Here is a 144,179-nt window from a genome sequence, read left to right on the forward strand (position 1 = left end):
CAGTGGCTCTCCATTGCCTTGTTCTTGGTTAGTAGGTTCGAAAGTGGTGTGTCTTGTATTCACCATTGTTGTAGATGTTCAAGATCAACTCAAGCTTTCTTCAGGCTCTTAATGAAAACACCAAAATGTTTACTGAGTTTTTCGGAAACTAGAATTATGAAAGATAAGAGAGCTTAGACATTAATAAATAAAGATTATCGCACAAGGATTTTTACGTGTTTGGGGCGTTAAAGAGCCTTAGTCCACGAGTAAATTGTATTATAGCTTTTTAGGAGCTTAAGTAATGAACTCTCTGAGTTTGAGCAAAGTGTATGGTTCTCAGAGAAGAATTTGACCCTTTTCCCAGTGCACCACTGTTCATATTTATAGGCAAGTGAGTGCACTGGGCTTGGCCCGGACTAATCCGGGCCCATTAAGGGTATAAATATTATTTTCTCTCTGATGGGACTTAATACAAAGGATTGTAATATATAAAATGCACTAACTAAGGCCCATTGGGCTAGCCAAAGCATAACCACACTATAAGACTAACGACAGAATGTTGCTTCAGTATGGGTGTCGTGGGTTTCGAGGGAGATTCGGGGGATAGGATCTGTCAGAGTAGTGGCAGTACAGTTTTGAACCGACGGCGTACATTCCCGATGTAACCTCTTTAGCAGGTTAACTATAGGGACATAGTTCCACACTTCTTGGGATGATGTCAGTATCGGGGACACTTTATCATGCCCAACCTGGCCACCGGGTCCAGGTCCGTTTACCAACATCCCTCTTCGTTTACCAAGGTCTCGGTTTGTTTACCAGGACCTGGGTTCATCCACAGTCGTCCTGGTATAATCTCGGACTTGGGAACGACGACCTCTTCATTGCATCCCGGGAGTGTTGCGAATTTTATAGCTACACAAGTATACGTAATCGCAATTTGTAATAAATCTCGATAAGAACGAGTATCGTCCCACGAAGACTGATTTATCAATTACCAAATAATTAATTTCTAGTTTCTATTTGGCTAATGAAAATTGGATTTGTGAAATTTGAAAATAAGAAAACATAAATAAATGAAAATTGCAGAAATCAAATAATAACAAGAACACAAGGATTAAATTCACTATGAAACAATTAGGCATCCTAATCTTCTCTACTATCCACTCTATTATTCTTTAATTCAATTACTACTGAAATTCTTCTCACCGAAATGATAGGCATGCAAAAGTGTTAACTATTCGAATTAAGAAATAGAAAACTCAACCTAATGTGAATTCCCTATCTTTCTATGGTCAATTCAAACAATAGGAAGCAATGAATACAGCCCTAAATCACATAAATCAATTTGATACTCTTGTTCTAAATTGAAATCTATGTCTATTCAATTTTAGCATATTAAAATCTCACTTTTCAGATTTTGATTCAAATTCATAAATCGTATGTAAAAGGCGCGCAGTCAATTACATACACAATAAACACAAATTGAATAGATTTCAGATGAAGAAGAAATAGATAAATGCATTAAATCATAATAGAGTTTCAAGAGAGTCAATTAGAAAACCTAAACAGAAATTTAGTTCATAAACATGACTAAATCAAACATAAACATAGAATTTAACATAATCTAAATCAAAAGATAAAGAAAAGTACTCTAGGTTTTTGTTTCTTCTCTAGCCTCCTTGCTTAATCTGATCTCCTCCTCTTAAAAACGTCATTAAGAAAGCTTTTATAGACCATAATTAATTTTTTCATGAAAAGACAAGATTACCCTTGAAAATTCCCCTAAATTCTATTTCCGTACGGACCCTAGCGCTGGGGCGCCACGGGATAGCGTTGAGGCGCTGTAATTAAGTCTGAAAACACGCTTCTGGAAAACTGATAGCGCTGGGGCGCTGAAATGTAGAGCCTAGGTGCTACAACCCACATCAAAACATGCTCTCTATTTCTCGGCAGCGCTGGGGCACTGGTTTGTAGCGCTGGGGTGCTACTTTGCACAGAATAAAACTGAACTCGTTTTGAACAGCCTACAGCATCAGCTCATCGTAATTTGATCATAACTCCTTCAATATAACTCATAATTGAATGATTCAAAGAGATATGGAAACCTAAGAGAAATATCTACAACTTCTATTTCTATAAGTGCTTCCATAAAGGGAATTAATCCTGGTCAAAATGCGGCTTAAAGTATCATACTTGTGTTATAAAGCATAAATGACGTGTGTTGAGCCTCTTTAATGTAGTATCTTCCACACATAATGTCTTGATACTCCACAATCAACACTAAATCCATCTTATTCATCATATTTAACATGTTTCTTCTCATTTCACTCCAAATTATGTACTTGATCATTAAAACCTGAAACAAGAAGAAAACAAGCGTAAATCTGCCCTAAACAATCCTAAATAACTAAAAACACAACCTAAAACGATCTCTAAAACAAACCTAAAATGACCCTAACAGGGAGGAACCTGAGGACATGGTCCGGGAGTATGCAACACGCCAAGGCGATGGTCCTGGCTTCTATTCTGGGATGCCCTTTGGGCTTTACCGAGGCTTGGGCCGCCAATGTTCATTCCGTCTTCATCTACTGGGCCTGATCTGGGCTTTAAGTCCCTGTAGGGAAGCCCATAAACTCAGAATGTGGATCCGTACACTTGGAGAGAAACGGGGATAACAGTTTCGAACCCACTTTCTTTTATGTAATCCAGTCTTGCTTTCACGAGTTTTTTTTATTGCGTCTCTACTGTTCTTGAGAAAAAGTTTCTAGGTAATCTCGTTTAGACAAAGATACATAGAAAAAGTATGCCAGAATAGGGATTTTAGGTAGAAGTAGGAAATAATGGGTCATGCTTATAAAGCAATGTGGGATATAGGAGTACTGATTTTGGGTCCAAAATCGAAGTGAAAATTCGATATTAAGCTTTTCGGAAAAACTGGGTTTTTCCCACCTATTTTCGGAGTTTCACTTTCACTTTTTAATCTATTTTTTTCAAATTGCTCGCATGGTTATGATGTTTTTATCAAGATGTTGCTGGTCGTATAAAAGCTTAACTTTTATACACGAGCAACATTATCCTTTCTTTTCTCTTCCTTCTATTTATTGGTCGTAGATTCTCACTTCCCCTTTGCTCTTCTCGGATATTCATGCATGATCCCTGGGGAGGTGAGAGACCAATAGACGACAATCTTCTCTCGTTGTTGTTCGAGCCTTCATCTTCACAACGAAAACCTATGACCATTCCTTCAGCCAGTCAACCAAACATGGGTCGTGTCAATTACACTGCTCGCAGAAAAAGAAAACAACAGATCTGCCTTCTAACCAACCTACAACCAACATCGAGGGCCCTTTAAATGACCCTCAACCTTTAAATTTTTCACCACCAGACATTCAGCCAAAAGACCATCCTCGCGATGGCCCTCGAGTAGAAGTAGACTGGTACATCTCCCCTCCAAGTGTCATATCGACCAGAATGGTGGCAAAATATCCCAAGAAGTACGGGCTTCCTGGGATTACCCTATACAAACCCACACCCAACCAAAGGGCAAACGTTCCTGGTGGCGCCTACAACGCTTGGTCAAGGTATCATATAGAGGCAGGGGCAATCTTGCCCTTGCATGACTTTTTCCAAGGGGTGGCCAATTATTTTGAGGTCGCCCTTTTCCAAATAACCGCCAATGGATATAGAGTACTATCAGCAATCTATATCCTATATAACCACAAAAAATGGCATGTGCCTACCCTACACGAGATTAACTATCTATTTGATCTTAAATCCAACCCCAACCAAAACAACACGGGGTTTTTCCACTTCTGCCACAAAGAATCTGCTCGCATATTCTTGAGTGATGTAACACACAAGTCCAACGTAGGAAAATACTTCCAAGAGTACTTCCTCACTACAGACCTGGTTGCTGACAACTTGGCCTTCACACGAGGAGGTAAACTTTTCAATCTCTGGTCGGAACTTCTAGTCGTTCATTTTTTGTTTGTTATTTCTTTTCTTGTCCTTAGTAATTTGGTGATGCGCTTCGTTCCATGGCACCGACCAGACCCCACTCTAGAGATGGAGATAAGAGCCACAACCCTAGCTAGCATGACGAACATAGAAAAAAGCGTCAAGGAGCTGGTCACGGAGAGTAATTTAAGGCTGGTCGGCCTTTTGGAACCTCATCAAAAAGTGAGGGAATCCACTTCGGGGAGTGCCATTGGAGAGGGCATCGAAGGACAGGAAATCCCCGAGCAGCAGCAAGATGTGTAACAACCCCAAAGGCGACGACCAACGGAAGTGACCATCCGAGAGCCATGCAGCAACCCTCGAACTGTCGCTGCCCCTGCCCATCATGGGAGGGGAAAACAAAAACTACCAAAATATACCGGTCCTATACTTGAGTCCTCAGATGAGAACGATATAGACTTCTCAAGTTTAGATAACTTGCCCATCCCTTGTCATTAATTTGATAGGGATGGAAACTTTAAATTTACGACCAGTAATTTTAACTTGGACTTCTTCGAGGCAGATAGTGAGTGTAGTTGTAGTTCTTTAAATAATATAACGACCAGTAATAATAGTTTGGGTATACTACTTAGAATTTCTCTTTACATTATTCCCTTATCACTCCAAACTACTTCTTAACATATCTGCTCGTTTGTTTTTGTTTTGTAGTCATGCCATCTGAAGACGTTTTTGACATGTATGCCTCCGCTGAAGCTCCTTCCAACAAGAAGAAATAGAGCAGAAAGCATCCTGGGGAGAGCAGTAGTGAGCCTTCCATAAAAAAGGCTCGACCAGATTTCCCTCCTACTCCTACTCTGTCTAGAACTACAACGCCTCCTCCTCCTCCTCGTAGTGCCCCTTCCTCTGAACAGGTAGGGTGATCCTCAGTCGCTAACTTGTTGAACAATGCTTTTAATTCTACCTACGAAAAGCTGCAAAAATTGTCCAAGCACCGTCGCAGCCAGGAAGCCTTTGCCCATCTTCCCCCATTGAAGCACAGCCAGGTCCTTAGTCACGGGATTACTGAAGTCCTCAATGTAATTGCCTCTAACAGTTTCAATTTTTCTCTGTTCGTAGGGTATCCTGACTATGAGCAATGGCTGGCGTCATGCTGAGGAGATCGAAGCCATACACACCAAGGAGATCAAGGAAAAATTACCAGTTTAAACAAGGAGCTAAAGAGGACCTAGGAAGAACTGGCCAAGACCATTGCTGCCAAGGAGAAATTCAAGGATGCTTCGAAGAACAACTTCAAAGAAGTAGCCAAACTTCAGGAGGATTTGGTGGCCAGCATGAAGGAGGCTATTGGGCTAGAGGAGCGGGTTAAGTTACTCAAGGAAACAAATTCCCATAACATGGAGAGGTTCAGAGGAGCAACTTTCAACTGCTTTTACTTGTTTTGGAAGAACAACTCGAAGGTGAATTTCAACTACCTCCCCAAGAAAATGAGGCAAGTTGAACTCGAAAAGTGCACTGCTCGCCAAGAAGAAGAAAGGAATGCCAAGAAAACCTCGGTCTCTCCTAAAATCTCCCTGGCAACAGGCATCAATGGTGCTAAAGAAGATGCTGGAACAACAGTTGACCAGCAGTCTCAACAAGACCCTCCTCCAGCTGCACAATAGTTTTTAATTTTTTAATTTTGTAATTATAACATACAAACAACTTTTCATGATGTTGAGACAATTTTGCTGCATAGGGCAAATTTTCCTTTTTAATATTTTAATTACATCCGAGCAGCAATTGCTCGCAGTGTAAAGACATTTCGTTATGATATTATAATATATTTACTGCTATTATAACAACTGTTCGTATGACCGAATCTAGCATAACACTTTATTGATATTTCAAAAAATTAACTAAAATTCTGCAAAATATTCTAAGTGTCGTAATATGCTTTCCCTTATTTTGCTCGTGTGTTTATATATGCCTGTTGATATGCTTTGCTCGCTTAGTATCTTATACGCCCCCCAAGTGATGGAGGAGCTTAAGGTTCTCGGTCACTTGCCATGACCAACTCCTGTTTGAACACTACTATTCACGTACTTATAAACAATTAATGATAATTGTTGACGTGGTTCTTCGCTAACAGGTAATTAATAGAATAAGAGAATGGGGTTAGTGCTAAGTAATGAACCGTAAAAAATGAATGATCTTACAATAAAATGATGATACGAATACTTTTTTAGGTGGTTCAAAGGTTAAAACCCTTCTACTCCACTAGCCAATATTATTGCTAGTTTTCTGGTATTCTTTACAGGGTATTTCTTTACACCATAGAATCCAACCCTTTGCAACTCCCAGGGTCTCCATATTTATAGGAGAGGGCACCTGGGGGTTTGGCAAGGGGGGCCATCCACTTCTATGACATTCATGATTAATTCCTAAAACCTAACAAATGAAGTGTGGTCTAATCAATAGGTAAGGGGGATGATGGGCCGCACGGCCCAATCCAGTCGTGGGTGCCTGAACACGCACATTTATGCTGCGTGTCCGAGGATTCAGGGATATATCAAACACGTGATGTCTGATATATGCACGTTTACATTGCGTGGTTGACTTTATCAAGGGTCATAGCTTCCAACTCAAGCTCGTACCTCGAGCTGGATGTCTTCTTAACCCGCGGTGTCTATAGCTTTGGCCCGGCTCCTCAGTACCCTTAGTAAGCCTTTGGTTACCTCGAGCTAAAGAGGTGGGAGCTGGCGATAGCAGCTCCGGGCACGTGGCATCCACGTGGCTGATATAATTATGCCATACCTCAGCTCGCTAATAGCCCATGGAGAATTAGGGCGTACATTTGCCCCTCAAGCCCTTGCTCGTGGCACACGATGTCACCTGGGGCCACAGTGGGGGCTTTTAGGCTTCCTTGTGGACTCTTCACATTCCGCCCTTTACGCAGGCGTCAAATACGTGGAGCATCGTGGTTGGTGACGGTACATCTTCCGAGAACCGCATTAAATGGCCTAGCCTATACTCGACCGTCGTTTCGCCTTTTGAGTAGAGATCCTCGTATCCTACATCAAGGCAATCCAACGACCCTCCCCACTTGGCCTCTTACATATATAAAAGGGGTGGCCACCTTACGCATGGGCCACCCGTTCATTTGTAAATTTTCTTATTTTCTCCTTTCTTCTCAGTCTGAAAAAACCCTCCCTTTCTTCTGGTTACTGTTTCCATGTTCCAGAAGCTCAGGCGCAAGAGCTCCTTTGAGACTTTGGCACCAGCAATTTCAATAGGACTCCAGCCCAAACGACCCTTTCAGCCTCCTCACAGCAAAACATTATGTAAGTTCTCCGCTTATGCATGCTTTAACTTTCCTTTTCACTATTGCTTAGGTAAATTGTTTCTGTAGCCGCATGCAGTATCCTGCTGGTTTTTGTGGGTATGATAGGCGTAGGTTTTTATTCCAGGGCACCGACCGTAGAAAAAACAATTTAGGAATACGACTCAAAGGGTACACTTTCTGGGGAAATTTTCTGGGTATAAATTTTGTAGGCCTGTTTGAAATAACCAGCTTTTGGGGTGCAAAACCGGGTAGCTTAAGGGGCACGCTTCGCAGGCAGTTTTGCACTGTTTGCCTACTGAAACTTTCCTTCCAAGGCAAACTTTTTTATTCTGACCCTCCTGACACACGGATTCCGAGTAATCGGGGATCCGTTGGGAGCACAGACGCGTGCTCATAGAACCACGTGGTCTCACTCTCCATGGGCTGAGATTACCTCAGCCCGTGTAAAGGAAACACTTCGCGTTAGATTCTTTCCTATGCTTAGGTCGCCTTTTCTAAATTTTCTTCTTTTGTTCGCTAGGCGACCAGATGGGACCAAAGAAGAACGCCTCTAAGAAGACTGTTGGCAGCTCGTCTTCTTAGCAAGCCAAAGGAAAGGAGGTGGTCATGGACTCTCCAATCCCCGTTTTCGGTCCGGCCGTGGAGCAGGAGCTCGAGGTGGGGCCCGACGCTTTCTTCGAGGCCGAGAGGATCGTCTCGAAGATCACCAACCAGGGGAAAGTGAATAAGATATTCCTTTCCCACAATATTGAGATTGGGAGGGGCGCCCTAAACGCCTAACCTCCCCTAGAAGGCGAGCGGAGCTGCGCGCCGCTCGATGAGGAATATGCGGCCTGGAGCGACGAGCACTTCAAGGCTGGGGCCTTCCTTCCGCTACACCAGTACTTCATGGATTTTCTTAATTACGTGAAGCTGGCTCCTTTCCAGCTCCCCCCTAACTCATATCTTTTGTTAGCGGGGTTGAGATACTTATTCCTGAAGCAGGAATGGGAGGTCCCCACACCGACAGATATCCTTTACTTTTTCTGCCTCAAGGCCTGCCCGGAGCAGAGGGGGCGAGGCGACAGGTTCTACTATCTGACCCGTTTTCCAAACATGGCTGTGGTCATCGAGCTGCACAGCCACCCCAACGACTTTAAAGACCAGTTCTTCATGTCCAAGGGGTTTCGCAATTGCGAATATCATTATTTCAACCGCCCTCGTAAGTACCCTTTACTCTTAGCTCGTAAGTAGACTATTGATTAGCTTCCTTTATTAGTTCCTGACTTAGAAACAATCATGCAGCCATTTTCGCGAGGACGGCCAAGTCTATGACCCTCGGTGGTCAATACAAGACACTGGCGGGGCTGCCCCCCAGCGAAAAGGACTATCGCCAGCTCGTGTCAGACGAGACGATGCTGGCGTGCAAGCTAATCTCCCCAGGCCAGACTTTGGCCTTGAGGAGACCGCGGGGCCTCCCTCCAGCCCGCGAGATGGCGCCCATCCCCGAGGAGGAGGCCGTGGGAGAAGAAGAGGATGAGGAGGACGAGGTGCCCCTAGTGAGGCGGAAGCGGGCGCTGGAGGTCGCCCAAGAAACAGACGTGGAGAGGGCCCGGTCCGAAGCAGCAGCCGGTCCCTCTAGGAAAGGTAATCCTTATATGTTTAGGGACTTAGATAGGGCCACTGCAGACCTTCGGTTAGCTAGGTTCAATCCCAACCAGCCCGTTCATCGCCATCGAAGTGACCCAGACTGTGACGTAACCTTGCTCCAATGCGTTGACCAGCTCGTGCTGGGACATGACATGAGCCACCCTAGGGGTACTGTAATCGTAGATAATACCCTAGCCTTTAGGTCGGTCTTTTTTTAGGAGTACGGGACCAACCTTCAGTCGTGGCCCTCCCTTCGAGAGGGTATAGTAGCTCTGGGTCTTAGGCAATATGTAGAAGAGTCTAGTCCTGAGCCAGATTCGGACCCAGAGCCTCTTCCAGCCCGCGAAGTCGTTATCCTAGATTCCCCCGCTGCAGCTCCGGGGCCGGTGGTCATGCCCATAGATTCCTCCTCTAGCTCGGAGGTGTAATGACCCAACTATTCTAGACTCTTGGACCATTAACGAAACTATACATACAAATTCTTACTAAAACTTACATTTGCGAAAATACCATAATTTTATTAAAAAACTTATAGAAATAAGAGTTACTTACATAAATACCAAGAAGGATATGGGATCCCATTGTTTGAAAAAAACAAAACATAACATGATTTAAAAAATAAAGGGATTACATAGTAAGTGCGGAAAATACGTATAAAGACCATAAATAAACGACTACATCCTCGAAATCGAACTCTCGACTCCTTGAATCCGTTCATCACCGATACACAATCTCCAAGCATCCACGAATCTTACCGCCTCTAAAGCTATTTTCCTGCACATAAAACAAAAAGGAATGAGCCTAATGCCCAGCAAGGAAAATCTAACACATACATCATGTACATAAATTTCATAACATAACACTTATACACATACTATAATGGCCATTATTACTTGGGGTCCCATAGACTAAACAAGTCATATGCCCATGAGATTAGTGGGGTCCTACTAGCTAAGTAGGTCATATGCCCATAATCTATTTGGGGTCTTGCTAGTCATATGGGTCATATGCCCAAGCCTACAAACATACACATTTCATAACATATTTTATAACATATTTCATAGCATAGAACATAAGAAAACATAAGCATATAACATATAGATTATATCCTATTTTCCTTACCAAAGTTACCAGGATATGTGAACAGTGTTGGGACTTTGGAACACTCCTAATAATCATTATGAAAAAGAGTGAGTCTAATGAAGAAAAAAAGATGAAAAGGAATGGGAAGACTAAACCATTGAGAAACATACTTACCAAAACTTATGTGCTCAAGAACTTAGATTTCCTAACCAAAATAAAGATTAAGGTTAGAGGCTGAGTAGAAGACTATGAGAACTTAAAAGAACAAATACATAATTGAACTAGAGTTTTGGGTTACCTTGAAGACTTGTAAGACCAATCTACACTCAAACCGAAATACTATAAAACCTTACTTCCCAAAGTGTTTGATAAGCTTCTGATGATCAAGCTTATGATTCCCAAACCCAGGTGTTTATACTCTCACACTCACTTAGCACTTGCAGCCTCTGAACTTAGAGCAAAAGATGAATAATGGTTGGGCACTAGGTCCTATTTATAGAGTTTAGGAATGAAAGGATCTTGATTTTACTTGAATAAAAATAATAGCTTTTTAGGTGAAAAATATTTGAATAATCGTTCAGCAGAGGCTGAAGACTCGTTCAAAAAGATGTTGGACTTATCAAGAGGTTGAATGGCTGAATGGAAAAAGAATTCAAAACATTTCAAAATACACTGAAGGAGGCGATATTTCGCCCCCTGTAGGCGATATATCGCCTGGGCCAGTATGTCCGAGGCTGTCGTGCATCATCTCGTGTTTTCCGTATCTACGTGCTGCGATATATCGCCCCCTATAGCTGCGATATATCGACACACACTGATTATTTAAACACGAAATTACATAGCTAAGTTTGAATGGAGTAAACAGCCTTGACTAAGCCCTCAACGTATTCAAAGCTGCTGACTGACCTTATAGCATTCAAACTTTTACCCTTATTAAATTAAATCCTCAAAATACTTAATCCTTAATCACCCATTCATAACATGTGCTTAAAATCCTATTGGTCCTTATCTAAACCTTATAGTATAATAAATATTATCCTTAATATCAGTCATATAATCAAACCTTAGGTTAACATTAATATTCTTAAACTATAGGTTAAACTTAGAAAATCTATAAGTACTACTATGAGTGTCCAAATAATTCCCGGTCTGAACCAAAAATCCACAGTTACAAAGATAATACTATACATACTATAATACTACTATCTAATTAGCTAAGTAAAGTTCTTGGACTCTACAGGAGGGTAGGATCCTTTTCAATATATACTTGAGATCTGTTTTCCCTTTAACTTTTGTTGTCTTGCATAAATATTTCTACTTGTATATTAATACTTTGCCTTTGCTTTATCAGAGGAGATGTCTCAGCCCGAGAGGAACGATCTGCGAGCTATGTTCCCTGGAGGGAACCCTTCTTCTGGGGCCTCCAGGCCCATGGTGAAAAAGCTCCGGCTGGCGAAGAAGGCCATCGGGAGTACCTCCAAGTCCCTAGCGAAGGGGGAAAACCAAGCTCCGGCAGCTCAGGAGAAAGTGCCTCCACCCCCTCCTACAATGAAGATGCCTCTGCCTCCCCCACGAGCTCCCGCCCCTGCTCGGGAAACGGAGGTGCCCCCCGGGACCTTGTCAACCACAACCCCCAAGGTGTGCGTCCCGGTGAACCCCCAGGCTCTGGAGAAGATCCCGACGTCTTTCGGGGGACGGTCTACGAGACGGCGAGCTACACCGTGGACCATTACTACAATGCCGCCGAGAGGGACCTGCGGGCGATCGAGACAAGGAGCTCGGAGAACGTGATGGAGTTTTCGCTGGGGATGGCTCTCACGGTAAGTTGGCCTTGCCATTTGTATCCCTTGCTCATTATGCATCACATGTTTATTTTTTCATCTAAGGCAGTAGCCTTATCACCTTTTGGTCTTACAGGGTGCCTTGGCTCTCCACCGGAGCATATCCCAATCTAGGGCTCGAGGATATGAGGGGCAAGCACCAGACTGCTTTGGCCACCCTTAAGACTGCCCAAAAGCAGGAACAGGATGCCAAGGATGCACTGGTGACTGCGCAAGCTGAGCTGGACGCATCTCGACCTAAGTTGTAGAAGGCAGAGGCCACCAAGGCCGCCCTAGCCGCTGCGAGGACTGAGCTTGAGGAGGCCAAGGCCGCTCAGGCCGTACTGGACGCCGCGAAGGCTGAGGCCAAGGCCGCCTTGGCGACGGAGAGGGCAGCCTCTAGCTCCTCCATGGAGGCTATGCTGTACCATTGCTGGGTCTATAACCTAGATGGTGACTTCTCCTTTCTGGGGGCGGATGCATGGGACAACTTCCTAGAGAAGTTCAAAGATCGCCTTCAGTAAGAGGCACCCTCCGAGACTGGGGAGACCTCCGCAGCCGCCGAGCAGGAGGGCGAGGTGGTGACCTCATCGGAGCAGCCTGGCAGGGCCTAGGACTTCTTTTCTTTTCACCATTCGAACAACATTTTTTTTTTATAACTTTGTATGAGGTTTTCTAACCTCGAGACAATTGGCTTCATCAAATTTTTGTTTTTAATTGATTTACATCCTTTTGCCTCTATGAATTTTGGTAATAGTCTTAGTTTTTGTTGGTACTATGATTGACATTTTATGCTTTTCTAGGAAAAAACATATTAATCAATTTTGAACCAACTTCTAAGACAAGCCCTGGTTGCATCCTAGACATTGATTTTAAAAACTTAGTTCGCGTTAATTTTTTATTAATATCTCGTGCTTTTTAAGAAAAACAATGACCAATCAATTTGAATTAACTTCTAAGTTTTAGGACCTGGTTACATCCAGGACGTTAATTTGAAAACTTAGTTGGCGTTAATTTTTATCAATATATCGTGCTTTTTAAGAAAAACAACGATCTATCGATTTGAATTAGCTTCTAAGTTTTAGGACCTGGTTACATCCAGGACGTTAATTTGAAAACTTAGTTGGCGTTAATTTTTATCCATATCTCGTGCTTTTTAAGAAAAACAACGATCAATCGATTTGAATTAACTTCTAAGTTTTAGGACCTGGTTACATCCAGGACGTTAATTTGAAAACTTAGTTGGCGTTAATTTTTATCCATATCTCGTTCTTTTTAAGAAAAACAACGATCAATCGATTTGAATTAACTTCCAAGTTTTTTAGAATGACCTGGTTATATCCAGGATACGACTTAGTTCGCGTTAATCCTTTATTAATATCTCGTGTTTTTTAAGAAAAACATCGATCAATCGATTTGAATCAACTTCTAAGTCTTTTAGGGCGACCTGGTTGTATCCAGGCACCATATGCCCCCCAAGTAATTAGGAAAGGGTCTTTCGTGGTTACTTGAGATTACATTCGCAAATATACACAATAATGAAGAAAAAAAAAGATTTAATTCTCATTGCTTAATAAACAAAAAATGGCCTTTCTGAGTAAGCCTTACAAGGGTATTACTGATAATATCTCTTCAAATGGATGGCATTCCAAGTTCGTGGGACTGCTTCTCCATTAAGCCGAGCTAACTTGTAGGTTCCTTCCTTTATGACCTCGATTACTTGGTATGGCCCTTCCCAGTTTGGTCCCAATACTCCGTCTTTGGGGTCCTTACTGGCTCAAAAGACTCTCCTGAGGACCAGGTCGCCAATGCTAAAGGCGCGTTTTTTGACCTTTGAGTTGAAATAACGAGTGATTTTTTCCTGGTAATGTGTGAGCTGGAGCTGCGAATCTTCTCGCCTTTCATCAATCAGGTCGAGGGATGCACAAAGCAGTTCGTGATTGCGGTCCTGGTCATACGCCTGGACTCTATGCGAAGATACCTTTATCTCGACAGGAAGAACTACCTCACTCCCAAAAGCTAGGGAGAAAGGAGTATGACCCGTAGGAGTTTGATGCGAGGTTCGGTATGCCCACAGTACCTGGGGGAGCTGTTCTGGCCAGACTCCCTTGGCTTCGTCCAGTCTCTTCTTAAGGCTCGCCTTTAGTGTCTTATTGACGGCCTCGACCTGCCCATTTTCCTGGGGATAGGCCACGGAGGAGAAGCTTTTCACAATGTCGTACCTTTCACAGAATTCGGTGAAGAGGTCGCTGTCGAACTGCGTCCCATTGTCTGATACGATTTTCTTTGGCAGCCCGAACCGGCAGATAATGCTCTTGACCACGAAGTCGAGGACTCTCTTGGAAGTGATTGTTGCCAAGGGTTCTGCCTCAACCTACTTGGTGAAGTAGTCGATAGCTACCACTGTGTAACGGACCCCTCTCTTTCCAGTAGGGAGGGTGCCAACCAAGTTGATTTCCCAGACCGCGAATGGCCACGGGGACGAGATCATCTTTAGCTTGACTAGGGGAGCTCAAGCAACTGTGGCGAATCCCTGGCACTTGTCACATTTCTTGAGGTAAGAGATCGAGTCCTTTGATAGAGTGGGCCAGTAATATCCTTGCCTTAAGATCTTCAGGGCCAAGCTTTGCCCCCCAGTGTGGTCCCCGCAAAAACCCTCGTGCACTTCTTGCAAAATGGTCTTTGCTTCGCCTGGCATAACACATCATAGGAGAGGTAAGGAGTGCCCACGCCGGTATAATAGACCATCTACCACCGTATATCTTGGAGCTTGGTAAAGTACCCGCCTTGCGTCATTATGCTCTTCCGATAACTTTCCTTCGGTGAGATATTCGAGGATGGGGGTCATCCAGGTCGGTCTAGCGTCGATCATCTCGACCTCCGCCCCGACTTCTATGCTTGGTTTTTCCAAGAACTCTACCAGTACTAACCCCAAAGTCTCCGTCTCCCTGGAGGTAGCGAGCTTGGCGAGGGCGTTTGCGTTGGCATTCTGCTCCCGAGGTATCTGCTCGACTGAGACCCGTTCGAATGCCGACAGCTCGACTTTGACCTTGGCCAGGTAAGCAGCCATCTTGATTCCCCATGCTTGATACTCACCTAGCACCTGGTTTACCATGAGCTGGGAATCGTTGAAGCACTGAACGAAGCTGGCCTTCAGCTCTTGGGCCACCCTTAGCCCGGCCAGTAAAGCTTCGTATTCGGCCTCGTTGTTGGATGCCTTGAATCTGAATCTCAGCGCCGAGTGGAATCTATGTCCTTCTGGGGATATCAAAATGATTCCAGCCCCGGAGTCGTTCTCATTAGATGAGCCATCTACGAAGATCTTCCATGACGCCTGGGCCGAGGTGACCTAGGGTGAATCTTCCACAAGATCTTCTCAGAATCCTGTGCATTCTGCCACAAAATCGGCCAGGGCCTGGCTTTTTATTGCAGTTCGCGGAGTGTATAAAATCTCGAACTGGCTGAGCTCAATAACCCACTTCAACAGACGTCCCGATGCTTCAGGTTTTTGCAAAACCTGCCTTAAAGGTTGATCGGTTATGAAGTGTATTGAGTGGAATTGGAAATACAGCCTGAGCTTTCGGGAGGCCGTGATGAGACAGAATGCCATCTTTTCCATCAACGGATATCGGGACTCAGCTCCGAGAAGCCTCTTGCTTATGTAATAGACTAGTCTTTGAACCCGGTCTTCTTCTCGGACCAATACGACACTAGCTGCATCTTTTGTGACAGCTAGGTAAAGGAAAAGAGGCTCTCCTGCCGTTGGTTTGGACAATACGGGCGGCTTGGCTAGATGCGCTTTCAGGTCGAGAAAGGCACGTTCTCACTCCTCTGTCCACTCGAACTTCTTATTCCCCCGGAGCAGGTTGTAGAATGGCATGCACTTGTCGGTGGATTTAGAAATAAACCGACTAAGGGCTGCCACCCTTCCTGTCAGGCCTTGAACGTCCTTTCGCGACCGAGGTGAGGGCAGCTCGAGCAGCGAACTGATCTTATCGGGGTTCGCCTCGATTCCTCTAGTGTTAACAATGAAACCTAGGAATTTTCCAGATGCGACCCCGAAAGTGCACTTCTGCGGGTTAAGCCTCATGCCGTATTCTCTTAGTATCTTGAAGCATTCCTCCAGGTCAAAAACATGGTTATCGGCAGTTTTCGACTTGACCAGCATGTCGTCAACGTACACTTCCATGTTCTTCCCGATCTGGTTGGCAATTATCCTGTTCACCAATCTCTGGTATGTAGCACCGGCGTTCTTCAGCCCGAACGACATGACCTTATAACAATAGACGTTAGTTGGGGTCATGAAGCTAGTGTGCTCTTGGTCCGCTGGATTCATGGCGATTTTATTATAGCCCGAGTACGCATCAATAAAGGACATGAGCTCGTGCCCCACCATGGCGTCTACCAATTGGTCGATCCTTGGCAAGGGAAAACAGTCTTTGGGGAAAGCTTTGTTCAGATCGGAGAAGTCGATGCAGGTCCACCACTTCTCGTTGGGCTTCGGGACCAATACAGGATTGGCGACCCAGATCGGGAACTTAGATTTGCTGATAAAGCCGCACTTTTTTAGCCGTCCTCTACTACCCTGATATGCTCAAGGGCCAGCGCCTCCCTCAATGCGGAGTCTTTCTCACATTGTATCCCCCAGAGGCTTGGGGCCTTGATCGTTTGGTTGGCCGCTAGCATCCCGACCACTCGGAGGTTGTCGGTGTTGACGTAGCCCCCCCATGTCCAAATCCTCCGCGCTTAGCTCGGAGTAGAATTTCTTCTTGTCCAGGATGAACTGGGTGAGGGGAGTCTGGGCATAAGGTCCTGCCACCCAAGGCAATGAGTTGGGAATGAGGAATAAAAAGCGAAGACAAAAAAGGAAACTAGGGAATGGGAAACCACTTACCCACTCACTGGAAGTCCAGCATCAGCATGGGGTTCTTTTCTATAAGAAACACGGACGTCATGAACCAGTAATGTCTGACGTCCGGGGGATGCTTCCAGGTGCTGATAAGAGCGGCGTAGTTGCCCCGCAGTTTTAGCCTATAGAAGTCGTCCAGGGTGTTGTCTTTGACGTTGACCTGCGACTCCAACTTGTAGAAATACAGCACCTCTGTCGGGGTCGGATCCGGGATCTGCTTCGTGATGCAAAAGACACGCCATCCCGCGAGCAACCAGTATGCTTGAGGCAGGAGTTGGAATGGCACAATCCCCACAAATTTGAGGAATTGCACGAAGTAGTCGTGGAGCGGGATAGTTGCTCCCGCACTAATGTGGCCTACACTCCAGGCCCCGAACTTGCCCACGCCGGTGTGAGCCTTCTCCTCTCTTCTGGCCAGGTGGTTATAGAATAGTCCGGGAGTCGACTCATGCCCAAATGCTTCTCCAGGGCATACAACATCCGGTAGTTTCGGAACAGGTTCTGCACCACGTCCATCTCCCACCTGTTGCCTCTGGGAGTCTTGGACCCGGACAGAGTGATAGGGGCCGCGTTAACTTGTTCTTCCGAGTGAAGGGTAACGCTCGAGGTCATGAATAATGATCTGGGAGAAAAACAGAACAAACACAAACAACCAAGCAGTCAGCACCAAAACCCAAGAAGGTCGGTTAAGGTACAGGGGCTCTCCTACGAACTACTTGGAGGAGTCCCCTCCGGATCAGGTCCGGGATCACTAAGAAGTCGCGGAACCTTGATCGGGAACAAAAAAGAAAAGGAAAGGATCTGGCTGTTCTCCTAAGCCAGCCTATGGCAACTCGTCCGGGAACCACCCGAGCCCGAGGGGATCCGGGACAGTTCGGACTAGTTTTCTTTTCCTGAGCTACTCTAGGGCACCCAAAACCAATGTAAACGCAGGCAAGATTTAACAGCCTAAACAGAAAAATGTGACGATATGGCAAGCGCAGGAAACTAAAAGCAAAAGTCAGGAAAACTTACTGTAAAAGGCTGGTCGTGACGAATGGTGGGTTTCCGGCGATAGCGACGGTAGAATCACGGCTTGGAATAGGTGAAGGCGGCCCAAAAGCTCGTCTATAGGGCAGGCTGATGTCGTCTGCTCAGGTGAAGGTGTGGATACCAGGTGCGTAGGGAACAGGCGACGGCGAAGACAAAGAAGACGATGAATAATATCGTTGGCAAGCTCGGTCATAAAATATCCTTTAAGTGTTTTTCTTTTATGAGAATGTAAAGATTTCAAATGAAAACCTGAGGCTATTTATAAAAGCCAGAAGGCTGTTGTGATCTAACGGTTAGGCGCGATCCCCCCGATCGGACGGTCTTGGATCGTGTAGGGACATTAATGGATCTACTCGAGTACTGGATCACGGTACCCCCGAGGTATGATCTACGCCACCCCGATCCAACGGTCCACCTTGCCGCAAAGGTAATAATGGGAACACTCGTGCGGATGGGACGCTTTGTAGACCGAGCCAACACGCTAGCCCCTAGCGCAGTAACCAGTAGGGTGTTTGCTAACCTCTCAAGACCTAGTGCCATCAATGCGCCAGTGGCAAGGGGACACGTGCACCCTTCGTAATGAACTAGGGCTCTGGTAAACAAACCCGGATCCTGGTAAACGGTCTAGGCCCCTTGGATTCAACTCGGGGAATCGTAGCAGGGTTTAATTCCATGATTGTTCTGCATGCAGTACCCCTCACCTGCGAGCCCGTCGCCTTAGAAACGAACCGGGAAGTGATGAGATGGTCTGGGAGGGAGACAAGCCTCCACTGTGCGAGCCCAGATGAAGGCTTGGAGGGTAATTGTTATCCCCGTTTCTTCTCAGATGTCCGGGTCCACACTTTAAGCCCGTGGGGCGCCTGATTTGGTGTTAAGGCCCAGGTCAAACCCATTTGGCGAGAGGAAAATGGATGTTGGCAACCAAAGCCCAAGAAGGGCCCAAAGAGCGTCCGGGAGTAGGTGGTATGGTCCCGAGACCGCTCCCCCCAACGTCCCAAGGCACGGCAGATAAGGTCGCGGCTCACAAAACCAAGATGGGAGCCAGGATCGCTGTGGATAGACCTGGATCCTGGTAAACGGTCCGGGGCCTTGGTAAATGGTCCAGAACCTTGGTGAACGGAGGGGGACGTGGGTAAACGAACCCGGGTCGGTTGTCTGAGGTTGGCGAGGTAAAGTGCCCAAGATACTGACATCGTCCCATGAAGCGTGGGGGTTGTCCCCATGCTTAATCCTACAGAAGAGGCTACCTCGGGATTGCACGTCGTTGGTTCAGAACTGCGCCACCACAACTCTGACCGATCTTGTCCCCCAAATCTTCCTCGTAGCCCAGATAACCCAGACTGAAACTCCAGTTTCTCTCATGCCTTAGAATAAGATATTATTTGGTTTGCCCAATGGGCTTAGCTTATTGTACGCTTCTTATTTTAATCCTTTGTATTGGGCTCCCATCAGAGAAGCTAATGGTATTTACGCCCTTGTTGGGCCCGGGTCAGCCCGGCCCAAGCCTAGTGCACTCTTGTGCGTATAAATACGAATAGATGTGCACTGAGGAGGGGATTTGGATTTTAATTTTAAGCAGTTACTCTGCTCAAACTTGTAGAAAAACTCCATTGTCAAAGGTTCTCTAAGCTCTAATATAACTGTCTTGTGGACTAAGGCTTATTAACGCCCCAACCACGTAAAAACATTGTCTTTACTCCTCAAATCCTTTCTTCTAAGCTCTCTAATCTTCTATTATTAAGGTTTCCGAAAAACTCGGTAAACATTTACCAATTAAATCCCGTCGTTCAATTAATCACCAATTACTCACCCAATGTCTATTAATCCCCAATATAATTTCTAAATCCCAAAAATACCCCTAGGCTCCCACCGAGCCAGGTATAAGTCCCCGTCGTGACTATTTCGTCAATCCGCTCACTAGGACCGTCTCGAGCCACATGTTGCAAATATATCCACATAATAATGTGGTCTCATCAATTTATCACATATAATTACATTTATGCCCTCAACAGGCCATAATTACAAACATGCTCTTATGAACAAAACAATGCCCACGTGCATATTTAATACTCAGAAACATCCATCTAATCATACTCATATACTCATATAATCATGCATGTCACATAATCATGCATTTAATTATTTATTCACATAAATATCAATTATGCCCTCCCGGCACACTAATCAAGGTCTTTAAGCCTTATTAGCAATTTTGGGTCTACTGAGTCAATAATTAACAGAGAAAAACAGAGGAAGTAGTAACAAAATTACTATTTTGGTAATATTGAGTATTTTTGCTAAAAAATAAAATTAGGCTACAACAAAGTGAAAATATTGGTATTTATTCCATCAATTACCCCTAATATAATTTCATAATATTCAAATGATTTTTTTTTTTAAAGTCATATATTCAAAAAAAAATTACTTCGTTTCTTGTTTTCTTTATATTCAACTTTTTTTTTAAAAATTGTTTGGGTTTTCCTTCGATTTTTGGGCAACCTCATCAAACAACCAAAGAATAATATTGACAAGTTTAGTTAAAGTAGACTCAAGTGTTTAAGACATACTTAACATGGATAATTACTAGATAAAACAATAAATAGCAAAGAGATTTATAGTGGTTCGACCATTAATGAAACATACGTCCACTTAGTTACTTTTATTGATGTATGAGCTTGCAACCTCTGATTACATGTGTGGTTGCATATTAGCCCTCTTGAGTATAGAGAAAATATTTGGCATTAAGGGATGCCTTTAAAGTATTTGGCTATGTTGCCATCCTCCTTTTCGCAGACCCTACTCCTCTTATTTATAGTAAAGAGTTGGGTTACACTTGGGTTTCAGACTTAAGCTATTGGGCTTGGCCCAAAGACAACGAATACGAATGTGTGACTAGATTGACAGGGTCGCCAACCTTGGCTGAGTTGTGGCTATGCCTTTTGTGACCACCCTCCAACATTAGAACTAGCCATTTGCTTAGGGTCAGTGGAGAGTTATGAATGACGTCCTGCTTTCTAGGACCAGCGACCATGATGCTTGATGAGACCAACGACTATGGCCTTGACTCCATCGACCATAGTACTCTTAAGGAGGCTAGAGACTGTAGTTGAGCTTTGGATGGACGCTCAAGCTTTATGAAGATGCAAATTGCAATGCAAATTGCAATTGGGACTTCACAACCTATTTTTGGCGACCTTATGTTAGCGACCAATACATGGACTTGGTGCCCATCAATCATACACACGGACGAGCTATCAGACATAGGGTCAGGTGACCATTCATAGGCAACCAATATCTGGAATATGTACCAGCGACCATACACAGGGACAGACGGTTAGAGGATGATGTTGAGATTTTCCTAGGCCTGTCTTATCTCTTGGATGTCACTATTTCTGTCAATCATGGTGAAGTGGCCTTGGCCTCGGCCTCATGTATCATATTGGACTTCAACAACCTTGGACCTTAGCCACAATGATGATGCGGTCTTCTTATAAGCGACTCCCAAATTATCTTCCCGCTAGCATATTTGTCTGTCACGTTATTGTAGGGGTATAGCAATGTTTAATTATATATGTTAGAGAACAAAATGGAAAATGAAAGAGAAATAGAATTCCCTACAATAAAATAAATCCTAATACATTAAATTTTGTCAAAAAAACAAAATCCTAATACATTAAATAGTATTATTTGCAGGACAGTAAATTCTGGGCAGATTTATTTGTTTTCTGCTAAAAGAAATAGAAAAATAACACCCTGCTCTCAGAAAAATAAAATAAAAAATAACACTTCCCGTAAGGGTTTCAGTCGCCCCCAAATCTCTCACCCACCCCAACAGAATTTCTCGTCGTCGATATCACCCATACACAGCGACCATGCTTTCTCCGTCCAGAGCAGCCATCTCCGGTGCCAAATTTCTCTCCTTACAATGAAGGCCCCTCGCCTGTTCAGAGCCCACTTCGCAAAAAATTCGTTCAAAGCCCTTCCGTGATTCTTTCTTCGTTCTATTCTCCGTCGAATGAAGGTTGTCTCTCATTTCTACTTCATTTTGTTCTTGGTTTCTTGTTTAGGTGTGAAATGTCATATTTTTAATGTTTGGCTCTCACATTTATATGAATGAAGTTCTATATCCCCCGCTAAAGTTTAATTTCTATTTGTTAATGTATTTATGTTCTTGGTAACTATTTCATGTCTCATTTTATTAAACCAAACTTTGTGCCTTAAACCATTACTTTTGATATTTACATTGAAGAAAGATCATAGAGGGCTAATTACTTGCTTTTATGGTGCATTATCCTTGTACACAGCTGTTTTGTTGCTACGGTAGTAGCATAGCGTGGTTAGTTTCTCTCCTATTTGCTTACTAACTGATTGAGTGTTTCTCCTGTACCTGTTTGGTTATGGTTACTAACTGTTTGATGAAATGCTGCAGTAAATATATAAGTATTTTTAGTGGATTCTATAATTGTTGTAATTTCTTATATTCTTGGTTTTGGATTTCTTATATTATTATATCCCAACTCCTTCATTATCATGTATTATAAATGTTATCATGACCTAACTAACATATATGGATTATTGATGCGATGTCTCATTTTTTTTTAGGTTGACTATAACGAAAGTATTTCGTTGTGCTTGGGATCCTTTCATTGTTTACACTTCTGATATCTTTGCCATCCTAGGTAATTCTTGCTTCTATTTTTATGGAAACTATCTTGGAAGTGTTATATATTTATATGTATATTATATATATATGTAAATACATATATTTCTTTGAAATTTTATAATATCTGGAGGATAGTTTATAGTTTATGTTGTATGGTATCTGATGTGTTCTCGTCTGCATTTCTTATTACACTATGAGAGAAAATGGATTAAATTTTGTTATGATGTGTAGTGCTTTATTTGAGAAATTATTCTAGTGAAAGCAAGGAAAATGATGTGTAGATAACCATATATATATATATATTCATTCACATGAGTCTAAGCAGTAATATATATATATATATATATATAATATCGAACAATTTAAAAGTATGTTGCTATAGATATGTTCAAAGCTTGTACCAGTCATTCTTTCGTTATTATTAATATATATTGGCAGAGGAGTCCTTATTCAAAAATAAATAATTAATAGGGCCTAACATAAATTTTTAAAGAGATTTGAAAGAGAGTAGCTCTTTTAGATATCAATATAAATATATCTGCATGTATTTTGTATATATATATATATTCTAATATAAGATTTTAAGAATTAGTTTTGTCCTTCACTACTTTGTTAATCATGTTGTCAGCATAGAATTTCAATTCAAGTTACTCCTCCTATTATTCTTACGATTTCGTTTACTATCCTCATTTTCCTTATTCTATTTTACTGTCCGGTATAATATAATCTAGAAAGTAAGCCCTCCCATTACAATCAACTAAGTTTGATGTGTTGTGTGGTCGTAAAGCTTTTTCTTTTTTTTTGGGGGGGGGGGGGGGGGGGGGTTGAGTTCTTGTTAAAGTTGTGTCTTATCTCTTATGTAAAATTAATGATGAGTTAATAAAAATATATTATCTTTTCATTCGTTAATATACCTCTATTCTCTCTGTTTCTATATTGTTTGTTCTGTATCTTTCTGCTATTGATATGTGGTACCTAGTGGGCTATATCAAACTCCTGCTTAGAAATTTAGATAAATGAGCCATGATTAAAACAAGCCAAAGTGCAGGCTCAGTTATTCATAAGTATTTCTAAAAGTTTTTTCTTTTTCTTTTCGTGGTACATGTTTCAAATAGGCTCCAACATTTATTTGCAAAACTATGTTTTGTTTGCCATATTAAAGCTCTTTTTATATATCTAAGCGTTAATATTCATGGCATTCTTCTAGATAAGCATAATTTGTTAATTTTAATTTTAGGACCTTTCCACTTTCAATTTTGTTTAACCTTTTGGCATTCTATGGGAATTTACAGCCACTTGGTGTAGGTAGCACTTGAGCACAGCATGGGAGTAAGCAAGCCTAAAGGTAAGAACCAGTTTTAAATTTCCTTGTTTGAGCTTTCAGCATGCTAAGATTGCTTATATGTGGGAAGTACCCGGTTATCATGGCCTGAGTATTTTGTTTTCCAAAAAGAATATAGTCAGCCAACAAGGTTTAAAATTAAGTACTTGATATATTACTAGGAGATATCCTTTTACTGCCTCCACCATGCTTGTTTAAATGTGCTTCCACCAAGCTATCATGACACATGTTGTTTCAAGTTAATTTTTGTCTAGAAGAGAAATGGGATTTAAGAGAAAATAGTTATATTAGAAAAATACAATTTCATTTATTATAAATGAAATACATTTTGACTTGATTGTGAGGTTTTTCTTTTCTCTTTCTTTATTACATTTCTTCTCTTCTTTTCTTTACTATTGGGATTGAAAATTTGATTTTAAATGGGACGCGAAACCTAAGGTGGAGTTTTCTTGTACTATTGGACTATTATAGTCTTTAATTTGAAATTTCTTGCTCATGTTTTTGTAGGTTGTGTTGTTGGCTATAAATGTTTTTGTGTTTGAGTTTGTGGGTGTATTTTTCTCCTTAGTTTTATTGCTTTTTAGTTTTGTGGGTTTGATCTTTTGAAAATTGGGATTTTGCTATTTTGTTTCGTTTGTGTTTGTATAGATTGTATACTACTTTTGTGCATTCATTTATATTTACAAGAGAATATGACCTAGTACACCAGGATTTCTTGAACAAGGGACAGTGTTATCTCCATTTTGTTTCACTTGTTTTGTTGGGTAACTTTTTATTTAGGGAATAATACACAATGAGAGACAAGACATTGGCAGCAAAGTAAAGACTTACAATTTTTTAATTATAAATGTAGTTCTTTAATAAGATACTTTTGTAGAGGCATTAGGTTCCAGTGTTACCTATTGATGAGAGCAAACTTCTACTGACAGACATAATTATTTGGCTTCATGATAAAGTTGTTTATTTGTAGTATTGCAGATGACTTTACTTTTTTTTTTAACTTGGATTTAAAGGAACAAAACCCATTGGTTCATGAAAGGCATTGCCGAAGCACTCTTATTTATTTATGTATTTATTTTTTGGTGTGGTTGTCACCTAAAAATAAAGATATTTTGATGGTTTTATGTTGTTGTGCTTCGGTTTAGGTTGCTGGTTATGCTCAAATTAAGACCAAAGAATAAAGTTGTCCGTCCTAATTTATTTTGATACATAAATGTAAAAGGATTCTCAGCTGATTGATTGCATAAAGCTTTTGATTTGATATCTATGTGGTGAAGATTGAATTGCATTTTGAATTTCAAACTTGTTGTGCATTCCTTTTCTCCCCTTCTTGTTTTCACTTGTTTGACTAGTAAGAAAAATGTAAAACACTATTTTTCTCGTTTGTATGCTCTACTCTTATGTGTCATATTACTCTAAATGTGATTGATGTCACATATGATATAGAACTTGACATATGCTAAGAAATCATAAACAACTACCAATTTATGATCAAATCTATATTTACATATTATTCATGTGTAAATTGTTAAATTTTCTTTCTTGAATTTAGATCTTTTGTGTGCACAATCATGCAAGAAGATTGATGAAAGAGCATGTAGTTATGGATATAACTTTAAAGCATAAATGAATATAAATAGAGTAGTTTTGTGTTGATTTTTGTTTTTAATTAAATTGAAGTAGGAAATTTGGGTATGTTTGTGAGTAAATTTTTCTTGATAAAATTTTATGCTTTTTTATTATAAATTTGTCAACATCCAATAGTTTTCTATGTATATTAGAATTCAATGGTTATTGTGTTGAATTGCACTTTAAATTTCAATGGCATTGGATACCATCGAATTGTGCTCGCTTGTTGTCAATGAAATTCAATGGATATATGAATTTTGATGTTTTTTGTGTTGAATTCTCCATATTAAATTTCAAAAGTGTTCATTTATCCATCAAGCTGAGTTTAATTTTTTTTAATGAAAACCATTGACTTTGAGTATTTATAAATCGAGTATTTATTTGATGAATTTTGATGGTATTTATAATAGTTTGATGTTTAATTTTTTAATTCGCAGATTCAAGTCTTAATGTATTCATTATATATGATGGTGTGTGGCAACAAGGAGGAGTTAAATGGATTTATGAAGGGGGTTCTTCTAGAGTAGTTTCTTTGTCAATGAGTGTAAGCTACTCACAATTGTTGGACAAGTTGTTTGAAATACTTAAGGTGGATAGAGCTTTGTTTGACTTCAAATTGGAAGTCGTTTATCCATGTGGTGGACAACCTCTACCTCCCATTGTTGTTGCCAATGATGCTGACGTATCAATTTTCATTAATGAGAACTCCATCTCCATCCAACATCGCACTCCGCTATGTGTTACTCCTATAAGGAAAAACATTTCTGTTGGTCATACCCCTAGTAATATTATGGAAGATCGAAGTCAAGTTCACTCATTTGTTCCAGAAACAGGTCCAACCCAAGAGCCTTTTGTTGATGATGAGCCATTTGTGAATGATGATCATGTTGCTGATTTAAATGCATATTTTGAGGAAGCAAGTTCGGATGATAACTTTCAGAACGTGTCAAGGGAGAAGTTAAATATTGTACATGCTCAACAAGTAGAGGAAGAGTGTGAAGAACCAGAACCACAGACGGAAAAACAAAAACAATTGAAAAAGAGCAAAATTGGTGGTTCACAAAGTAGTCGTGTCAATGCTCTTGAAGCAAATGATGATGATAACAGATGGAGAGCCTTTACAGCAGAAGATATCGCAAACTTGAATGGGATAAATACATCATCCTCCGCGAGTTATGGAGCATTAAAATTGGGACAGATATTTGAGAATAAGCTGGAATTGAAGACCAAAGCCCATTTGTATGCAATGAAGAAGAATTTTGAGTTTGTAGTGAAGAAGTCTGGTACCGATGTCTGGTACATTACTTGCAAAGATTCCAATTGTCGTTGGCGATTGCGAGGTAAGAAGCTGGTTAGTTCTGCCATGTTCGAGATAGTCGTATTTTTAAATGAACACACATGTTCACTTGAATTTCGACATAAAGACAATCGTCAAGCTGCTCCATGGGTTATAGGTCATGTCATCAAGAAGAAATATGTGATCGACGGGTCTAACTATTCGCCAGTCAATATAATGAATGACATCAAACAGAAATATGGGATCAAGATAAGTTACGAGAAGGCTTGGAGATGCCGAGAAAAAGCTCTTATGTATGTGAGAGGGACACCTGAAACGTCATATGCCAAACTACCTGCTTTTTTGTACATGTTACAACAAAAGAATCCAGGTACCATACATGATTTTGTGATAGAAGAAGGTGTATTCAAGTATTGTTTTCTTTCCCTTGGAGCTTGTCGACGAGGTTTCAGTTCATGTCGTCCCGTTCTATGTCTAGATGGCATTTCTTTGAAGACAAAATATGGTGGTCATATGTTATGTGCTGTAGCATTGGATGCAAACAATAACTTGTATCCAATTGCATTTGCAATCATCGATAATGAAAATCACGACTCTTGGACATATTTCATGAGAAAGCTTAAGGAAGCAATTGGCGAGGTTGAGAATTTAGTATTTGTATCATACAGACATGCTAGCATTACACATGCTTTGGAGCATGTATTCCCAAATGCCCATCACGGAGTCTGCTACTACTATATGAGTATGAATGTGACTTCTGAATTCAAAACTGATCATTGTCACCAAGAAATGTATTTGGCAGCTTATGCTTTTTATAAAGCTGAGTTTCATCACTATTTTGAGAAAATAAAAGTCAAAGATCCTGCCATTGCATCCTATTTAGAAGGTATTGGTTTTGAGAGATGGTCTCGAGCTTACTTTCCTAGGAGTAGGTACAGTGTAATGACTAGTAATTATGCTGAAAGCTTTAACAATAAAACGGGGGATGCAATGACTTGGCCAATCACGACGTTTGTGGAATATATTCGATTCACACTCCAAAATTGGTTTTCTGATCAACGAGAAACAGCCATGAAGAACACTAGTCAATTGGCACCTACATTGGAGCAAGATATACACAAACTAGCTGAAAGGGCGAAGTATTTGGTTGTAGATGCACTTAGTGAGTATGAGTTTCATGTGTTGGATGGTGACGGTGATGGTGAGGTTAACCTGTTGACAAAAGAATGTTCATGTGGGAAATTTCAAATTATTGGAGTTCCTTGTGTACATGCATTAGCTGCAGCCCTAAAACAGAATGTCAACATGTATTTATTGTGTTCTAAATTTTACACAATAGATGCATTGAGGAACTCATATGCGGAAGATATATACCCATGTGGTGATGAGGTTGATTGGAATGTCCCTGAGTCTATTAAGGATATGCATGTTAAAGTACCTGTTGAGAAAGCTTTTGTTGGTAGTCCCAAGAAAAAAAAAGGAAGACCAAAGAAAAAATGTAAACGGCCCCAAGGAGAGCATTTGATGTTGGAACGTAAATGCAGTCAATGTGGAGGTCGGGGTCATAATAAAGCATCTTGTAAAGCTAAAGTATGACTTAGATTTATAAAATATTTACTTTTTCTTAAGCTCAATTAATTTGGTTATGAAGTTTATTTTTATTAAAATTTTAGGGGTCAGTTAGAGTAGTGAGGTTACTTTTTCAATACCATATGAATTAGCAAACGGTTTGTTAGATTCTAATGCTTACTTCATGTGCACCCTCACACACATTAGTAATGATTAGTTAAAAGAGAAAAATGAAAAATAATTTGTTATTTTTAAATCATCCTATCTCTCTTTCTTCCTTAGTAGTTAGAAATATGAACAGGCAGATGCCCTTTGCCCGTATTTGACGTACTGCCATGATCTCTCACGCTGCTCCTTCTAAACAAGGCCATCATTTGAACGGATGAGTTTGTTCTTCGGAACTGTTGTTATGTTGGGTTAGTACTAGAGTCTTGTTATTGTTTTTTTTTCAATGATTTTTGAAGGGAGTAATTTTTAGGTGTGCCCTTCTTTCACAACAAAATATTGGGTATCTGCCAATCTGGTTCCTAATTTTCATTTTAGGTTTTCTATTTTCCCGTATGATTTTTATTTTGGGTTTCAGGGTATGAGTTTGTTAATTCATGTGTTTGTATTTTTTATCCTGGATTGCAGTAATGATCTCTAATTAATGGTCCTTCTATTTCAGTTGGGGGTACCATTGGTTAATTTTACTCATTGGATGGTAGTGTTTTTTATGCCGAGTAACATGCAAGTACATCTAATTTGGAAATGAAACTAATATGGAAGTAACGGAACGTTGAATCATTTGTGTGGAATCTAATATAAGCTTATTTATCATCTCCAGCATCTTATTTTGCTCATAGCTAGCTTTGAGTGAAAATTGTCAGTAAAACTAGGCAGTGATGGCGATCTGTTTTATTGGATGCTTTTTTGTTCAGGTGCTTTAATTTGCAATTTTGCAAATGCTAAGCATTTCTCAGTTTTGGCTGGGGTGTGTATGGACATGTAAATTTCATTTGTTATAATCAGAGAATTGTACTGATTTTATTGCTTGCATTGGATGAATAATATTTTTTCTTTTTTCCTCAAATAAAATCTATGGCTTTGAAAATACGATTCAAGTAAAATGAGTTAGAGTCTATTTAGTTACTTCCATGATCATACATTATTTATGGAGACATGAGCATTTGGGCACTAAATACCTATACTTGACTTCAAATTTATTTTACTAGCATGATTAAATTTCTTTAGTTACTTATTCTATGACTGGCATCTCTACTTCGGTGGGACAAGGTGGTACGGAGATAATAATCTAAGCATATTTGAGTTCTTTATCGACTGTTTCAGTGGAAAAGATAGATGGGGGATTATGGCACACTCTCTGTGTCTGATGATGGCTGTGCATATGATTTTAGGGGTAATGAGTTTGGACAGTTGGGGACTGGCACTGATAAGATTGATGAGGTACTTACTGAAACTTGTCATCATTTTTTCTTTGAACACTTGGTGCATTTGTGTAGGTACTCATTTACTCATAATTTCAATAAGGAGGATGGTCGTTGTTTTGTGGCTATTGAATATGCCATTTTTGCTTGCTAATAAAATGATAGCATTGTATGATGTGTGATGTGTGATGTTTAGGTATGTGTGAGTTGGTTGTGCTTGGCATTGTGATACATGGGATGCTTGTACCTGACATTATGTATTGTTTTTTACTCTTTCTGCTCATTTTATTTGATAACATTTTTGCTTCATTACCTTTGTTAAAACGTCACTTGCATGTTTATCCTCTTTCGATACGGATTGGGTGGAGGATTTTTTACCTGGTGTAGTTTTTTCTATCTTCCTATTGTATTACAGATTGGACCATAAAATAGTTAATATTCGTGATCTTTAAATGTTCTGTGGTAAACTAGGAAATGATCGATTTAGGACTTATTTATGTACTGATAATTCTACAAACATCGAATATGCTTGTAAATTAAGGGCGTAGCACCATACCATTTTAGTTTATTTTATAATATATTAACATTGTTGTTGATTGTGGTTTTTATAATTCTGATAGCATGAATGCAAATTTTGTATTATTTAGACATGCTTTATTTGTGAAGTTATAGGAATCTGTTATATGGTTTTATTAGTTTATTTTTAATTATTTACTGTACAGCAGGAATCCAAGCCAGGGCATACAAATGTGGCTATATTAATAACATGATGACTAAGGCCATGTATTTGTTCGTCTAAATTAAGAAATGATATAATTCTCTTAGCATTTGACATCACAAATATTGTTTTCCTTGACAAAACAAGGCAATTCTAATGGTTATATATGCAACTTTTACGCAACTTTTATGCAACTTTTACTTGGCATAAGATGTCTCTTTATGCAACTTTTACTTAATTTTTTTTTTAAAAAAAACAACTATTGTTCAATAATTAGAAGTATGAAAATTTGGATGGGAGACATTTTCATGTAATTGAATTATTTTATCATTAGCTCTCCATCTTCAAGTCTTCATGTCCATTATTTTATCATCTTTAGTTTTTGCTCCTGGAGTAGTTTCTAGATGGTTAGTATACCTTTGATGTTGTTTGCTGTCTGATCTAGCTGCTTGTTGCTGATCTCGTCTGTACTTTGTTTTGGTTTTTATTCTATCTGGGTTGCTATTTTTTAGCACCAGCTATCAAAAAAACATTTCTACATGCTCTCTTCAATGCTTTTTTTTTTATGGCTTTCAGTCATTTTCAGGTGAATGTGCATCATGCTGCCAAAAAACATAAGAAAAAGTTTAATGAACATAAGAAAGAGGCCTTTGCAATATACGAAAACAGTAATTTGGCATATACATATACGATCTGGCCTGCAAAAAGAAAAAGCATTGAAGCACACCTGTGTTACTCAAGTCTAAATTGCATGGTGTTTCCTGTTTTAACAACATAAAAAGGAACCTTTAGTCCAATCTAATTAGATTACTAATAAATGATTTAAGGCCAAATTTATCCATCATTACCTTGCGTATTTATTTAGTCTTGTGTTGTACCTTTCAATTTTTTTTTTTAAAAAAAATTCCTCGTGATTTTTATCAAAACGCGCATACTTTTTTCTTCCTCTTGATTGCGTTCTCTCTGTCTCTATCTTTTTTTAGCAAAAGATGAAATCCAAGTGCCCTAAACGGGACAAGTAAGCAAAAAGACAGAGAGGTACCAATACATGCATTTCTTTTTAGTGAAGTACCAATACTTATATGTTACTCTAATTCTTTAATGTCATCCTCAAACGTGTAGAAATAGAGGAATTTGATGCCACAGCTTATTATTGAGACCGACCCTTAACCTAAAATCCAAAAATATAAAGACAAAAAAAAATAATACATACTCTAATATACAACACATTTTCAATTTACACCTAAACTCTAAATGTTCGACTGGAAGGTTCGTTTGAGAGGCACGAAACACGGTAGAGTCCGTTTGGGGCCTTCCGCAATAAATTGCATATATAAGAAAGAGGTAGGGAAAACTAAAGAAAACCAAATTAGTTATAGGCAGCCCCCTCAACTAAATAATGGGGAATACGTGCAATTGAGTCTTATTCCCCGTTATTGAGAGTCCCATGCGCCATAGTCTTCTTTCTTTGAAGAAAAATTTGAATTCAAACCTTTGGGCTATGATTGTTCTTAGATATTCGAGACAGGTTTTGCTCATTAGGAAAATCAACTGAGAAAAACTAACCACGGATGCTTTGGATGATGACCACCAATAAAGCTTGTTGTAAAAGATAACTAGGGCTGTTCCTAATGAAATAAGAGCTTAAGACAAAATTAAATTATGGGATCTCTAATATATATAATTTAAAAAAATTTATAGTATATTTGTTGGACTTGGAGCTCTAAGCACGGGCATTGTCTATGTCAAGGTCAATCCTGAAAATAATTGTCTTCAAAGATCGAGAATCGAGAGAACGTTAACTCAATAAATGGGGTTCACGTGATTAAAATATATTATATGAAAGTTAGAAGCAAATTTTGTCATGGGTCATAATAACTATAATATCCTCAATCGTTTGATTAAAGATTTCTATGAAATGAACGATTCAAATCATGCAATATGGTATTGAAAAAGTAACATTCACCATCCTGTTGGCCCCAAAATTTTAATTCTAAACAAACTTCTCTTTAATCTTTGTTTTAATTATATTTTTCTTATTCTTTTCAATAAACCTTGATGCAATTCGATTATATCTAGATAATAATATTCAAAGGAAAATATTATTCTCTATCGAAAATAATATAATTATTTTACAAAAATAATTTGTTTTATTCTACTTTGGCTATTTTGTCATTTTCTCGTTGAGTAGTCACCAAGATGCCGTCGAATTGCATTAGGTGGGTCATCATCTACCATTGAAATTATTTTGATGACACATCAAAAAATATCGAATTCAATAATGATGCATGCATGTTCGGATGAACTTTGGACCAATTTGATTAAATTTATTACATGTTGTGAATTTTCTCATTAATCATTGATAATATTTTATCGAAATCAAAACCAACAATCACATTTTTTCAAGAAAATCTCTATCATAAAATTGTAAAAATATATACACAATTTCATATTTATGTTTAATACTTGAAAAAAAAAATCATATTCTAACCAAATTAACACTTTTAAACTTACATAAATAAATAATAATAAGTCAAGGTCTAAGTTTTGATAAAATAAATCTATTGCTAATTTTTCCTAAACAAATGACTTCTCCCTTTGGTAATGGTGGTTATGGATGTGTTAGCACAAAGGTGCTCTAGATGGTTGATTGTGTAAATCTCAGAACCACCACTGCAATGTACTAAAATAATTTAGTAAATGTTAACTTATATAATAAATTCAAAATGAAAACCAACATACTCAAAGTCATTCCTACATCATTTTACTACGGGGGACTTTATCACCTTCAAATGTGGCACTTTGAAATATTGAGGCTTTTTTTCCATACTCAACAAGCAACATGGTTGGCAAACAATTTTGATATAGTCCATAATTCATATAGAACTCCTTCATTTGCTCTCCTTCCACATTTTGAAACTTGACTATCCAAATCCAAACATTTTCAAAATAAATAAATAACAATATAACACTTAGTATAAAATAAGAAAGTTCATACTTTTTCATTTCCCAGATTGTTGTTCAGACGATGAGGCGGAAGCTGAAGATGGAGCATGAAGAGAGTATTATATTTTATAAGTTAACATGACGATGAGGTTGAATGCTACTAGTATCGGTCATTATCTCTACAAATATTAGTAATATAAAAATAAATATTAGAACTTACTTCAATTGAAATAAGGAAAAATCCAAATAAAATTACCAGACTCGAGATACACTGAGGTTTGAAGCACTTATGCTCCATCCATATAGTATCGAACAATGATAAGTTGATATGAATTGCTCCACTAATTTTTGGGACAAGTTAATGCTTCAACTATCTTTGGGCTCAGTAAGCTCCTAAAAGGATCTAAAATTCAACCCCCAATTGAAAATACCGCCTCAAAAGCAACAGTGGTAATTGATATAGCTAACACATCACAAGCCATAAGTGACAAGATCTTGTATTTGCACCCACTCTTGTCCACCATCCCAAAACATCAAAATTATGACTTGGTAGCTCAACTGCCTGTTCCAAATACTTATCGACCTCATTTTTTGTCTTACCACCCTCCTTATCCATTTTTCATGCCACATACTCATCATGCAAATTACGCGACCTCTTGCTTTTGGTTGTAGGTCGACCAAACATGACAAATGAGAACGAACCAGCAACAAAAGCTTGAAATTGAGACTGAGTCATTGATGGATCAACATTTGTATCAATTAACTCATTATATTGATCAAACATTGCATGTATCGTTTGCTCCACCCATTTAACCATTACAGTGCACATTACATTATCATGAATATCACTAAAGAAATGATGGAGACATTCAAGTTTGTATCTTGGGTCAAGAACCAAGGCAATTAGAAGTATCTTGTTACATTCATCAAGCTTTTCCAAATACTTGTCATATTTCTACTTTGTGTTCTTTGTCATGTGTTTAACGCCCAAACGTAACTCCCACTTAGCGGTAGTCGTAGTATAGATGGGTGGTCAATTCCACAAGGAGATAAAGGAACAAGTTAATCAATAAATAAATGTTAGAGATAAATAATGTGGGGAAAATAGAAAGAGTGATATTTTTTTGTTGTTTTTGAGATTTAAAGATTAGAAATAAAGATAGATAAAAATGTGATGTAACAATAGGTAACAAGTAGGAAGGATCAAGAATCACCAATATGCATACTTGTTTATTTGGATATTTGATTCACAAAAATTACACAAATGGATAGTTCACATCCCAACTATTCATTTGGAAAATTTAACATTGAAGCACAAATATGTTTTACAAAAAAATGTATTCAAGTGATTATTATTCTTTACCATGGAAAGTTGAGATAAATCTTATGAGAAGTCTAAAAATAACATTATACCACTGGCCATAATGCAATTAAAGATTGGACATAAAACCTAACACAAATATTACTTTTACTATTTATAAAATACATAGAAAGAACATGACTAATTCTATATAGATTTTCGCAAAAGTGAATATATATGAATGAAATGGAAAAAATGATAAATATATTATCTATATTTTTTTCACTGATTTGATAATACATAGAAAGTGCATGACAAAATCTATATACTATTAGTAAACATAAATATAGATAACAAGATGAAGAAGTAGAGATGAAAGAAAATAAATCACTCAAATATATAAACTTTAAGTACATGGTGAATCAAAAATACCAAACAAAGTCATAGTGCATATAGGATCATCCTAACCTTCCCAAGAATGTTAGCCTATTATGCTAGACATTCTCATAAAATTCTAGAAAGAAAATATGAGAGATGAGACTAAAATTTGGTAGAGTTTCGCTACCTAAAAATTACATACAAAATGTGAAGAAAGAGTCCCTATTTATAGAGGGAGAAAATGACTAAAAAGAAATTAAACAAGAAAATGAGGTTTACAAAATAAATATGAAATATTAATAATAAAATATGATTTTAAAAAATCAAATCTTATTATAAATATTAACCTAGTTATTTTGGTGTATAGTCAAATGCCATTTTTCTAAAGCACCAAAAAAAATGAGCTTTAAAGCTCAAAATGGTAATTTTGCAAGGTCCAATACCCACAAAATATGTGTTGAAAGTGGCTGGTGGCAGATGTGGGTTTTGACCCATTTTCAGCCAATGAGGGAGTGACACGTAGGCGGCTGGGCTGAAGAAGCAAGATGCTTGGGCCTTTGGGCTTGGCAGTCCGTTGGAGAAACAATGCATGTTGGGCAGTTGGGCCTTCATGCATTGGGGAGCCAGATGGGCCTGGAGGCTTACGGCATGGGTCACACGGGAAGGATGAGGCTGGTTTGACCAGTCAATGCAGGAGGAGAAATGTGTTGGGACACATGGCGCGCTGTGAGAATGCCACTTGGCAGCTGGAGGTGGAGCAAAATATATGCGGGCCTGGGCTCTTTTGGGCCTGTTTTCTTCAAAAATGCCACAATTCCACTATATTTTCAGTTCTAATTCTTCTCTTCTTGCTTTCTTTTTTTCTTTGTTTCCAAGTGCCAAAATACACTTTAAATCCTACAAAATAATAATAAATTAAATCATAATCAAATATTTTCATTTATAAAATAAATCATATTAATTCCATGAAAATATTAATTAAAACTTAATTTATTTTGACTATTAAAATCAATAAATATGTATTTTTCACCACTAATCATCATGCCACAAAACAACTCATCCTCCTCATCATCAAGTGTTAAGTCATTTAACTCTTGTTGCATGTTGCATATTTCAACGAAGTACTTATTTGCAGTAACATAAGTAGACCCACTAAATTTCATTGTTACATCATAAAGAGTTTCTAAAAATCTCACAAACACTGATGCACCCTTCCAATATTTTTTGGATGATGGTCCCTCCTTTGGCTTCCCATCTTTGTCCACCTCATTAAAATATTTCGAATAATTTCCATCGTCTTCCATTCTTTCAAATGCCTTTTAAAATTTGAGTGCACAATTAAGCACGAGGAATGTGGAGTTCCACCTTGTTTGGACATCTAAACAAAGAAGTCCCTGGCATTCGATCTCTTCCTCTTTCACACATTTCTTAAACATTATAAGCCTAGAAATGAAGACCTAAAATACCTAACAACATTTCTAATTGCAGCAATAGACTCTCTTTTTTTCTCAGATTAACTTTCGGGTGTCATCCGAACCCGTGAACATGCCAAAATACAAACACGAACGCGAACCCGACATAGCTCGGGTCGGATCAAATTCAACCCAAACTTGAAGGGTTTTTCAAAAAAATGGGTTTCTCGGGCTCGGGTCGGATGAGTTTTTTGGGTTTTCGAGTCTAATGCTCACCTCTAGTGGCATCGATGTGCTACACAAAAATATGACATCAATCAGATACTTCAAATGAGAAAATATGAATGATAAATTCAATATAAAAATTTACTTTCTGAACTATTAAACAAACTTCAACATGTGTTGATAGTCAACAACTTAAAACAATGTGCAATAAAATTAAAAACTAGCAAAATCAATAACCAATTAAGACCCATGGAGAATATTATAGCAAAACGAAGTTTCATCCCTCGCCTATCTTATGTTAGTGTAACTATATGATACTTTAAGGTGCCTAATATCACATGATGCGCCAAACGGTGATTGATGTAATTTTTTTCAGATCCTACATATTCAAATTTAAAATGAAATATGTGAAACCTGATATTAGCTTATAGAAATCATCGTATGATGCATCATGTGGTGTTAAACAACATATAGTGCCCCATAGTAATATTCAACTTAAATTCATCATTCGCCTTTCCTAATTACCCATTGTTAATTGGAAATTTAAGAAGAAAATGAAGAGGTTGGCAAAATGCAATTTCATCCGTTACACATCTTAGATTCATTCTTTCCTAACCACCCATATGAAAGTGTTACACATTTTTTATGGTATTTATAAAAGTCTCTTCATTTAAATAAAAGGTTAGAAAATATAAGAATAATGTTAGGTAAATAAGCAAGTATATAATTATAGGGTTTTGAACCAAAAAAAAACTAAACTAAACTAAACTTAAGAGCAATATTTTATATTGATTTATGAGGAAATTACATTTTATATGAAATTTTTAATAGAGTTTGCAAAAAGATGGGTTTTTTAAAAAAAAAAAAAAGTTAATCTATAGCATTTTTTTTAAGAATTTTCACTTTTATTGGTTTATTTTTCCATATTTTTGTGTAAAAGTTGGTTTATGCCATGATTTTACTCTTAATTAAGTTTTATTAATTTGGATTGGTATGTTTGTAATTTGATTATTATTTTTTAGTTTTGATTATTTTATATAACTATTTTTATATTAATTTTTTTTTTTTGTTTTGCAATTTTCTTTTTTGTAATATGATTGTGTTTATCATTTTTTTACTTATTATAAACATTTTCCCCCTTTTTTTAGATTGTACGTTTGCCTTTTAAAAGTTTAGGTAAGGTAACCAGTTACTTGATTTATTTTTCACAGTTATATAAAAAAATCTTAGATATAAGTTAAATAATATGTACCAGGAGGGGTAACCAATTACCATAAGAGGAGTAACCTTCTGTCATAAAAGGGGTAACCAGTTACCATACGAGAGGTGACAAATTACTTATATTAAATGTGAAAAGAAAAATTAAATTTGAACGAAAAAAAGACATGATCTGATCTTATAACCTAGAAATATACACACATATCATAACGCGGAGGTAACCAATTACCATTAAGAACTCATAAATATACACTCATACCAGAATGAGAAGGTAACTGGTTACCATAAAGAACTAAAATATATACACATATCAGAATGTTAAGTTAACCAGTTGCCTATTGCAAATTTGAAGAGAGAAAAAAAAAAACTCAAAACTATACACATATACCAGAATGTGAAGGTAATCGACTACCATAAAGAACCAAGAAATATACACATAACAAAATATGAAGGTAACTAGTTACCTATTGCAGACTTTAAGATAAAAAAATACAAATCCAAAGAAAACAAACGAGTTTTGATCTACAACTCAAGAAGAAGAAGGTATATTTGTAATAATATGAACAATTGTTTACCTAAACATTGATTTTTTTACAAGTTAGTTCTAGATCTAAAAAAAAAGTTTAGACCTAAAAAAAAATTTAGATTTGAAAAAAAAATTAAGATTGCAGCAGAACCGATCAGAGGTTGCCGATTGTTGCTGGAGGTTTGTTGATCGAAGTTGGCTGAAGGTTTACCGATTGGAGTTGGCTGGAGGCTGCAGATTTGTTGCTGGAATTAATTTGATTATTGTTCTTGATCGGAGCTTTAAGATCTCACTAGAGTTTTGAAGTTGTTGTCGGAGGTGGGAGGTGTTGCCGGAGTTTGGGTGCCCTGGCTTAAGACACGATTTTGTGTGGAGACGCTTTTGATCGACTCAAGTTTCAGCAGATGAGTTTTTGTTATGTTAATTACTATAGTACCCCTCCTTTTACTAATGTGTTTTTGTTTAAGTTTGAGTTCCTATATGTAATTAGTTTTCCTATAAATCGAGTTTTTGTTAATTAAATTTTTCCATAAAAATTAGAGAAAGTTTAATTTGCATATTTTTGCACAATAATAACTAAAAAAGTCATATTTATGAAAATTTTCATTGATTTATATGTGTAAATAGGAATTTAATTCAAACATAAAGATAGTGGCATATTGCCATAAATTTAATATACTAACGTAAATATTCAATTTCCAACAAAGATCCAAAACGTTACACAAGGCCCAAATCATAGGCCCAAACCTAGATGCTTGAATACACATATCTTATTAACCCTAGTTAGTTTCTTCTGCCTCTCCATTTTCTGTCCCTCTATATAAACCAACATGCTTCTGTTCTTCTATCACAGTCTTCTGCATTCGCCTCCCCAGCTTGGGTCCTCGATTTGGTTTGATTTTCTCCTACTTTCTCTTTTCGTTTTTCTTAAATGTGCTACGATTTGGTTTGATAAAATCTCATGTTTCATCGACTTTGTAGAGAAGAGTGTGGTGATGATACACTTTGTGGACTAGAGTTTCTGATATGGGTAAAACCTAGAATCTGATTACAAACCCTTGGCTGTCTGAGCACCCTTCTTATTTCTTTCTCTATTTTTTATTTTTCCTTCGTTCTCTAAATCCTTTTTGTCAAAATAATAATTATAATGTGGTGATGATACACTTTGTGGACTAGAGTTTCTGATCTGGGAAATACCCAGAATCTGATTACAAACCCTTGGCTGTCTGAGCATATTTTATATTCTATTTTTCTTGTATCTCTTGAAAATTAGAAAATAAGGGTTCAAAATTTTCCTTTTGTTAGGTTTAGTGAAGTTTTTTAGGTTTAGGTTCATTATAATTGGGTGCTTATGATGATAACTTTAATTATCTTAGCGGATTTCAGTGAGATTTTATAGTCAATGATCTGAATGTTACACACACTGAAGCCCCTTTAATTATTATGTTTTAAATCTTTTTAAACAAAATGCAAGTAATTTCAGTAATTTTGGGACTTAATTGCTATGATGAGATAAAGCACTGGATGTGTTTATGGGCAGTGGACGTGGCCTCTTAATGTGGTCTCGCCGTGAGCCTAATTTAAAAACGACTTCTCCTTCCACTGAGCTCAATTTTGTCCCATAAATTCTAATTCTTTTTGGTTTGATTTTTTTTGCAAGTATGATGTGATTTGGAATCAATTGCGCCCTTTTACCAATTCTGGGGGATAATTTGTTCCTCTCGGTATAATGGCTTGGGCGCTATATCAATTTGTGGCTATCCTGATCGATGTTCTTTCAATGCCATTAGATCCTGGAAACACCTCGTACATTCTTCTCATTATGAAAATATTTTCCAATTTAACTAATTGGAATATCAATGTTATCCTTGTCAAGCTTATGTGATCTCACCAATTGTGTATAAATAATTGTTAGATTGAGTAGAGAACCAGTAACAGGAATGAGTTGAGGAGAGTGAGAAAAATTATATCTTTTATCATTAATAAAATTGGGCTTATGATGATAACATAAATTATCTTAGCGGATTTCAGTGAGATTTTGTAGTCAATGATCTGAATGTTACACACACTGAAGCCCTTTTTGATTACTAGGGTTTTAATATAAAAACAAAGTCTAATCAGAAATAATCTTTCTTCTATTTACAGTAATGTTTTTTTACATCAAATAATACAGAATATGGAACTCACACCTTGAGAAATTGTTAGCATTTTGGTTAATAAAAAAAAAGTTATTTTAAAAAATAAATGTAGTTCAAAAATTAAAATTAGTCAATTTGTATATCAAATTCCAACAATTTAATAATGTATTTTGTTTCAATTGCTCTAGAGTTCAATTGTAATATAATTTTTAAAGGAATAATTTATAAGATACTTACTTTTTAAAGGAATAAATGAAATTATAGTGAGAATTGAATTTAATTTCGCCCTTTTTTTACCATTTCTGTTTGATAATTCGTTCTTCTCGGTATAATGCCATTTGATCCTGGAAACACCTCGTACATAACATAACACCTCGTATATTTTATCTTAGCTAATGAAAATTATGGTTGTGTAACTAGTGAGAAACCGGAAACAGGAATTAGCTTAATCTGTTCTAATAATTCATTTATTAATTGTTATATGCTCATGGTATCTAATGTCCAGACTTAATTTTTGTGTCTGTGCATCTCGTTTTTAGGGCATACAATGAACCTCTTACAGGTCTTGCGACTCAGATTGCCTTGTTATCCATAGGTTTGCTGTTACTTTTTTCCTGTTTACATTTCTTTCCAAACAAAATACCCTTTTTCGTACCCATAATGAAATGTGTTTTGCAAATGAAGTTAAAATGGGGTTTGGCACGGTGCTGTTAGGAGCATAGCATCATTTAGGCAGTCTGCCATTTACCATATCTCTCCCAATAGGGGTTGCCCAAATGGTGGTGAATGGGGTTATATTGTTTTCCATTTTATGTCACTTGGGTTATAATTGTTATGGTTTGTTAGTCTCCAAATATTATATTGTATTGTCAGGCGTTAAGGAAAGCACTTATGTTCAATTAGAGATTTTGGTGCTAATAGCAAGTCCAACAAGACTTCAAAACAACAAAATGATGTCAATTTCACACCAAATAGCATTATGACAAATTTATCACCATTATTAGTGGGAAACTACAGCAACGACAAGGTTTTTTTTTCTACTATTCTATTAATATTTTATAAATTAATATTTATAAATATATATTTTGTAATATAAATTCATATATAATATAAAAAATAATATATTTTTTAATGTAATTTTTAGTGTTGTGGTTGGAATAAAAGAAATATGATATTAAAATTTTACTATCTTGGGATTAGTTCAACACATAGTAACTCTTGTTGTTGGAGATGCCGTACAAAATAATAGAATTTTAGTTCTATATTTTTTTTTATTCCAACCACAATATTTAAAATTACAAAAAAAATTATATTCTTATTTATTTTATTAATGAAATACCACAAACAATATATATAAATTTATAAAATATTAATATAAAAATCAGACTCAGAAAAAAAAGTGATATATTGTTGCTACATTGTCGAGCATTATTGGTGGGATACTTTAGCTACACCAAAATGCTGCTAAGAGCTAATCCAAAGGAATGGCAAAACTTGATTTTCCAGCCATTCCACACTTTATTGCACCCAAATGAACGCTATATGTAGCAGCAATTTGGTGATAAGTTGGTGGCACACTATAGCAACACAAATTTTTATTTTTATGATTTTTATATTAATATCATATAAATATATATTATTTGTGTTATAAGTTTAAAAATTAGTATAATAATAATTAATATATTTTTTGGTATAATTTTTAGTATTGTTGTTGGAATGAAAAAAAAATATGGTGTTAAAATTTCATTATTATGAATTAACATCAAAATGGTTTTGATGGTTGGAGTTGGCCTAAGGGCAAGTCTAGCTACAAAATTCATTTTGGTGTTGGTCAGATTTTAACATCATATTTTTTTTTTCATTCCAACCAAAACACTAAAAGTTACACAAACAATATTTTTAACATTATTATATTATTTTATTAAATCATAACTATCCCACCAAAATGAAGGGAGATACGTCGTTCGGTTGGAAAGGTATTTGATGTGAAATTGACACCATTTTCGCCTTTTGCAGTCTGGTTGAACTTAGCCGAAGGCAGCTCCAACGTAGTAGCATTCTACCATTTTGTTGCTAATTTAACAACATATCACACCCAACTGGATGACAAACAATGCACCATTTTCTTGAAATGCTACAATGTCCCACCATACTATAGCAATGGCATAGTGTTACACTCAAATTTTGAGATTAAGTAAACAACCTCGAAATGTAAGCTCGTAAAAGCATAGGCTCAAAATAAATGAATTTCCACATTACACTTGTGCAAATTATCATGGAATGTCATAGCCACATCATCAGCTTGCGAGTATAAGTTGTAAGCTTGATTGCAATTGTTTTTCCCAGGAAATGAACTCGACAGACTCATTTAATATTGAGGTGTTGACCACCTCAATGGTAAGCTTGGGGCTATGAATGACCTCGAAAGTGCGTTGAAGCATTGTTTAAGCTCGATGATAACGTATTAAACACACAAAAACTATTGAGAAATCTCTATTTCTTTGGGATTAGTTAAGATCGTGTATCAAATCCCTAATTTTATGAAATCTTTATTTAAATAATACATTTAAGTTGTATTATAATAATTATTATTATTATTCAAATACTTATTTGAATTTGAATATATGTTGTAACTTCTCAAATTAGGAGAAGATATTCTTGTCACCAGGTATATAAATAGCCTGGATCTGTTCATTTGTACTCACACACAATTTTGTACTGGAAAAGACTCTGCAAAAGTGCTTTTGCTTCAAGCCTTGACACAGAGTTTTGAATAAAAGTGACTTGTGGACGTATGCAGATTTTAACTACTGAACCACGTAAAAATCTAATTCTTTTCGTTTCTTCCTAATCAATTATTTATTTGCTCTACATAATTAAATTGGTGATAAGTAGAGTAACACATGCTCTTATGTATTATTGAATATACCCACACATTTATCGTGTGAGATATTCTCTCTAACATCTCCTCAAGACGGTAGCTATTTTTGCTTACAAATCTTGGACAATTTGATCGTAAATGACTCTTTGGCTCTTTTGGCTCACTACTCTTGAATCACAAGTGACTCTTTTGGCTCTCCTTTTTGGACATGAGTTGCATGGTAAGAAGCATGAGGTTCCATCTCAAAACCAATTGGTGATGAGTGAAGTAACTCATGCTCTTATGTATTATTGAATGTATTAACACACTTTCCATATGGGATATTATCTCTAACAAGGAAGAATGGGAAGATATAGCTCATTAGCCTTGAAAGTGGACATGAACAAGGTCTACGGCTACATGAAATGGTTATTTCTTCTTCGAGTGTTGAAAACTAATGGTTTTTGCGATAATTTTTATAATTTATGCATTGCGTGACTTCGATAAGCTTTATGATACTATTAAATGAAATGTGTTAAAATGTGCTACACATTTCTAGAATATTTGTATCTTAGAATATTCTAGTGAAAATTTTAAAAATCTAGAAAAGCCTAGAATATTTAGAAAACTAGAAGTAACCAATCAAGAAGAATGTAAATCAATTAGAAAAGTCTAGAAAAGTTGTAAATTATATAGAACTAGAATAATCTAGATAAAATTAAATGTAGGGGTAAGCAACTATAAATACCCCATCAAGCTTCCAAATTGTAACTAAGCTTGAGTAGCCAAATCAAGTCTTTTACTACTAACTTACTACCTTGTCTCCTCTTTTCCTACACACATAAAAATTAAAACATAACTCTTCCTTGTCCCACCAATCATCCAACTTATCAACATCATCATACTACACTACCTAATATCCATCCTAAACAACCTCCATACATAATAATTTAAATAATTCATATACAAATAACAATTATCTTACTCAATCTCATTTAACATTCCATCAGTGGTATCAGAGCTCCGTTCGATCATATCACTGGGCGTAATCTTTTCCGCTCATCAGTTTGGAGTCCAACCGCTCTTCTCTACCTCTTCCAATTTTCCATGGAGAAAACTATGATTTTTGGTCCATCAAAATGAGGACCTATTTTCGATCACAAAATCTATGGAAAATTATTGAAGAGGGAGTCACTATTCCGGAAGACATTACATCTCTTTCGGAAGATCAAAAGAAGGTAATGGAGGATAGTCAACAAAAGGATTCTCATGCATTATACTGCTTGCAGCAAGCTATGGCAGACAATCTTTTTCCACGGATTATGGGCGCAGCAACGACAAAAGAAGCATGAGACACGCTGCAGGAGGAGTTCCAAGGAACAATTAGGGTACGCACTGTTAGACTACAAAAGCTTAGAAGAGATTTTGAAAATATTAAAATGAAAGATAATGAGACTCCAAAAGATTACTATTCTAGAATTAAAGAAATAGTAAATCAAATGGGAGCCTACGGAGAAATAATTTCTGACAAGAATATAGTACAAAAGATACTAATTTCTTGTACAGAAAAATATGATTCAATAGTTTCTGTGATAGAGGAAACTAAAGATTTAGAAACTCTATCACCAACTGAACTAATGGGCTCTCTTGAAGCTTATGAAAGTAGACGAGAAAGGCATAAGGAAAGTGAAGCTGAAAATGCATTTCAGTCTAAAATCAATCCACGGTCTCAAAAACCAAAAGTTGATGGGAAAAAGACACAAGAAAAACAAAAAGAAAATAACGACAAGTATCCTCCATGTGGCATTTGTAAAAGAAAAAGTCACTTGGAGAAAGACTGTTGGTTTAAAGGAAAACCACAGTGTCAAAATTGTAAAAAATTTGGCCACACTGAAAAAACTTGTCGTTTAAAGAAATCCCATCAAGCTAATTTTTCCGAAGAGAAAAATGATGAAAGTAATCTCTTCTATGTCTACCAAGCTGCAACAGAAGAAGGAAAAGATACTTGGTATCTTGATAGTGGTTGTAGTAACCACATGACGAAAAATGAAAGCATCTTTTGTAGTCTTGATAAATCCAAGACTAAAGTCAAAATCGGTAATGGTGACTTCATGGAAGCAGTCGGCAAAGGCACCATTGCCATTGACACTAAAAAAGGCAAGAGATACATCAATGATGTACTCTTGGCACCCAACATCGATCAAAACCTACTTAGTGTAGGCCAAATGATTGAAAAAAGGTACTCTTTGCATTTTGAAGGAAATTCTTGCACAATCTATGATAAGCAAGATAAATCCTTTCAAATTGCAAAGGTAAAAATGAAAGAAAACAGATACTTTCCTATACAATGGAGATATGCAAGCAGTGTGGCAATGCAAGCACAAACAGATGAGTCATGGTTATGGCATAGAAGGTTCGGTCACTTTAACTTCCATGGGCTAAAGATCCTCAAGCAGAAGAATATGATGCAAGACCTCCCAGCAATTAAGGAGATCAACACAGTCTGCGAAGGATGCATGCTCGGGAAACAACATCGACAACCTTTCCCATCCGGCAAAACTTGGAGAGCCAAAAAGCCACTGGAGCTGGTCCATACTGACGTCTGCGGGGCAATGCGCACTCCATCAAATGACCAAAACAGGTACTTCATTCTCTTCATTGATGAATTTACTAGAATGACATGGGTTTATTTTATGCAACAAAAGTCGCAAGTCTTCGATATTTTCAAAAAAATTCAAATCCCGTGTCGAAAAACAAAGCGGTCACTACATCAAGACAATTAGAAGTGATAGAGGCATAGAATACACTTCTAATGAATTCAACAAGTTCTGTGAAGATGAAGGGATGGAGCACCAACTCACTGTTGGAAACGCACCAGAACAAAACGGCGTATCTGAAAGGAAAAACAAGACTGTTATGGAGGCAGCAAGAGCCATGCTACTAGAGAAAGGTCTCCCAAAACGATTTTGGTCAGAGGCAGTAAGCACTGCAGTCTACTTGCTCAACAGATGTCCAACCAAAGCCGTGCAGAATAAGACGCCGATCGAAGCTTGGAGCGGACGTAAGCCATCAGCAAAGCATCTCAAAGTCTTCGGCTGCATATGCTACTCTCACATTGCAAAAGAGAAAAGAGGCAAGCTTGATGAGAAGATTGAAAAAGGAATCTTCTTAGGCTATATTACTCAATCAAAAGGTTATCGAGTCTATAGCTTGGAATCAAATAAACTAATAATCAGCCGAGACGTAAAATTTGACGAAGATGCTGCATACAACTGGGAGACACAAGAAGTTGAAAGAAAGACAGTCAATATTCCTCTACCGCCAAGACAAGAAACTGATCAAAATGAAGTTCTAACTCAGCCAACCACAGAGGAACCGACACAAGTCATAGAATCCCCGCCAGACTCACCAGTAAGGCGAACAAGACCGCTTGCTGAGATCTATGAGACATGCAACCTAGTGCTTATGGAGCCAGAAAGTTTTGAAGCAGCTCAACAACAAGAAGTATGGAGACAAGCCATGAATGAAGAGATAAAGATGATTGAAAAGAATGAGACTTGGGAGTTTGTAGATCGTCCACGAGACAAAGATACTATAGGAGTTAAGTGGGTCTACAAGACAAAGCTAAACGCAGATGGCTCTATCCAAAAGCACAAAGCAAGATTAGTTGCGAAAGGATACTCACAACAATACGGAGTCGACTACAACGAAACATTTGCTCCAGTTGCCCGCCTCGACACAATAAGGGCATTGATAGCTCTAGCCGCACAGAAGAAATGGAAGATTTTTCAACTCGATGTTAAGTCGACATTTCTTAATGGCTTTCTCGAAGAAGAAATATACGTGGAACAACCTCAAGGATTCGTGGTGCAAGGACAGGAAGATAAAGTTCTCAAGTTGAAAAAGGCCTTGTATGGCTTAAAGCAAGCTCTGCGAGCCTGGGACAGTAGAATCGACTACTACTTTACTGAACAAGGATTCGGGAAGAGCAAAAGTGAGCCAACACTCTATATCAAAACTAAAGGTACGAATGAAACACTTATTGTCTCCTTATATGTTGATGATCTCATCTACACAAGCAATAATGAGAAGATGATAAAGAAGTTTAAAGAAGACATGATGAAAAATTTTGAGATGATCGACCTGGGATTAATGCACTACTTTCTTGGGATTGAAATAACTCAAAAAGAAGATGGGATCTTCATCTCACAAAAGAAGTATACGGAGACACTATTGAAGAAATTCAAAATGGAGGGATGCAAGACTATATCAACTCCATTAGACAACAACAAAGCTCTCAAGAAGGAAGATGGCTCACCAAAAGCAGATGAATCAAAATTTGAAAGTCTAATCGGCAGCCTACTCTATCTAACTGCTACAAGACCAGACATAATGTACGCAGTTAGTCTTCTATCGAGATTCATGCATGATCCAAGTCAAGTTCACTACGGAGCAGCCAAGAGAATCCTTCGATACTTACAAGGAACAAAACTTTACGGAATCTGGTACGAAGTCATGAATGAGTCAAAACTGATTGGCTACACAGATAGTGACTGGGCAGGATCCATGGACGACATGAAAAGTACGTCAGGATATGCCTTCACACTTGATCTGGAATATTTTCATGGGCCTCAAAGAAACAAGCAACAGTTGCACAATCATCAGCTGAAGCAGAGTACATTGCAGCAGCAATGACTACAAGCCAAGCTATATGGCTTAAAAAAATACTAGAAGACATGGGAGAATCACAAAAGGAAGCTACAAAGATATATTGCGATAGCAAATCAGCTATAGCAATGGCGAAAAATCCAGTATTTCACAGTAGAACTAAGCATATAAGCATCAAGTACCATTTCATCAGGGAAGCAGAAGCAAATAAAGAAATCGAGCTCAAACACTGCAAGACTGAAGAGCAGGTAGCAGACATATTCACAAAGGCACTACCAAGAGGCAAGTTCGAGCTACTGCGAGACATGATTGGAGTTACTGAAATGTGTACCAAGGAGGAGTGTTAAAATGTGCTACACATTTCTAGAATATTTGTATCTTAGAATATTCTAGTGAAAATTTTAGAAATCTAGAAAAGCCTAGAATATTTAGAAAACTAGAAGTAACCAATTAAGAAGAATGTAAATCCATTAGAAAAGTCTAGAAAAGTTGTAAATTATATAGAACTAGAATAATCTAGATAAAATTAAATGTAGGGGTAAGCAACTATAAATACCCCATCAAGCTTCCAAATTGTAACTAAGCTTGAGTAGCCAAATCAAGTCTTTTACTACTAACTTACTACCTTGTCTCCTCTTTTCCTACACACATAAAAATTAAAACATAACTCTTCCTTGTCCCACCAATCATCCAACTTATCAACATCATCATACTACACTACCTAATATCCATCCTAAACAACCTCCATACATAATAATTTAAATAATTCATATACAAATAACAATTATCTTACTCAATCTCATTTAACATTCCATCAAAATGATTTTATCTACTCTCAAATCACATATGGGTTTCTGTCAAGACGATCGAATTTCCTATCTTTGATTTGCGGTGAATTATTATCAAGTTACTTGTTTGTGAACAACTACAAAACAATCTCCATGGGATCTTCGTTTCCAAAAATGCCCAATTGATGTTCCTTTTGATGTTTGTTGACAACACAATTTTGTTTGGTAGGGCCAACATTGAGGAAGCTAATGCTCATGTCATTAACAAGTGTTTAGCCACTTCTGAAAAGTAGTCTAGCCAAAGAGTTAACAAACCAGTGCGGTTAAAACTAAAATGTGCAGCAGTCTTTAGGTGGGATTAACAAGGAGATTAAAAGCATCTTGGAAATCCCTGTGTTACAAAGGGGAAAAAAGATTATGAGTAAAGGAAAAGATGATTGCTAGGCTAGAAGGGTGGGAAATAACGATAATCAAAGCTACGTGGCTCAATCTCCCAATCCATTCGATGACTATGTTCAAGATCCTAATTTCAATCTATAGGAACTCAATGATATTATAAGGATTCAAAAAGTATTGGTAGACTACAAGTTTGGAGAAGGAAATATTTTTAGCCTTTAAAGCCTGGGACAATATTTGTAAACCAAAATTTTGTGAGGGTCTAGGCTTTAGGAGGTTTGATGACATTATTAGAGCCTTATCATCCAAATCAGCATGAAGCGTAGCTAACAAAGAAAATTAGTCGTGGGTGAGTATTTCACTATAGATTCTTTTTGTTCAGTCAAAGCAAAGCCCTCAGACTCGTTTGTTTGGGGAGGCTTCCTTGAAGCTAGGGTAGTGGTTAGAAAAGGGATCAAATATCGACCCTTGCAGCTAGGGTAGTTAGCTTTATCATTGGTGATGGATCAAATATCGACCTTTGGAAACAACCATAAATACCTTGGTTAGATTATAGTGATTTCATTTATGCCTTGGAGAGAGTTTGATCCTTAGCTAGCTCCTTGTCCACTATGGTAGATTTGATGGAAGATAGAACTCATGTTTGGGACAAAGGGAAGATACTGTCTTTATTTGACGTAGAAATGTATGGCAAGATCTTGTCCATTCAAATCCTCTCTACTCTCGTCTCGACTCAGGATTAGAAACATTCAAACTTGTGGAAATTATTTGTTAAAACCAAAACAACACATTTAATTTGGAGTTCAAAAATCCATACGGGACTTGGTATGACTCTTTAGAGTGTATCAGGGGCCATTCCAACCAAAGATAAATTCCCTTTCATTAAGGATGATGAGTGTGTTTTCTGCATGTGTGCCAAGGAAAGTTCATTTCATTTGTTCAAAGAGTGTCAATTTTCATTTCATAATGATAACTTGGAAAGTTTCTTAAAACTGTTATTTTCCGAGATGTAAGACCAAGAGAGATTTAAACTTACCACCTGTACTGACACTGCTTGCTTGCTTGAGTTCATTTGGTGGAGAAGAAATAAGATGACCATGTAGGACTCGATATGAAGTCCTAATGAAGTGATTCAGTCGGTTAGATGCAGGTTTGTTGCAATAGCGTATGGTGGAGCAGAAATGGAAGACAACAACAAAACAAATTGGCTTGCTATGGAAAGTGAGAGGCCAGCATGGAATAATCCGGCAAATTGGACATTATTTGCTGATGCCTCGATTTGCAGTCAAGATGGTAGATTTGAGTGCACTCAGGTTGCTTCTACTCTAGAAGGAGACATCAAAGTAATGTTGTTGGAATTAGTCTAGGCAAAGTCACAAGGATGTACGAGTATTCATCTAGCCAGACTCTGATTGCAGCAAACGCCTTTGCCAACATAATGCCATCCCACAAACTGGAAACTTCGGAGCATGTCATATGAAGTTTCAAATATTGTGGATTGTTTTTTAGTTATTGTCAAGTTTTTCTTATATTAATAGGAATGCTAATCTTATTGCTGACAACTTTATCCAATCCAAGTGATCGTCTAGACAGTAGACACACTGGTGCCACGGGTTTCTCCAATGTTAGGAAGGGACCCCTTTTCGTGATCTCCATTTTGGCTTATATATTTCTAGATCCTTCCTGCTCCATTTTTTTTCTTTTTCTTTTTCTTCTCAAAATGAATGTGTTAAAAAAATACTACGATTCGAGACGACACCCTAAAACGTTCTCAACTCTAGGTCTAGGAGACTAGAGGGGCCCCCCTAGTAGTTGAGTAATCTATAAAAGGCAGTCAAAATATTGCCATGATTTTTTCTTTTATTAACACTAATCGTTTTAGCCATCATAATAATAATAATAATAATAAATAAACAAATAACTAAAAATTATTCTCCTCCCTTTAAAAAAACAATTAATTTAAACTATTTAGAAAAATGTCTTTAAAATATTATTTCACTTCTTGATAAATTATTTGTTAAAAGAAAAAAATATTTTCATTTTCAATTTAAAATAAATAAATAAATAAATTTCGTTCGTATTTCCATCTAAATAATAATCTAGCACACTAGTTTCAAAGGGGGCAATATCCCCACAAAAAAAAAAGTAGCAATAAAATGGCTAGTTTTCAAAGATAATAATTACGTACGAATTTGACACCAGTAATTTGTATATCCTAACCTAATCATAAATAAACAGAAAGGACAACTATAACATATCTCAAAAGGTTCTTTTTTTCTTTTTCTTTTATCAATTACATTTTTTTTTGGGAAGAAGTAAAACGAATTCCAGAAGATACAAATGGAACGTAAGGTGACTTGGAAGCAATTACATTTCTGCGCTAAGTCTTATGAAGTATCTATACCCTGGTCAAAAGCATCTTGCCTTATGCCCATTTCTAACCAATTAAAAAAATTCACATGTATTCAGATTTGCGTAAACTTCTTGCACTAATAAAGTCGGTATTCATTTCTTGCATGCAAGATAGATACCTGATATAATGGCTGCCCCAACAACTGCAACACCAAAAGTTTTAAGTACCTTTCCACGAGAAGCATTTGCCTTTTGTGTGGGAAGTTCCATAAGATCCTTCAACTGCCAAATGGAGACAAAGTACTTGATTAGTGCAACGGAAAGGGAACACAACAATACATCAACATGTTCACAAACAGATACCAACTATATATTAGACGACGTCTGCGAAGTCGAAAGGGGACAAGAAGCCATGTAGTTTTTCTAGTTCAAACCAATAATGGGACGAGATGAGATGAACATGTTTTACATGAAAGGTTTCGATACTGGCTAACAAGCAAAATGAATGGATACCAACTATATATTAGATGACGTCTGCGAAGTCGAAAGGGGACAAGAAGCCATGTAGTTTTTCTAGTTCAAACCAATAATGGGACGAGATGAGATGAACATGTTTTACATGAAAGGTTTCGATACTGGCTAACAAGCAAAATGAATGGATCACTAACCACGACAGGCTGCTGCCAATGCTTCTTAATTCCTTGCAGGTGCCCCTTTCCAACAACTGCGACTACTAAACTTCGCTCTCTGGCAATTCCTAGTAATTTTAACGACATGTACCTGAAATAAACAACAATTTAACAAATGAATAAAAAATAAATAGTTTTGGAATATGATCCAAGAATAAATTTAACATGTCTTTCATAGATAAGTAAGGTAGCATAAACAGTAAAATGAGTAAGGGACTTTCTCAATGTTTTATATGTGAAGTTTTTCACTTTAGACTGTGGCACCACAGCAGACACAAGAAAGGAAGATCCATTAGACAACCTTAAAGCAAACACAGACAGGTGGATCTATCCCTTGTACGTTTTATGTCCAGGATACTTTAGGTTGTTAAAAATGTCAAACAATGCAGCAAAAAGTTATTCTCCAACATTATTGGAAAGAGAGTACTAACTGATCTCGCTCATGTACAAGAGTCTCCATCAGAGTGGGGAATGCCTTACTCATCTCTTGAATGACAAGAGTCAGCATGTCAACATCATCCATTTCTTTTAGCTGAAGGTAAGCAAGACAAAATTATAAGAAACCATACATTAGGAACATAAGACACAAGTCTAGTTTTTGCACTTAAAAAGATATACAGTATTTTACGGAGGATGAAAGCCTTGGATTCAAGATAAATTGACAGGGTATCTAAGCTTACCATTTTATTAAGTTCGTCCGAACTTGGTAAAAAGACTGCTTGGAAAAGCAGAGCATAGATCAGCTTAATCTTATGCCAAAGTGGCATTTTCCACCATGTCCTTCGTAGTGTAATCTGCTTCGCTCAAATATCAAACCATTACTAACATAGTCTTTGTGAATAAATATAATGATTGACAAAATGAGAAAAAGAAACAAAAGAAACGACTGGATATAAGTTATCAGCAAAAAGAGAGGGAGGAGGGGGGACACTAGTCATTTTAAAGGGAAGTAAGATTATATTATGTTGCAACCAACTTAGATGATCTAAGTAGACCTGGTCTTAATTCTGAAACCCACGAGAAATTACAAAAGCTTGATTGAGGCAGCAAATCAAACAGTACTCTCTAGATAAATATGTCACGCACTGTGCTATAAAGCCTCCGTGCATGATGGACCTCTCTTGTTCCCTCTATTAAAAGGATAAGGAAAAGTGATTTAAAACTGACGATGTCACGTATACATGCTTATAAAGTAGGCTACCTACTGAACATGGAAAAATATGCTGTCTAAATGTTGCTTCAGCAGAATTGTGGAATATGGCAGCCACAGGATAAGCAAGGAAAAATGTATACCTGCACTGGACGATCACCAAGTATCACCCTACCACCATACTTCATAGCTTCTTCATATGCCACACGAAACTCAGTACCAGGAAAAACTTCCAACTTATTAGCAACCTTCAGAAACCAAAGAAGAGAACTATTATGCATTAAATTATTAATAGTATTCAAAATATCTAATAGTCACATATATATCAAACAGAAAAACTAAACGCCTAATTAAGTTGTGAAAGCATACCTTAGCAAGAAACCAGCTATATAGTATTCCGAAAAGGTTATGATTTTTCTTCCACAAATCTACCATTTCTCCCATTGTTGGTATCTGAATAAACGAAGTGAGAATATATGCAATTTGAAGATCAAAAACTTAGTGTGCAAAATAAGCTACATAAAACAACATAATGACACAAGCTACGGGACCAGCACTAAACGAGAAACCATAACGTCTTATTTTGATTACAGAACTCATAGGTCAGCCTAAAAATTACAGGGCGAGCAGGTTTATATTTTAAAATGAATTTTAATACATGCATTTTTCCAAGTAATCTTGGAGAGCAGACTAAAGCAGATCCTACCTATACACATTTCAAAGCAATAACCAAACAGTCTTGACGCCAACTAATCTCGGTGACAAATTCCAAACAAAAGGGTATAAGCTTAAAATGATTTGTAGCTTCTTCGCCATTCTTTTATTGGAAAAATTTACTCGAGCAAAACTCCAAAAGAACTAATCTTTCGTACAAACGAAAAACAGCAAAAACAAAAACGATCAAGACAGACCTTCAAATTCTGAGGAGTAAGCACCGCCACCCTGCTTGAGCATAGCTCCAAGAAGACAACCTGCAATCATAGACGAAAATTTGAAAATGAATACATGAAAATTCTCCTAAATCATGCCGAATTATCAAATAATCAAGAAAGGGTAAAGCACTCACTTCTGGTTTCAAATAGCGGATAACAGCTTCTACCTCTCTGCAAGATTCCTGCAACCACACAAAGAATCAACCCCAAACCATCAAATTCATCATCATAATTGCCCAATTAAATCGCATAATTCGCAAAGATTACAAATTTCCGACATAAATATCTTCCCTATTCCAATCATCCTCACAAATTAACCAGTACAATATTCCATTTCTATTATCAAGAAATTACCATTGAAACGTGCGCAGTTCCGACCAGGTACACATCGCAAACGCCACCCTCTGCCGACGATTCACACTGGAGCACCACCACACTCCTCGATAGTTCGTCGGGAAGAACATTTCTTCGCTCCGAATTCTCCTCGATTGGGGCCTCGGCGGAGCTCGTGAAAGCTACGTTCTCCCTCGGCTCATCAACGCGAACAATGCTATCTGTCAAATCCTCAGCAGTAGCGCCTTCGATGCTGACAAATTCCTCGCCCTCCGCCGCATCAATTTCCGGTGACTGTGAATCCATCGACGGCCGGGTGGGGTCAGATCGAGGACGTATGACGGAAATGGAGGAACGTGAATTTGAGAGTTTGCGAAGGGTTGGGTATTTCAAGAGAGGCGAAAAGGTGACGACGTTTAAGGTATGAGGACGACGTAGAGCGACCGTGGAGAAGGTGGCGAGTAGGCGGTGCGAGTCGAGCGAGTTGAAGCGGGTGCCCAGGTGAGTCAGACCATTCATACAAGTTTTGGCTATGGCGGGTGGTTTTGTGATTTAATTGGAATATGAAACTAAGAAATGGTAAGTAAAATAAAGTTGAGATTGAAAATTGGGCTTCAATCTCAAGCTTTTTACACGGGGCCGGACGCAAACTGATTTATATGAGAGGAATTTACATGGGTTTTTTGGGCCAAATTACACTTGGCATCACTTTTTGCATTTTATCTCTAAATCCAACAGCCAAATTTTTAATTACAAAATAATATTATTAATTTTTTGAGAAATTGGTGGAAATAGACCCATTTTATAGTGCATTTTGCACAATAACCTACTTTCAAAACATTTTAGCTAAATGACCTATTTTATTAATGAATTTTTTGTATTACTCATCTTACCCTTAAAATAAAATAATAATAAATTAAAATTAAAAACTCTAATAACTATTATCTTCCTCCTCTCACCCACACCCATCCACAACCACCCACTATCATCCCCCACCACCACCACCACCACCACCACCGGCGACCACCGCCCCCTACCGCCGGCGAACACTGCTCATCGCCGGCTGCCACCATTTCTCCACAAATCCGGCCACCACTCATTCAAAATGTTGGTTTATAAAGCTTTTTTTATTTTTATAAAATATGAGATTTTTGATATTGTTTTTGTAGATTTAAAATGCAAAATGATTGTTTTAGTATGTTGAAAATATAAGTAAGAATTTAGGTTTATTTCTGGAGTTTTATGGAGATTAAAGCTTGAAAATCTGAAAAAATTAATGGTGGTTTCGGTTATTTTCGAGATAGAAAAATCCAGAATTTTTTGACAGCTTGTCTAATTTTTCGACAAGGAGTCTAAATTTTAGACCAGTTGTCTAAATTTTAGACCAGTAGTCGTATTTTTTCGACCACCTGTCTAAAATTTAGACAGGTAGTTTAATTTTTAGACGGGTTGTCGAATTATCAGACATGATATTTAATTTTCAGACAGGTTGTCAAATTTCTAGATTTTTCAACTTGATTTTCATTTTTTTATATAACTTTTTAATCAAAGTAATACCAATAATTTATATTTGTTTATTGTATTATTTTTTTCAGATGTCTTTCAAAAATATTGTAATATTATGTGATGGAATGTGGAAAAAGAATGAGGACTCGTGGAAATGGATTTCAAATGGCTCACGATCAAGATCAAGTTTGGTACAAACTAACCTAACGTATGAGGAGTTAGTTAAACATATTTATGAAGTTACAGAAATCGATCGCAACCTCTTCGATATAGAACTAACTTACAAGATAACGACAATGGTGGAGATTGAACCAATTGCAATAAAAAATAGTAGAGACATTGTTAGTTTCTTTACATGGCAAGAGCGTGATTTGGTTCCATTATGTGTGGGTTTGATCAAGAAGATGGAAAATATGCTCATTAAGGATAAACTTGTTACTAATATTGATTCTACTACAAATGTTAATTAAGATCCAATAACCTACATGAGAAAGTGTTGTTCTTATACTATAAACATAATCATCATAATAGTACCTCAATAGATTATCTACCACTCAATCCTTGATCATCATAGTAGTTTGATTGAAATATGTATCACTCAATTTGTAATCATCATAATCTCATAAAGATTAAGTTTTGTTTAACTTTATAAATTTTTAGACAAGTTGTCGAAACTCACGACTAATTGTCAAAAAGGTATAATTAATTAAGATCCAATTCTACATGATAAAGTGTTGTTCTTATACTATAAATATAATCATCATAATAGTACCTCAATAGATTATATACCACTCAATCTTTGATCATCATATTAGTTTGATTGAAATATGTACCACTCAATCTGTAATAATCATAATCTCATAAAGATTAAGTTTTATTTAACTTTATAAAATGTTAATTGAGATATATGTTCTTTTATTGTGTTATTGGAGCATTTTTAGACATTTCAAACATTTTAGACAACCTGTCGAAATTTTTAGACAGGTAGACGAAATTTCAGACTAGCTGTCGAAAGTTTCAGACAGGCCGTCAAAATTTGAGACTAGCTGTCGAAATATTTAGACAAGTAGTCGAAATTTCAGACTAGCTGTCGAAAGTTTTAGACAAGCAGTCGAAATTTTAGACTAGCTGTCGAAAGTTTTAGACAGGCTGTCAAAATTTGAGACTAGTTGTCGAAAGTTTTAGACAGGCTGTCGAAATATAACACAAAGAGGTCTGCAACAGAAACATCCAACACATGTAGTCTATAACAGTTTGTGGTATACCAGAACAGTTTTATACATAAACAAAATACCATTCCATTGCATTTGCTAATAAATATCCAATACAAGTCATACTATAAGAGTTTGATACATAAATAAAATACCATTCCATTGCCTTTGCTAATAAATATCCGATACAAGTCATACTATAAGAGTTTGATACATGAACATTGTCATACTACAAGGAGAAGATGGCTGTCGGGTAGAACAATTTTGAAAGTAGGTTATTGGATCTTAATTAACATTTGTAGTAGAATCAATATTAGTAACAAGTTTATCCTTAATGAGCACATTTTCCATCTTCTTGATCAAACCCACACATAATGGAACCAAATCACGCTCTTGCCATGTAAAGAAACTAACAATGTCTCTACTATTTTTTTTATTGCAATTGGTTCAATCTCCACCATTGTCGTTATCTTATAAGTTAATTCTATATCGAAGAGGTTGCGATCAATTTCTGTAACTTCATAAATATGTTCAACTAACTCCTCATAAGTTAGGTTAGTTTGTACCAAACTTGATCTTGATCGTGAGCCATTTGAAATCCATTTCCACGAGTCCTCATTCTTTTTCCACATTCTATCACATAATATTACAATATTTTTGAAAGACATCTGAAAAAAATAATACAATAAACAAATATAAATTATTGGTATTACTTTGATTAAAAAGTTATATAAAATAATGAAAATCAAGTTGAAAAATCTAGAAATTCGACAACCTGTCTGAAAATTAAATATCATGTCTGATAATTCGACAACCCGTCTAAAAATTAGACTACCTGTCTTTTGACAGGTGGTCAAAAAATACGACTACTGGTCTAAAATTTAGACTCCTTGTCGAAAAATTAGACAAGCTGTCAAAAAATTCTGGATTTTTCTATCTCGAAAATAACCGAAACCACCATTAATTTTTTCAGATTTTCAAGCTTTAACCTCCATAAAACTCCAGAAATAAACCTAAATTCTTACTTATACTTTCAACATACTAAAACAATCATTTTGCATTTTAAATCTATAAAAACAATATCAAAAAATCTCATATTTTATAAAAATAAAAAAAGCTTTATAAACCAAAATTTTGAATGAGTGGTGGCCGGATATGTGGAAAAATGGTGGCAGCCAGTGATGAGCGGTGTTCGCCGGCGGTAGGGGGCGGTGGTCGCCGGTGGTGGTGGTGGTGGTGGCGGCGGGGGATGATAGTGGGTAGTTGTGGATGGGTGAGAGGAAGAAGATGATAGTTATTATTAGGGTTTTTTTTTTAATTTATTATTATTTTATTTTAAGGGTAAAATGGGTAATATAAAAAATTCATTGATAAAAGAGGTCATTTAGCTAAGAACTATTGAAACTAGGCCATAGTGCAAATTGCACTATAAAAAGAGGTCATTTTGCCAAGGACCCCTAATTTTTTTTGTCATGAAAAAATATATTCATTCAAAAAAATTATAATGTCATATAGTCTAAAAGGCCAAAAAACTTGAATAAAAGAAGGGAAATCTTATAGTCTTACAAATTCGCCATCCACTCTAAGAGCATGCACTGCCAATTTATGTACAGTCTTATTAGTTGTATGACGTACATGGATTAGAGACACTCTTATAAAATTAGATAACAAACTTCAAAGAGCCTAAATCATTACAATAAGAGAATCTTTTCGAAAAGCCAGTCACAACTACTAAACAATCTGATTCAACAAAACTCAAGGGAAGACCTAGCATTAGGCTCCAATCCAGTACTACCATTAAAGCTATACATTCTGCCTGGGTCACTATAAATCAACCTACAAAACAAATAACACACAGAGCACAACATTAGAAAAAAATATAAATAAAAATATAAAAAATAAAAATAAATTAAAGCCTAACTATTACTCAAAAATACAACAACCTAAAGGATATAAATCCCTCCAGGTTGGAGAGAATTATATTATAAAACAATACTACCTAAGAGTGATTTGGAAAGACAAGCCAGGACTTCTCCACATGAATTTTGAATAATAACTCTGATATCTATAGAATTAGAGCCAACATCTATGATGCATCGACATTTAGTTTATTGTGACCTACTAAAGAAGAAATCCAATAATCATTAGAATGACAAATTGTATGTGTCGTATAATTATTTGAATTCCCAACCTGACTATACTCGTCAAATAATGATCTAATTCTTGAAACCATAATCATTGAAGATTGGGCGGGACCGTGAGTAATATTGTTCCTCTCTCCCCAAACATACCAAGCAAAAAGAAGAAACAATTCAAATTCAGATTGTTGAAACACCTCGAATGCCTTTAACATGACTTGCTGAAAAGAGATATTAGCACGAGTTGTATGGATAAGATCAAATTCTATTCATTTCCACAATTTATGAAATGTAAAACACCAAAATACAGAGGGGACAATTTGCAGTTTGAATCACCTTACGTCTTTAAAGCCCAGCATAGGTAGTAGGGATGTTCATCAAACTGCCCACACCGCATAAATCACCCACATCGCACCACACCACACCACAATTTGCGGTTTGAAACCCTTCGCATTGCAGTTTGCATTTTTGTCAAATCGCGAGGTGCGGTGCAGTTTGCAATTTTGATTTTATAAATGTGGTTCAAACCGCACTACACTACATCGTTATATATATTAATTTTTTTTTTATATTTTTTTCAACTTTACTACATTTAAACTTAATGCATATATATTTATATATTATAATATACACAATATCTAGAAAATTTATTATATTTCATAGGATGCTAACAAATATTCTACTTCAACCTAAAAGTATTCCTCAATCAAAATCTTTACTTCTAGATCACATTTTTTCTTTGTTATTAGTTTTTGTTTTTTAATTGTTTTGCTAAAAGTTTATTAGTTTGTTGCATATTTATTGTTTTGTTAAACAATCTTTGGTTATCGCCTTTATAATGAATCTTTATTAATTATAATATTTAGTTGTTAAATTATTTTGCAATAGGTATAAACCGCCCACACCACACCGTATCATACCGCATTTTTGCGGTGCAGTTTATGCAATATGAGGTCTATGCAGTGTGGGTTGCAGTTTGGAAAATTGCTCAAATCGCATATGCGGTACGGTCCAATATATTGGCAAAAAAACCAAAATCGCACCACCCGCACCACGAACACCCCTAATAGGTAGGTAGAATTTCATGAAATCCTCTCTAGACAAAATATAAAATCTTCTTTGGAAAGTGTAATTGCAAAAAAAATTTCCACCAAATTGAAAAGACTGCTTTAGAGGGAGAAGGAGAGGAAGAGGCTAAGTTTGTAGCCACCTTGTATCCACTTTTTACTGAATACTAACCATCATTTGTAAAATGCCACAACCAACTATCAGATTTTGCAAACATACTCAAAGGAATGGAGAGAATACATTCTTGATCAGCAACATTAAAAATATCTTTGGCAAGGGACATATTCCATTCAGCTCAGTCCTCTAGTATAAGATGTTTAACCTGTATATTCGAATTTGACACATCTTTAGAGGAGGACAAAAAGGACGGAGGATGAGACATCTGAGGATCTTTAAACACAAGTATATTTTCACCAGGCCCTATTTGGCAGCGTAAACCTTGTGAAAGAAGAATGCGTCCCCAAACAATACTACGCCAAACATAATGTAACGACCCAAATTACGTAATAAGCCTTAGGGCCTTGATTAGGGGGCCAAGATGACAAATTATGGAAAATTATGTGTTTATGTGATATATATGTGTATCATTAATGATTACGTCAGTTATATTATAATATGACTAGATATGCATGTTTGGGTGTATTAAATATGCATGTGGGCCCGTTTCTGGTCAGAAGGGTAATTTTTTCGTAATTTGGTTCGTTACAGGTATATTTGGAGTATATGTGCATATATGTGATATATGTGTGAAACCACATTATTATGTAGATATATTTGGGTTACTCGGCACAAGGCGATCTGTAATGTCCCAAATTCCCTAATGTGGTTTATACTTGGATTAGGGGGGCCAAGAGGGCCATAATTGATTTATTACGCAATTATGTGATTAAATGCATGATTATATGATGATAATTTCATATTTGTATATTTATGTGCATGTTGGTGATTTATGAGTGAGACCACATTATAATGTGGATATGTTCAAGCTATTCGGCATAAGACGATTCTAGAACGCATGTTAGCTGTGATTCTAGGATTTAATTGATGAAGGTTTGGATTGGTTTGAATTGAGAAAATGGACAGGGGAGCTGGGTTCGTTGGGTCAAGTCGCGACTTGGACCCAAGCCAGAGCCTCCCCTGGGCTTTGTTTAGCAGGCGCGCTGCGACCCACTAAGCCAAGTTGCGGCCCGCCCTTGGTACCCCAGACAAATGCTCTCTGTCTTGGGGGCGCACTGCGACCCACTAGGTCAAGTCATGGCCCACCCCTTCCTTTTGTGCCAGGGAGGGGTTTTTCAAGGGTTTAGGCTCGGGGTTTCATTTCTTAAGGCTCGGGATCAAATCTACAAACTGTTTTAGTACGATTCGAGGCCCTGGGAGTGGGGTTTAGACCATGAACCTTTTATTTATTTATTTTATTAATGAAATTTCATATTTGGTTATGACTAGGTGACCGCTAAAGGGCCGATCGTTCTCAAAGATCATTCTTTTATTATTTCACGCTCGAACCAGAGGTAAGAAAACTGCACCCAGTACGTGACATGCATGGTTATTGATGAAGCATGTTGAGTGCTCTGTATATGGACATTGATTGCATTGTAAATGCATAGTAGCTTTGCGTATCTGTGTATGATATTGACTTATTAGTTAGAGAACGACAATGGTGTTTAGTATTGATCCTGAAGTTGTGACTTATTAGTCAAGTTCAGCGGTGATACTGAGCGCTGGTCGTATGGTATTGGCTAGGTCAAGAACGACATTAATGTGTTTAACACATGCCGAAATGATTAGATCTAATCAACATAAGCATGAAATGCTTGACCGACTCCAAGTTCAATGAAAACTAAAAGTGCTAATCTAGTCTAAAGGCTAGTTACATAGAGCCAGGGCCAAAAGGCTCAGGTGACTGAACGCCACATGGCTTAGGGTGCAGAGCCATAGAGATAGACTTATTAGTCATCTATCTAGAGATAGACTTATTAGTCATCTATTCAGAGATAGACTTATTAGTCATCTATCCAGGGATAGACTTATTAGTCATCTATTCAGAGTATGACTTAATAGTTACTTATCTTATTAGGGTGTAGAGCCCTAAAGTGTGACTCATTATCTAATTAGGGCTGCAAGCCCCATAATGATTACCAGAATCATTTATTGATATTACATACATGCATTAATAAGTTTTCTTGCTGAGCCTTAGCTTGCAGGTGTTATGTGGTGCAGGTAAAGGGAAAGAAAAGCTCACCCAACCTTGAGTGGAGAGCTTAGATGGCGATGTGTACATATGCGGCCGTTTGACCACCACGACCAAGGTGTTTCTCAGAGAAACTAGGGGTTATCCCTATTTTTGCCGCTTAGGTGGACGGGTTGTAATTTTTACACTGTAATGACCATTTTGGAATGTAAATAACTTTATAAACACTTTTATGGGCCCGTGTACAATTTTATGTTTTGAATAAAATATATCCATTCCTTTTTATTGAGATTTTTCACCTTAGCCTATTAATAACACCTAGATGCACGTTTATAACCAAATGACTCGTTTAGCGAGTTAAGCACTGTTTAAAGTCCATAGTAACGGTCTTGGAGTAACCAGGATGTTACAACTTGGTATTAGAGCGTGCCAAGGTTTAGGGTTCTTATAGACTGGCTGGGCATGTGCACTCGCCACTAAAGACAAGCTCGACTCATGGTTTGGTAACTATTTATGTGGTTATATGTTTAACTGCTTAAATAGAATATAAATGCTTTACCTGTCTACATGGGATACATTGATAAGGCTGGGCCTTGACTACTGCATCATAAGCAAGAACGTGCTTATTAGTACTGATATTGCTAGAACATGCTTATTTGCATTGTTCATTGATAATGGTTAATTGCTAAATGATAAATTTTATAATCATGAATCAATGTGTTTATCTATATGTTGTGAAACATGGATGAATATCTGCTTGATTTTGGACCGTGAGGTGGCAAGAGGTTTAGTTATCACTACCTAACTGGATGCATTGATCATTTCAACACAGTATAAGCTATAAGTATGATTCCAAGGCAGACAACTTCATCATCTGGCCAGAAAGATCAGGGTCAAAATGACAAATAGGGTCAGGAGAATGACCAGAGTCAGATTCCTCAACCAGCTCTTGATAACTGGCAACAGCTGTTTGCTGATTTACAAGCAAGAGTTATGAGGCAGGAAGAGGAAATCTGCCTCCTGAGACAACAACGGGTTCCTGTAGGGAACATTTTACCAGAGGCACCACCTGCAACGATGCCAACAGTTGAGGAGTTGCCAGAGGCTGGAAGCAAATGGGAGCCTCTTTATGAAAGGTTCAGAAACAACAACCTCCAGTTTTTTAGGGTAGTCAGATCCAGCTAAGGCGGAGCAGTGGATAAGCATGGTTACCACCATCCTTGACTTTATGGGGGTGTCTGGTAATGAGGGGTGGCTTGTGCCACGTATATGTTTCGGGAACATGCCTGAATTTGGTGGGAAGTGATATCCCAGACCAGAAATGTCAATGCCCTAAGTTGGGAAGAGTTTCAAACTCTGTTTAATGAGAAGTACCACAACGATGCCATCAGGGCTGCAAAGGCTGAAGAGTTTAGCAGATTACTTTAGGGGAGTCTGTCAATGACTGAATATGCTCTAAAGTTTGACAGATTGGCAAAGTTTACCATGGAGTTGGCGCCCACTGATGGGACCAGAAGGGAGAGGTTTCTCTAGGGGCCACAACCTAGAATAGCCCGGGATGTTCGTATCACCACTGTGGCGGGAGTTACTACTTATGCACAGGTGGTTGAGAAGGTGCTCACAGCTGAGAGCGCAGAGAACAAGATCTGACAGGACAATGCAGCCAAAAGAGAGTTTAGGAGGACAAGACCTCCATCTTTGGGTTCAGGTAGAGGCGAAGGCCCCAGTGATCAGAAGAGGAAGGCTCCTGATACCTTCCCAGCTCCAAGTCCTGATAGGCGACCACGTGGTGTTTCAATGGGCTGCGAGGGTGGTATTAAGGCCTGGAGGACTTATCAGAGTGCCTTAGGTGCAAGAGATGCCATTTGGGGGGGTGTAGGGCAAATGCTTGCTTCTTATGTGGGGATGGGACATTTCAAGAAAGATTGCCCGAAAGAAAGAAATGAAGAACCCAGGAAGGCGGACAGCTCGGCCCCAGCTCGAGTGTTCGCATTGACACAGGCAGAAGCTGAGGCTTCACCCTCAGTAGTTATAGGTTAGCTTTTTAGTGCTGGAACCCCTTATACTGTTTTGATTGATTCTAGTGCTACACATTCTTTTGTTGCTAGTAGAATTATTGATAGACTTTGTAGACCATGTGATTATTATGCTGTGGGGTTCGAGACCTTGTTACCCACTGGGGAGTTAGCAGTATCCAGAAGATGGGTTAGATCACTGCCAGTGACAGTAGAGGGCTGAGAGTTGTCAGTTGGTTAGATCACTGCCAGTGACAGTAGAGGGCCCTGTTAAGGAATTCGTTGACCGAGCTGACTCCCTTCCTTTGTATATCCTTCCATAGGTCTCATCCGACAAGGATTCCGGTTCTCATGGCCATGAGCTTAGAGCTATCATCCGCGTCTCTAGCTCGAGCAGCGACGTTTACGAATCTGCTCAGGTAGGCCTTCAGAGTCTCACCGGGCTGCTGTCTCACGTTGGCCAAGGAGTCGGCCTGAACACGGGCGGCCTGAGAGGCTCGGAATGCCCTTTTGAAGTCGGCTGAGAAGGCCTTCCAGGAGCCAATTGACTGTCTTTTACTTTGATTGAACCACTGTCTGGCAGGTCCGGTCAGCGTGGAGGGGAAGATCAAGCATCTCAGCTCCGGGCCAATGTTATGGGCCATCATTAGGGTGTTGAACATCCCTAAATGGTCCGAGGGGTCTCCGTCCCCGTTGAACTTTGACAGGTGAGGCATACGGAAACCAGACGGGTATGCCGTCGCTGCTATGTTGGGGGCGAAGAGTTCCATCTCGTCCCCTGAATCATATTCGTCTTTTTCTTTTTCTGATAGAAGTTTCCTCATCAGCTTCTCCATCTGGGTCAGGCGATCGAGGGTTTGGTCCTGATGTCCTTGGTTATTTCGGGGCTGTTCAACAGCTCCGGATCCATTATACACATTTGGTGGGTTATTGCCCCTCCTATCTTGAGATAGGTTATTTGGGACATTCCCCTCGTTGCGTATTTCGGACAGGACCCCCCTGAACGAGCCTGGCCACCACTTCCAGCTCGGTCTTCTCTGTGAGAGTTGATGCGATCTCGCAGGTCACCTCCCTAGGTGCTCTGGTGACTTTGCGCCGAACTTAACCGCTGACGCAGGTCTCCCCCAGAGAGATCACTCCGGTGACTGCCGGTCCAGTGGCTCCTGCTGGATAGGCTTGGAGTCCGCCTTTGGTGGTGACGACCTGAGTTTTCCCCTGGCGCCCTGCTACGCCGGGAAGGTCCAGTAGACGGTGGGTTTCTCCTACTACTCCCATAGGCTGGGACGTCCCGGACGGGCCGAGGAGGAGACGGATATCTGATCGGAGATGGAGGATGCCTGACTGGAGAGGCGATCCTAGTTCCGTCTGGACGAATCAAGTTTGGCGGGGGCCTTTCGACCATGCCAACCTGCTGGTCCTGCGCCGGGCAATCTGGACGAGGCGCAGGACGGTCGTCGGGGACGGGCTGACGCCGCGAGCCCCCCCCCCCCCCCCCGAATCTCCTTCGAGAACTTCCTCGAGTTCCCCTGGGCGTTCTCGAGGATGGCTGAGAGCTAGGAGTCGACGTCCTGACCGAACGACTGTACTGCGGTCGTCCGGTCCTAGGCACTTCCTCGAAGTTTGCCTCTTGATGGTGTGACGAAGGGGTAGAGTTGGCTACCGGAAACCTATCCGAACGGCTACGCCTGGACCGGTTATCCCGGCGAGACTTGGGAGCCTCGCCCTGCCTCTCTCCGGCGTTAACGTCGGTTGTGAGAGAGGGTAATCGGGCCAGGATATCCTTGATTTGCTGGCTGGCCGTTGCTAACTGGCTCCTCAGTTGAGCGTTCTCCATCTCCACCGCAGTATAATAACACGGGTTCCGATTAGGCGGCCGAGGCGCCTAACTACCAGTATCGTCTTGGCCCGCCGGCTGTTTTCCTGGCCGCTGCTGGACTTCAGGAACTTGTTCATCAGGGATGGTGGTATGATGAGCCTCCTGCCCATCATGTTGTTTTGTCTCGTTACCATGCCTGGACCGAGTAGTCACCGTAGTTGGATGTTTGCGGCAGCACTAATCGAAAAAGGTCTCAATGAAAGCACCAAATTGTTGACGCGGTTCTTCGCCAATAGGTAATTAAGAGAATGAGAGAAAAGGATTAGTGCTAAATGTGAACCGAAATAGATATATGATCTTCGAGGACGAAAGGGGTGACTCAAGACACGGTTTTTAAGTGGTTCGAAGGTTAAAATCCTTCTACTCCACTAGTCAATATTATTGATCTGTACAGAGTATTTATTTACAAAGTATTTCTTACAAGAGATTATTTTTCCAACCCCTATCAACTCCCAGGGTCTCCATATTTATAGGAGAAGGCACCTGGAAGTTGGTAGGGAGGTCATCCCGTGACCTTCTTACTTGTCGTATCAATTCTGTGACATTCATGATTAATTCCTAAACCTGACACATAAGTGTGGTCAAATCAATAGATAAGGAAGTAATGGGCCGCACGGCCCAACCCCACCGTGGGTGTCTGAACACGCATGTTCCTGCTGCGTGTCCGAGAAGTCAGGGGGATATCAGACACGTGAGGCCTGATATATGCACGTTTACCTTGCGTGTGTTTACTTCTCAAGGGGTCACACCCCCATATCCAGCTCGTACCGCGAGCTGCATGCTGGACTCGACCTTCGGCCTTCAGGGGACCTGCTCCAGTCTTGGACAATGGAGGGGAGCCCTTTGGGCTTCCTCGAGCTAACGACAGAAGTTCCGGTCTTAGGGGAGTTCGTGAGATAACTACGATTAGTCAGAAGCTCGGCTTGCTAACCAGCTCGTGGGAAAACCAGGGCGTACAGTTATAAACGTGCATCTAGGTGTTATTAATAAGCTAAGGTGAAAAACTTGATAAAAAGGAAATGATATATTTTATTTAAAACATAAAACTGTACATGGGCCCATAAAAGCATTTACAAGTTATTTATAACTCAAAATGGTCATTACAGTGTAAAAATTACAACCTGCCGATCTAAGCGGCAAAATATAGGGTTAACCCCTAGTTCCTCTAAGAAACACCTTGGCCGTGGTGGTCAAGCGGCTGCATATGTACACATCGCCACCTAAGCTCACCACTCAAGGCTGGGTGAGCTTTTCTTTCCCTTTACCTGCACCACATAGCACCTGTGAGCCAAGGCTCAGCAAGAAAACTCATTACTGTATGTATATAATATCAGATGATGATTATGATAATCATACAGAGCTTATAGCCCTAAACAGATGAGTGACTGATGTGTAAGTCACTAACTTAGACCAAATGAGTGACCATGGAGTCACTAACTTAAACCAGATGAGTGACTGATGAGTGAGTCACCAATTAAACCAAATGAGTGACCATAGAGTCACTAATTTAAACCAGTTGAGTGACTGGCGAGTGAGTCGCTAATTTGGGTTCCGCACCCTTAGCCATGTGACGATGCAGTCACCTGGGCCTTCTGGCCCTGACTTTAAGTAACTAGCCATTAGACTAGACAAGCGCTTTTGTTTTTCATCGAACTTGAGGTCGGTCAGGCATTAATGCTCATGATGAGTCATTCAATGCTTATGTCGATTAGATCTAATCTTTTCGAATTGCATTAAACACGCTAATACCATCTTGACTCATAAGAAAATACCATACGACCAGTGCTCAGTACTACTGTCGAACTTGACTAGTAAGTCACAACTTCATAGTTAATATTGACACCATTGCCGATTCTAACTAATAAGTCAGTGCTATTCACAAGTAAGCAAGATTTGCTAAGCATTTGATATGCAATCAATGTCCACATTTAAACACTCAACATGCCTCATGAATAACCATGCATGTCACATATGGGGTGCAGTTTTCTTACCTCTGGTTCGAGCGAGAAATAGTAAAAGAACGACCCTTGACAATGATCAGCCTTTTAGTTCCTTGGCGGTCACCAAGTCATAACCAATTATCGGATTCCATCAATAAAATGAATAATAAAAGGTTCCCAGACCAAGATCTAGCCTCCGGGACGTCGAATCCTACTAAACCGGGTAGTAGGAATGATACCGAGGCCTAAGGTTTGAATCCCCACGCTGAAAAACACAATTCTGGCCAAAATGCCACTAAGGGTCGCGGCCAACCTTCCCCCACGTTGCGGCCCGCCTCCCCAAACAGAGGCGCCCATAATCCAGCCATCAGCACACGCCGCGGCCAGCCATCCCCATGCCGCGGCCCAATGGCCCTTCAACACCATCCTTCATCTTCATTAAGCTTGGGCTGCGACGCTCTAGAACAGAGCCGCGGACCCACCTGAAACTCAGCCAAAACCCCCTATTTTCCCTCTTCAAACTCATTTCAAAAACCTATTAAAACACTTCCAATACCACAAAGCAAAGCTCCCAATTATTACCATAACTTATCCACCTTATATCCAACAAAACCTAAGCCTTAAACCATTCAAAACTTCATCAAATTCCCATTCCTATGATCAAAACTCAAATTTCAAAACTAACACAAAAACAGAGCAAGGAACCAGAAAGTTGAACTAAAACCTTACCTTAAACTCGAATTGAATCCTCTTCAATGGCTGAACACTAGCCTAAGACCTCAAGCTTCAATCTCCAAGTTTGAATCCCCAAACTTGCTTCAGAATTTCAAAGGAAGGAGAAGGAGAATGATGATCGTGAGAGAAGTAGGAAATGGCTCTGTTTTTCTTAAGCTTTCTACAACCATCCACTTGATAAATATAACCTTAGATCAAAAGACCAAAATACCCCCAAGCCTATCTCACTTCTTAACAGCCCCCAAGGGCAAAGTCGTCATTTCTTGTCTATCTTGTTAATCATAATTAATGCCCTCCAATTCTCATTATTCTCAAATAATAATTAAATCATATCCCATTACCCTTGAATTCCCGGTAATGTTCTAATCATCAAATTACCCTGAGACTCTCCCTGAGCCCCGAAATCAACCCCGTTATGACCAAACTGCCAACTTTAATTAAAGGATCGTCTCATGCCGAAAAAGTTCGAACAAATCCTCATTATAAGTTGGCCTTATGCATAATTCACCAACATGTATGAAAATATACAAATATGCCCTCAACGGGCCAAATTACCAAAATGCCCTTATGACGAAATGTGGACCCACATGCATGCGTTTATCATCATATAATAATATAATTCACATAAACATGCATATAATAACTTAATGGCATAATAAATCAATTATGGTCCTTCCGGCCTTCTAATCCAACCAATAAACTTCATTAGGGATTTTGGGGCATTACACTGAGGGAACACAGATTGTTTGCAAAGTTCAAGAAATGTGAACTCTGGTTATCTCAGGTAACTTTCCTTGGGCACATTGTCAGTAAGGAGGGGATTAAGGTAGATCTAGTTAAGATTGAGGCAGTTAGAGATTGGCCAAGGCCAAAGAATGCTTTAGAAGTTAGAAATTTCCTTGGATTGGCAGGTTATTATAGACATTTCGTGGAAGGGTTCTCAAAGATTGTCACTTCATTGAATGAGCTGACACGCAAGAATCAGAGGTTTGTGTGGTCAGACAGGTGTGAGAATAACTTCCAAGAATTGAAGCATAGATTGATTACAACTCCAATTCTGAGTCTTCCTACAGATTAGGATAAGTTTGCGATATACTGTGATGTCTCACATCAGGGTATGGGTTGCGTTTTGATGCAGTCAGGGAAGGTGATTGCTTATGCCTCACGTCATTTTAAGGAGTATGAATAGAGATATCCCACTCATGATTTAGAGTTGGCGGCTGTGGTCTTTGCATTAATGGTATGGAGACACTACCTTTATGGGGAGAAGTGTGAGATTTATACTAACCACAAAAGCCTGAAGTACTTCTTCACACAGAAAGACCTGAACATGAGACAAAGGTGTTGGCTGGAGTTAGTAAGAGATTATGATTGTGAGATTCTGTATCATCTAGGAAAGGCCAACGTGGTAGCAGATGCTTTAAGCTAGAAGGGTCCAGGACAGATTTTCAGTGCAAGGCTGATATCCAGAGAATTAGCAGAGAATATGACCAGAGCTGGCATAGAGTTATTGATGGGCCAGTTGGCCAACATTACGCTACAGTCTACACTGCTGGAAAGAATCAAGGAAGGTCAGTTGGGTGATCTAAAACTGACGAAGATTAGAGATGATGTTTTAGCTGGAGTGTCCAGAGATTATTCAGTGTCATACATGGGCTTGTTGAGATACAAGGGTCGGATATGTGTTCCGTTACATTGCTTTGAGGCGGGAGATTCTGGATGAATCTCATACTACTCCTTACTCTTTGCATCCATGCGGAGCATCAGAGGCTGGCAGGACTATTGCAGCCCTTAGACATCCCATAATGGAAATTGGAGGACATCACAATGGATTTCGTGGTGGGATTACCTAGGACTGTAGGTCAGCATGATTCAATATGGATTATTATACATCGATTACCAAGTCAGCTCACTTTCTTCCAGTGAGGGCTACTTATACAGTTGACCAGTACGCAGATCTCTATGTGAGAGAGATCGTGCGCCTCCATGGAGCACTGAGGTCGATCATGTCAGATCGGGACCCCACATTCACTTCCAAGTTCTGGGAAAGTTTACAGAGGGTCATGGGAACACAGTTGAAGTTCATTACTGCTTATCATCCTTAGACAGATGGACAATCTGAGAGGACAATTCAAATATTAGAAGACTTGCTGCGAGCATGTGTGATGGACTTTGGTGGATCCTAGAATAAGTATCTACCTTTGATAGAGTTTTCCTACAACAACAGCTATCGGTCGACTATTGGGGCGGCACCTTATGAGATGATGTATGGTAGGAAATGCAGATCTTCCATTTATTGGGATGAGATAGGAGACACTTGGGTCCTGAGGCAGTTCAAAGGACCTGTAATGCCCTAAATTCCAAGGACTGTTACGGTGTACATTTAAAAAAGTGCTAAACTCGCCAATCGAGTTATTTGGCCATAATCGTGTAACTAAGTATGATTAGCGGTTTAGGGTTAAATTTTTTGGTTAAGATATAACGTTTCATTAAAATGTTTACCATATACATTGGGATCCCAAAAATATAATTTAAAGGTTAATTACAACAAAATATTTACAACCAGCCGACCTAAGCGGCAAAATAGGGTTTAACCTTAGTTCCTCTTTAAACCCTCGGCCGTGGTGGTCGAGCAGCCGCATATGTACACATCATCACCTAAGCTCTCCAACTTAAGGATGGTCCAACTTTCTTTTGCCTTTACCTGCACCACACAGCACCTGTGAGCCGAAGCCCAGCAAGAAAACTCAATATGCTCAAGAACAGTAATAACATGTCATCAAATCATAATGTGCATGCCTAGCAATAATAGCCTTAATCACGCATGCAAGCATGTACAAATAAATGTTTGTGGAGTCCTGCGCTCTGAGTAGATGACTAGTAAGTCTCTCACTCTGATGTAGATGACTAGTAAGTCTATCTCGGTCAGATGAGTAGTAAGTCAATCCTGGTCAGATGACTAGTAAGTCAATCTCGGTCAGATGAATAGTAAGTTAATCTCGGTCAGATGACTAGTAAGTCAATCCTGGTCAAATGAATAGTAAGTCAATCTCGGTCAGATGACTAGTAAGTCAATCTCGGTCAGATGACTAGTAAGTCAATTCCGGTCAGATGACTAGTAAGTCAATCCTGGTCAGATGACTAGTAAGTCAATCTCGGTCAGATGACTAGTAAGTCAATCTCGGTCAGATGACTAGTAAGTCAATCCCGGTCAGATGATTAGTAAGTCAATCTCTGTCAGATGACTAGTAAGTCAATCTCGGTCAGATGACTAGTAAGTCAATCTTGATCAGATGACTAGTAAGTCAATCTCTGTCAGATGACTAGTAAGTCAATCCCGGTCAGATGCCTAGTAAGTCAATCTCTATCAGATGACTAGTAAGTCAATCTCTGAGGCCCCATACCCTCCTAGACATGTGACGTGTATATCACCTTAGTCTTTTCGACTCTGGCTCTAAGTAACTAGCCTTTAGACTAGACAAGCGCTTTTAGTTTTCATCAAACTTGAAGTCGGTTCGACATTAATGCTCATGATGAGTCATTCAATGCAGATGTTGATTAGATCTAATCTTTTATCGGCTCTGCGTTCATGACGCTTATGCCGCTCCTGACTCTTTGGTCAATAACACATGACCAGTGCTCAATACTACTATTGAACTTGACTAGTAAGTCACAACATCATAGTCAGTTCTGACACCATTGCTGATTCTTACTAGTAAGTCAGTGCCACACACAAGTAAGCAATGCTACCAGGCATATATCATATGTTAAATATCCAAATGTAGGGCATTCAACATGCTTACTTAACAATTGCTAGCATAATTAAGATCATACACAAACATAGAGACTCAAGCTCTGATCAATCTCATATTCAACATTCATGGCATGCCTTAACCACATGTTTCTCGTGCATCACATGCATCACATATCGGTTGCAGTTTTCTTACCTCTGGTTCGAGCGAGAAATAACAAATGAACGACCCTTGAGAATGATCAATCCTTTAATCCCTTAGAGGTCACCTAGTCATAACCAAATAGAGGGTTCCATCAGTAAAATAAATCAATAAAAGGTTCCCGGACCAAGACCTAGCCTCTAGGACATCAAATCCCACTAAACCGGGTAGTAGGAATGATCTCGAGGCCTAAGGTTTGATTCCCCAAGCCGAAAACTCAATTTTGGCCAAAAATGCTCTTAAGGGCCGCGACCCTACATTCACCATGCTGCGGCCTGCCTCCCAAACAGAGGCGCCAGTCTCAAGCTCCTGCACTCTATGCCGCGGCATTGCCTCCCCATCAGCCAAAAACCCCTATTTTCTCCCATCAAAACCTCGTTTCCCCCTCTTTTAATCCTTCCAAAACTTACCCAAACATCTCCAAATCCAAACCAAGCATCACCACAACACAATCAACATTCCAACAACAAAACCCAAGCTTTAAACCACCAAAAACCACACCAATTACTCAATTCTATAATCAAAAGTTCTAACTCAAAACTAACTTCAAAACAGAGTAAAAACCAGAAATTTCATGGCTGAATCTTACCCCAAGCTCAAGATTAAACCATCTTGTAACGCCCTGGATAGCCAAGACCGCTACACTGTGTATTTATAAAGGTCCAGGCCTTGCTAATCAAGTCATTTAGTTAAAAACGTGTCACTGTAACCATTAATGAGCTAGGGTTAAAAGGGTTTTGGTCTCAAAAGATACATTTCATATAATTAAACATTTTACACAAGGGATCCCAAAAGAAACAACATTTAAAAGTCAGTTTACCAAATTTCCAGAGTACAAAAAATCACTAGCCACTCTAAGGGCAAAACAAACATTTATGGTTCTCCTATTCCTGCCTCCTCCTCAACCGTGGCGGCTGAGCAGCTGATCATGTACATTCTGCTCTCAGAGCTCTCCTAATCAGGACTGATCAAGCTTGCCCTGTCTTTACCTGCACCACGTAGCACGCGTGAGCCAAGGCCCAGCAAGAAAACATAATGTTATAGTACAAACAATGATACCAACTGAATAATCCTTAAAACATGTTCATACACTTAGCATACCACACTAATCACATAATCCACAGACATAAGCAAAGAATCCTCAAACCAACACTTAGCTACTCAACATGACAAATCCACCAATCAATAATAATAATAATCAAATCACATGATAATCAGGCTCGACACCCTTAGGTCGCACCCTATGAATACCCCACTGACTCTGGTCCGCTTAAATTGAGCTCAGTGCATAACAAGTTGTCCTCGGTTACCAGTGGCTGAGCCGCGCCCAGTGCGCCAAGGTAAACTCCGGCACTCTTAGGCCGTTTGTTTATTATTCACATGGCATAATACCATCATTCAATAAGCATACAAAATAGGGAGCCCTTAGTCCCATTATCAAATCACAACCGGGTGCAGTTTTCTTACCTTAAGTTTCCAAGTGTACTGGTTACGTGAGATGCCTCTTGAGCACGATCCGTTTCCCGAGCCCTTAGCTTATACCTAGTCACAACCAAGATAAGGGATACCATTAATAATTGTAAAAGGGCTTCCAGGTAAGGTTCTAGTCTCTGGAACATCGAATTCCACCAAACACGGTAGTAGATTCAATCCCGAGCATCCTAGGTTAAATTCCCATGCTTAAAATCCCAAAAACCCAAATTTCCCTAAGGGCCGCTGCTCAAGCCCCCCATGCTGCGGGATGGCCCCAACCAGAGGCTCATCCTCACCCAGAACCAGACACGGGCTGCGGCCCTACATGCCCCATGCCGCGGCCCACCCTCCATCTTCAGCACTCATCAGCCTCAGAGGGCCGCGACTCACCAAGAACTATGTCGCGGCCCGCCCCCTTCGAACCTAGAAAAACTACCACTTTTTACTCTCAAACCTCACTCAAAACCATCCAAAACCATCCCAATTCCACAACTCAATTATCACAACACTTCTAACACTATTCCAGCAACACAATCCAGCAAAAACTTAGCCTAGAAACACACCAAAATCCCACTTCAATCTCTGAAACCCAAAAGCTTAAAAACATCAAAACCAGTCAAGAAAAACACTAAGATTCAGACATTAGACCTTAAATTCGAGCTTACCTCCACTGATGAATCAATCCTCTAAGAAGTTTCTGAGCTAACTCCCAAGTTTCAAGCTTCAATTCAGTCCTTCAATGTCAAAACCCATAAACACCTCAAAACTCATCCATAACCACAGAATTTAACCACCATGCATAAAGCTTATGGCTTACCTCAATTCTTGATTGAATCATCAGCTAATCCCTGAGCTAATCTCCTAAATCACAGCTTCAATTCTCTGAATTTCAGCCAAGTTCTTCTTGGTTCCTTGTGGTTTTCTTTGAGAGAGAAAGAGAAGAGGAGGGAAGGTCGGTTTAGCTATTTGTTCCACCATTTTCTAAAGTTTTTTCTATCTATCATTAAGCAATTAAGTAAATCCCGAGGCTCGGGGTACCGGAAACATCCCTGAGGGAAAAATGGTAAAATTCCCCAGTATTCCCACCTAAGCTTCCTAACCTCAAATATATCTCCAATTATTTATTTCCATAACCCGATAACCCAGATAACTATCTAATACCCGAAATACCCCTTGACTTGCCCCAAGTCAAGTATTAGGTCCCGTTGTGACTTTCCCGCTAACTAGCTCCCTAGATCGCCTCTAGTCGCACGCTGCAGATTTACCCACATAATAATGTGGTCCTCACAATTATAGCATATAATCACATTTACATTCATATAACCATACAAGCATGCTTATCACATAATCATGCATTAAACTGATAAATTCACACATAAACCAATTATGCCCTCCCGGCACACTAATCAAGGCCCTTAAGCCATATTAGTGATTTTGGGTCGTTACACCTCTTCAATGGCTGAACACAATCCTAAACCCTCAAGGCTTGATTCCCTAGCTTGAATCCTCAAATGGAACTTCAAAAATTCAAAGGGAAGGAGAAGGAGAAGATCAACGGGAGAAGAAACCAGTTACTCCGTTTTTGCTTAAGCTTCTTACAGCTTCCTATGGCTGATATATATCTTAAGGTCAAAAGACCAAATTTCCCCTAGGTCATATTTATTTTCTTAATAGCCCCCAAAGGCAAAACCGTCCTTTCCTGCCTATCTCGTTAATTATAATTAACACCCTCCAATTCCCGATACTTCCAATATTCTCAAATGCTAATAAATCATATTCCATTACCCTTTAATTCCTGGCAATGTTCTAACCTCAAATCACCCCTAGCCCTGAGATTAACCTCGTTATGACCAGACCAAAAACTTGCATTCCATGATCGTCTCATGTAGAATGGCTCAAACAAATCCACATATAATGTGGTATTATTCATAATTCACCCACATGCATGAAAATACACAATTACACCCTCAACGGGTCAAATTACCAAAATACCCTATTAATTAAAATGGACTCATATGCATGCATTTATCATCATATTATAATATAATTCACATAAACATGTATATAATTATTTAATGGAATAATAAATCAATTATGGCCCTCCCGACCTCCTAATCAAGGTCCTAAACCTTATTAGGAAATTTGGGGCATTATAGGACCAGTGAGGCTATTCAAAAAATTAGAGCTCGGATGCTTGCTTCTCAAAGTAGACATAAAAGTTATGCAGATCCCAAATGCAGGAACATGGAGTTCCAGGTGGGAGACTATGATTTCCTTAGACTCTCGCCATGGAAAGGGGTGAGAAGATTTGGGAAGTAGGGCAAGCTGAGCCCTAGATTCGTAGGTCCATTTGAGATCCTGGAGAGGATTGGTCAGGTGGCTTACAGGTTGGCCTTACGACCGGCATTGTCGGCTGTGCATAACGTATTTCATGTTTTAGCTCATCAGAGGTATGTATCAAATGTGACTCATGTCTTGAGTTACGAAGATCTGATGCTTGAGGCAGATCTCTCCTACGAGGAACAACTAGTTCAGATACTAGAGCAGAAGGACAAGGTCCTGAGGAATAAAACTATACCTTTGGTTAAGGTATTATGGAGGAACAACAAGGTCGAGGAAGTGACCTGGGAGCTGGAGTCAGATATGCAGAGTCAGTGTAACGCCCTAAACTCTAGGGACCATTACGGTATGCAATTTAAACAGTGCTAAACTCGCTAATCGGGTCATTTGGCCATAATCGTGTAACTAAGTATGATTAACAGTTTACGGTTAAAATTTTTGGTTAAGATATAATGTTTCACTAAAATGTTTAACGCATACATTGGGATCCCAAAAATATAATTTAAAGGTGAATTACAGCAAAATATTTACAACCAGCCGACCTAAGCGGCAAAATAGGGTTTAACCCTAGTTCCTCTTTAAACCCTCGGCCGTGGCGGTCGATCAGCTGCATATGTACACATCGCCACCTAAGCTCTCCAACTCAAGGATGATCTAACTTTCTTTTGCCTTTACCTGCACCACATTGCACCCGTGAGCCAAAGCCCAACAAGAAAACTCAATATGCTCATGAACAAGTAATAACCTGTTACTAAGTCATAATAGGCATGCCTAGCAGTAATAACCCTACTCATGCATGCAAGCAGGTACAAATAAATGTTTGTGAAGTCCTACACTCTGAGGTAGATTACTAATAAGTCTCTCTGAGGTAGATGACTAATAAGTCATTCTTTGAACAGTTGACTAATAAGTCATTCTCTAAATAGATGACTGATAAGTCTATCTCAGATAGATGACTGATAAGTCTATCTCAGTCAGATGACTAATAAGTCTGTCTTAGTCAGATGACTGATAAGTCTGTCTCGGTCAGATGTATGATAAGTCTATCTCAGTCAGATGACTGATAAGTCTATCTCGGTCAGCTGACTGATAAGTCTATCTCGGTCAGCTGACTGATAAGTCTATCTCGGTCAGATGACTAATAAGTCTATCTCGGAGGTCCCATACCCTCCTAGCCATGTGACGTGTAGGTCACCTTAGCCTTTATGGCTCTGGCTTTACGTAACTAGCCTTTAGAAGATAAGCGATTTTAGTTTTCATTGAACTTAAGGTCGGTTCGACATTAATGCTCATGATGAGTCATTCAATGCAGATGTTGATTAGATCTAATCTTTATCAGCTTGCGTTAAACACGCTAAAACCGTCCTTGACTCATAAGTCAATGCCATATGACTAGTGCTCAGTACTACTGTCGAACTTGACTAGTAAGTCACAGCTTCACAGTTAATACCGACACCATTGCCGATTCTGACTAATAAGTCAATGCCATTCACAAGTGAGCAAGATTTGATATGCATTTGATATGCAATCAATGTCCACATTTAAACACTCAACATGCCTCAATAATAACCATGCAGTCACATATGGGGTGCAGTTTTCTTACCTCTGGTTTGAGCGAGACTTAACAAATGAACGACCCTTAAGAACGATCGATCCTTTTGATTCCTTAGATGTCACCTAGTCATAACCAATATAATCTCTGATTAATGAAACCCGCAATAAAAGTGTCTTGACCTAAACCTCACTCCCAGGACCTCGAATTGTACCCAAACGGTGAGTAGATTCGATCCCGAGCCTTAAGAATTGAAACCCCGAGCCAAAAACCTTCAAAAGTGCCTAAAACAGGAATCTAGAAAAGCAGGGTAGCTATGTAGTGCTACCCTCCTAGTGCCCCAATGTTAGGAAAAAATGTTTTGCCTCAATGGAAATTGATAATAATATTACAACTCTATGCAAGATATTACAATAGACAAGGGTTGATTAAATAAAGTGTTACAACTCTATAACTGAAAAATACAAATAAAAGGAGAAGGAGATGTAAGATGATAGAAATAGAAAGTACAACTCTATTACAAAAAGATACAAGTAAACTAGAAGTGTTTGAACAAAGGAAATAAAGGATTACAACTCTTAAACAAAAGTACAAGTAAATAGAATAAGAAGAAAAGAAGAAAGAGCAATAGAAGAAAATAAGAACAAGAACCAAAACAATAAACTCTCACTCACACAACCAAAGTGAAGAGTGTTGGGGATCACCAACTTGAACAAGGTTTGAAACCTTTGTCCAAAAGCTTATTTCCCCCTAACTCAAGCACTAAGGGATCTCTCACAGATTTTGGAAATGCTTTCTGGAATAATCAAGCCTCAAGGTGTTTCTAGCCAAGTGCTCTAGTGGATAGAAATTGTGTGTCTTCCAAGTGAGCATTAAGCTCCTATTTATAGAGTTTAGAGACACCCTTTGAATTTCAAATTCCACCAACCCCCATGGCTGTTACCAATGATTAATTGGGTGTTTTATGGAATTAAAATAGAGATTTGGGAGTTACTTGGCTGTTGGAATCATTCAAAATTGGATAAAAACTGAAATTGTATGAAGCTGTCAGCCACTAGGGCCGCGGCACTTGTTTCAAGCGCCGCGACCCTTGGTCATTTTCAGCAACCAATTTTTTTAAGTTTTTTCCAAAACGTTCCAATTTATTCCCACTTGATTTTGTAACTTCCATACACAATATGAGAGTTAAAATCACATCTCTATCAGCCATTTCTCATATGACTTTAAGAAATTCATCTCAATATTGTGTAACAACAAATCTACACAAAAATGGGTGATATTTAGGAGTTACAAATTTGTGATGAATTTGTAACACCAAATATGTTACATGTTTGGATATTTCACATATATCCAAATAATGTAACTCTCTATTATATGTTACAATATGTGACACTCTATGTCACATTTATTTAATATAAAACATTATATTATAAAATAATATAGTATTACATTATATTATAAAATAATATAACACCCAACGCTATTGGCAGGGGTGAAAGCCCCTTGGCTAGCGCTGTAGCGCCTAATGATGGGCGCTGTAGCACTACAACCAGGCTGATCAGCCATGGCTTTTCCCTCCTACGATTCCTCCATTCCCAACTTGAAAAACAAGCTTCCAAACTCCATTTAAACCCCTAATTGTACCCAAAAACCATCTACACATGACCTAGGCATCATAACTCAAGTAACCTTTGCCAAAAACCCCATTGAATTCTCAACTTTCCAACTCAAGAATCAAACTGAAAATCAAATGGAAACCGAGCAAGAACAAGAGTTTTAATGGCTAAAAGCTCACCTAAATCTCAGTAACACACACTCTTCAATGGTAGAGCATAACCCAAAACCCTCAAGGCTTGGTTCATTAGCTTGGTTCCTCAAAAAGAGCTTCAAAAATCAAGAAGAAATGATGAATGGGAGAAGGTGAAAGAGTGCTCTGTTTTCTACAGCCTTCTAAGCTTTAATGGATGATATATATCCTATAGTGTCAAAAGAGTAAAATGCCCCTAGGTTATTTAAAATCCTTGTAAGGCCACCAAGGGCAAAATCGTTCTTTCCCACCTATCTCGTTATTCATAATTAACACCCTCCAATTCCCATTATTCTAAATATTCTCAAATGCTAATAAATCATATCCCATTACCCTTTAATTCCTGGTAATGTTCTAATCCTCAAATTACTCCGAGACTCACCCCGAGCCCCGAAATTAACCCCGTTATGACCAGACTAATAACTTGCATTCACAGATCATCTCATGCCAAATGACTCGAAAAAATCCACATTATAATGTGGTCTTATTCAAAATTCACCAACATGCATGAAAATATACAAATCTGCCCTCAACGGGCCAAATTACCAAAATGCCCTTATAATAAAATGTGGACCCATATGCGTGCATTTATCATCATATAATAATATAATTCACATAAACATGCATATAATCATTTAATAACACAATAAATCAATTATGGCCCTCTCAACCTCCTAATCAAGGTCCTAAAGCTTATTAGGAATTTTGGGTATTACAACTATCCCTTCCTTATAGAAATTTCATCCTCAAAATTTATCTGAACTACCTGGAATATAAATTCCACACAACTAATTCCAGTTTCCCAGGTCGTTCCCTCGACCTCACTATTTCTGTAACATTACCTTGACCCAAGGTATAGCTTTGCTTCTCAGAACCTTGTTCTTTCTATTAAGATCTGAAAAGGCTATTCCTCACAGGATAACTTAGCCTCAATTTTCAAATTCTTATAACTCAACACATGAGTCTCTTCTAACCCATGTTCTCAACATGGAAACATGAAATACACTATATACATCCAACAATGTCAAAGACAAGGCCAATACAAAGGCAACCCGACCAATCCTTTTCAGGATTCAAACGGTCTTTTCTACTCTAGAGCTTAACTTGCTTTTATTTTTTTCACCCCTTTCCATGGTGATACTTTAAAGAAGATACAATCTTCTACTTAGAACTCCATGTTCCTGCATCTCAAATCAATATAACTTTTCCATTTACTCTGAGAAGTGAGCATCCAGGCTCTAACCTTTTCAATAACCTCATTGATCCCCTGAACTACCTCAGGATCCAGATACAATATCTCATTCATCTTATAAGATGTTCTTCCAATAATAATTGGATAACTCTCTCTTTATCTTTGATTTACCACCAGTCTGAGAGTAATCAAATCTGTATTCATCACCTTTTGCAACCCTTCCAAAACTTGGAAGTAATAATAGAGTCTTCATCTGATAAGATGGACCTCGAATTCTATGAAGGCGTACTACCTTTCTCACACAAAGATCTGAATACTAATCTGTTGTATGACTCATCCTTACTAATATAAGTGGCTCACTTTAAATGTTGGTCCATAACGACCCAATCCAAATCACGCTCACCCACTATCCTGGGTTGTCCCACCGCGAAACCCATCGTGATGTTTCCTTATTTCCAATATGGAATACTTAAAGGCTACAATATCCTTACTAATTTCTGATACTCTGTCTTGACCTGCTCACAAGTTAAGAACTTTGTCACGTATTCCATTATGTCCCTCTCCATCTCAGGCCATCACTATAAAGCTTTCATATCCTGCTACATTTCCATGATGCCTGGATGAAGAGAATAAGAGGATAATATGATATTCATCCAGAATCTCCCATTTAATCCCAGTGTCCATTGGATTCCAAATCCGATCTCTATACCTCAATAAATTCATATCTGACACTGCATAATCCTTAGCTAATCCAGCTAAGACATTCTCCTCAATTTTTCTGATCTGTGGTTCACTTAACTGTTTTTCCCTTGATTCTCTCTGAAAGAGTAAACTCAAGTATACAGCTGGCCACCTGGCCCACCAAAAACTCTACTCTAGTTCTAGTCAGATCCTTTAACCAACATGATGCATAGGCAATCACTTTTCCCTATCACTGAGGTGTCATAACAACCTACAAACTGATTCTGATCTGTAAGAAGACTTAGAATTCCTTCCCAAAACACATATAATATCCTGCTTGTCCAAGGAAACTCCTGCCCATAAGGCGTTCCTTGTCCTTGGCAAATCTCCAACTGAGAGTATACCACAATACTATCGATCAAGAAGATCACAAATCCAATTAAAATAATCCTTGAATATTCTGTTCATCTAATTCATAAAAGTAACGTACCATTAATCAAATCCTCAAAACACAACTCAGCACTCCCAATGCCATTATCTGATTGAGAAAGCAGTCTTCTGTATAGCCTTCTCCCTGATCTCTAGCTGGTAATAACTAGATCAAAGATCCACTTTGGAGAATACCATCTTACTCAATAACTGAGCCTTAAGTTCTTACAACTTTGCTGAAGCCGTTCAAAACAGTGCCCTAAGCCTGATTCCATCCCTAGCACCAACCCAATCACCATTTATCTGTTTTATGTAAAGGTAACCCTAGCAAATCCCCTGGAGATACAACCAGCACTTCACAGACTAATCCAGTCTGTCCTAATCCCACTGACACAACCTAAGTGGTATCCACCATACTAGCTAAGAGTTCTATGCATCCTCCTACAATAGATCTCTAGCTTTCAATACATATGCCATAAGCATACAAAATCCATTCACCGTGCCAGTTACCACAAGGGTCTCCCACTCTTAAACCCAAGAATTAATATCCTTTCCTTGCAATAAATCATTGCCTCTCACTTGGCTAACCAATCCATACCTAGGATTATACTGAAGTCAGTCATAACCAACTTTATCACAACAACTGATGAGTCATTTCCACCATAACCTAACTCATCACAACATAATCATGCTATCTGCATATAAAATTTATGCTACTCTAGATGCAACAAACAAAGAAAAACATGGCACCAAATTATTCAGCACAATACAAAATCAGAACTAGAGAGCTGACCTGCCATCCCTGAGGAACCAGCCTCAGTCTCAGTCTCCGAATCTAACTGCCTCAGAATGAACACTCGAGCTGGAGTCGAGCTGTCCATCCCCTTTTGTTCATATATTCCTCCCCTTGGACAATCCTTCATGAAATGCCCAACCATTCCACATAAGTAACATGCCATTGCTCGGCATTCTCCCAGATGATGTCTCTTACACTGGGCGCATTTTGGATAAGTCATCCAACTATTTTTCTTGCTCGCTTCAATAAATGGAGTTATCACTGCCTGAGCCCCGTGCTCCCTGGCACTCTTATTCTCATTTCTTATGCTCACAACAGCAAGAGCCTTCCCTACCACCTGAGCGTAGGTGGAGGTTTCATGCACTGGGGCAACTTTCACGCCCTGAGCTATCCTGGAATTCAATCCTTGGATAAAATTTTCCTTCCAAGCTACATATGTGGGTACCATATCAAAAGCAAACTCGGACAACCCATCAAATCTGTTAATATACTCGGTTACTGTTGCATTGCCCTGAACCAGGTTCATAAACTCATTCATCTTAGTAGTCTGGGCTGCCTCACAGTAATACCTTTCATTGAACAACTGCCTAAAGTCTTTCCAATCCATCACAACTGTATCTCATGTCTGGGATACTACTTCCCACCACGTTCGGGCATCATCCCGCAGTACATAAGTAGCACAGATCACCCTATTGTGACCCACCAGCCCCATACTGTCAAGAATGGAACTGATCATACCCGTCCATTGCTCATCTTTGAATGGATCTAGGCCTCCCTTGAAGACTGGAGGGTAAAAATCCTAGAATTTTCCACAAAGAAATTCCCATCTGCTCCCAACCCTAGGCTGAGCCAAAGCTGATGCCACTCTTAGCATAACAAAGGAAGAGGTGCTCCCCGACAGATTCTGTTGTTGCTTCAAACAACTCTAATTCTCCGAGCTATCCCCAGAGCTACCAAGCAGCGCCCCAATTCTAGTTCACTTTCCAACAAACCTATTTTTAGTGTTTGGGATGACTTTGGGAGCTCGGGGGATGGTTCCACTACCCCGTTTGGGTGGTTTGGGAGTCCTGAGAGCACGAGATTGGTCTTGGGAGTGAGGTTTTAGATTATAAACATTTTTATGATTTATTGTATTGATGGGATTCCATATTTGGTTATGACTAGGTGACTGCTAAAGGATCTAAGGATCGATCGCTCTCAAGGGTTGTTCATTTGTTATTTCTCGCTCGAACAAAAGGTAAGAAAACTGCACCCCATATGTGACATGCATGGTTATTATTGAGGCATGTTGAGTGTTTACCTGTGGACAAGGATTGCATATCAAATGCTTAGCAAATCTTGCTTACTTGTGAATGGCACTGACTTACTAGTCAGAATCGGCAATGGTGTCAAAACTAGCTGTGAAGCTGTGACTTACTAGTCAAGTTCGATAGTATTTTTGAGCACTAGTCGTATGTTATTGATCTATGATCAAGAGCAGCATAAGCGTCGTGAATGCAGAGCCGAAAATATTAGATCTAATCGACATTGGCATTGAATGACTCATCATGAGCATTAATGCCGGACCGAACCCAAGTTTGATGAAACTAAAAGCGCTTGTCTAGTCTATGACTAGTTACTCAAAGCCAGGGCCGAAGGCCCAGTTGACTGTATCATCACATGGCTAAGGGCACAGATCCCATGTTAGTGACTTGTTTATCAGTCACTCATCTAAGGGTGCAAATCCAATGTTAATGACTTGTTTATCAATCACTCATCTAAGGGTGCAGATCCCACGCTGGTGACTTGTCTATCAGTCACTCATATAAGGGTGCATAGCCCATTTAATTAGGGCTATAAGCCCCATCACGTTTATCGAAACCTTAAGTGTTAATCACTCATCTGTTTAGGTTTGACTGTATAGTCATCCATGCAGGAGGGCAGGGCCCACAATCATCATTATTTGAACTTATTTGCATGCGTGATTAAGGCTATTATTACTAGGCATCCACATTATGGTTTGATGACATGTTATTACTGTTCATGAGCATCTTGAGTTTTCTTGTTGGGCTTCGGCTCACAGGTGCTATGTGGTGCAGGTAAAGGCAAAAGAGACCATCCTTGAGTTGGAAAGCTTAGGTGACGATGTGTACATATGCAGCTGCTCGACTACCACGGACAAGGGTTGAAAGAGGAACTAGGGTTAAACCCTATTTTTCCACTTAGATCGGCTGGTTGTAAATATTTTCTTGTAATTAACCTTTAAATTATATTTTTGGGATCCCAATGTATATAGTAAACGTTTTAGTGAAACGTTATATCTTAACCTAAATTTTTAACCCTAAATCTCTAATCATACTGAGTTACACGATTATGGCCAAATGACTAGATTAGCGAGTTTAGCACTGTTTAAAATGCACACCGTAATGGTCCCTGGAGTTTAGGGCATTACAACTTGGTATCAGAGCGAGCCAAGGTTGAGGGTTCCTGAAGACAAGATGGGCATGTACACTTGTCACTGAAGATAGCTTCACTCGGGGAATGGTAACTATTTCTGTAGTTATGTGATTAACTGCTTAAATAGAATGTAAATGCTTTACCTACACATGGTATTAGGGAGCATGAGATTCTGATAGAGCCTGGCTCTTGACTATATGATTACATGCTCCATGAATATATATATATATGGATGTGATTATATGATTACCTGCTCTGTGATTATATAAATGTGATATTTTCATGCTGGAGTTGGAGGCATGGTTGGTATGTTGGAAGTGCAAGGATTATGATTAATGAATGAATGCCATGGGCATGTTTTTATTACTGCAATGGGTTATGAATGTAGTGTGGTAAGATTGTTCCCGTGGGGAAAGCTCTTGATTTGCTAATCATGTTTAATGGGTCAAGTTATTGTCTGCAGATTCAACCAGAAGGTATGTATACAAGGCAGATAATGATGCCTGATGGTGATTATACTGAGGCTGGGAGTTTCAGCCAGGGGTTGAGTTCTTTATCTGCCCCTCAGAATTTCCAGCAGGTGCTTACAGATGTGCAATTAATATTGTAGAGGTAGGAGGAAGAGATCAGGTGTTTCAAGCAACAGCGGAACCTGTCGGGGAACACCTCTTCCTTTGCTATGTCAGGACTGGCACCACTTTTGGCTCAGCCTAAGGTTGAGAACAGATGGGAATTTCTTTATGGAAGATTCCAAGAGTTTTACCCTCCAGTCTTCGAGGGAGGCCTAGATCCTTTCAGAGCTGAGCAATGGATGGGCATGATCAGTTCCATTCTCGATAGTATGGGGATGGTGGGTCATGATAGGGTGATCTATGCTACTTATGTACTGCGGGATGATGCCCGGACGTGGTCGGAAGTAGTATCCCAGACTCGAGACACAACTGTGATGGACTGGAAAGAATTTAGGTAGCTATTCAATGAAAGATATTACTGTGATACGACCCAGACTACTAAGATGAATGAGTTTACGAACCTGGTTCAGGGCAATGTAACAGTAACCGAGTTCATTAAGAAATTTGATGGGTTGGCCGAGTTTGCATTTGACATGGTACCCACAGATGTAGCTCGGAAGGAAAATTTTATTTAGGAATTGAATCCCAGAATAGCTCGGGGCATTAGAGTTGCCCCAGTGCATGACACCTCCACCTACGCTCAGGTGGTAGGCAAGGCTCTTGCTATTGAGAGCATAGGAAATCAGATTGAGCAAGAAAGTGCTGGAGATCACGGAGCTCAAGTAGTGATGTCTCCATTTATTGGATCAAGCCAGAATAAGAACTGGAGGACTTACCCAAAATGCACTCAGTGTAAGAGGCGTCATTTGGGAGAATGCCGAGCAAGGGCATGTTTCTTATGTAGAATGTTTGGGCATCGTAAGAAGAATTTCCCAAGGCGAAGGAAAGATGAGCAAAAGGGGATGGACAGCTCGACTTCAACTCGAGTGTTCGTTCTGATGTAGTTAGAGACTGAGACTAGTTCCTCAGGGATGGCAGGTCAGCTTTCTAATTTTGATTCTTGTATTATGCTGACTGGTTTTGGTACCATGTTGTTTCTTTGCTTGTTGCATCTAGAGAGGCATAGACTTGTTATGTAGATTGCGTGGTTATGTTATAAAGAGAATGTGATACAGTATTGGTAATTTAAGAGATGAGTTGGGTTATGACAAAAAGGACTCATCAGTGGTCTTGATAAAGTTGGTTATGACTGACTTCAGGATGATCTAGGACATGGATTGATTAACCAAGTGTGGGGCAATGCTTGATTGCAAGAAAAGGACAGTAACTCTTGGGTTAAGAGTGGAAACCCTTGTGGTAGCTGGCACAGTGCATGGATTTGGTATGCTGATGACATCTGTATTTAGAGCTAGATATCTATTGCAGGAGGATGCATGGAACTCTTAGCTAGTGTGGTGGATACCACTTAAATTCACTACACCAAATACCCATTACCATAACACATCATTATAATACTATTTAAAAAGAGTTATTGTATATATAAAGTTAATGAATAAAAACAGGCGGCAAGTTAAAAAAAAAGGGCAAATTTTCCTTCTCATTTTCCCTATCTCTGTCTCAGTCTTCATCTCTTTCTCTCTCTTTCTCAGTCTTCATTTTCCCTATCTCGAACCAGTCTTCATCTCTTTCTCTCTCTGTCTCATTTTCCACCATATTTTCCTTCTCTCCTTTCTCTCTTCCTGCTATACCCATCACCACCTCCTCCTCCTCCTCTCTCGGATCGAACCACTGCCTCTCTCAGACCGAACCTCCTACTGGAGCCTTGATGAAGAAAAAAAAATGGAGCCAAAGTAAATCTCTCGGACACTCCCGCTTACAAGCAGTACGTCGCCGGCTTACTCGCTGGAGTTTCCACCGTCGCCATTGGCCATCCCTTTGACACCGTAAAGGTAATCTCTCATCTTATTCTCGTTGGATTATGTGAAATTTTCATGGGTTTAGCTTGTAATTTAACATATTTTTGTTTGATTGCACTCTTAGTGAAATTGATAGGACTTGGGGTTCAAAACCCAGAAACCAATTTTTTTTCCTTTCAATGAATCTAGGCCCTATCATGGTGAATTATAAAGCATCAACGTTTAGAGCAAATGCATTAGAAAACCATATGACTGGGTTGCCCTGCTAATCGTTTTTAAAAAAATTTCGGGATGAGATTGAGATAACATAAGTATTAACCAATAACATCTTACAAGATTATCTCTGTGAACTGAAAATGAATTTAAAGTTTGTATATTTCCTTATTGGTTATACTTTCGTGTTTTTGATTCCTCTGATCTATGTGTATATTTATTGAGTGTGTTAAACTTTTGTTTGTTTAATAGGTGAAGCTGCAAAAACACAATACTGAAGCACATGGGATCAAGTACAAGAATAGTTTGCATTGTACTGCTAGGATACTAAGGACTGAAGGAGTATGCTTCCGATTTAGCTAGAGTCATTATTTTCTTATATATATGCTCATTTAAATTGGATGAAGATGTGATAATATGCTTGTATCTTGTTAGGAATTTTTTGTAAACAGGACTTGAGATACAAAAAATTGAGCTAGAGTTCTTAAATATTTCTCTTTTTCATTTTATTTAGCAGGGCATTCTTGCCTTATAAGAGCTAACGTTTGGTGCCACGTGACAAAGATTTTCAGTATCTTTAAATTGTCTAAATAACACATTTTCCCCTTTTTTGGGAAAGTTAACTGATATTTTTTTGACAGATTAGAGGACTTTATAGAGGTGTTACATCATCTTTTGTGGGGATGTCTTTTGAGAGTTCCCTCATTTTTGGCATTTATTCCCAGACGAAACAGTTTCTGCAGGTAAGCCAAAAAGTTGTTCAGATAATCTGTCATTGGCTTACGTATTGTAATAGTGATCTGTGGAGTGTTTTAATTTTGAACATGTAACTCTATAGTAATAATCATAAGTGATTTTCTCGTGAAGTATAGCTATAGACATAGCATGGTGTTGATACACTTCTCATAATTGACATTTGAGAGAGATTATACACTGGAGACAGGGTTGAAATTGTCATCCTACTGATTCGCCTTCATTTTTTTATATAGCTTAATAATACTCAACACCATTTTTAAAACTGTCCAAAAAGGTCTCTTTGAAATATGCTATACCATTGGAAAATTATTCAATGAATAAAATAAGTCTTTTAAAAAGTTGAAAACTGATTTTAACCTTTAATACTAATATACTAACCAATAAATTGATTGATGAGCCAATGCTGTTTGTTTATGTGCAGGAGGATACCAAACAATGGAAATCCATGCGCAGAGCCTATGGGGCAGTTTGGGACATGGAAAATCCACCAACAAGCAGCGGACCGATCACCTTGAGATTCCAAGCTACAGCCAGGTTAGGGTACACTTATTGGGTTCGCTCTACCAATCACCTTGAGATGAATGCTATAACTTTTTTTATTTACTGAAATGCCTAAATTTTACTATTGTTTGGGATCTTTGATATGTGATCGGATCTCTTGCCATACCAATCTTTGATAGAGTTTGATTTCAATATTATGAAACTAGGCTTCCATGAATGTAGTTTGATTTCAATTTTAATTTTCATTCTTTTCTTGTCTTTTTGGGGTCTGTTTTATTTTTATTATAGAGTTTGATTTCAATTTTATGAAACTAAGCTTCTATGAATGTAGTTAATTTACTACTGTTTTTTTTTTTGCTAGATCCATTTATGATTGTTCTTTGTAATTCTGAGACTTTTTTGGCTGGGTAGTCAGTATTTTATTTCTCATGCACTCAAGGTGTTTGAAAAAAATTCCCAATAGAAAGACAAGAAGAGAATGAAAATTAAAAACCAATTTATATATGCTATTCTATATATATATGTCTATATTTAGTTATGTAAATGTGAGTAGTCAACTATCTTAACATTTATAAAAATTGAGAATTCGTGAGGCTATAGTACTAATGCTGTTGTGCATTCCATTTGTAATAATTATAAATAAGTTGAAGGAAGAAAATTATTACATATTTTAGATAAAAAAAAAAGAAACAGGATAGAAGAATATGTTGACTGATGCATCTCCCTATAGAACCAAAGCTTGAAATAACAAAATAAGAGTTCATTCCTTTAGCACTCACATTGAGTATCACATATACACATTTGAGTTCATTATGAGGTTTAGTAGCTATTGTTACTTATATCTTTCCTTTATTCACGTGGAACTCTATTTTGGTTCTATATATGTTGATGGTAACATATTCTATGTATCTTTTTTCTATTATTTTTTTCCTCTTAAATAATTAATTATTTTGCTATAGATTTTATGTTTTCTAGCAATTAATTGTTTAAAGGGTACTTCATAGATATAGAGTATCACAACTTAATTAGTTATGATTTTTTTTTTACTTCTAAAGAATATTACAGATGATGCCAAAGAAGCATGAGATTGAGAATTTGTGGAACCACATTCTACATATCCTATATATAAATTTAAGCCTAGTCCAATGCTGCTAAATTACTCCTTTCGCCTTGTTGAATCTATTTATATACATAGTGTAATCTTTTAAGAGTTTTTGACATATAGAGCACTCAATTCTAAAGTTCACTCTTACAACAGTCTAGAGGAATTCCATTAGCTACTAACATCATGGAATGTACTATGATCTTTCTAAAAATGTGTTGCTTTACTTCCTAATTGGGCCGAGAATCTTGTTGCTTGACTTCTTGTAAGTAGCTTAGCTAGCACCATGTTTGTTTGTTGTCAAATTAGTGGTGATTTCTTATAGTCTAGAAAGTTTAAATATCATTGAAAAATGACATATCTTAAGATGTTGCAAGATAAATAATATTTTTCAATGATTATATGACAGAGCTTGGCACAATTGCAACATCTAGAGTTGGCACTAAGGCAACTGATTTATTTTAACATGTTTTCTATGACAGGGTCTTTTACATGTGCATTAAGGCAATTGATGCCTTTGGCACTCTCTCTCATGATTGATTTTTAGTTAATACTTCATAATTAATAGTGTATTCACTAAATTCATGTCAATCTCTTTATCAGAAGAAGTTCAATAAATCCCAGTTTTGTTACAACAAGATATGTATTGTAGAAATATAACTCAAATCCAATCCATTAAAAAGCTGAATTTGCTTTCTCTTTTCATGGACTTACTAAATAAAAATTGACAGGTTATGGTGATGGTAGTGTTTATGTTTGGAGCATTAGAAGTGGGAAAGAAGTAATTTTAAATCATCTGTTAAGAATTTGCTAATCTTGCATCTATATATACACATATTTATATATGTACTTATTATATTTTTTTGGTTTAAATGCTAATTTGACTTGTATATATTTTACCAATTAGACTAAAGTTTGTTGCATGATAATTTTAGTATTTCATTTATAAATTCACTACAAATTACACTTATAATTGGTTTGCTGACGTTATGTTTTAGTTAATTGTTTTATATTGATTAGTTGTCATTGTATTTATTGATATTCAGGTTGTTCTTCTAGATTTTTCAAAGGTGAATAGTATACAACTTATCCATAATTTGAACATGTTTTATTGTTTGAGGTTTCAAATGCTCTGATTTGAATTTGAACAGAAATTACTATTAAAAGTTATGAAAAATAGGAACTCAAATGGAGGAAAATGATAAGAACTTGTTTATGAAAAATAGGAAAACACTTCTGCTGTTAATTGTTGTTTTTGCAATGTTGTATTGGATCACAAATTGACGTCGAAGTCATTGAATTGTAAATCGTGAGACTAAGAATAATTGTTGTTTTAATATGTGTTTTGAGTCATCCAATATGTCTAATTTTCTCTGGAGCAGTAGCAATTTCATATTGAATTTTACAATTAGTTAAGAAAGTTGGTTAGTGGTTATGCAAAAGGGTGTATAAATTGACTTTGAAGTCTTAATCTTTGCTCCTGTTGTGAATATTTCAACAAGACCAATTGCAACTGAAATTGTGAAAGGCAAAAAAAAAAAAAAAAGTTTATAGCCTCTACATTTGGTAATGCTTACAGTAGGAAACCTCTGCATTTGCTTTTTAAAGGGACACTCTCGGAGTGTTCCTTAACTAGCTAAGAAGCGCATATTTAGTATACTGTTTTACTTTTATGTTCTACAACAGCTATTAAAGAGCATTTTTTCTGTTAATGAAATGATAGGAGTGCAAGACATTTAGACATAAAAAATGATAAATTTAATGCATGTTTCCTTAGAGATTTCTATCCCCAATTTTTCTAATAAGTATTACCAATCATCATGTAATTTGCTGTTGTGATACCTAATACGTTATTTTGTACAATTTTCTCTTGGGGAGGGGGTTCTCTAGGTAATAATAATAATGACTTCTATGAAACTTCCAGAGCAATATTCTTTGCAAGAGCTCCTGCTTTTTCAAAGTAACTGTTTTATAACTCTACCAAACATATTCCATGGCTCTAGCAGAACAATTGTTCCCATAGAGGGCCTCCTAAAACCAGAAATCTTACCAAATAGAGTTGATAGGCTGAGAAAGTGGTAAAGGTCATGAAAAGTTAATACAAAATAATATGTACCTTTAATCTTAATTTATAGGAATGTTGATCTAGACTAAACCCAACTTTGGGTCTTTCTTTTTCTTTTTCTTTTTTTTAAGGGGAACCCAACTTTGGGTCTGCTTTACACCAAACACGTATAAAATTACCAATTATACTCATATGTTGTACCGTAACATAAAGTTGTAAGTTTTGGAAATTCAAAATTTCTCTTAAATCTCCTCAGATTCTGAAAACAGTAAGAAAAATAGAAAGCCCAATATTTCACTGCAATATCACTCTTGTAAAGTTTAAACCCATCCATTGAATAGTTAAGTCGGGAAATCACTATTCCAGTTCATAATTCAATTACAGAAATTGAATCGTCAGCCTTATTCTGATTGGTCATATTCCAACTTTTATTTTTGGTTGTTTGAGCTTGCTTGCCATGTTGTTTAGTTTGTTAGCTATTGTGTTCTGTGGCCTTTTCAGTTTGGTTTCTCATGTTCTTTTTATTTCAGACATTGTATTGTTAATTATTTTGTCAACATATGATTCTCTTATGATGCTTTTTCTCCTTGGTAAGTCCGACATTTTATTTAAAAAAAAAAAATAAATTTTGTTCATGGCATATTGAAGATACAGTTCCAAGTTTCAGTGTAATAAAAATCATAATATCATGAAATAGTACAGTGGAGAATAGTTAGTTTAGTTAAAAGCAGTTGGTTAAGACCAGTTTAGTTGTGTTAAAGTCAGGAGACTCTTGATTACATATTGCACAGCTTGTTAATTACTTGGATATTAAAACTTATCCGATTCTAATTGGCTCTGGCATTGCTATATAATAAAATGGTTGAGTTTCATTTCACTGTGTAATCCTGTTCATTCCTAACTATTATTTTGGCCAAGGTTCTCATAGTTAGATCCATTCGAAGTTTTCTTTTTAAGAAAAATGGGAATCTTATTCAATTGAATCAGCAAAGATATTTAACAATTTATCTGCACTATATATCTGCCAAATAATACACGCCTAAAGGAATCAAACTAAGGTGACCCTTTGTGTTGTAATTATTATGACCTGAACTAATAACTCGTTTTCAGCTTCTACTCTAACCAGTTTCATGTAAGAGACTGATTTGTTGGTATCATACATGTCTTTTCTGTAATCTCTGTTAGTTTATCATACATGCTTGTTTAATATCTATTGACAAATTTTAATTTTGTATTAATCTTTTAAGTATTGATTATATTCTTTAGGTTAGGGATCGAATTGGCAAGGAGCATTGCAAAGGTAATTTGCAAGACGTACAGAATTTGTTCTTTTAACTCTTATTATTAATATCTTAAAAATGTTAGAGGAGTTTGAATATCTTAAATATTCATCCATAGAGAAGTAGGTTCTGAGATTAAAATTGTGTGCTGCGGTGATAACGGAAGGTTGAAAACTTGTGTGTATTAGAGAAGTAGGTTCTGGAAAATTTGTTTGTGTGCTGCGGTGATATAAAGAAGAAAACTTATTGTGTGTTGTTTGAATTTTTTGACTTGGTATTGATAGATGGTTAGGTAAGCTTTTATATGTATAGATTAGATTTTTCATTATATGTATAGATTAAAATTTTCATTTAGTCATATTGTTTTCATTATTTCCATATGTATAGATTAGATTTAATTGCCACAACCCAAGCTAAAATCTTGTCTTTGATCCAAACCCAATTAGTTAGTGGCTACCATTTTAGAATCTGATTTTTAAATTAAAAACAACACTAGAATCTCTTGAACTAGAGACTATTAAGAGAGGTGACACCCTTTTATGCACACTTAACAAAAGTAAGTTAAGAAAACAGAAGTAACAAGACCTTTTATTTGGTAACTGATTTCAACAAGCTTCCTTCAAAGTGTTCAATTCTAATGATCTTGCACAAATAGTTCCACACTTAGAGTCTCAGTATACATAAAGCCTGTCAAAACAAAGTGAGCCATATTAACCATAATAAACCATAAACATTAACACCATTTTGCAAAAGAAAAAAATTGGGCTGAGTTCAATTTATAATTTATCATGTGTAATTATTTTAAGAATTCTGTTACTCCTCTTATTGTACGAGGTGATTGTTTGATTCATCCACAGCCGCTGAATTAATGCACATTCCATAAATAAATGAGTGATGGTCTGCAACACACACACCTAGAGATAAATCAAATCATATCGAATTTCACTGACACTTAATCCACTAATCTAATCAATGAAAGTAAAACTCAACATTTCAAACTTCCTCTCTACAATTCTAAAACTCACGGAAATCTTACTTCCCAAATTCCCTTCTACAACTAATACATCAATGACTCATAGCTGGTAAATTATCTCTATTAATTTTTTAAAGCTTAACACTAAATCCATTAAACCCGATTACTTATTTCAGTTATTTTAGGTTAATTTATAAAGTACAAACTCTTACATTATAGAATGCTTAAAATCACTTCTTTCGTGTTGTGGAAATTATCTGTGTAAATACATAAGAATTTAAAAAAAATACTCTCATTGATACAAATAATGTAGGCTTATAATTTCGCAAACATACTTAGATATACATCTCTGTGTGTATATATACATCCATGATTTGAATGGCCAACACTTTATGAATTTAATAATTGTTCTACTTTATATCATTGGAATTTGATAACAAATATATATTTTAGAAGAAGTGGGCAATACGAACAACTATCTCTCTCCAGATGTGGTCTAGGCGTACCCTTGCGGCTCCACACTTCTCCTCACAAAGAGGAGGTCTCGAGTTCGAATCCCCTCTCCCCCCCAATGTAAAAAAAAAACTCTCTCCAGATAACCAGTGAAAGAAAAATACATAGAAATACATAAAATTCAAGCAATGTGATTTAAAAGTGTGAACACAAACTTTAAATTGTAATCACACCTGATGGTCTGTGCTACATCATTATCTGAAATTGTATTGTTGGACTCAAGAGCTTCCTTCAAAGTGTTAGCTTCCCAGAGCCATTTATAACTCAAATCTAATGGTCTTGCTAGTTGTTTGAGAAGAATAGGATTCATAAACAGTCTATGCACAAATCATTCCAGCCTCAGATTCTCAGTATACATAATACAGTCTGTCAAAACAAAGTGAGCAATGAATAAGAATATCAACCATAACAAACCATAGACAGTAAAAAAAACATTATAATTCTGTTAAGAGGTGATAATTATCTGATTGAGATAATATTGCTCAAATTAAAAGACAAACTATACATATACCACAACCCTTTTCCTTAAAAAAGTAAAATGTCTACATGTGCTGAAGCTTTAATGAAAAAATCACACCTACTTTTGAAAATATAAGCACTCTAAAGTCTAAAGTATTATGATATATGTAGAAGAAAAGCAACAAAAATATCTTAAGATGTAAAGAAAATCTCAATTAATTAAAGAATATACATTGGTTAATTAAAGTGTGGTGAAGCTGGATCAAAACAAAATACAGAGAATTAAATTTACAAATTATACATACTTGAAGATCAAATACCTCAATTAATCAATCGGAGTAGCTGTTTGGATGGTAAATGCAAGCTCAAAAAATTAATTACATTGGCAATATGTTTCCATGTCTATATATATAAATCCTATAGCTAGCTGTATATTTATTTTTTGATAATCAATCAAAATTCTTAAGAGTTTTCCTCTCTAAACTCCTGCAAAACCAAGTCACAGCCTTGTTCGACAAAAAGGAACGGTAGCTTTGCAATTAGCAAACTAACATAGAAACCAAAACAAGATAAATAAAATAACCAGCCATAAGAATGTTCACAGTGTAGGGATTCTGAAAGAAAATAAAATAAAATGCAGTTAAACGAGTTATCTATTGGTTTCACTGGCCAAATTCAAAATGCAGCTAGATGAAACTAATTAGCATATTAAGCTTCAATCTTGCTATTGAAGAGTTATCCCTTCCAATTTGGGTGGCTAGACGTTGAACTTATGATCCTATGAACATTAAAATCCAAGAATTTTATAAAAATAAAAAATTGATCGTTCTGTTTTACAGCTCAGTAAGTCAGAATATTCTCAGAAACAGACTTAATGAATCAATACACAGAACAAACTAAGAGCACCATAAGGCATTTAAACGAGCTCAAAAGATGGTAAACTTGCTTAAAATTTCTTAGGGGTAATCAGGGAATCCACATCTTAATAACTTCAGTATATTTTCCCTTATATATATTTCCTTTTATTCTAGGTTGTATTTATCAAGAGAGGCTGCCTTTTCAATAATCAAAACATAGCAAATGTAACTCTCTTATTTGGACAAGTTTCAAAGTTAGACTGAAACCAAATAAATTTAGGATGTTTATAACTAAGTTAGAGGTAACAAATAAAACCACTAACTAGATGAATCAATAGCACTAAGGAGAAACAGAAGAAAGGTTAGTCATAATATACCACAGATAGTACCTTGTCTCAATAGCACCATAAACTAGCAACCTGTCTTTCCAGACTTGTACAAGAATCCCAAAACACAACACTCAGCACAAACACACAACATTTTGCTACTTTTCCCAGATCCCCATCCAAAGAACTAATAAAATAGAGAGGATAACTCCAAAAAAATTATAATTTTAATCTCATATAATGGCATGGAAGCCAGCTACTAATATATTCAAGAAAAATTATTTATTTGCTATAATTTTTCTTGAATATATTACACATTTTTATTTTTATATATAGGACTAAGTTAAATGCACTCGATTAAGATTTATAGAGGAGTTTCAACTCAAACCTAATTCATAATAAATAGAGTAATATATAGTCTAACATTTATTTGATGTAAGACACTTTGTTTATAGTTTTATCTAGCATAAAAAATTGAAAAGCAATGTTCAAAAAGCTGAATTTAACTATTATCCTCAAATTATAAGATTATGCAGACTCAACATGAAGAGAATAACACTACACATTGGGAGCATCACTCAGATTGAGTATGGTTCATCCATCATTCATCAATTGACTTTTCTCTAATAAGAATCTGAATAACAGCTTTATTGAAACATAAATCTCAACAGCATAATGATACCGCAATATCTGACAAGTATAGATGCATAAATAATCAAATATAAAAACATAATTTTAGAGGCCCAATGCTGTTAAAAATAAAAAAGAACAATCCAAGAAATATTTGAGAAAACACATGAACATCCTGAGTTAAGTGGAACGCACAGAGCTCTGTACACAGAAGCACTGACACCCTCTCCAACTTCTTCATATAATTTATAATCATTTGCATCAAGCGGGAATCTCTTCTCTGAAATATAATCCATGCTTTATTCTATATAACACTGTTAAGACCCACTTTGCTCCTATATTTCCCAGAGAACATAAAGACGATGTATTCCAAGGAGGTAAGCTTCAATATAATGCACGATTTGTTCCAAATCAGTAGCATTTTCCTTGTGTTCAATACAATATAGCAGATGAATCCAATGACTTCATCAAGACGTTTCTTTATTAATTGAACCCTTATAAAGCAGAATGGATCTTAAAACACTAAATAATAGCTAATAACAGGTCAAAATCAGATCTATAAACCATAAATCTGGAATCAATTATACATTTATATCCATTAACATTAACTTTTCATCGAGTAATTGAACCAGCACTAAACACAATCAGAAAAGGTACGAGACCATAAAGAAATCCCAAACACTCTACAGGGAACTAGAACAAATTTGTAAATTGGAATTAAGTAATTAACTCCACTCTAGAATCTTCAGCAAAAGTGATCATTTAACTCTGAACTAGCAATTCTGCCCCTGAATGAAATTCAATAAATCTTTAAACTTCAATAACCCAAATATACTGAAATTCAACCAAGGCATGTTTTCTTTTAAAAGCATGTGTGTGAATGACCTTGTCATGACCCTGATATTACAACCACAAATAATGTGATTGTCTTCTCTAACAGTTGTTAAACCCAGACAAAATACAAGATTTTAGTAAGAGAACAACATCAAATACAAATTCATTGGAGATGGATAAAAGTTGGATCCATCTTAACAGGTTAGTAACCAAAATCATATAGTTTATTTTGGATATAAGTTTAAGTGTTAATGCTTGATTATTGACGTATGCTCTAAAATTGTAGAGCAACGGTGGAATATGAGCAAAAAGCTAGAGAGTTTGTTAAGACAGCCATGACGAATCTTGGATTTCCAGCCAAGATTCTTTGTCCATGCAACAAATGTCACAATCTAAGATATCAACTTTCACACGAAGTTGTCGAACACTTAGTTTTGTGGGGCATGGACCAATCTTACAAAACATGGTTTCGTCATGGGGAAGATCCAGTCCAACGCAGCACGACAAACACAAGTTATGAATATGATTTATTTCGGGCAGCAGGAGTATTTTCAAGTAACGCCATAATCTTAATTATTTCATCCTAATCATGCGATGCTTACAATACAAGAAGCAGTTGGTTCCACAGTTGCATGGCCTTCTAAAAAAGTTATTCCAAGAGGTACATTTTCATACTAAAAAAATAACTAATGTCTTATAATTTAGTGTTTGGTTTCTTTGTTTGCTTTGGTGTAGTTGTGAATCCATTATTTTGTATGTGGTGTCCTTTCTTGGATATAATTTCCATAGCATTTTTCTTGAAGTAATTTGTGATGCTAGATAATAACAATAAAATATTTCTTTGTTTATTTTGCAGATATGACAAGCGAAGTATAAAAGGATACTTAAGACTCCTTGAAAGTAGTAACTTTGTTTATTTCTTTGTGTTGAAAGTAGTAACTTTTAGACTCCTTGAATACTTAAAGAATATTTTGTTGTTGATGACAGTGTTGAATGTTTTAAACTAAATTGTGGATTGTTAATTCAATGTAGAATGTTCTTACTTTTTGTTATTTGAAAATCAAGTTCATTTGATGATGCTAGTATATATTAGAAAGCTAATTTTAATTATATAAAAAAAATTAAAATATAATAGAATAAATTAGTGTTATATAAATAAAATATATAATGAGAATTTAAATATATCTAAATATAACAATAATACGAAAATTGAGTTATAATATATATTACAATAACACTTTTTATGCAAAGAATTATGTTATGCAAACTTCATTATATAACACAAATAATGTGTTATACTAAAGTGTAGTATAACACAAATTTTTTTTTATACTAAAGTATAGTATCACACAAAAAATGTGTTATACTAAAGTGTAGTATAACACAAAAAAAGTGTTATACTAAAGTGTAGCATAACACAAAAAAAAAGTGTTATACTAAAGTGTAGCATAGCACAAAAAAAGTGTTATACTAAAGTGTAGTATAACACAAAAAAAAGTGTTATATAATCGACTATAAATAACATAATTCAACACTTATTTATATATTAGAATAACACAGAAATTGTGTTATCGTTGACAGTACAATAACACATCTGTATAACACTGATAAAGTGTTATGTAAAGTACCCTGACCTACGATAACATAGTCGGTCTTAACACATCAGAAAGTGTTATCGTAGGTTTTGATAACACATTTTCGGTGTTATTAAAAGCATTTTTTCTTGTAGTGATTGTGCCAGTGGGATTAGGACAGACTGGATTAGTCTGTGATTTTCTGGATGTGTTTCCAAGGGATTTGCTAGGGTTATTATTTTTTATATAAATAGATAGAATGGTGATTGGATTGGTGCCAGGAGTGGAATCAGATCTAGGGCACTGTTTTAAACAGCTCAGCAGAGTCGTAAGAATTAAAGGACTCAGTTATTGGGTAAGATGGTATTCTCCAATGTGGATCTTTTATCTGGCTAACCAGCTAGAGATCAGGGAGAAGGATTATGCAAAAGACTGACTATTGTATCAGATAAAGGCACTAGGAGTGCTGAGTATATTATGAGGATTCGGTTAATGTCGAGATTGCTTTGATGAATCAGATGAACAGAGTATTCAAGGATTATCTAGATTGAATTTGTGATCGTCTTGGACAACGATATTATGGTATATTCTCAGTTGGAGATTTTCCAAGGTCAAGGAACGCCTTAGAGGCAGAGGTTTCCTTGGACGAGCATGATATTATATGTGCCTCGGGAAAGAGTTCTGAGTCTTCTTACAGATCAGAACCAGTTAGTAGGTTGTTATGACACCTCAGTGACAGGGAAAAATAATTACTTATGCAACATGTTGGTTAAAGGATCTGACCAGAACTAGAGTAAAGTTTCTGGTGGGTCGGATGGCCCCAGCGCTACCAAGCACTGCCTCAGTGCTAGTTCACTTTCCAGCAAACCTATTTTTAGGGTTTGGGATGACTTTGGGGGCTCGGGGGATGGTTCCACTACCCCGTTTGGGTGGTTTGGGAGACCCGAGAGCACGGGATTGGTCCCGGGAGTGAGGTTTTAGATTATAAATCTTTTTATGATATATTTTATTGATGAGATTCCATATTTGGTTATGACTACATGACCTTTAAAGGATCAAATGATCGATCGTTCTCAAGGGTCGTTCATTTGTTATTTCTTGTTCGAACCAAAGGTAAGAAAACTGCACCCCATATGTGACATGCACGATTATTATTGAGGCATGTTGAGTGTTTAACTGTGGACATGGATTGCATATCAAATGCTTAGCAAATATTGCTTGTGAATGGCACTGACTTACTAGTCAGAATTGGCAATGGTGTCAAAACTAGCTGTGAAGCTGTGACTTACTAGTCAAGTTAGACAGTAATTTTGAGCACTGGTCGTATGTTACTGACCTATGACTCAAGAGCAGCATAAGCGTCATGAACGCAGAGCCGAAAAGATTAGATCTAATCGACATCTACATTGAATGACTCATCATGAGCATTAATGCCAGACCGACGCCAAGTTCGATGAAAACTAAAAGCGCTTGTCTAGTCTATGACTAGTTACTCAAAGCCAGGGTCGATGGCCTAGGTGACTGTATCATCACATGGCTAAGGGTGCAGATCCCATGTTAGTGACTTGTTTATCAGTCACTCATCTAAGGGTGCAGATCCCATGTTAGTGACTTGTTTATCAGTCACTCATCTAAGGGTGCAGATCTCATGTTGGTGACTTGTCTGTCAGTCACTCATCTAAGGGTGCAGATCCCATTAAATTAGGGCTATAAGTCCCAACACGGTTATCAAAACCTCAAGTGTTAATCACTCATTTGTTTAGGTTTGACTGGATAGTCATCCATACAGGAGGGTAGGGCCCACAATCATCATTATTTGAACTTATTTGCATGCGTGATTAAGGCTATTATTACTAGGCATGCACATTATGATTTGATGACATGTTATTACTGTTCATGAGCATATTGAGTTTTCTTGCTGGGCTTCGGCTCATAGGTGCTATGTGGTGCAGGTAAAGGCAAAATAAAGTTAGACCATCCTTGAGTTGGAGAGCTTAGGTGACAATGTGTACATATGCGGCTTCTCGATCGCCACAGACGAGGGTTGAAAGAGGAACTAGGGTTAAACCCTATTTTTCCGCTTAGATCAGCTGGTTGTAAATATTTTCTTGTAATTAGCCTTTAAATTATATTTTTGGGATCCCAATGTATATAGTAAATGTTTTAGTGACCACCCTATGGGGTTGATGGACTGGCCGACCACCCCATAAGGGACATGGCTAGGAATCTTCTTACTAATGCCTTTTTGTTTTTGTTTTTTGCACTTTCGGAACATATGTTGAACAAATGTCCTTGAAAAACTTGAGCTTGCTTAGTACTTAAGGTCACACCCTCATTGCTCGTGTATACCTCGATCGGTATGTACTATATGCCCCCCAAGTGATCATGGGTTTTAAAGCCTTGGTCACTTGCTACTTAACCATGCCTTGCTTCGAGAATTTAGACACATAATACTATCCTTTTCACCCAATGATGCAAGCAGTAAATGCTTGTCCCTCATTGGTAGGCAGGTGATGGTTTTATACTCAGTAGTAATGATACCTATACACAGATGCATATTGTGTAGCAAGTGTCGATCGCGATCTACGTAATCTCTCGTGTACTGGTTATAATGGTTGTAGACAAAAGTGTCTAAGTTGGACCAACCGGGTCTAGATGGGCTAATCGAGCCTGTAATGAGTCTTAGATCAAATTATTTATCAGTCCCTCAAGGACCAGGTTTGATTATGATCTGATGATGGCGACTTCTCTTCGGACCAGTCTCTTATTTTTTTTTTATCATATGGGTCGATAGGTTCCTCAAGAACCAGGATCGAACGTGATCAAATAATGGCGACTGGTCCTCGGACCAGTCTCTTTTGTTGATCGTATAGGTCGATAGGTTCCTTAAGAACCATGATCGAATGTGATCAATAAATTTAGCGACAAGGTCCTCATACCAGTCTCTCATTTGGATCTTATGAGTCGATAGGCTCATCAAGAACCAAGATCGAACATGATCCATTAATTTGGTGACAAGATTTCTAGGACCTGTCTTTCTTGTTGTTCGTGTGGGTCGATAGGTTCCTCAAGAACTAGGATCAAACATGATCAAATAGTTTGGCGACAAGGTCCTTGGACCAGTCTCTCATTTGGATCTTATGGGTCGATAGGCTCCTCAAGAACCAAGATCGAACATGATCCATTAATTTGGCGACAAGGTCCTAGGACCTGTCTCTCTTGTTGATCTTGTGGCTCGATAGGTTCCTTAAGAACTAGGATCGAACATGATCAAATAGTTTTGTGACAAGGTCCATAGACCAGTCTCTCATTTGGATCTTATGGGTCGATAGGCTCCTCAAGAACTAGGATCGAACATGATCAAATAATTTGGCGACAAGGTCCTCGGACTAGTCTCTCCTTTGGATCTTATGGGTCGATAGGCTCCTCAAGAACCCAGATCGAACATGATCCATTAATTTGGCGACAAGGTCCTAGGACCTGTCTCTCTTGTTGATCGTGTGGGTCGATAAGCTCATCAAGAACCAGAATCGAACATGATAAAATAGTTTGGCGACAAGGTCTTCAGACTAGTCTCTCATTTGGATCTTATGGGTCGATAGGTCCCTCAAGGACTAGAATTGAACATGATTCGATAACTTGACGACAAGGTCCTAGGACCTATCTCTCTTTCGGGTCGTATGGGTCGATAAGTCCCTCAAGAACTAGAGTCAAACATGATCCGAAGGAGTTGACAGGTCTAAAGGACAAGTCTCTTATTGAAAGAAATTTAAAGAATTAAGTGAAACTTAAGAAATTAAATTCATTCAATCATTGAAGCACAATGGATTTTACACAGATAATTTGAAAATAATACATTTGCCTCCTACTTGGCTATGCTTCTTTCCGCCAAGGATTCGATGGGAACGACATCCAGGGTGTCCGCATCTTTGGCACTGGCAAGCTTGGCTAAGAATTGGCATTCTGCTCCATCGGGACTTGTGTAATCAAGTATCTCTTGAACTGTGTTAACAAGTCATCTACCTTGTTCAAGTACTGCACCATCCTAAGTCTCTTAGCTTGATACTCCCCAGTACCTGGTACACCACTAGCTGGGAATCACTGAATATCTCCAGGGACTGTGCATGTACATCCCGAGACAAGCGTAATCCTGCTAATAATGCCTCGTATTCAGCCTCGTTGTTTGAAGCGTTGAATCCAAATTTGAGAGCACAATGGATTTGATGAGTCTTCGGAATTATCAGTATGATTCCTACGCCTAAGTTGTGTTCATTGGATGCTCCATCAACATATAGCTTCCATACAGGAGTATCTCCTTCCTTCTCGGTATCTCCACTCTCCAATTGGTAGGAAAGGTCTTCAAGGTTGGTGCCTTTGACTATGAAGTCTGCCAATGCTTGTACTTTTATCGCTGTCCTCGAATGATAAGTGATATCAAACTGTCCTAGTTCCACTGCCCACTTGAGTAATCATCCCAAGGCCTCTGGTTTCTGAAGGACTTGTCTTAGCGGTTGATCAGTCAGGACTCGGATCGAGTGAGCTTGGAAATATCGACGCAGCTTTCGAGAGGTGATTACTAAACAATAGGCTAGTTTTTCAAGAGGGGGATACCTAGACTCCACACTAGCCTTTTATTGATATAGTATACAGGGTGTTGTACCCTGTTCTCTTCCTTTATCAAAGCAGCATTGATTGCATGCTCGGTGATTTCCAAATAGATGAAAAGTACTTCACCATATAGTGGCTTCACTAGGAGGGGAGGTTGGGCGAGGTGTTCCTTCAGGGCTTGGAAAGCCTCCTCACACTCCTCGGTCCATTGGATCTTCTTGCTGCCCCTTAGTAAGTTAAAGAAAGGGACACACTTGTCCATAGACTTTGATATGAGCCTACTGAGGGCAGCTACTCTCTCGGTTAAGCTTTGCACTTCTTTGATTATGGTAGGTGACTTCATGTCGATCAATTCTTTGATCTTCTCGGGGTTAGCCTCGATTCCACGTGAATTGACTATGTATCAAAGAAATTTACCAGAACAACTCCAAACAAGAACTTGAGAGGGTTTAGCTTCATGCTATACTTTCGAAGTATTGCAAAGCATTCCTCCAAGTATTGAACATGCCCTCCAGCTTCTTTGGACTTGACCAACATGTCATCGACGTATACCTCCATATTTTTGCCGATCAAGTCTCGGAACATGCCATTCACTAAATGTTGGTAGGTGGCTCCTGCGTTCTTCAAGTCGAATGGCATCACCTTATAACAATACAATCCCTTGTCTGTTCGAAAGCTGGTATGTTCCTCGTCGGGAGGGTGCATACTTATTTGATTATACCCAGAATACACATCCATGAATGAGAGTATTCCATGTCCTGCCGTTGCATCGACCAGTTGGTCTATTCTGGTTAGTGGGAAGCAGTCTTTGGGGGCAAGCCTTGTTCAGATTTGTGAAGTCCACGCATGTTCTCCACTTCCTGTTTGGGTTTAGGACCAGTACGGGGTTTGATACCCAATCTGGGTAGTAGGCCTCCCTTATAAAACTGTTTTCCTTGAGCTGGTCGACCTCTTTCTTCAGGGCTTGAGATCGGTCTTTGTCAAGCAGTCTCCTTTTTTGTTGCACTGGTGGGTAGTTCTTGTCTATATTGAGGACATGACTTATTACGAATGGAGAAATTCTAACCATGTCCTTATGTGACCAGGCAAAGACGTCCTGGTTTTTCTTAAAAAATTCCACCAATCGTGCTTTAATTTCCACCTTTAACTCCTTCCTGACTTTGATTACTCTAGTCGGGTCCTCCTCATCTAATAGGACTTTGTCAAGATCTTCGACTGGTCCTACCCCCGTGACGTCATCCCCAAAGCGAGGATCAATGTTGTTTCCCTCGCTTTGGGAAACTTGCTATAATTACAAATTTTCGTTAAAAGGAGCCCTCAGCTCCAGTAGAATGTTTCTTTCAATGTCAACTTCCATGTTGACAACTTCATCGGTTCCTTCTCTCTCTTTGCAGCAGATTACTATCATATTGTTTACGCATGGTCCTTTCTTTGCCTTGACCACTGACGCATTATAGCATTCTCATGCTTCCCTTTGGTTACATACGCATCCTTGCCCTGCGCTGGTGGGGAACTTCAAAGATAGATGTCAGATAGATACTGCTGCATGTAATGCCATTTGGAGGGGTCTCCAAAGTACTACATTGTAAGCTGATGAGAAATCTACCACTAGAAACTCTGTCATCAGAGTCTCGTGTCTGGGGGCATCCCCCACTGTGACCGGTGGTTTGATAGTTCCTGCTGGTGCTAGGCATTCTCCCATGAACCCATATATCACTTGGGAACACGATGTCAGGTCCTTGACCGTGAGCTTTATCTTCTCGAGGGATGATTTGTAGATGATATATACCGAGTTTCCCGTATCCACCAAGCATCTCTTTACTCGAGCATTGGCGATTTGAATGGTAAGGACTAGAGGGTCATTGTGGGGGTGCCTAACTTGTCTGGCATCATCCTCTGTAAAAGTGAGTGTTTCACTTTCATACTTTGGATTTTTTGGAGACTGCTCTTCGACCGCCATACACTGGGAAGACTCCCCTACCTCATGCTTGAGGTTCCTTGCATATCGCTCGTGAGCATTGTTATTGTTGCTTGCTATGTGGGGCCCTCCACATATGGTATCCAGCGTGAAGTCTACAGCCACCGGCTCTAATGGTGGACTCCTCTGCCTTCAGAATTCTGGATTCCTGCTTGGGGTCTTGGTCTTGCCTCGCTCATGAATCTTTGAATGTATTCTTTCAAGGATTCATCTTTCCCTTGCTTGATGTCAGCTAGTTGATTGGCATAAACCTGTTGAATCCGCCCGACACTAAAGACCTTGCAGAATTCCTTCCTGAACTACTCCCAGGAAGTGATGGATCCAGGTTTGAATTTCCAATACCATTCCTGAGCTGAGTCAGAGATAGTGGTAGGGAATACCCTACACCTATAATCATACTCCACACCAAGTAACTCCATCTGATCCTCGAACTTCCCAATGTGCCGTACCGGGTCCTCCTTCCCAGTGTATGTAGGAAGTTTTGGGGTCTTGTATTTCGGTGGTGGTTGGGAAGTTTGGATCTTGGCACTGAAAGGACTCCCACTTCAATGAGCCAGCTCGATATCTGAAGGTTTATTTGTTAGACCCTGAACAGCCATAACGAGTGCATCTATTTGAGCCTGTACTGTTGGTGGGATCGCTGCTCCAGGTGGGGTAGAGGTCCTTGGTACCCCTCCTGAGCGCTGGTCTTCCTGTTGATGACCTCCCTCAAATCTTGAGGTTGCGCATCTTACCCCAGCCTATCGAAGATAGTACTTGTGTTATTCATCGATTCTTTTCTCTTGCGAGATTGATGGTGTATGGGTGGTAGGTCCACCTTGCCTCTGTCAGTGCGACCCTGCCCCCAAGCCTCTCCTCCTACATGACTTGAGACTTTCAGTGACCATTTCCATTCCTATCATGCCTTTTAGATGTTTGACCCTCATCTGCTATGTTGTTTCGTCGGTCCCCCTGGGAGGGGGCCTTTGGGTTGGTATTACTCCTACTCCGAGATGGAGTGTTGTTCTTCTAAGTCATGAAGGAGGTAGTCTTGGATTGTTCCTCTTCATCCTATCTCTGGGAAAGCGGTTCTGAGAGTGTCCTTGGGGTCCTACTCCTCCCCTAGGACTCTCTATTACTGTTGTCTTGCATTCCTGCTGCTTTGGCTTGAGCCTCCCTCACCGCCTGAGCAGTAGTTTCAGCATAAGCTCGGGCTAACTGAGTAGCCACCTCCAAGGCCACAATGGCCTCCTAGTGCTTCCGGTCAGCCTCCTGCTCCCTCTAGATCATCCTCTAGATCTGCTCATCGATCTCCCCTCATTGTCGTTCCGTAGTCGCCCTCTGAAGGGAAATTTTTGTAGCAAAGGCCTCATGCCTTGCCAAAAATTGCGCCATCTCCTCCTGGTGAGCTTCCTGTGGATCTTCTGCATCAAGTTGATCTCCTACCTCCACCTGAGGTTCGTTAACGGGATCTATGGGATCTTGGGTGGTGGGATCCCTGGGAGCAGTCTTCTTTGTCTGACTGGGTTTTGGAGGCATCGTAAACTGATGAAAGTGTGTTTCTTGATTTCGTTCTCTCAATGAAAGCACCAAAATGTTGACCTGTGAAATTGGCCAACGGTTGTATGTGCAGTATATGACACCTTTTGAAGAAATAAAAAAAATGACAGAGTACGATTTTCTTAAATAAACACACAGGAATTTTATAGTGGTTCAGCCTTGTTCTGATGATTAGTAATAACCTAATCCACTTAGCTTTTAGTATTGAATCACTTGAAAATTACACTGTTGAACCAAAGTATTCACTCGTTCTCACTTGCCCAAAATTTCTCCCCAAATGTTCTTTGGATCTCCAAAATTCCAGAAAAAGTGATCCAGCAAAGAGTCCAAAAGTCCCCGTAAATGAAGCCCTAGGTCCTTTATTTATAGTACCCAGGGGTTGTTACATGACCAGTACTACTGGGATCGTGGTTTGGTACACGATTATCATGTAATGGAGAGACGTGTACACCTTCCCATGATCATGAGATCGTGGGTCTTCTTGTTGTTTCTTTAGATCATGGTAGATAATGCACAATTGAAACTTCTGGGAAAATGTTAAGTCTCTGTTGGTATATGAGACTTAGCTGCTAGGCTCGATGATTAAAGCTTGGGTGTTGGACTTGTGACCTTCTGGGTGTTGGACCTGTTGATCCTCTGGGTGCTAGGCCTGTTGATCTTTGGGGTGCTAGGCCTATTGATCTTAGTTTGAAAGAGAGTGATTATTTCTCAGTGAAGTGTACTTGGGGGTTTAGGCCGACCACTCTATGAAAAATAGGGTGGGTCGACAACCCAGGTGGCTCAGGGGTTGTTACATGACCAGTACTACTGGGATCGTGGTTTGGTACACGATTATCATGTAATGGAGAGACGTGTACACCTTCCCATGATCATGAGATCGTGGGTCTTCTTGTTGTTTCTTTAGATCATGGTAGATAATGCACAATTGAAACTTCTGGGAAAATGTTAAGTCTCTGTTGGTATATGAGACTTAGCTGCTAGGCTCGATGATTAAAGCTTGGGTGTTGGACTTGTGACCTTCTGGGTGTTGGACCTGTTGATCCTCTGGGTGCTAGGCCTGTTGATCTTTGGGGTGCTAGGCCTATTGATCTTAGTTTGAAAGAGAGTGATTATTTCTCAGTGAAGTGTACTTGGGGGTTTAGGCCGACCACTCTATGAAAAATAGGGTGGGTCGACAACCCAGGTGGCTCTTGGGCCTGCTTAGGCCGACCACCCTAGAGGTTGAGGTCAGGCCCACCACCCCTAAGGGTCCTTGGGCATACTTGGGCCGACCACCCTAGGGGTTGGGGCTAGGCCGACCACCCCTAGGAGTCCTTGTGCATGCTGGGGTCGACCATCCTCGGGGTAGGGGGTCAGGGTAACTAATCCTAGGCCCTTGGGCCTGCTTAGGCTGACCACCCCTAGGGGTTTTAGGCTTGGTCGACTTCCCTAGGTCCTGGACCTATCTTTTTTTCCTGACAGTCTTTTCTCAATACTTTGTCATTTTTCCCTGATTTGTGATGTTACATTCTCATTCGCCATGTCGTCCTCGTATTTATGAGGGATAACAAGCCCTTAGTAACCTGTCATAAAAAGAAATAAGTTCAAACACTCTTGTTCTCTCTCCCAGTCTCTCACTTGTCGCTCCTTAGCAGTTTTGAAGGAAACTCGAGTTTTAGGGCTTGGATTTAAGCAAGGTTAAATTCATAATGATTCTAGGGAAGATTAGAAGCTTGATAGTCGAAGGATTTAGCTGGAGAAAAATTTAATCAGAGGTAATTTAAGCTTTAAATTTATGAGTTTCTGTTTCCTTAAGTTTATTGAGTTTTGATTTGGATTTTATGGTTCTATGAGATTTTGATCCATTTGAAAAGCGAGTTTTGTTGCCTGGAACGTTCTAGAGATGTTTGGAGATTGAATTGTGGGTTTGTTACGGTTTTGGGGTGAGTTTTGGGAGGATTTGGATCGAAGAAAACCGGGTTCATGGCACTTAAGTGATTTTTGGGCCTTGGGGAGGTTTTGAGTGCGGGAACTCAAACCTAAGGGGCTCGGGATCGTAACTACTACCCGTTTTAGTAGGATTCGATGTCCCGAAGGCTAGGACTCAGTCTGGAAGCCTTTATTTCTTTGTTATTGACGAGATTCTATACAAGTAGAGGCTCAGAATCAGGATCGTGCTTGAGGGTCATTCTTATTTTACAGTACACTCGGACCTGAGGTAAGAAAACTGCACCCAATACGTGATGTACGTGATTCGGGCTTGACCCGGATTGTTAAACATGGATATGAATAGGGCTTGGAGCCTTGAGAATGTGCATGATTATGATTATGCATGTGATTGTTGATTAAACATGTTGCATGCTTTGTATGTGGATATTTGATATATGATATATGCTTGTGTGCATTATCTGATTGAAAAGACTTGACTTATAAGTCAAGAACAACATTAGCGCTTGTCGAAAGCATTGACTTATAAGTCAATGGCGGCAATAGCGCATTAAGCATTGGTCAAAATGGTTAGGCTAATCAGGAGCGCATCATATGCTTGTCCAACCCAATGGTCGTGGAAAAATTCAGCGCCAAGTACACTCGGCCAGCTCCAAGGCTGGTTATATAGAGGATAGGGCAATGGGCCCCTGGGTGACTTATTAGTCCCATATCTTACGACAGGGCCCTGAACTTGACTTATAAGTCAAGAACGGCATTAGCATGCTGAGTGCTGGTCGAAAGCATTGACTTATAAGTCAAGGGCAGCAATAGCGCGTTGAGCGCTGGTCAATATGGTTATGCTTAATCAGGAGCGTGACATACGCTTGACCGACATATTGGTCATGGAAAACTAAAGTGCTAGATACGCTGGGCCAACTCCAAGGCTGGTTATACAGAGGATAGGGCAACAGGCCCTGGGGTGACTCCTTAGTCACATATCCTAGGGCGCTGAGCCCCGGTATGATTCATTAATAATTTAATTAAGGTAGCTGGCCTCATATGACATTGTAGTCATTTATATGTGACATCACCAGAGCCTCAACTGGGAGCATAGCCTCACTTCCAAAAGTTAGAGAGAATGGAGTATGCCAGTAGAAGTGCGATGTGAGGTCCTGTAGGCCAAGAGCACTTGCAGGAGCTGTTCAGGTCATAACCATTTAGCATCTTCTAGTCACTTATTTAAGCTCACCTTTAGGGTTTTGGTTACTGCCTCAACATGTCCATTAGCTTGAGGGTATGCCACTGAAGAGAAACTCTTAATTATGTCGTATTTCTCGCGAAAGGTTGTGAATAGGTCGTTGTCAAATTGACTTCCGTTATCAGACACAATCTTCTTTGGCAGTCCAAAATGACACACGATGTTTTCCACAACAAAATGTAGCACTCTTTTCGAGGTTATAGTCGCCAGAGGCTTGACCTCAACCCACTTAGCAAAATAGTCGATTGCGACAACTGCGTAGCAAACTCCTCCTATTCCAGTAGGCAACAATCCGATTAAGTCAATCCCCCATATAGAAAATTCCCATGGTGAGGAAATCATAGTTATCTCCATGGGTGTTGCTCGAGCAATGGAGGCAAAATGTTGGCATTTTTCACACTTGAGGACATGTGAGGCTGAGTCTTTTTTCAGCGTGGGCTAGAAATAGCCTTGCCTTAGTACCTTTAGAGCCAAGTTTTTCCCCCCCAGCGTGGTCTCCACAAAATCCTTTGTGGATTTCTTAGAGGATAGTCTATGCTTCCTCGGGTAAAACGCACTTTAGGAGGGGCAAAGAATGACCTCGCCTATAGAGAATTTTGTCGACCATAATGTACCGCGACACCTAATACAATAGCTTTCATGCATTCTTTTGATCTTCTGGCAGCTTTCCAGTCATGAGGTATTCAACTATGGGAGTCATTCAGGTCAGTTTTTTCACAAATCATTTCAACCTCCACTGACTCTTCATTGATGCTTGGTTTAACCAAGAACTCTACATGGACCACATTTAATGTGTCCGCTTCTTTGATTGTAGAGAGTCGGGCTAAAGCATCTACATTCGTATTATGTTCACGGGGCACCTGCTTGATGGAATAAAACTAAAATTCTTACAGTTCGCCTTTAATGTTAGCTAGATAAGTTGTCATTTTGATTCCTCAAGCCTGATATTCTCCTAATACCTAGTTAACCACAAGCTGAGAATCACTAAAGCATTGGATTTTCCTTGCTTTCAGCTCCTTCGCTACCCGAACACTAGCCAATAATGCCTCGTTGTTGGAAGCGTCGAAACCAAATCCGAGAGTTGTATGGAAGCAATGTCTTTCGGGTGAGATTAGAACTATTCTAGCTCCAGACTCTTTCTCATTTGATGACCCATCAACGAAGAGTTTCCACAACTCTTGTATTGGTTCTCTTATTGGTTCGTCCTGGAACCTTATACATTCAACCATGAAGTCAGCGAGCATTTGGCCTTTGATTGTTGTTCGTGGTTTGTATAATATCTCAGTTTGATGGCCCACTTTAACAAACGTCCTGATGTCTCAGGTTTTTGCAAGACTTGCCTTAAAGGTTGATCGGTTAAGACGTGTACAATGTGGGACTGGAAATACAACCTGAGTTTTTCTGAGGCCAGGATCAAACAGAACACGAGTTTTTCAATTAGGGGATATCTAGATTCAGTCCCCAGAAGCCTCTTACTCACATAATACATTGGTTTTTGTGTTTGGTTTTCCTCTCGAACTAACACAACCCTGACCGCGTTCTCTATTACGGCTGGGTGTAAGTATAAACATTCCCTAACAACTGGTTTTGATAAGTTAGGGGGCTCTACCAAATGAGTCTTTAGACCCTGTGTTACACCCATATTTCGAGATCTGAGATTGTGATCTCGAAAGCTGGACTCGTCAAGTGTGGGCTCGAGATATCTAAAACGCAAGTTCGTGGCCCAGATGTCAAACCCTCGAATCAAGATGGCAACCTTGAAAACATTTAACCTCGAAGTTCTTTCTGAGCTTGAAAGAACTTAGCATCAGGGCATATCTGTTGTCGGGTGTCTTCGAATCAAGTAGCCTGAGCTTAACAGGAGTACAAGCTTGGAATATAACAGCCTCGCTGGTATCTACCCGCTCTGAGCTGGTCTTGGAGTAAGGCGGCTAGTTCGTAACTTATCTATAGACCTGGACCGACATGATGCTGATTGCCGACCTCGAAAGATTTATTGGGTCATCTGATGTAACGCGTTCCATGCATTTAAATATATTTATTTTTGTAACATCCCAACATTAAAGGGATATTAACAAGTCTGTTATTTGCCCCCTGGTCTTCAGGGGACGTTTCCTTGTATATAGGAGTTACGATATTTAATATCATTATTTTAATTAATAAGCTGAAGTATCTTCCCGAAATATGTGGGAATGAACTCTAAAAACTCTCTATAAATAGAGAGTTCATGGACATTTGTAGAGGACGGATCTTTTGAGATACAGAGAGAAATTTTGGAGAACTCATCCCTGAAGGATTTCCAGAAAACTCCAAGTCTTAATAAAATAGACTCGTGGACTAGACAGAGTTAACTGCTGAACCACGTAAAATTCTTGTTGTTCTATCATATTATTCATCTGCGCCATAGTTCTTATTGTTTAATTGATCTGCATTTTAAATTGATGAAAAACAGCATCAACAGTTTGGTGCTTTCATTGAGAGCCTTAAGCAGTACAATCCCTAATTAGCTATGGCCGCGAATGATCAGAATATTCCTGAAGAAAACTATCCACGACGCCCTGGGAAGCAGCCAATGATGAATCTAGAACCAGAAGAGAGAAGTGAGTCCTCTGATTCTTGAGGACCTCTGGCACCTTCGGCTCTCAGGGATGATGAGGACATTTATTATAATCCCGAGCGGTACGTCCCCATGGTGGAACTTGAAAACCGACAGTTAAGAAAACAGTTGGCTGAGGCCAAGAAGCAGAACGAGGAGTTGGCTAGGTTAGATGCGGAGGCGCAGGCGGCTCAACCTCAGCCTTCGCCTGAGAACCAAGCCCCACCTCCGCGGGACGTTCATGTTCCTCCCCGCAGGCCTCGTGGGAAACCTCGAAAGAACGCTGCCACAAGAAGAACGGAGCAACCTCCACCACCGGCAGAACAACTTGCTCCCTCGAGGCCCCGAAGAAACACCTGGGCTAGGGCTCCGGTTACCTTCATCGCGAATAAGATATCCCTCACCGCCTTGGAGGAGCACACAACCGAATAAGGGTGATAGGGAAAGGCGGGCTGGACGGAAGCAGGGGAATGGAGAAGCGGCTAGAGAACGGAGAGGCGCCCAGCCTACGAGAAGCCAAATGTCTCGGTCTCGCACTGTAGAGACGAGGCAGCCTGAAAGGAATCCATCTTGAAACAATCATTCGACGAGCCTCGCCAGTGACGACTCAGGGGACACCAGATCAGTCCGTATGTATGATCAAGGACGTAGAAATACTGGGAGCCAAAGGAACCACCCTGACTTGCGGGAACACCTGAACCAGAATCGAGGTAGTGGTAATCCCTCAAACCCAGATCTGAGAAATCGCCTAAATGGGCGCAAGGATCCCCCACGAAGGCACGATTCTGGAATGGTGATCAATGATAACCAATTTCAGGCGAGACCCCCTGTAGACCCAGTTCAGGAGAGAATTGACCAACTGGAAAGAGCATTTAGGCTCTTACTGAATGAGCAAGGTCAGAATCAGGACGAAGATTCTGATGAGGAGCTCGAGCCATTCGCTCCTCAGAGTTTTGGATTCCTCTTGTCCCACCTTTTGAAGGGAAATTCGACCCGTATAGTCATTTGATTACATTTAACACTATAACGAGAGCAAGTAATGTGGGTTACGAGCTCATATGGATGTTATTTCCAGCATCACTTACAGGACCATCGAAAAACTAGTTCAAAAAATATAAGAGATATTCAATCACTTCTTGGGATCAGTTGCCGAAAGACTTCAAGAATCAGTTTAGAGCCATGATCGGGGTAAGACCCGAGGCATCGACCCTGACCAACGTCCGGCAACAACCAAATGAAACGTTGAAGAGCTACCTCACAAGATTCAATTTGGAAGTCGCGCGGGCTCGGGATGTAGACGACAATGGTCATTTAATGGCCGTCCAAGTTGGGGTAATGCTGGGAAGTCCCCTCTGGGGAGATATGCAGAGGAAGCCTGTGAGGTCCTTAACCGAGTTTAATCGACGAGCTCAGAGGTTTGTCAATGTAGAAGAGGTGAGGTCAACGCTGAATATGACCTCTCAGCCCATAACTACAACGATAAACGTAAACTCTGCCTCGACCTCGGCGGACCCATCGGCCTCGAAACCCCCTGCTGAAAATCCTTCCGAAAGAAAGAAGAATAAAGGAAGTAACCCTGAGGTAGAAGGGGGTAAGAAGAAGAAAAGGGAAAGATACTTCTCCGTGTACAAGGTGTCAACGAGTCTCGGGAGAATATTTACCTAGCTAATGAAAACCAGGTTCCTTTCAGACGTCCAGACCCCATGAGAAATCAAAAGTCCAAGAGAGACTCCAGTAAATACTGTTGATTTCACAGAGATACTGGGCACACTACTGATGAATGCAGGCAGTTGAAGGACGAGATCAAAGGACTGATCTCGAGAGGATACTTCAGGCAGTATGTCAGGAACCAGAACAATAATCAGGCTTCTACCAGCCAAAGGACAGCTGCGTTGTCGCCTGCCCAAAACAACAGTTCCCGAGCTAGGGAAGAAGAGACCCCCTCTGATTGATGGAGAAGATGTGGTAACCATCTCGGGCGGGCCTCACCTCGCAGGATCGGGCAAGAACACCCAGAAGTGATACGTGAACGAGCTGAAAACTGGGGATGGGTCCCCTTATGAACCCGAACCCAGAGCTCCAAAGTACCAAAAGGTTGAATCTCAGCCTATAACCTTTACTGAGGACGATGCGTCCCATGTTCAGTTTCCCCACAACGACCCACTGGTCATCACTCTCCAGCTCGCGAATAAGAGGGTTCACCGAGTCCTCATTGATAATGGGAGCTCAGTGAACATTTTCTATAAGGCCATGTTAGAAAATATGGGACTCACGCTTCGTGACCTAAAAGCTTGTGCAACGACTCTGTACGGTTTTTCAGGAGAAGGGATTGCCTGTATGGGATCCATTGAACTCCCTGTGATCTTGGGAGACTACCCAATCTCAGCAACCAAGATGATGGAGTTTGTAGTAGTGGACCTGCCATCGGCCTACAATGTGCTGCTCGGGAGACCCGCCCTAGTAGGGCTGGGGGCAGTCTCGTTTGTAAGGCATTTGGCCATCAAGTTCCCGACTTCTAGTAGCATCGGGATGTTGAAGGGAGACCAGTTAGCTGGAAGGGAACGCTATAGCATTTCCATAAGTGGAAAGAAGCAGGCGAGTGCATAAACGCTCGTCGTTATTCAAACCAAGGATGGGAGAGTCTTGGAGATAGATGAAGAGATCGATCCAAGAGTGGAGGAAAGAGCTGATCTCAAACCATTGGAAGAGCTCGAAGAAATTAGGCTCGAAGAATCAGACCCCCCGAAAACGGTAAAGGTCGGGAAAAACCTCCACGAAGAAACCAAATAGCAATTAATTTTCTTTTTGAAGAAGATCCAGGATGTCTTCGCATGGTCACATTCAGACATGATAGGGATAAGTCCAAATGTAGTAAGCCACACGTTAAATATTGACAAAAGCTTCCCGCCGAAGCAGCAAAAATGAAGACTACTGGATGACGATAGGAAGAAGGCCCTTAAAGAGGAAGTCGATAGGTTAAAAGCAAACTGATTCATCAGGGATGCTTTTTACCCCGATTGGGTAGCCAACCCGGTGCTGGTCCCGAAGCCTAACGGGACGTGGCAAACCTGCATTGACTACTCAGACCTCAATAAGGCCTGTCCTAAGGACTGCTTCCCTTTACCGCGGATCGATCAGCTCGTGGATGCCACGGCAGGGCATGAACTCATTGCGTTCATGGATGCCTATTCTGGATATAACCATATCGCCATGCATGCCCCCGAATAAGAGCATATGAGTTTATATTGTTATAACGTCATGCCATTCGGGCTCAAAAATGCTGGAGCCATTTACCAGCGACTCGTGAACATGATGTTCTCTGAACAAATAGGTAATAACATGGAAGTTTATGTTGATGATATGTTAGTTAAATCTCAACTTAACAATAACCATGTGGATGATCTCGAAGCATGCTTTGCCATGTTACGGAGATATAACATGAAACTTAACCCTCAGAAGTGCTCTTTCAGAGTATCTTCAGGAAAATTCCTGGGCTTTATCGTAAATGCTCGGGGGATAGAAGCTAATCCAGACAAAATCCAGGCTCTGATCGATATGCCTTCACCTCAAAAATAGAAGGATGTCCAGAGTTTGACTGGCCGGATGGCGGCACTAAGTAGGTTTATCTCAAAATCTACAGACCGTTTGTAATGCCCTACTACCTTAGAGCCGTTACTAAGTGAGCTTAAAATGTGCAATTAACTCGCTAAACGAGGTTTTAGAAAAAAAAAAATGTGACTAAACAAAAAGTCAAGGCTGTAATCTTTAAAAGTACTCTATTTCATTGAAAGTTCCAAAAGTTTAACATTTGGGATCCGAAAGTATAGTTCATAAAACATTTACAACTCAAAGTAGGTTTACAGGTGATTAACCATTAAAATCAGAGTTTAATACAGCCATTTCTCAAAATGCCCCAACCAAGACAGTCGGGTAGGCCAGACATGTACGCGCCACCCCACGCTCTCCGTACTTATGGCTGGTTGACTTTTTCCTTGCCCTTACCTACAACACAGAGCACCCGTGAGCCAAAGCCCAGCAAGAAAACTCACACAACACATAACATATGCATATTATACAATCAACATATTAGACAATCCACAGATAAAACAGATAGTCCATCAGACTAAACAAGTACGGCCATGCCGTCCCAGAAGCGTTACCAAAGCCCGGGATCTCGGTTCTCACCGTAAGGATATCCCATGTACCCATTGGGGTCTCACCCTAACTATAAGCACTCCATGTGCTAAGTGTTATTCCCGGCCCCACTGCCGTTCTCGGCCTTTGCCGTTCTCGGCCCCTCGCCGTTCTCGGCTCCTTTGCCATTCGTTCTAATATAACGACATAAAGCATACTTAAACAACATTCAAGCATATAATAATTCAATCAAGGCTACACCCTAACAATAATACAATTTAGGGTCGTGCCCTGCAACAACACTATGGGCCCATGCCCTGCTCTACGGGTGCTATAGTTTTCTTACCTGTATCCCGAGCTTCACACTGCACCAAAGTCACGAGCACGGTCCTCTATCCCGAGCCTCTCCAAAAACCTAGTCACAAAACATATAAAACATCCTTTAACACTAACCAATCCAAAACCACTTCCCGGGACCAATCCCATACTCTCGGGACCTCCAATTTCCCAAAACAACACAACAGAAACATCCCCCGGCCCCCGGATCAAATGCCCAAAAATGCAAAATTACTTTAGCGCCGCGGTGCCTAGCAAGTCAGAGAGTCCCCCAGCCCCGATGCAGCCTCGCGCCGCAGCGCCAAAGAACAGGGCCGTTGCGCCCCTTCGCAAACCCAGAATTCTGGGTTTTCCTCTGCATTTTCCCCGAGCCAAAACACCTCCAATTCAAACCAACACATACCTAAACCCCAAAATCAATTTAAAACCCCAAGTAAACCATTTAACAACCTATAAACATCAACAACAAGCTCAATTACATAATTACACCCAAAATCCTCACTTGAGTTTCAGACTTCAGAAACCTAAACCATGGCTTCCAAAACTTAAATCAAAGCTTGAGAAATATAAACCATGCTTCTAAAATCTTAAACCACATCAGATACGAAATTCAAACATGTTAAAAATTCTTACCTCAATCAAGAATTCAGCTTGAATTCTCTTCAATCTCAGCTCCAAGCCACTTTCCCCCTTGATTATCCAAACTGAATTCCATGCAAACCAGCCATAACTTTCTTTAAATTCCCACACTTAATCTTTAAAAATCAAACTTAAACTTAAACCAAAAATAGAGCATAACTCTTACCTCTAAACAATCTCAACCTAAACTTGATTTTGGTTGCCTCAAACCTCTTGATTCTCCTCCTAGGTTTTAAATTCAGCTTTCTTCCTCTTCTCCTCTTTTCTTCTAGCTTTTCCTTCAAATTTCAGCATAAACTCAATTGTGACTAAGTGTTGAACGTGACTCACCCTTTCCTTCAGCTGAAGCTATCTAACCTTGCCAAATGACCATTTTACCCCTCCATAAAAATCCTTTCCTAACTAAACCTCAAGGCATTTTTGACATTTCATTTTTCTTACAATTCTGCCATTTCCTCATCTAGACTTGTTACCCTTAATGGTTACTAATGGTCACCCAAGTTACTCAATCTTCATTAACCATTAGCTCACAAACTCACATTATAAGATCCCCAAAATACCCCTAGGCTTTTCCCGAGCCGGGTATCTAATCCCGTTATGACTTTTAAACTAATTAGCTCCTTAGGACCGTCTCGACACGTGCACCACAACAATATCACCACTCACACGTGGTATTAATCACATAACACAATTATTACATTTATGCCCTCAGTGGGCTAAAATTACCAATTTACTCCTAACAAACAAACGGGGCCCACACGCATATTTATTCCACCTAAACATGCATCCTAATCACATATTCATTTAAATTCATATATTAACATGTTAATTCACTTATTGCCCTCCAGGCACGCTAATCAAGGTCCTAAACCTTGTTAGCAAATTTGGGGTGTTACACTGTTGTCTTCCATTCTTCAACCTGTTGAGGGGAGGCAAGAAATTCGAATGGACGGAGGAGTGCGAGTTGGCCTCTCGAGAGCTCAAGAAGCACCTCGCAGAACCCCCCCATCTTGTCAAAACCCGTTATGGGAGAAGTTCTGTACCTGTACCTCGCTACGACCGAGCACGCCATAAGCGCAGTGCTCGTACGGGAAGAAGAAAAAGTACAAAGGCTCGTGTATTACGTCAGCAAAAGATTATTGGGGGCAGAATCAAGATATCCCTTAATGGAGAAGTTAGCTCTCAGCCTAATTCACTCATCTCGAAAGCTCCGACCATATTTTCAGGCGCACCCCATCCATTTACTTACTGATCAACCACTAAGACACGTCTTGTCCAAGCCAGAAGCTTCAGGTTGACTACTCAAATGGGCCGTTGAACTTGGACAATTTGAGATCACTTATCATCCAAGGACGACCATTAGGGGGCAGGCCTTGGCAGACTTCATAGTGGAGTGTACAAGCGTGGACAACGATGAAGTTACAACCCCGGCCCGCGAGTTGTGGAAACTTTATGTTGACAGGTCTTCCAATGAAAATGGATCGGGGTCAGGAGTAATCTTGATCACCCCTACAGGAAGCCGATTTCACTCTGCCTTCAGATTTGACTTCGACGCATCGAATAACGAGGCCGAGTACGAGGCTCTACTGGCGGGACTTCGCATAGTCAAGGAGCTTAAAGCCAAAGCAATACATTGCTACAGCGACTCTCAGCTGGTGGTTAACCAAATTTTAGGAGAGTACCAAGCTCGTGATATGAGGATGGCGGCATACTTAGAAAAAGCGAAGTCGGCACTGGAGAAGTTCGAGTTCTATGCGATGGAAAAGGTCCCCCGAGAACAGAACTCAAACGCAGACGCCTTAGCCAGGCTTGCTACCTCTACCAAGAATGACAAACTAAATGTCGTGCCAATCGAACATCTCGCGACACCCAGTATTAACGAACCAGAACAAGAGGATGTTTGTATGATCAATTCCGAGCCAACCTGGATGACTCCAATAGTTGAGTACCTCAAGACCGGCATTCTCCCGGAAGAACGGGCCAAGGTTCGAAAGTTGACATACCAAATCCCTAGGTATACCATTATAGATGGAAAGCTGTATAGGAGAGGATATTTGTAACGCCCCAACTCCAGGGACCGCTACAGTGCACATTGCAAACAGTGCTAAACTCGTTAATCGAGTCGTTTGGCCATAAACGTGTAACTAAGTATGATTAGCAGTTTAGGGATTAAAAATCTTGGTTAAGATATAACGTTTCATTAGAACGTTTACTGTATACATTAGGATCCCGAAAATATAATTTTAGAGTCTATTACAAGAAAATGTTTACAACAGGCCATTCTAAGCGGCAAAACAGGGTTTATCCCTAGTTCCTCTTTCAAACCTCGCCCAAGTATTGGTAGAGCAGCTGCATATGTACACATCACCACCTAAGCTCTCCAACTCAAGGATGGTCCAGCTTCCTTTTGCCTTTACCTGCACCACAAAGCACCTGTGAGCCGAAGCCCAGCAAGAAAATTCATATGCTCATAAACAGTCATATCATGATATCAAATCATATCTGGCATGCTTAGAAAACATTGCTCTATTTAGCATGCAAATGAGTTCAAACAATGCTGGGGTATCCAGGATAAGAAATCCTGCCCTTCTGATTGGATGACTATCAAGTCAATCCTAATCAGATGAGTGTCTCAACACTTGCGGTTCTAGTAAACCATGCTGAGTGACCAACAAGCAAGTCACTAGGGCCTCAGTGCCCAAAGCCATGCATATGATGATCAAAATGATCATACAGAGCTCACAACTTTGATCAAATGAGTGAATATCACTTTGAGGTCCTGTTAAACCATACTGAGTGACCGACAAACAAGTCACTAGGGGCCCAGTGCCCATAGCCGTGTAACGACACCGTTACCTAGGCTTTCCTGCAATGGCTCTTATCAAATGAGTGACTGATAAGCATGTCATTGAGGGTCAGTGCCCATAGCCATGTGACCTAACAGTCACGGGGCTCGCTGGCCCTGGCTCTAAATGACTAGCCTTTGGCTAGATAAGCGCTTGTTTGTATTCATCGAACTTGAGGTTGGTCATGCATTAATGCTCTTTGAGTTATTCAATGCAGAAGGTCGATTAGGTCTAATTGGCATGGCTTACGTTGAACATGCTAAGGCTGTCCTGACTAGTGAGTCAGCACAATGTGACCAGTGCCCAGTACCACTGCCGAACCTAACTAGTGAGTCATAGCTTCACAGTTGATACTGACACCTTTTCCAATTCTGACTAGTTAGTCAGAGCCATGCACAAGTAAGCAATGCTATCAATGTGTATCAATATGTATCATATGTCTCACATCCAAAGATGAGGCATTCAACATGCTTACTTAACAATTGCAAGCATAATAATGATCATGCACAAACACAGAGACTCAAGCTCTGACTAATCTCATATTCATCATTCATGGCATGCCCTAATCACATGTTTCTCGTGCATCACATGCATCACATTTAATCATCCAGCATGCCTCAATAATAATCATATGCAAATGGGAAAAATTGCCAAGCATTCATTATGCTATCAACGTTTACATTTAAACATCCAACATGCATCAAACATAACCATGCATGTCACATATGGGGTGCAGTTTTCTTACCTCGGGTTCGAGCAAGAATTAGTAAAAGAACGACCCTTGAGAACGATCAACTTTTAGTCCTTTAGCGGTCACCTAGTCATAACCAAAAATATAGGATTCATCAATGAGAATGAAAACAAAGGTTCCTAAACCAATATCTAGCCTCCGGGACATCAATCCACACTTAACCGGGTAGTAGGATCGGCCCCGAGGCCTAAAGCTAGCATCCCCAAGTCAAAAACCCATTTTTGGCCAAAACTGCCTCTATGGGCTGCGGCCTTCCCTAGCCATGCCGTAGCTCACCCTCAGACAGAGGCAAAACTTCCCCAGAAGCACACGCAGGCCGCGGCTCACCATAGCCAGGCTGCGGCACATTAAGCAAAACAGCAAAAATCAGATTTCTTCCCCTGCGTTCTCCTTGAAACCAACCCTTCAAACCAATCCCAAACATCAACCTAACACCCAATTCAACCCCTAAACTTCATCTACAACTCACCCTCATCAAAACCCAAGTTAAACACCAACCAAACTTCCATTAATTCCAACTAACCACCAAGAAATCACAAGCTGAAACTTAAAAGAAAACAGGGTATAACAAGACTTTCATGGCTGAGTTTCCTTACCTCATGCTTGGTTTTCAATCCCCTTCAATGGTTGAATCAAGTTCCTAAGCTCAAACCTTGATTTCCTAGCTTATTCCTTCAAATTGGCTTCAAAATTCCAAAGGGAGAAAGAAGGAAAATGGTGCACGGGTGAGGGAGAGAAAGAAGTTTGATAATGCTCTATTTTTTAACAATTCCACAGCCTTCTAACTCAAAGGCTGATATATATCTTAGGGGTGAAAAGACCATTTTGCCCCTAGGTCAAATAAAGGCTTCTAAAGTCTCCCAAGGGTAAAACCGTCCTTTCCTGCCTATCTCGTTAATTATAACTAACACCCACAAATTCCCGTTATTCTAAATATTCTCAAATATCAATAAATCGCATCCTATTACCCTTTAATTCCTAGCAACGTTCTAGTCATCAAAATGACCCCGAGACTCACCCCGAGCCTCAAACTTAAACCTGTTATGACTAGACCGAACACTTGCATTCCATGATCGTCTCATGCCGAATGGCTCGAGCCAATCCACATATCATGTGGTAATATTTATAATTCCCCCATATGCATAAAAATACATAATCACGCCCCCAACGGCCAAATTACCAAAATGCCCTTGCAATTAAAATATGAACCCATATGCATGCATTCACCATCATATAATAATATAATCCACATAAACATGCATATAATCATTAAAAACCATAATAAATCAATTATGGCCCTCCTGGCCTCCTAATCAAGGTCCTAAACCTTATTAGGAAATTTGGGGCATTACAATATTCCATGTCGCTACTCTGATGCGTGACCCCACCTGAAGCTAATAAAATCATGGAAGAAATTCATGAAGGGTTCTGTGGAGACCATACTAGGGGCATAACCTGTCCAAGAAGATCATACGTCAGGGATACTTCTGGCCCACCATCAAATCAGACTCGTTCGACTACGTTAAGAGGTGTGATAAGTGCCAACGGTTCGCCATAATTCCTCGAGCTCCACCATCCAAGCTAACTATGATGACCTCCCCGTGGCCATTTGCAGTCTGGGGAATCGATCTCATAGGCTCCCTTCCGACTGGCAAGGGTGGAGTAAAATACACAGTGGTCGCTGTAGATTACTTCACAAAGTGGACTGAAGCCAAACCTTTGGCAACAATAACCTTGAAGAAAGTCCTTGACTTCGTGGTGAAGAACATCATCTGCCGATATGGGATGCCAAGGAAGATTGTATCCAATAATGGTACCCAGTTCGACAGTGATCTGTTTACAAACTTTTACGATAAAAATGGGATAATAAAGAGCTTCTCATTAGTGGCCCATCCCCAGGCGAATGGCCAGGTCGAAGCTGTAAACAAGACCCTAAAGAGCTCGCTAAAGAAAAAGTTGGAAGAAGCAAAGGGAAGATGGCCCGAAGAATTTCCCCAAGTCTTATGGGCATATAGGACCACGGCCCGTACATCAACAGGACATACTCCATTCTCTCTGGCGTACGGTTGCGAGGCTATGTTGCCAATCGAGGTCGAAATTCCCACAATTCGAGCCCTCGCTTATGATCAAACCTCGAACCACTCTCAGCTCGAAGAAACTCTGGACCTGATTAAAGAAAGAAGAAATGAAGATCAATTAAAAAATGTTGCATACCAACAGCGAGCTACTCGGTACTTCAACAAAAGAGTTCAAGATAGAAAATTCGGCGTAGGAGACTTGGTGCTGAGGCGCGTATTCTTGGCAACACGGGATCCAGCAACTGGCGTGCTCGGGCCAAATTGGGAAGGACCCTATCAGATAGAATCAGTCATCTGACCTGGCGTGTACAAGTTGGCAAGATTGGATGGAAGTCTGGTACCACGAGCATGGAATGGCGAACACCTACAACCTTACTATCAATAGTGTAGGAAGTATGTCGCCTATAACCATGCTTGTTAGTCTGTACTGTTTTTCTATTTTCGGATTTATCAAATAAAGTTTGATTTCGTTCTTATACGTTGTATTTTTTGCAATCTCTCTTAATTTAATAACCTATGGTTGCATTCATAGGATATTAAGGGGGCATTAGTGGTACATATACCATCAGCTTGAAAAAATAAAAAGCATATGCGAAAAACGTACAAGCGTTTGGATATAACCAAATGCGCGAGCTAAGATAGTTTGGATATAACCAAACTATCAAAAACATACAAGTGTTTGGATATAACCAAATGCGCGAGCTAAGGTAGTTTGGATATAACCAAACTATCGAAAACATATAAGTGTTTGGATATAACGAAATGCGTGAGATAAGAAAGTTTGAACATAATCAAATTATTAAGAGATAAAAATATAAGTGTATGGATTACAAACCTAACACGACCTTAATAGGTTTGGAACAAACCAGCTAAAACTAATCGATAGTAAGCTGGAACATAACCCACTTTGTGTTAAGTCGAGATCGAGGTTGGAGTATCTTGCAAGACAATAGTTTTGACCTCATAACCTCGGGAAGCTAACTGAGGACGAGAAAAAGTAACCAAAAAAGTAGGATATAACTAAACCATTTGCATTACAAGCCACATAAGCACTTTCGGGTGCATGGTAAAAGTAATATCCGACCTTGACAAATAACGAGATCGGAAGCAGATAATTCGAGCAAACTGTGCATGAATGCACTGAACCTCGGGCTTAAATCCAAACTATGTTTGTATAAATAAACAGGCATAAATGACATTTTAATATAAATTGTGCAAAATATTTCAGCCCAAGAAATGTAAAGCATATATATTAAAATAAAAACAAAAAATGGTATCTCAAATATCATATAAAGGACAGCTCTTTCATGAGCTGTAAAATTGTCTTGGCCCCTTGGGCTTAAATAATAATAATAAAAAAAGGGCTATTACAAAATATTCAGAGGGACACGGCCCCGAGGCAAGAATTAAGAAGGAGGAACATTCTCCTTGGCTTTCTCAGCATCTTCCTTCGCCTTCTCGGCATCAGCGTCCCCCCCCCCCCCCTGGCTCTCTCCACCTCATCTCGAGCAGTCTCCTCATCATCCAGCCGAGCCTGCCATTGGGCCACGAGCTTCGCTTTAAGAGGGCCTAAGAACCTGGTGTCGAGGTCGACATTGTTGGCCCAGATTCTGTACATGGCCATGTCGACTACCCGGTCCTTCTTCTCCTTAAAATCTTCAAGAAGACGAGTCTTTTTACCCTCCATGATCTCGAAAGTGACAGCCTTCTCTTCTTCAAGCTTGGCATTGGTCTCCTTGACCTGAGCATTCTCCTTTTCAAGCTCCACGAGCCGGGCATTCAGCTTTTCAAGCTCGGAAGACTTGGCCTTTAGCTCCTCAGCTCCTGCCTCCACCTTTGCTTTTGTTGCCTTGAGCTCGTCACTCAGTTTGAGCTGAAGATCCTTCACCTCCTGAGCAATTGACATGCTCAAGTGGACCTCGTTGTTCAGCTTATAATTGAGCTGGGCAGAGACAACATTGTCAATTACATACTCATCGACGTGAGGAGAAACCGATAACCTGCGTGTTGTGAAAACTGAGGGTTTTTTCAGAGGTGGGCCGAGTGTTGGGTGAATCGTGATTGGAGGGGGTTGGAGCTCGACCGTAGTGGACGCTTCGACCCGAGGAGTCGGATCCACAGCCAGGCTCGTAGCAGCTGGAGCTGGTGGAGGAGGTGTCTTCTCAGTCCTCTTGAGGACCTTGGCGGGTCGCTCAGACTTCCGCGAGCCCCTCAAGCGCTTACTTCTCTTGGCCCCGCCACTCTCAAGGATGTTGTCAAGATCGAAGTCCATCTCGCCTACACATTTCCACCACATAATGAGTTATCCCAAAAACAAAATAATTTAACATGATACGGACAGACAAGGGATAAAAAGACAAGTGGAGAGAAACCTAACTGGAACTCTCCCCCGAGCTTGTGGTCGGCGACCACGAAATTCCCCCATCTTCAGAAGAGGTGGGGGGAGTGCCTTCCCTATAGGTGGATGTCAACCTCGAAAGGTCCCTATAGTCATTAGTCTTGTATTGGATGGCTATTCCATTCCATAGCTCGTTCAGGCTATACATGGTGTCGTATTTCCCAAGCCAGCTATCGAACATATGTACCCTCTCATCTACCCAAGACCATACATAAAAATGGTTCCTATCATCCTTACACAATACTAATATATCTGGCTTATGTTTTAGTAGTGAGGGAGACCACAAATCCGAGCTAAGGATCAATGTACCTTGTTCATCCGAGCTCGAGCTCGAGGCCTCGTCGTTGGCCTCGTTCCCTGAGTGTGGACTCCTTTCATGTTGAGCTGGAGATGGAGGCCTCGCACCTCTCCTTGGGGGAAGGTTGCCGGTTGGCAGAGGCACGAGCTCCCACTGATCGTACTTCTTGTTGGACCAATCAGATGTAGACTGATCCTCCCCTAAGAGCCCACATGACCGGAGCTTGCCTTCATGAAGGAGGTAGTAGAGGGGCCTCCTACCATAGGGAAGCTGAAGCAAAGTCTCTCTGTGCTCCCTCGTCTCATTGGTGGGAGTAGGTCGATGGTAATTGGCTGGAAGATCAAACACATTTCAACTAAATACAAGCCTAAGAAAAATTCGAGAACAAAAAAGAAAGAAGTTGAGATACTCACGAATCCGTCTGAAAGAGTAGAATCGAGATGGGGCTAGGCCATCTGTCCAGAAGAAGGCCTTCTTGAAATCAGGAAGGTGGTTAGGAAGATCTTCAAACATCTTCTCTCCTTGGAATAGCTCGAGAGATTGTAGAAGCCATCTCCTCCCCGAGCTCAAGAGGGATTGCTTTTCAAGCAAAAGAGATATAAGATCTCTTCTGGCGAAGGTCCTTTCCACTTCAGCTCGTGGTACAGTGACCTCAAAGCAGACAAAACCTTGTAGGAATTGGTGTTGAGCTGGAAGGGAGCCAACCCAACAAAGTCTGTGAAATCCTTGAAAAAAGACTTCAAAGGCAATATTGCCCCTGCCTTCATATGCTCCTGGCTCCAAGCTGCGTTTCTCAACTTGCTGTCAAGATTTCCGTCTCCTGGAGCGTGGCAACTCTGCTCGTGGGAGGTCGGAGCTCAACACCTCACCGAGCCTGATAGTCCTATGTCGTGAAAGGCCAGAATATCAACTATCTGACCTAAAGACATAACCGAGCTCCAGTAATGCTCGGCCTCGAAGAATTCTCTCCTCGGCTGCGAGGTAGAAGGTTCCCCCATCAGCGAAAATTGAAGAGCGCCCGGCTTGAAGGCGATTGTCACTTTGAGCGTAGGATCGAGAGGAATCGGTTTGAGCTCGGTGTCCAGATCCGGATAAAGGGCGACCCTTAATCTTTTCCTTTTCCTTTCTTCGACCTCGTCTATCTGACGTCGGAAGTGGTCTCGAGTGTCCTCTTGCTCACGCCTCAGTTCGTGCTCCCGAATTAAGCGTTGGTTCTGAGTAAAAGGAGATTCCGGGCTCGAAGCTACTGGTGAGTAAGGAATCGCGAGTTTTGACCCCCACCACTTTCCCGAATTCTGCAGCATCTAACAAGAAAGCAAAAGGGTGAGGGCCAAGCGAACAAGAAATAAAGAGACAAATAGTACCTAAGCTCGAATGATCGAGGTTGTAAGGCAGGCTCGATCCAAAGGAGGAAGCCAATCTCAGAGCGTGTATTCCACCGAAAGGAGGGAAGGTGGATGAGTTATGGGAAATCCCAAAATATTAGGGAAAAAAGGTGGCAGTTATTAAAAAGGTGATATTTTTGGGAATCATGCATTCTTTAAAAAAACCCTGATTTTGTACCCGATATCTTGGTGTGCAAGATATGGTCTCTAAAATTTGAAATCCCAAAAAAGGAACCATATTTGGACCCTTTTTCGCAAAAACTGGGTTTGAACCTAATGTCTATCAGTCGAAGCACCCTATCCTAGTACATTAAACTGATGAATGGGTCCAAAATAAATCCTAGTGCCCATGGTGTAACAGAAGCACAAGCATACATGAAGAAAAAAAAATGTATATATAACGCAAAGAAGCCATGAACCGAAAACTTACACAATGTGATCGGTGGAAACAAAGAAATGGATGATTGAATGAGTTGTTGCAAGTGCGATCTCACTGAGTCAAAAAGTCCAACGTTGCTTTGTCTTCTCGGCTTAGAGAACATGCAAGAACTAGATAAGAAAGGCTCTGGTTTTTTCTTTCTAAAAGTTTGAATGTGAAGGGAAAATGGAGAAGATAACCAGAAACTTATTTATAGGCCCACGGGCATGTTAAAAGTTGAACCAATATGGGCCATTGGCCACATTCCATATCAGATCTAACGGCCAGGGACTAGTGAAATGATAGTACCCAAAAGGAAGGTAGGCGGATAGACATGGGCAGAGTTTCAAGGCACTCAAGTACCTTGAGTGAGCAATACCCAACTGACGCGTGTCCATACTCGAGTGCGTGACGGAACGGTTCCCGAAGAAAGTAGTTCAAAAGTTTCCTTCTCATAGGATTCGAACCAATACTTTTGAGGGGGCAAAATGTTACACCCAGATTTTGAGACTTGAGATTGTGATCTCGAAAGCTGGACTCGTCAAGTGTTGTCTCAAGATATCTAAAATGCAAGTTTGTGGCCCAGATGTCAAACACTCGAATCAAGATGGCAACCTCAAAGACATTTAACCTCGAAGTTCTTTCTGAGCTCGAAAGAACTTAGCATCGGGGCATATCTGTTGTCGGGTGTCTTCGAATCAAGTAGCCCAAGCTTAACATGAGTACAAGCTCGGAATGTAACAGCCTCGCTGGTATCTACCCGCTCCGAGCTGGTCTTGGAGTAAGGCGGCTAGTTCGTAACTTATCTATAGACCTGGACTGACATGATGCTGATTGCCGACCTCGAAAGATTTATTGGTTTGTCTGATGTAACGCGTTCCATGCATTTAAAGATATTTATTGTTGTAACATCCCAACATTCAAGGGATATTAACAAGTCTGTTATTCGCCCCCTGGTCTTCAGGGGACGTTTCCTTGTATATAAGAGTTACAATATTTAATATCATTATTTTAATTAATAAGCATAAGTATCTTCCCGAAATATGTGGGAATGAACTCTGAAAACTCTCTATAAATAGAGAGTTCATGAACATTTGTAGAGGACAGATATTTTGAGATATGGAGAGAAATTCTAGAGAATTCATCCCTGAAGGATTTCCAGAAAACTCCAAGTCTTAATAAAATAGACTCGTGGACTAGGCAGAGTTAACTGCTGAACCACGTAAAATTCTTGTTGTTCTATCATATTATTCATCTGTGTCATAGTTCTTATTGTTTAATTGCTCTACATTTTAAGTTGACGAAAAACGGCGTCAACACCCTGAAATGCCTATTTGCATTCTTCTATCCATTCAAACCATTTATTTCCCCTGAGCAAGTTGTAGAAGGGAAGACATTTGTCTGTGGACTTTGATACGAACTGATTTAAGGCCATGACCTTTCCAGTTAGGCTTTGTACATCTTTTCACGACCTTGGTGAAGGCATTTCTAATAGTGACCTGATTTTCTTTGGGTTTGCTTCAATCCACCTTGCGTTGACTATGAGGCCTATGAACTTCCCTGACAAAACCCCAAAGGTACATTTCTAGGGGTTCAGCTTCATGTCATACTTTTTCAGCATGCCAAAACATTCTTCTAGATCAGATACATGGTCATTGGCAGTCTTAGATTTGACGAGCTTGTCATCGACAAACTCTTTCATGTTCTTCCCGATCTAGTTGACAAAAATTTTACTGACCAGCCTTTGATACGTTGCACCAATGTTCTTTAGCCCGAATGACATGTCCTTGTAGCATTATACATTATGTTCGGTCATGAAGCTAGTGTGTTCTTGGTCCGCATGGGTCATCGCGATTTGGTTATATCCAAAATACACGTCCATGAGGGACATGAGCTCATGGCCGGCCGTGGCGTCAACTAGCTGATCTATTCTCGGTAGTGTGAAACAGTCTTTAGGGCAGGCCTTGTTGAGGTCGAAGAAATCGATGCAAGTTCTCAACTTTCCATTGGGTTTCAGGACCAAAACGGGGTTGGCTATCCAGGTTAGATATTTAGCCACCCTAATTAACCAGCATTTAAATAAGCGAGCTACCTCTTCCTCTAGAGCTTCTCTTCACTCTTTTCCCAACAGCCTACATTTCTGTACCTTCGTAGGCACATTTTTGTCCAAGTTTGATGTATGCATCATCATGCTCAGACTAATTCCCACCATATTCTTATGAGATCAGGAAAAGACGTCAAGGTTTCTCCATAGAAACTCAACCAGTTCCTTCTTTCTTTTGGTTATGATATTTTTTCCAACCTTTACTATCCTCGAAGGTACTTCTAGGTGGGGAACGATTTCTTCTAGCTCCTCCAAAGCCTAGAGCTCAGATCAATCTTCGCCTAATCTCAGATCAATTTCTTCATGTTGGGCGACCTTATTTCCCACTTCCTGAGGTTCTCCCACCTCTCTGGCGATTACCATGGTCTGAGGTTCGTCATTCTTTTCGGTTATTACCATGGCTTGCTGCCTGGGTTGTGATTTTCCCTTCATGGCAATGATATAGCATTCCCTGGTAGCTAGCTGATCTCCCCTCACGGTACATATTCCCAAGGACAATGGAAATTTCATGGCCAAGTGGCGAACTGAAGTTATAGTTGTTGGGAGAGAATGAGACAACACCACCACAAAAAATAGAATCTACACAAAATTTGGATTGATAGAAACTTAAAAAATATTGAGAAAGAACTTGCAAACCCAAGTAGATCAATGGAGTTCTTCAATCTTTGATGAAGCTTTAAAACCCTAGGCAAGACCATCACTTTCTTTGAGCAAATTCTTCAAGAAAATCAAAACCACAAAACCAAGGGTTATACACGTTGAGAAACGATGTCCTAATACTCTATTGCCTAGCCACCGTTGCTGCTTGAGGCATTCTCTTGAGGAAATGAGGATTGAAATTAAACAAGCCTTCAACTCTCTAAGTCAAGCACTTTCTTGGAGAGTTCTTTGAGAAAACTAGAGATTCTTGGAGATAGAGAGAGAGATTGGAGAGAGTAGTCAAGTCTCCCAAATCACTTTTTTTTTTACCCTTATATAGAATAAGCACTGTCATTAAGTCCAACCAATAGGATTATACTTGTAAAACATGTAATTTGGAACATTTACGTAAGTCCACGTAATTTGGAAACCCTAACCTTCAGGCGATGTGTCGCCTCTTGGGTGGCAACGTATCACCACCCCCTCTGACTTTAGACACTTCTAAAGGTCCAAAAAATATTCCAAATGCCACCAAACGTTTTGGGAACTCTTAGACACTTTTATGTATCACTTTGGACCCAAATTTGCATTTTATAAGTGCCTACAATTGAAACTCAAATTCACATCTTCACTATGTGAATTCTATTAAGTGTTTATACCTTGCTTGTATTTTAAAACTTTATCATTTGTATTTAACCAATCACAACAATCCCCCACTTTGTTAAATACAAGTCACATTCTCTAGCTTAAACATTTTTGGTGCATAAAATAAAGTGTCTTTCGGTTTGAACTTTATCTTAGTGAAAATACCACAAAGTATTATCGAAATCATTAGAAGCTTAAAGCTTGAACCAAGTATTCCATATGATGACACCGGTGATACCTCACACACCTCCACCACATCTTTTGTTTTCCACATTCTCTTTTAGCACTATCATGGCCATGTGCTCATATCTTCATAGACTTTCTGGGGAGAAACTCCAACTCCCATGAGAGGCGACACTACCTCTAAGTCCACATAGGTGAAGTTCTTACAACATTTTTGCAACTTAATAGATGCTTGTTACACTCAACTGAACTTCATTAAAAGCCCTAGGCTTAACCCTAACTCGGTAGCAACCAACACTAATCATCTCGGATGGAACTCATCATAAATTTTAGTGTTGAAACTATTCACTTTTCAATGACTTGTTCTTACCCATTGAACTCTTTTGCTTGATTTGTACAAGTTGAGAGTTGGGTTTCCATCATTAGTGAATCTATTCTTCTAGGAGTTTCAATCCCATCCCTTTTGAAGTAGAACTTACTAACCTTCTCACAATAGGTTTAAATGGATTCGCTAAGTTCTCACTTGTTTTAACATAAAAGATTGATATGATTCCACCTTGAATCAATTGTCTCACATATTCATGCCTTAGACTAATGTTTCTAGACTTTCCATTATACACACTATTATATGCTCCAGCAAGTGCAGATTGACTATCACAATGTATTAAAATTGTTGATACCATATCCATGGTTAAAAGAATATCCATCATGAGATTCCTAAGCCACTCGGCCTCTTTGCTAGTTGCCGCTAAAGCTATAAACTCTGCTTCCATGGTTGAGTGTGAAATACATGTTTGCTTCTTGGAGCCCCATGAGATTGCACCTCCTCCAAGAGTAAACACCCAACCAATGGTGGAGAGATTATCTCCAATTCTTGATATCCAATTAGCATCGGAATATCCTATAAGTATCTTTGGAAAGTTTGTAATGTAAAGACTATACTCCTTGGTACCCTTAAGATAACCAAGTATTCTCTCTATAGCTTTCCAATGCTTGATACTTGGATTGCTAGTAAACATGCTAAGTTTACTAACTGAATATGCAATATCTGCTCTTGTGCAATGAGCGACATACATTAGGCTACCTATTGCACTTTCATATTCCAATTGAGCCACGATTCTTCCTTCATTATTTTCAAACTTCATGTTTGAATCAAATGGTGTATGTGCCTCTTTGATTTTGAGATGACTGAATTTGTCGAGCACTTTCTCAACATAGTGGGTTTGACTTAACACAAAACCCACACTATTCCTTCTAACTCTGATACCTAGAATGGTATTCATCTCTCAAAGGTCTTTCATTTAAAAATTAGAAGATATAAACCTCTTTGTTTCCATTATTCCTTTCACGTCATTACTCAAAATCAACATATCATCTACATATAGGCATACAAGTATAACAAAGTCACCACAAGTCTTAGAGTATAAGCACTTGTCCGCATTGTTGTGTCTAAATCCATTAGGAACAATGACTTTATCAAACTTCCCATGCCATTGTTTTGGAGCTTGTTTCAAACCATATAATGATTTGATAAGTCTACACACTTTATTTTCATTTCCTTGAAGAAAAAAACATTCTGGTTGTTCCATATAGACCTCCTCTTCGAGATCCCCATTTAGGAATGTCGTTTTGACATCCATTTGGTGAACATAAAGGTTGTATATAGATTACAAGGCAAGCAACAACCTATGTGTCAAAGTAATCTATTCCCTCTATTTATTTGAAACCTTTGGCTACTAGCCTAGCCTTGAAGGTTTGTATGGTGCAATCAGTATGGTATTTCTTTCTAAATGCCCATTTGCACCCAATTGGTTTGGTCCCCTTTGGAAGGTCAACAAATTCCCAAGTGTGGTTTGACATAATTGAATCCATTTCATCATTAATTGCCTCCTTCCAAAAGGGGAGTCCCGTGAGGACATTGCTTCCTTGAAGGTTTTGGGATCATCTTCTATTTGATGTACTATTGGATGTTTCCAAGTAACTTCCTCATTATCACCCTCAACAAGGTATAGTGTCTCTATTGGAGAACACTTCTCACTTGATCCTGAATCTTTGAGCCTTTGGCTCCTTCTAGGCAATTGAGGTTGCTCACCAATTATTCTAGGAGTCTCTTCTTGAGGCTCTCTAGTTTAAGTTGGTTCTAACTTGTTGTCATCGCATGACATGTTCTCAAAGAACTCAACCTCTCTAGATTAATTTATTACATTAGACTCCAAGTCTAATAATCTATAAGCGTTGCTATTTTGGGCATAACCCACAAATGCACATTTTATAGCTTTTGGACCCAACTTGGTCATTTTTGGATCGATGCTCTTGCAATAAGCAAGACACCCCCACATTTTAAGATAACCAATGTTTGGTTTCTTTCCTTTCCATAACTCATATGGAGATATATTATTTTTCTTCATGGGAGTACGATTCAAAATATGACATGCAGATAGCAAGGCTTCACCCCACAAACTAAAATTCAATTTAGAGTGTAATAGCATAGCATTAATCATCTCAATAAATGTTCTATTCTTTCTTTCCGCTATTCCATTTTGTTGTGGAGTATAAGGGGCTGTACATTCATGAATTATTCCATGTTCTTCACAAAACAAGTTAAATTTATTTGAAAAATATTCACCACCTCTATCACTTCTAAGTATTTTAATTTTCCTTTCAAGTTGATTTTCAACTTTCGCTTTATACACTTGAAACACATCAAATGCTTCATCTTTATTTTAAAGCAAATATACATATGTGAACCTAGAGCAATCATCAATTAAAGTAATAAAATATCTACTTCCTCCTCTAGTCAACATTCCATTAAGTTCACATAAATCACTATGTGCAAATCTAACAACTTAGAGTTTCTTTCAACACTAGAAAAATGTTTCTTTACCATTTTAGATTTAACACATAATTCACAGTTTTCATGCTCAACATTATCACAATCAATTAATCCACATTTGATAGCCCTTTTAATTGTGTTAAATCCTATATGTGCAAGTCTAACATGCCAAAAAGTAATACAATTTGAGTCAAGAATATAACAAGAAGAAGAAACTTTATTGTTCACATGGTCAATAGAAGTACAAAGTTTAAACATGTCATCACAGGCATATCCCTTTCCAACAAATACATTGTTTTTAGATAAAATAAGCTTGTCAGAATCTATCACAACCTTGATTCCCGATTTGCGAAGTAAATTTCAACTCACAAGGTTTCTACTCGTTTTCGGTACATACAAAACATTGGTGAGTAGAACCTTCTTGCCGAATGTGAAGAACAAGTAAATAGTTCTCTTTCCTTCAACCTTGGACCTTTTCTTATTGCCCATTTGGATTTCATGCCCTTCCTTTGAAGATTCAAAGGTCTTGAATAGAGATCTATCATAGGTTACATGAATGGTGGCACAAGTATCATACCACCACCCACTCACCTTTCCATGTATGACATTAATCTCACTTAGTGTTGCCACTAGTTCCTCTTGGGTTGAGTTGACTTTTGCCTCATTGTTATGGCTCCTCTTGAACCTACAATCTCTAGCAAAGTGGCCATTCTTGCCACACACAAAGCAAAGTCTCTTGGAACTCTTGAATTGTCCCTCATTCTTCTGGGGCCCCAAGGGTTTTTGGCTCTTGCCCCTGTTCTTGTCATTTCCTTTGTCCTTGTTAGGAGGATTTGCCACAACATTGGCCTTAGAAGTCTCTCCATTGGAATTCTCATCATTCATATCTCTAGAATGAGATTCCTCCTCAATCCTCAAGTGTTTGAGAATTTCCTCCAAAGAAATCTCTTCATTTCTATGGAGCATCTTTTTCCTATAGCCTCTCCATGAAGGGGGTAACTTGGCTATAATGGCACCCACAAGAAATTGTTCTGGCAATACAATTTTAAGAGTAGACAATTTATTCACAATAATTTGTTGCTCGTGAATTTGAGGGAGAAGGGGTTTATCATCATAAAAATTAAATTCCATATATTGAGTAATAAGGAATTTCTGTGTACCTTCGTCTTTCGCTTTGTACTTATTTTCCAAGGCCTCCCAAATTCCCTTGGCGGTCATGGTGTTGGTGTAGAGATCATAGCGTCTATCCGATAGAGCATTGAGGATGTAATCCCTACAAATCAATTCATCTTCTTTGCGCTTCTTCCTTTCTTTGACAATTTCTTTGAGTATTATCTTCCTTGGGCTCTTCCAAGGTTTTTAGGTCTTTATCCAAGACATAGACCACTTTCAAAGTAGTGAGAAAGAACCTAATCTTGTCTTGCCAACGAAAAAAGTTAGTCCCATCAAATCTATCTAATCTAACAAAGTCTTGAGTCATGAATCTCAATGCCGAAAGAGAGTTAGATTCTTCCATGATATGCTATCTCAAATTATAGAGTATTAGAATGTTGGGGGAGAGTGAGATAATACCACCACAAAAAATAGAATCTACACAAAATTTGGATTGACAAAGACTTAAAAAAGATTGAGAAAGAACTTGCAAACCCAAGTAGATCAATGGAGTTCATCAATCTTTGATGAAGCTTTAACACCCTAGGCCAGACCACCACTTTCTTTGGGCAAATTCTTCAAGAAAATCAAAACCAAAAGCCAAGGCTTATACACGTTGAGAAACACTGCCCTGATAATTTATTTCCCAGCCACCATTGATGCTTGAGGCTTTCTCTTATGGAAATAAGGATTGAGATTGAACAAGCCTTCAACTCTCTAAGTCAAGCACTTTCTTGGAGAGTTCTTAGAAAAAACTAGAGATTCTTGGAGCTAGAGAGAGAAAGGGTAGAGAGAGATTGGAGAGAGTGATCAAGTCTCCCAAATCATTGTTTTTGACCCTTATATAGAGTAAGCATCGTCATTAAGTCCAACCAATAGAATTAGACTTGTAAAACGCGTAGTTTGGAACATTTACTTAAGTCCATGTTATACAGCAGGTGATGTGTCGCCTCTTGGGTGGCGACGTATCGCCACCCCCTCTGACTTTGGACACTTCCAAAGGTCCAAAAAATTCTCCAAATGCTACCAAATTTTTGGGAACCCTTAGATACTTTTATGTATCACTTTGGACCCAAATTTGCATTTTATAAGTGCCTACAGTTGAAACTCAAATTCACATCTTCAATATGTGAATTCTACTAAGTGTTTATACATTGCTTGTATTTTAACACTTTATCATTTGTGTTTAACCAATCATAACAATAGCTTCAAACGCCATCAGTGCAGGTCTCCCCAAGATTGCGTTATAGGCAATCGAACAGTCAATTACTACGAACTTGAGCATCTTGGCGACAACTTGCGCCTCCTCTCCCAATGTTACTACGAGCTCAATTGTTCCTATGGCTGCCATCCCCTCTCTTGAAAATCCATACAAGGGTCATAGAGGTCGCCTTAAGATCGGCTACAGATAGCCCCATCTTTTCAAGGGTAGACTTGAATAGTACATTCATGCAATTCCCATTGTTTAACGCCCTAAGTTCATAAGACATTACTTATGTGAATTTAAATAAAAATAATTAAGTTTTACTTTTATCGAAAATAAAATGACTTCCATACATTGAAAGAAAAGTAGACTCTGGAATCCTTAGTAAAAACAAAACAATTCAACTACTACCATAACATACTTCATAAGTTTTAAAACAATTCATAAATACCTAAAAGTAACGTTTGCATAAAGTCATAAAGCGCGTCGACTAAATGTGGGACCTTGACCCCTAAGGTCAAACTATCCTAAACATGTACTCCCCACCACCGCAGCTCTCTAACTCATTGTTGCACACACTTTTCCTTGCCTTTATCTTCATACATAGCACCCGTGAGCCAAACCCAGCAAGAAGAGCTATGTTGGACACAACCCCTGAAACCAAAAACACAATAACATGCATAATACGATAGCAACGCATATTCACATTTCATATACGAAATTAACCATCATATTTACAATATAACGTCAACATATCATAAACACATCATGAACATTATACTGCCTTTGCAACATCCCATTGCCCTTGTGACATCCCATTGGATCTTACCACATACCAAGTTACAAGAATATGTATTCCTTTATCCTTTACACACATGTTATATGCATCATAACATACTGTTACATGATATACAAACAGGTATAACACGTATTTACTCTGTACACAGGTGTCCACTCTTCTTACTTCAAATGCAGCAGCAATCTACACTCACAATATGTCCTTTCAAGTAATCTTAGCGAGCCCTATGTCAAACATCATCCAACTTTCATCTTTTATAAAATTATATCAAAACAAATCATTATGCAAGTATCCTCACACTTTCTAGGACCTAAATCACTTTAAATTGTCCCCAAGAAAGTCTTAAAGCCACCAAACAGAATACCCCAAAGCAAAAACATCAAACCCAAATCAAACTGAGCAAAACAAGGAAAACCTTGTTTCTGGGTGTCCAACGCGGTCGTACTAAACATCGAGCGCAGTCATACCCGACGTTGTTCTAGAAATTGCAGGTGTGACTTCTTTTTCGTGTTCATCTCCTTCAATCGACCTAAACCTCCAAAATTCCACATTTAAACCTAGTGTCGTTCCCAAACTAGTTACATAATACCCTCAACACATTCTAATCATAAAAACAACATCAAAACACATTCGTGCATTCATTCATCATGGTTCATGCATGGTTAGGGTTCAAGAACCCTAACTTTGTCTTCCTCATCAAGCTATTTCAAAAATCAAACAACCAGATCTATAATCACCCATTCATTCACTCCTATCATGTTTCTAACCATTAAATAACAACAATATAGACCCTAGCATGCAACTCTATCATTAAAAAATAATCTACCATGCACATCTACTCATATCGCAAGAAATCTTACCCCACGAATTCATAACCCCTGACCACGAATTATTTCCTTCAATCTCAGTCTAAAGAACCCTCAAGATCCAAGCTTGATAAGAGAATTCTTCTTTTTCTTCTTCTTCTTCTTCTTCTTCCTTAATGATTCAAACCCTAACCCTAGATCATCTTAATCTATTTATAATCAACATCTATCACCAAATTACCATCTTATCCCTTATCCTAAGCTCCACATTAATTCACCTAAGCCATTTTTAGTAATTCACTCTTAAACTAATAGTTTCAAGTTATAGAAATTACAATTTCTACCATAAATTTCACAATTGCACTTTAACCCCAAATCATAGATGCTCCTGAAAAATATGCTCCTACTACTTGAAAGAACACATATGATCACTGTCTTCATTCTTTGAACAACCATAAACATACATAATAATTAAATCATACATTTTAATATCATGAAAACATATTCATATAACATAAAGCACATGAATCACAAAATAATTTACGAATTCCCTTTAACCAAGGAAAATTACCAAAATACCCCCCTTTAAGGAAAGCAGATATTACACATGATCAATCAGTATTCTGCACACAACAGGTATCCTAATAAAGCCTATTATCGTTTTACATCAATCTATAAATGTATATAACGATCGTATGTATTTAATGCGCATAACGGGTATCCGAGTCTATATGGATCCTCCCATCCGAGCTAGATGCCAATCTCGAGCTAGATATGAATGGAACATGATGGTTTGTCTTAGATAATGTTCGGGCCTAATGCATGCAATCTGAATGTGCATCGATCTTCGTCATTTGCCTCTCTGGCGATCTAGAAGATCCTAGGCTGTTCCGGACTTAGTGACACAACCTCGAGCTGTTAGGTCCGGAGTTAAGAAAACATTTTCAAAATCTTGACTCTTCTGTTTATTTCGCGCTAACTGTACTCCGAGCTAAATGGTTGAGCTCTTATTTTTAGGGTAAAACAATACTATTTACAAATTTATTTCAATAGTTACATTATATATTATTATTATTATTATTATTATTATTATTTCTTTCTAAAAAAACAACGTTTGAGCTTTTTTTTTTTTTACAAAAACCAATTTGAATTTTAAAATTTATAAATTGCTATTTATATTTGTTATTATGTTACGAGGTTATGTTATTTTTTATTGTGTTATTGAAATTTTTGGTGACTATAAAGAATCTCTGGCGTAAGGAACATTCACAATAATAGATAAGTTTTTCATTTTTATTTTTATTGTGTTGATTGTTTTTTCGCTATCAACTTAATCTAAGAACTTAACAGAAAATAGAAAAAAATAGCACAGAGGTTTTACGTGGTTCAGGCTATAAAAGACCCATAGTCCACGAGTCTTTGGTATTAGTGAGTTTGAAACTTGTATGAGCAAGCTTCAATGGAGTTTCAGGCAGCGTAAATATTACTTTGAGTTTACAATGCTTAATTAGCCAAAGTTCTAAACCTTTACCAAGAGATACCCTAGCCTTATTTATAGAGGCTTGGATTATTAATGCCCTTAATGAACAATTAATACAACATTCCCCATTATTTGGGGAGTAAACTGCTAATTAACTACACAGGGATGCACTAATAAAGACCATGGGCCCAGACAGATTGCATGTGACCCATTTGTAGAAAGTTGTCTACCAACCTTATGGGAAACAGGTATCTGACCGTCTCAGGATATGGCGCACGTTCGCCCATGTCAGGCGACATTGTGAGAAATTTCGATTGTTGATGGTACGAACTTGACACCACCAATCGATGCTCACCAAAAGTTGTTAGACGATCTCCTAGTGGGTCGCAGCTGCAGCGATTGACACCTGGTAGCTGCCCCAGGCTCGAGGATAAGAAACCTAGGCCTGGGGGACTTGCGAATGAAGAAAGCAAGAGGACCATAGCGCTCAAGGAGCTTAATTACTCCTCTAATGACTGCCACATGTCCTATGGTGAAAACACAAACAACATATTGTAATTTTTAAAATTTAGATGAATAGTTACTATTCTCAATGTTTAATAATTTTTTTGTAAATGCTACATATTGTTTAATTAACTAAAAATATTATGCATATATGATTAATTATAGTACACTTATTTTAAAAATAAAACTATATTAAATTATTATCCAATTAATTTATTGAACATTATATCATTCTTTAAAAAAAAAAGATACATAGATTTTACAATGAACAACATTATTAAAAAAATTGGGTCATAATTGATTTACGTGTCTAAAATAGTGTCGTGTCCTCCTAATAATGTAAAAAGACATAACTTATTGGAGATTTTTCCTAATATCATATTGACATATTTTTTGGGGTCGGCAAAGAATTAAGTAATCAAGTATTATTATTATTATTGTTGTTGTAATTATTATTAGGATATTTAGTATGACAGTCTTCGTATTAATATGATTTAGCAAATTAGTCATTGAATTATAAAATATAGTAATTAAGTCTATGAACTCATTAAACAATATCAATTAAGCCACTAATCATATGTAATTTTTTGACTAATTTTTGTTGAAAAATCTCCAAATGGAAAAATGGAGATTTTGAACTTATCATTTTATTTTTGCTCTTTTATATTGCTACTTTGGTAATATTTTTCATTAAAAAAGATTTATACATTTTTAGACCCTGTGTTTTTCCTTATTACCTGTTTGGACTCTGTGTTTTGATAAATTATTTTTTGGACCATGTGTTTTGTAAAATGGTTCAAATAAGTCCCTAAACCTGATTTTGATGAACAAAAATTGAATATAACAACACCGTTCTTAGGCAGAATGACTATATTTTTGTTCTGAGTTGTTAGTTTGATGAATTATTTGTGATTTTAGTTAAAAAAAACTTTGATCAAAATCGGATTTATGAGTCTATTTGAACTATTTTAGAAAACATAGGGTCCAAAAAATAATTTGTCAAAACACAGGGTCCAAACAGGTAATGAGACAAAACACAGGGTCTAAAAATGTATAAACCCTTAAAAAAAAGTAATATATAAGTATTTAATTGCTCCTACGGATAAGTTCAGAGAATTAATTGTTGTATTATATAGTTGAGGAAACAATTTGTTAAACCAAAAGGTTTAGACTATCTCCAATAAGAAATATAATTATTGTGCTATATTTGGCATAAAAAGTTAATAATTAATACATTTGACACAAGTTTTATAATTGTGCACTAATATACAATTTATATAAATATAAATATTCCATTAATGCTCACAATTTTTAGTATTTAGCACAATTTTTGGCAATAACATTATCGGATTAATTTTGTAAGAATAAATAACATTTTTGTCCCTCGAACTATGACCACTATATGTGTAACGTCCCAAATTACCTAATAATGCTTAGGGCCTTAATTAGGGAGTCATGATGATAAATTATGGAAAATTATGTGTTATGTGATATATATGTGTATCATTATATGATTATGCGAGTTATATTATAATATGACTTGATACACATGTTTAGGTATATTAAATATGCATGTGGACCCGTTTCTGATTAAAATGACAATTTTTGTAATTTGGCATGTGTAAAATCCCAGAATGTTTACATAGTTAGCTAGATAGTTAGTAGTAGTTATATTATTTTAGATTTCGTGGATTTTTGTTCAAACTGGGACTTAGTTGGAAACTCATAACAACAATTATGGATTTTATAAGTTTAACCTATAGTTTAAGAATATTAATTATAACATAAGGTTTGATTAATATTGCGGGTCCTAAATATATTATTTATTATAACCTAAGGTTTAGATAGAGCCAATAAGAACATGACACTTGTCATAAGCATGATTATTAAGGAATTAAGTATTTTGATGATAAAATAAAGAACTAGAAGCTTTAGCACCTACCAGAAACTGTTAGGGTCATATTATGACCCAGTCAAAGCAGTTATCCCATTCAAATTATGCTGAAAAAGTGCAATTACGTATTTAAAATATTCACGTATGCCGATATATCGCAGCTTGGAGCCGATATATTGCTTAACGAAGGATATGGAAAACACGTTGACGTTGCACGAACTTACGA

General features: G+C 38.8%; 2 protein-coding genes, 3 long non-coding RNA genes and 6 other non-coding genes across 17 annotated transcripts; 9 read left to right on the plus strand and 2 right to left on the minus strand.

The window, feature by feature from the left end:
* Positions 1–21,208: 21,208 nt before the first annotated feature.
* On the plus strand, positions 21,209–31,065 carry LOC133817606 (uncharacterized). Of its 5 annotated transcripts, none has more exons than XR_009885610.1 (6): positions 21,209–21,755; positions 22,337–22,413; positions 23,690–23,742; positions 25,806–28,255; positions 29,564–29,680; positions 30,956–31,065. XR_009885610.1 is itself a non-coding variant. In XM_062250174.1 (5 exons), the coding sequence occupies exons 3-5, from the start codon at positions 23,721–23,723 to the stop codon at positions 29,573–29,575; spliced, it is 2,484 nt and encodes an 827-aa protein (XP_062106158.1). In that variant the 5' UTR covers positions 21,209–21,755; positions 22,337–22,413; positions 23,690–23,720; the 3' UTR covers positions 29,576–30,919. The 5 variants fall into 5 exon arrangements, 1 of the variants encoding a protein (XP_062106158.1); XR_009885611.1 differs by lacking the exon at positions 30,956–31,065 and adding an exon at positions 30,384–30,919; XR_009885609.1 differs by lacking the exon at positions 30,956–31,065 and adding an exon at positions 30,387–30,919.
* An 8,043-nt stretch (positions 31,066–39,108) lies between these two features.
* LOC133817609 (uncharacterized) lies at positions 39,109–40,528 on the plus strand. Of its 2 annotated transcripts, XR_009885614.1 has the most exons (3): positions 39,171–39,276; positions 39,366–39,414; positions 40,045–40,528. It is a non-coding gene; the product is annotated as an uncharacterized LOC133817609 (long non-coding RNA). The 2 variants fall into 2 exon arrangements; XR_009885613.1 differs by having other exon boundaries at positions 39,109–39,414.
* On the plus strand, positions 39,368–39,462 carry LOC133820346 (small nucleolar RNA Z157/R69/R10). Its single transcript, XR_009886760.1, has one exon. It is a non-coding gene; the product is annotated as a small nucleolar RNA Z157/R69/R10 (small nucleolar RNA).
* LOC133820347 (small nucleolar RNA Z157/R69/R10) lies at positions 39,528–39,622 on the plus strand. The gene has a single exon (XR_009886762.1). It is a non-coding gene; the product is annotated as a small nucleolar RNA Z157/R69/R10 (small nucleolar RNA).
* On the plus strand, positions 39,730–39,816 carry LOC133820360 (small nucleolar RNA R11/Z151). The gene has a single exon (XR_009886775.1). It is a non-coding gene; the product is annotated as a small nucleolar RNA R11/Z151 (small nucleolar RNA).
* On the plus strand, positions 39,883–39,995 carry LOC133820365 (small nucleolar RNA Z152/R70/R12). The gene has a single exon (XR_009886779.1). It is a non-coding gene; the product is annotated as a small nucleolar RNA Z152/R70/R12 (small nucleolar RNA).
* LOC133820375 (small nucleolar RNA snoR80) lies at positions 40,078–40,198 on the plus strand. The gene has a single exon (XR_009886788.1). It is a non-coding gene; the product is annotated as a small nucleolar RNA snoR80 (small nucleolar RNA).
* Positions 40,375–40,461, plus strand: LOC133820359 (small nucleolar RNA R11/Z151). Its single transcript, XR_009886774.1, has one exon. It is a non-coding gene; the product is annotated as a small nucleolar RNA R11/Z151 (small nucleolar RNA).
* Positions 40,529–51,380: 10,852 nt separating the features above from the next.
* LOC133817610 (uncharacterized) lies at positions 51,381–55,306 on the minus strand. Its single transcript, XM_062250175.1, has 9 exons — positions 54,712–55,306; positions 54,492–54,539; positions 54,337–54,396; positions 53,795–53,878; positions 53,569–53,673; positions 52,956–53,069; positions 52,707–52,807; positions 52,255–52,366; positions 51,381–51,868 (listed from the first exon to the last, which is right to left on the minus strand). The coding sequence occupies exons 1-9, from the start codon at positions 55,207–55,209 to the stop codon at positions 51,740–51,742; spliced, it is 1,251 nt and encodes a 416-aa protein (XP_062106159.1). The 5' UTR covers positions 55,210–55,306; the 3' UTR covers positions 51,381–51,739.
* Positions 55,307–95,233: 39,927 nt separating this feature from the next.
* LOC133815942 (uncharacterized) lies at positions 95,234–96,733 on the minus strand. 2 transcript variants are annotated; one of them, XR_009884914.1, is made up of 3 exons: positions 96,640–96,733; positions 96,034–96,226; positions 95,234–95,273 (listed from the first exon to the last, which is right to left on the minus strand). It is a non-coding gene; the product is annotated as an uncharacterized LOC133815942 (long non-coding RNA). The 2 variants fall into 2 exon arrangements; XR_009884915.1 differs by having other exon boundaries at positions 95,236–95,288.
* A 2,815-nt stretch (positions 96,734–99,548) lies between these two features.
* Positions 99,549–100,018, plus strand: LOC133815943 (uncharacterized). The gene is made up of 2 exons (XR_009884916.1): positions 99,549–99,627; positions 99,823–100,018. It is a non-coding gene; the product is annotated as an uncharacterized LOC133815943 (long non-coding RNA).
* Positions 100,019–144,179: the final 44,161 nt, after the last annotated feature.

This window comes from Humulus lupulus, chromosome 2 (genome assembly GCF_963169125.1).
Source record: "Humulus lupulus chromosome 2, drHumLupu1.1, whole genome shotgun sequence".
Classification (NCBI taxonomy): Eukaryota; Viridiplantae; Streptophyta; class Magnoliopsida; order Rosales; family Cannabaceae; genus Humulus; species Humulus lupulus.

Excerpts from the sequence above, each read along its gene's own strand:
- LOC133817606 (XM_062250174.1), top strand. The coding sequence starts at position 23,721 with ATGGGAGTAAGCAAGCCTAAAG. Across the intron at positions 23,743-25,805 it reads GGGAGTAAGCAAGCCTAAAG|ATTCAAGTCTTAATGTATTC; the intron begins GTAAGAACCAGT and ends TTTAATTCGCAG.
- LOC133817610 (XM_062250175.1), bottom strand. The coding sequence starts at position 55,209 with ATGAATGGTCTGACTCACCTGGGCACCCGCTTCAACTCGCTCGACTCG. Across the intron at positions 54,397-54,491 it reads TCCGCTATTTGAAACCAGAA|GTTGTCTTCTTGGAGCTATG; the intron begins GTGAGTGCTTTA and ends CTATGATTGCAG. Across the intron at positions 53,674-53,794 it reads ATAGCTGGTTTCTTGCTAAG|GTTGCTAATAAGTTGGAAGT; the intron begins GTATGCTTTCAC and ends TGGTTTCTGAAG.